This window comes from Vidua chalybeata, chromosome 14 (assembly GCF_026979565.1).
Source record: "Vidua chalybeata isolate OUT-0048 chromosome 14, bVidCha1 merged haplotype, whole genome shotgun sequence".
NCBI lineage: Eukaryota > Metazoa > Chordata > Aves > Passeriformes > Viduidae > Vidua > Vidua chalybeata.
The window spans coordinates 3,996,304-4,134,548 of record NC_071543.1 but is presented as its reverse complement, the minus strand read 5'-3'; the positions used below and the strand labels follow the sequence as shown (position 1 = coordinate 4,134,548).

Below are 138,245 nucleotides of genomic sequence, written 5' to 3'. Positions count from 1 at the left end.
CTGGCACGTCCCATCTTTGGGTCAGGAGCAGAGAAAAATGTTCCGTGCTCTTTAAAGGATCCCTGCCTTTGAAACCTGGGCAGGTCCAGGCTGCGCCCACTCCAGACTTTCTTCTATTATTCCATGTGTTTTAGTGCAGTGCAGAGCAGATGTATTTTTAAAGATGCTCGGGGTAGGCTCTGTTCCACTACAGGGAAAAAAGGAGTAAAACCATCATTAGATTTTACTGAACAGGGGGGAGGACAGCCAGGGTGAGGGGAACTCAGGAAAAAGGCTTGGGAAAGAGATTGGGAAATGGAACAGGGCATTCCATGGGACACCTGACAGCTGGCTGCAGGGTAGGGCAAGAGGAAATGGCCTCAGGGGAGGTTTAGGTGGGATATTGGGGAAATTTCTTCATGGAAAGGGCTGTCCAACCCTGGCACAGCTGCCCATGGTTGTGGTGGAGATGCTATCCCTGGAGGGACTGAAAAGTTGTGTGGATGAAAAGTTGTGTGGATGTGGCAGTTGGGGACATGGGGCAGTGCTGAGGGAACAGCTGGAGGGCTTTTCCAAGCGAAACCATTCCATGATCCTACAATCCCAGGGAAAAGGAGCAGCCATTATCCCCTTCCCCAATGGATCAGTCGCCCTTCACAAGGACCAAGCCCTGGGTCAGGTGCAGCTGCCTGTGGTAGGAGCAGCTCCAACCCTTGGCTGTGCAAAAATAGAGCTCCCTGCTCCTCCCAGTGTCAGTGGGGAATGAGAGATCCAAATAAATTTACAGATTTGTGGGTTTTTTTTACTTCTTTGGGCTTTTGTTTGTTGGGGGGGGGGGGTGGGGAGAGTAGCTTCTTTTTTTCTGGTTGGTTGTTTTTTTATTGTTTGGTTTGTTTTCATCTGTGTTAAAGAAATACTTCCAGAAATTTAATCTTGTGCTTTTCCAGAGGCCTTTATCTCCCCATCATTCACCTACAGGAACAGCCTCCTGCCCCCATCAGCCCTCCCAGAGCCCTGCAGGAACAGCCCCTTGTTTTCAGCCATAAACCCATAGGAAGTGCTGTAGGATTTGGCTTCGCATCTTTGGGGAAATCTGAGAGCAGGGAAGCTCACAAGTGATTCCAGGAACTTTGGGATCCTGGAGATAGAGGGATCAGAGGTAAAATCTCCATTTCTTCTGCAGCACCTCACCAACACCTCCAGCAGCTGTAGGAAAATTGGAGCTCTCTGAGTGATGTGAAAGTGTCAGCTAAGGACCGTGTTTTATTTATAGCAGGCATGGGAAGGGTTTGGGTTCACACAAGGAAAAATCCATGTGTTTGTCTGGAATCCTGCTCCACCACTCTGCCACTTCCCAGCTGCTGCCTGGCAATCTCAGGGAGCTGTTCCAGAGGTGTTCCATGGAAGCAGTCTGGAGCTCAGGGAACACTGCCTCATCCCTCCCCAGCTCCAGGATGCACTTCCAGCCTCACTGCCGGATAAATTGTGGAGCAGGGCCATGTTTGCCTCTTCTGCAAAGCAGAGGAAACACCTGCTGGCCTTGCAACAGCACAGGAGAGCATCCACCACACTGGATCTGCGATCTACCCAGGCTTTGAACAAATTCGCATTGTCAAGATAGATCTTCAGGGCAGGATTTTCCTGTTGTTTATCAATATTTGCATCATGTCCAAGGAGATCAGCATTCCAGATCCTCAGATTAGGAAGAACAAACTCATCATCTCCTTTCAGCCACTAAAATGGACTCAGGGCTGGGTCAGGATACCAGTGGTGGCAGTGGGGGTTCAGGGGAGGAACGCTGCACTCATGGCATCACACAAATCAGTCAATATTTTTTGGGAGGCCCCTTCCCTCACCCTGAGTCACACCAGGAGTGAGTCTGTTCCCTCTTGTACCTTTCCTGTTCACCTTCTCCCTCCAGCCCCTCCAGCATCTCTTCTGCTCTTCCCTTCTTCCTCTTTCCCAGGCAGCTCTGTCTGTCTGTCTGGGCAGTCAGTCCTCACACCTGGTCCCACCCAGCTGCTCAAGGACCCTCTCACAACTGGTCCAGCCCAGCTCCTGCAGTACCCGGGCTCTCGATTAGCCCATTCCACGGGGGATTTTGGCCGCGTGTCCAGGCTGAGCACGGCTCCTTTTCTTCTTCCCTCTCTCCCGGCCCCCCAGGCACGGGGGACTCCCTCCTGTGGGGGTTCCTTCCTGCTGGAAGGACCATCGCTCTTCCAGAGGGACCCTCCAGGCAGAGCTGCTCCCGATGGCGCTGCGTGTGTCCGGGCCCCGCTCCGCTCCCCCAGCGCCGGCAGCAGCTCGGGCAGACAAACCGGGACCGAGCCCTGGGCAGACGAACGGGACCGAGTCCCTGTCAGACAAACCGGGACCGAGCCCTGGGCAGACGAACCGGGACCGAGCCCTGGGCAGACAAGCCGGGACAGAGCTCCTGTCAGACAAACCGGGACCGAGCCCCGGGCAGACAAACCGGGATCGAGCCCTGGGCAGACCAACCGGGACCGAGCCCTGGGCAGACGAACCGGGACAGAGCTCCTGTCAGACTAACCGGGACCAAGCCCTGGGCAGACGAACCGGGACCGAGTCCCTGTCAGACAAACCGGGACCGAGCCCTGGGCAGACGAACCGGGACCGAGCCCTGGGCAGACAAGCCGGGACAGAGCTCCTGTCAGACAAACCGGGACCGAGCCCCGGGCAGACAAACCGGGATCGAGCCCTGGGCAGACCAACCGGGACCGAGCCCTGGGCAGACAAGCCGGGACAGAGCTCCTGTCAGACAAACCGGGACCGAGCCCCGGGCAGACAAACCGGGATCGAGCCCTGGGCAGACCAACCGGGACCGAGCCCTGGGCAGACAAGCCGGGACAGAGCTCCTGTCAGACAAACCGGGACCGAGCCCCGGGCAGACAAACCGGGATCGAGCCCTGGGCAGACCAACCGGGACCGAGCCCTGGGCAGACAAGCCGGGACAGAGCTCCTGTCAGACAAACCGGGACCGAGCCCCGGGCAGACAAACCGGGATCGAGCCCTGGGCAGACCAACCGGGACAGAGCTCCTGTCAGACTAACCGGGACCAAGCCCTGGGCAGACGAACCGGGACCGAGTCCCTGTCAGACAAGCCGGGACCGAGCCCCGGGCAGACGAACCGGGACCGAGCCCCGGGCAGACAAGCCGGGACAGAGCTCCTGTCAGACAAACCGGGACCGAGCCCCGGGCAGACAAACCGGGATCGAGCCCTGGGCAGACCAACCGGGACAGAGCTCCTGTCAAACTAACCGGGACCAAGCCCTGGGCAGACGAACCGGGACCGAGTCCCTGTCAGACAAGCCGGGACCGAGCCCCGGGTAGACGAACCGGGACCGAACCCCGGACAGACAAACAGGGACCGAGTCCCTGTCAGACGAACCGGGACCGAGCCCCGGGCCCCAGCCGCTGCCCCGGGAGCCCCGAGCTGCCCGCAGGGAGCCGCACCAGCGCAGCCTCCCCCGCACGGGCTAACGGCTCCTGACGGCCCCTCCCGGAGACGCTGCGATTGCCGGGCCCGGCTCTCTCCCGCCGCCGTGCCCGGCTCTCTCCTCACTCAGCACATGGAATGCTGACTTCCTCCGGCTTCTCGCATGGATTTTTTCCCACCCTGGCTGTGCTCTTTAGTTCAGATCTAAGCGAGCTTTCCGAGCGTGCTGCCTGGATGTCTTTATTAAAACACACAGTTTAAGGAGGGGGCTGAGGGAGAGGGGGGTGGATCGGCTCTGGATTCACTCTGCAGCCAAAACCATGGGAATCTTCTGCTCCACAACTGTTCCCAGCCGCCGACAGCTGCGCGGTACAGCCAGCGGAACACGGGGTCACCTCTCTGGCCATGACTAATTCAGCGTGGAGGGCAGCTCCTCTTCTCCTTCCCCCGGGGCTGTGTCCCCCCGGGAGTGAAGGCAGGTGGGCAGACAGGGACATGTCCCCGAGGGGCTGGTGGCCCGGCTGGTGGAGAGGCTGCACTGGGACTCCCTGTGGCTCCTGGAGCAGCCCAGCTCCGTGAGAGGGATGCAAAGCTGGCGGGCTGTTCACGACTCCTGAAGAGGAGCTTTCCCTTGGGAAACTTTGAGCCCTGGGTCGAGTTTTGTTCTCAGATACCTGGAGGCTGAGAAAATCACAGCAGAGAGGACTGGCACTGCCGAAATTGGAGCCTCTGGGAGTGCCTGTGCCGGCCCATGGGAGTGTAGCACCCAGAGCTGTGCCTTTCCTGGGAGCAGGGAGTGATCCCAGTGGCTGGCCGGGACCTCCAGCCTCGCCTTCCAGCACAAGCTGCCAGGAGCTGTCAGTGACTGAAGTGCTGAGAAAAACAGCTTTTCCTTGCACCAGGAGCTGTTCCCCCATCACAACAACCCTGCTGACAGCCTGGAGGCCTCAGGCACAGCTCTGAACTTCTCCTTGTGATGTACCAACCCTAGCCAAAGCTCCCTGACCTCCTGCCACCCCAAATCCACCCTGCTCTCGGGCTTGGCCATCCTGTCCTCCTGGTCTCTTGTCTGGAGGAGCACTGGGGAGCAGCTGCCTGCCCTGCCCAGCAGCAGCTGCACCAGGCCCTGCTCTTGCTGGGGAAGTGCTGATTTCTGCCGTGCTGGCTGCACATCCCCCTGTGAGCCACTGGCTGCTGGAAGGCACTGCCTGAGCCAGCCACATGCTTCATGATGTCAATCGCAGTTCAGAGTTAATTATTCATGAGAAAATTTCATAATGTGCTGTTAAGTGGGCTGCAGGATATTTTGGTTAAATTAAGGGAACCTGAAAGCTCCCTCTGTAGGGTGTTGCTCCTCAGGCCTCGCTGAGAGCAAAGGTTCAATTAGAGCTCAGGTGCTGTGGCCTCTGCCATAGCCTGCGATTATTTGGGCCACGGGAGGGTGGAGATCAATCCAATGGCTCAGCTTTGTGTTTCCAACGGGAAAATTCCAAGTGAAGTGTTTTCCAAGAAGACTTGGGCTGGTGGAAATTTCCCTGCCCACGGCAGGGGGTTGGAACAAGATGAGCTCTGAGTTCCCTCCCCACCTGAACCATTCCATGACTGCATGACTTCAAAGCAGGTCTGTGCAGGTTCTGAACCTGCAGAGAGCCCAGGAGAGGCTGTGCAGATCCTGGAATCACAGGATCATCCAGGTGGACAGGCCTCTAGGATCACTGAATTAGTCTGTTAACAGGCCAGTTCACTCCCAGACTCTTTTCTTCCTCATTCATGAAATAATTTATGTGGGAAAAGACCTTCAAGATCATCAAATCTAACCCAGCTCTAACAAAACCTATTTCATCAGGTCAGTCTCACAGTCCTCCAAACATGTCATTGTTGGAGCCTCCCCAGCTTTGGGTGAAGGACCCACATCTGTCACCCCTTAATGCTGGGACCTTCCTGAGGTGTCCTGGTGACTCAGGTCTGCAGTCACAGAGCACTTTGGGTCCTCTCTTGCTGTTCAGAAGAACTGGATCCGGTTGGTGACACTGGAACCACCTTCTCCTGTGTTGCTTTTCCTGGGATGGCTGCAGGAGCCCGCAGGGATATTGGGATGCCCTGGATTATTTTTGAAGCCTTGTTAGAGGAGCCGACTGACAGAGTTCTGACTGCCTTTGGAGCCTTTCCCGAGTCTCGCCTTTGGCCAAGCTGCCTCTTCCCATCCTGCCACCATTAATTACTGATGGATCACACTGACCTGGCTCTCTGTGCTACCCATGAGTGAGAGAACATCCCCCTCCTCTGCCTGGTGGATCAATGAATGACCTTCCAGACCAACTTTCACTCCTACATTTTTTGCCAGCCTTGCTGTTCCCCTGCTCCTTCTGCTGCCAGGAAAACGCTGCCTGGGAAAAGTTTGGATCTACACCATGAGATGAGGTGACCTCTGTGCAGGTAGGAACATCTGCAGGAGACTCAGGGTGTGGACTGGGAGGTGGGATGGACTTGTCCATGGAGCTGGTGTCCCTGTCCCACAGTTGTGCCCCCAGGCCCACCTTCCCCACTTCTTGCTGTGCCATTTGTTACTGGTACAAGTATCTGACACAGCTGAGCACTCAACTGCCCAAACACCAAAGTTTCTGGGAATAACAACCCCTGGAAGCATGGCCAAGGTCATCCTAGTGGTGACATCTCAGACTTTAAACAGACAGAGGGTAGATACAAGGAAGGATTAGATTTAGGATTAGATATGTGAAAAAAATTCTTCCCTGTGAGGGTGCTGAGGACCTACACAGGGTGCCCAGAGCAGCTGTGCTGCCCCTGGATCCCTGGAAGTGTCCAAGGCCAGGATGGGGCTTAGAGCCACCTGGTTTAGAGGAAGGTGTTCCCCAGTTCTAACTGGAATGAGATGGGCTTTGAGGTCCCTTCTAAGCCAAACCATTGTGGGATTTTATGAAAAGAGAGGGGGTGATGCAGTGACACCACCCTGGGAGAGTGCCAGGGGCTGTGACAGGGACAGAGGGGAGGGCACCCTGTAAGGGGCTCTGGTGGAAAGGAAGCCTCTTGCCTGCCCTTTTCAGGCCCTGTCACACACAGGGGTTGGTGGCTGAGGGCAGGGCATCCCACTCTCTCTGCTGGATGAGGCTGGAGTCAGGCAGCCCCTTGGACACTGGGTCACCAGCAGAGAGGATCCAATACAAACCTGCTCCTGGGCATCTCTCCAAAGGTGGATGTGTGGAGGAGAGGGAATCTGGGCTGCCCAGGAGCTGTGTCCTGCTCCCAGCACAGCCGAACTCCAGTTAAAACCAGTGAACACCTGGAAAGGGAGCCTGGACATAGAACACAGGAACCCACTTAGAGCCGAGCAGAGGGGGCTGTGAAGGAGTGACTGGGCACTTGGCAGGGAATGAAATGCAGTTTGCAGGGAATGAAATGCAGTTTGCCTCCATGCCAAGCCTTGATGGCTTCATTCTGCTTCTTAAGGCTCTCAAGCCCTGCTACCTGGAGCCAGCTCCTTGCAGGGCTGGGAGGGAGGGAGGGAGGCAGGGAAGGAGGAAGCTCCAAATATTTAACTCAGTGGAAACTCTGCCCTTCAGGGGCCTCAGTTCTGCTGTGGGGTATCCTGGCAATGGATGTTACCTACCCTTGGTGCTCCCAGCTCTACTGCAAAATCACAGCGCTGCCTTCAGGATAAATGTTCATGGAAATAAGAAAGAATCCAGCAAGTGTTTCCATCCGGACACCTTCCTTGGATAAATCTCATCCTCACCCCCTGCCTCAGTGCAGGAGGATCCAGTCCTGGCAATATTTTGGCAGCTCCGAGGACTGCACAGCCCTGCCCAACACCTTCTCCTCTCACCACATCCAGCTCCAGACCTCTCCTGGCTCCTTCCCATGAGGATATTGCCCTCTGGAAGAGGAGCTTGGATCATGGGCAGAGGCAGAGCAGAAACTGCCTGATTTTGAGTTGGGCTGAGAGCAGCAAATTGCAACTGCTCCAGCAGTAGCCTCTGACCAGTTCCCACCCCACCCATGGAAGGGATCACATTCCCAGGCTCAGCTCAGAGGTGTCAGCCCCTTCTCATTTTGGAGGGTTCTTGACTTTCTTTTTCTCTTGCCTTTTTTTTTTCCTTTTTCCTCCAGCTTTTCTCTTCCTCCTTTTTTCTTTTTCTCTCTTTTCTTTTTTTCTTTCCCCCCCCTCCCACCTCCCTATGCAGCCTCTGTTCTTCATCCATTATTTAGGCTTTTCTGACTGTAACAGCAACATTCGCCTTGTATACCTTGTGTGGGGTTTAAAATATAGATAAAAGCAGAAGGTCAGACTTGAAACACAGATTCTGACAGTTGCTGCTGACTTTGTCTGGAAGCTACAAAATCTGGAGCTTACTGTGCCCAGCAATGGTTTTGGTACAATTGGGTTTTTGGGGGTTTAGGGTTTTTTTTTGTCTGGTTGATATTCCTGCAAACTGTCTTGGTGCTTGATGCTTTCATCCGGCCTTTCAGTTTCTAAATGTTCTGGGGCCTGGTTGGCTTCAGGACAGGGGAGTTGGAGCCATGGAATTTCTGCTTGGAGGTCCAATATTGACCCAGCACAGCAAATACCTGCTGCTCTCGTGTCCAGGGCGAGCTGGGGAGGGCTGGAGGTGCCTCCATCCACATCCAGCAGGCTCTAATTGACACCTCTGGTCAGAAGAGCCCAGGACTTTCCCTTTCAATTATAAATAAATGCCCTGGTTCTTTTATGTTGCTTTCTTCAGCCGTTGGAGAGATTGGTTTTTGAGGACAAGTGTTTGTGGGAAATAAATGTCAAAGTCAATGTGGGAATGGTCCCAGAAAACACTTCATTGTCTGTTTGAATGGGCAGCAGGGCAGGGAGGGCGTCCCCCCAGCCAGGAAATAAACTGGACAGGGGGGAATCACCATTCCTGGGGGGTTTTCAAAGCCATGTGGATGTGGCTCTTGGGGACATGGGTCAGTGGTGGTCTTGGCAGCACTGCGGGAATGCTTGGGCTTGGTGGTGTTTAAGGTTCCTCCAACCCCAGCTGTTCTGATTCCCTGAGAAGGGGCAGCAGGGGATGTGGATACTCAAAAGAAAGATCATTTTTGGTGTCACTGAGATCCATGTGGGCAGAGCTGGGAATGCTCCAATGAATGGCTGGAGGGGCATTACAAAGCAAGGCACGGGTGGAGAAATGCCAGCCTTGCCAGGCAGCGCTCACCAGGTGCAGGGCAGGACAGTGATATCCTGGGCTTTTCCTGCTGGGAGGGGAGTAGGGAATGTTCTCTCCCTGCATAGGATATTTCCAGAGAACAGAGGCTTTGGCTCAGTCAAAACCAGACTCAAGACTCTTCCAGTCCCCACCTATAACAGGAGCTCTTAAGAGCTGTCTCCAGCACTGAGACCTGCACATTTTGTTACCAGAGAATCCCAGCCTGGTTCGGGGTGGAAGGGTCCTTAAAGACCCCCTGGTACCAATCCCCTGCCAAGGCCAGGGACACTGCTGTGCCCATCACGGTCAGGAGGCTTCAGCCGCCAGCTGGGATCTGCAGCTCAGGCACAGGTTTCAGCCTGTTGGGTGCCAGCAGCCACCTAATCCAGGTGGATATTCCAGTGGCAGCTGCTGCTCAGGAGACTCCATAGCCCAGCTGGCACTCCCCAAATAACCTTTCTTCACTCTAGCCCAAGGGAAAATGCATCTGCCAGGTGAGGAATAGGAAGATAGAAGGAAATTCTTCCCTGGGAGGGTGGGCAGGCCCTGGCACAGGGTGTCCAGAGCAGCTGTGGCTGCCCCTGGATCCCTGGCAGTGCTCAAGGCCAGGTTGGACACTGGGGCTTGGAGCAGCCTGGGACAGTGGGAGGTGTCCCTGCCATGGCAGGGGTGGCACTGGAGGGGCTTTAAGGTCCCTTCCAACCCAACCAATTGTATCATTCCATGATTCTATTCCAGTTTCCCTGCAGGCACTGTCCTTATCCAAACAGGATTTGGAAGGATACAAGGATAGGCTGCAGTCTTCCTGTCTCAACTCAGCTCTCTCCAAAGGCCACACTGGGCAGTAGATTTGGGCATGGATCTGTTGGTGCTGAGTGGATACAGCAGCTCTGGCAGTAGCTGGGATGGCTCATGAATGATCCCATGGCCAGGGAATTGAACTCTTCCATATTTCCCAACATGGAGCGTTTCCTTCCCCATGCCTACAGCTGCAGCTCATGTGACAGAGGTGCCACACTGAACAGGAGGAAAAGATGGCCAAATAAGGCATTTTCCAGGAGCAACATGAAAAAAGTGACATTATGAACAGAATCACCAAGAGCAGCAGCTCCTTGTGCTCAGGCATCTCTGGATTAGAGGATCCCAGCAGCACATATGGATTGAAATTGGCCTGTTGTGGTTTTTGGGGCCTTGAAGAAGAACATTTCCAGGGACGTGGTGGAGTCCCCATCCCCGGAGGTGTCTGAGGAAGGCCTGGATGTGGCACTCAGTGCTCTGGGCTGGGGACAAGGTGGGCATCGGGCACAGCTTGGACTCGATGGTCCTGAAGGCCTTTTCCAACCTCAGGGATTCTGGGATCCTGTGACTGAGGAGCATCTCCAAAGTCCTTGAGGTGATATCTTTACATCCATCCACAGGCTGGCCAAGCCAGGTCCAAAATCTGCTCTTCCCAGGATATTAAACATCCAAAGGAAAGAAAGAAACAAGATTTTCAGGAAGTCCAGGAATCATGACACTGCTCATTAGAGCTGATTGAGTTGACATCATTAAACTCAGGAAGTTTCGAGGTAGGAGTGTGGGTCTCTTTATATTTCTATAAATGTCTCCCTTCCAATCCTACTGAATTCCTGGCCTCGCTGGCAGGCTGGCATGGGATAATTATCCATTTTTAAAGTGCCTCTTTCCACCGATGCTCGGGACATTTGGGAATCCCTTTCCATTGTGATTCTCCGAGTGTTCTCTCCGTGACACCTGCAGCTCGGTGACAGCCCCTGCTTAAACACCAAAATACAAAAATTCCTGCATATCCTACTGCTCCCGATCAGGTGGATGGGACCTGCAAGTCCTTGGTGCTCTGGGAGGGAAATTTTTACCGAGAGGCATTTCCTCTGGGTTTGGTGGCCAAGGTCCAATGTTGCAAGTCCAGCTCACGAATTCCCACGGCTCCTGGTCCCGACAGATCCCAGTGCTCCATGCTCCTGCTGGTGGGGGGCTGAAGCCACCCCACTTTTCCAAGATCCTGTGCCTGCAATAATCCCTCCCGAAGCCCAAGAGTTACTTTTGTTTTCTTCCACCAATTCTGTCCATTCCGCCTTTGGCAAACATCGATTTTCCACAATTCCCCGCAGCCCTCATAAAGCAGCTGCCAAAACGGCTCCCTCGTGGGCCACTTCTTTTATTTGTCGAACAAAAGAATCATCAGCATTGTCTCCAGAGCTCTCCGGCGAGTGGAGCCTGGGATTAGGATGCCGAGCTCCCTCTCCTGGCTGCCGGATCAAAAGGAATTGCTGAAAAGTCCTGCGCACCTGAAAATCGGGATCGCCGGGCTCCGGCTGAAGGAGGAAGAGTCCTTCCATCTATTTTGCAGATTTTCAAGCTCCATCATTTTTCCTTTCCATGAAATATGCTGGGAAAACGATCAGGTGCAACAATTTTGGGAAAAGGATGAATTTGCCTGTGGGCTAAACTTGCTTTTGCTCCTCTCCCTTTTCTCTCATCTGTCACTGTCAGGGAACAGATCCAAGTGGGAAAATCACTCTGAGAGTCTCTGCAGGAAACCCAGGGTTGTGTCCCACCAGTTATCCATGAATCGTTACTCCAGGGAGAGGGAGAGTGTGGAAAAAGGACATGCACAAGGAAGAGCAGCAGGGAACAGCTTGGGATGAAGGGTGGGGATGGTTGGAGCACGGGAAGTCCCATCAACATGATCCTGATGGAAACTGAAGGGATGCTCTGGGGAGAGGTGGCAGCAGGAGCAGCAGGACCTGCTGGGAGGCAACAAGCAGCTCTCAGAGCTCACAGCAGGAAAACTGGGAGCTCAAACATACCAGATCTTCACCTCAAAGTGTCCCAGTAGGGGTGGCAAACATGGCTTAATTCCAAAAAAGCCATCAAACATCTCCAAGTGACATTTTCCATTTCAGATCAAGGCTCCCTTCCTCTCTCCTTTGTGTGATGAGCTGGCCTAGCACCTGCTGCTGTCTGGCAATTCTGGCAGTGGTCTCCAGCTGGGATCCTGCAGGAATTTGGATTGAAAAGATCAGAGCTCTGCACCCATGGGAGGGTGAAAGCACCGGTGGGCTTTGAAATGGAATAATGAGTTGTGTGCGTGTCCTGTTGCACACTTTGGGAGCAAATGGGCACCACAGATCCAATTTGGAGAAGTCAAGAAGCCCTGGAAAACTTTTAGTCTCCCCACAATGCAATTATGTGACTCTCTGAGGCGCTCATGGTCTAGGGAGAGGATGGAACTGGCTGTCCTTAGGAATTAGGGAACCAATGAATCAGGGAATGCTTTGGCTTGGGAGGAACCCCAAAGACCATCTCATTCCTCCTCCTGCCATGGGCAGGAACACCTTCCAGTATCCCAGCTTGCTTCCAGCCCCACATCCAACCCAGCCTTGGACACATCCAGGGATGGGGCATCAACTCCCTGGACACTGCATGGATTTGGCCATCTCATCCCAGCATTCCTAATGGATTACGTTCCAGCCACCTTTCCTGTCCATCCTCCAGGCCCAGGCAAAATCAAGGAGCAAGGAAGTTGCCCCCATGCTCCAAGAATGAGTCACGTTATCCCGGGAGCTGTTTAGGAAAGGTTCTGCTGGGATATTCCATCCGTCTTGCCATCACTGACCACGAGGCAACAATTTTGCTGTGGTCAGAGGGTGGACAGTGCTCTGCACCAAATCCACAGGAGGAGGGAAGACACTGAGAGCCTAAACCTCAGACCTGTGATCATCAGCTCAAACCTTTTATTTCCTTGAAGCCACTTCACTCTTCAGCCCTGCTCTCAAGGAGGTCCTGGCAGAATGAGGGGAGGAACAGGCAGGTGACAAAGGTGGCTGGAGGTACATGAGGGTCTCTTGCCTAGGGCAATTCAGGTGCCATCACTTCTTCAGTTTTGGTAACTCTGAAGAATATTTGGGCCACAAATCTTCCCACTTCTCCTCTGCAACAGCCCAAACCCTGCACCTCTTTCCCTGTCCTTTCTCCCTGTGACAACTCACCTGTACTCACCTGTTGTTCCCCCTGGAACCCATCTGAACCTACCTCAGGGGATTTAGGGGCAGAAAGGACCCTGTGAGGAGGTGTGAGCTGGGGGGAGGTTTGGGAGGGGATTTGTTCTGGTCCTGGAGCTGGGCTAGCTGGAGCTAGGCTGGGCAGACCATGGCTCACTTCCTCTGCTCCCAAGACAGATCCAGGCCGGGGATACTGATCCCATGGAAACACAGAATATCCTGAGCTGGGAGGAATCAGGGGTCGTGGAGTCCAATCCCTGACCCTGCAGAGCTCTACCCTAAAGATGGGAGCTCCAAGAGCCTCTCACAGGTGCCTTTCATGGCTGAGTCCTGCCTGAATGAGCCTTGTTCTGACAAGATGGAAAAGGAGCTTCAGAGCAGGGCTCTTGCACGGCTCAAAGGAGGGAGAAGCTTCAGTGTGAAAGGGAAACAAAAGCTCGGCAACAAGGTCACCTCCACTGCCTCAGGCAATCCGAGGGATGACAAAAGTTTCCATGTAGCACAGCAGCAGAAGACAAAAGTCATCCCTGGAGGGTAGGAAGAGAGAGGGAGTGCAGAGCAGACAAGAAATTCAATGTAGGGAAAGCCACGAGGTTTGCTGGCAAGGACACGCTCCTGGGTGGATCAGAGGATCATGGAATAGCTGGGGCTTGATGGGACCTTCAGAGGGCACCGAGTCCATCCCCAAGGTGCAGGATAAAGTGGATAATGGTTCCCAGGAGCCTTGAGCAGGATTCCTCAGAGTCATCGATGCTCCAGACCTGGCACTGAGTCTCCCAAGTGCTGGTGGTGGGCAGGGGGCCAAGGGGCACACGGGAACACCAATAATTGCTGGAATTTGGATCTGGGCTTCAAGTCTGCAGTTCCTTCCCACACCATCTGAGTCCATTAGGGAGGGCTGGGAATTGGTAGTGAACCAAGATGCCAGGCCCAGGGAGCCTTTCTCAGCATCCGAGCTGCACCAGTAACCCCACAGGGAAAAGGCTTGGCTTTGTCTGGGAACTCTTCCTCTTCACTGAGGACTTGTGGTTGTCCCTTTCCACAGATCCAAGAGCTCCTAGGACCAGAAGGGTCAGGACAACTGCTGCTCTGTGATTCCTAGGAGAAGTGCAAATGGCTCTAAAGCCAACAGCTGGGATGCAGATGGCTCTAATGCGGGAGAACAGCTGGGATGTGCACAGGTTTTCCAGAGACACGAGGGAAAACAGAATGGAAGGTGTCTGCATCCCTGCTGCAAGTTTCAGCAGAGCAGAAAATTGGACGTTCCTCTGTGCAAAGTGCCTGGCACAGGCAGAGAGCCGGGAATTTGCTCATGGCAGCACTGCAGACTGCCCAGGATGGCACAGCGGGGCTCGAGTGCTGGGCATGCAGGATGGGCAGCTCATCAAAAGGAGCCTTGGAGCTGTTGATTCCCTACTGCACAGCTGGGAGAGCTCTGAGGGCGAAGGGAGAGTGAGGAGAAGTCTGAATCCCACAGGATCCGAGTCATCCATCCCTCAGTGGGTGCTGGTGCCTCCTCCAACTTCCGGGGCTCAGCTGGCTCTGGGCTTGCTCACAGCACCCAGGGACCTCCCTGGAGCCTGGGTGGGTGCAGTGGCAGCACATCTGTGTCTGCAGGGATCAGGAGCTCGGGGCTTCCTCTGGGAAATCCAGAATGGGGGAGGACACCTCCCAACCACTCGAGCAGAGTGGGAAAGGCATGGTTTGCCCAGGGGGTCTGCATCCTGAATAGCTGAATTCACTCAGGCACCTGGATGTCTAAGGAACACTAAAACCTCTCCATCTTCTCTTATCCCCCTGGTTCTTTTGAAATCCCTCTCCTGGGTGCCTGATTCTCCTGGGATCCCTGAAGATCCCAGCGTGGAGGGAAAGTGTCTCTCAGCTCCCAGGCAGAGTTAAAGTGATGTGTGGGCAGGCTGGAAGCTGGAGCCACTGCAATCCTTTCAGCCAGGCAGCTGCACTTCCCCTTTCTATCACATGCATTTAAAAGCTTTTAAGGGAACGATCCATCCCCTCTGCTGGCAAAGCCAGAGCTGGGCTGGTCCTTGGGATCTTAAATCATCTTCAAATATGGAGCAATATTGGTTTAAAAGCCTTTGCTCTCCCCCTGCTGCAGGAAACCTCAACAGAGCTCGACACCAGCTCGGGGCTTCCTGGGGATCCATCACTCACCAGGAAAGGGCCGGGCACTGCCTGACAGGGACAGAGTGCAGGGACAATTCAGGAGTTCCTCCCTACGTCATCCCCAGACACTCCCGGAGCTGCACGTGAGCCCAGGGAGATTTTTGTCATTTAATACCTTAGATCTCTGTGGTTGGGGCAGTATTTGTGTTTGCTGAGCTGCTTAAGGATGGGGATGGATAGCTCAGCTGGCAAATCTACCTCAGAGAGGAAATGTGCCCAGATTCCTGGTTTCCAGGCAGGGCTTGGCTGCAATGGCCCTGCTGCTGCCATTCACACCCAGGCTTTGGTTTCAAGCCCAGGTTCTCCAATTGTCCCATTTTGCCACGTGCTCTTGGAGAGAGGAGGGGCTGGGTGGGGGATAGGGGGGTGAGCTGGGAATGTTGGGAAGACCCAAGGACAATTCCCTCTGTCCAGGGACAGGAGGGTGTCTCTAGGTCACCTTCCCTTTTCCAGCATCTGAAACTCTTGGCTGTTGTCAGACAGCTGAGAATGTCCAGCCTAGAGAGGAGAAGGCTCTAGGGAGAGCTCAGAGCCCCTGCCAGGGCTTAAAGGGGCTCCAGGAGAGCTGGAGAGGGACTGGGGACAGGGCATGGAGGGACAGGACACAGGGAATGGCTCCCACTGCCACAGGGCAGGGATGGATGGGATATTGGGAATTGGAAATTGTTCCCTGGCAGGGTGGGCAGGCTCTGGCACAGGGTGCCCAGAGCAGCTGGGGCTGTCACTGGATCCCTGGCAGTGCCTAAGGCCAGGCTGGACACTGGGGCTTGGAGCAGCCTGGGACAGTGGGAGGTGTCCCTGCCATGGCAGGGGTGGGATGGGATGAGCTTGAAGGTCCCCCCCAACCCAGCCCGTTTTGGGATTTTATGATCTGTTTTACTTGTTTTACTGTTTTGCCCTGCTCCTGCTGGGTTTCTGTTCTGATTTCCTGGGACAAACCTGCTTGGCTGCTGCTTCCTGAGGAGTCAGGGTGAGCCATTGCAATGAGTGACTTGAGGAGCTGGACTGGGGCTCAGCCCTGCTTTTCCTCAGGATTCAGGGAGTTACTGGGATTCTGCTCCCCTGCAAGGCTGGAGAAGCAGAGAATCCCATTTCCACTTCATTTCCCACTTCCCTGGCTCACAGAGGGCAGTATGGCAGGAAATCCACCACGGGACCAGCCCTGCTGGGGCTGGAAAGGAGGATCCCTGGAGTTGGGGGAGGGAGATGAGGACAAGAACATTTATTGCCCTCTTGCAGACACTGCAGAGGGTCTCTCCTGCTCAGCCCTGAGCTTCCCACCCCCCATTTGCTGAAAGAATCAGGGGATCCCTCCCTTCCTGCCCCACTCCAAAGGGCTCCAAGATGCTCCATCTCTTCTTGAGCCCATTCCGGAGTCACTGAACTTTCTCTGAGCTGCTGCCAGGGATCCTCCCTCTAATTTATCTGCAGGATCGGTTGTAGCTGTATTGATTTTTCCTCCCTGCCTCTCCTTTCTGTGTTTGCTTTCTGAATTATGCAGCCTGGCAGTTTTTCCTCCTCGCAAGGAGAAGAGAGTTGCGGAGGATCAATTGAGCCCTGCCATAGTTTAATCAGGAATCCCCAGTAGGAACCAGGAGAGAAAAAGGAGAAGGGAAGACAATGAAGACAGGGCCGATCAATCCAGTCCTGGTGCAAAGGAAAGAAAGGGAAAGAAGAGAGGAAGGGGGGGAATAATCAGTCAGTTTTCCTCATGCAGCCCTCAGATCCCGCAGCCTCAATCAATAACCAACTTTGACAGTCATTGCTTCAGAAAGAAACTTTCAAAATCCCCCTGAACTCAAAGAATGTTGGTGCTTTATAGAGTGAAAATGGCCAGTAAAGCCCTGCTAAAGACATGGAGAGGGGTTGGATTCCTTCTCCTTCTTCCTCTTCCCTTTAAAATCCACATTAGGAAGGCAGAGATGAGATGAAAGGGGAGCAAACAAGGCTTTTAGTCCTCGTTTTGTTGTTGCAATTATTTTGCCAATAGTAATGATCTCAGGACTGGATGGAGGATGCTTGATGCTGTGCTGGGCATGTGGAGGGGGGGACAGAGCTGCTGGGATTATCCAGAACCACAAATCCAGGAGATGAAACCCCATGGATACAACAGACATGGGTTTGGAGCATGGAAATAAAACCAAACGGTGCCCACGGGGCACAGGGACCACAGGGACCATCTGGATGTTGGGACAGCATGTGACAAGAGAGATTTTTGTATCAAAAATAGTGTGACCACATTTTTTCCTGCTCAGGGCAGGATTGTCCCCTATGCTGGCACTGCTGGGACACCTCAAGTACTGGGGGCTGAGTTGTCCAAGCTTTGGAAATCAAACTTCCCCAAAATCCTGCTGGGTGTCCCATAGAGGGCCCCAGGCTCAGGGCTGCCTTACTTCCAGAAGGATAGGCTGGTTCTGGATTTTCATTTCAAGCAGCTCAGGTCAAGTTCAGTTCCTAAAGAAAACATTTAGGTCTGGAAACTCCAGACCTGAAGGTACCAGATCATCATCTGTGGAAAACCTTGGAGGACCACGAGGACAGGCACCTCTGCAGCTTGGCTCCCGGGCTTCATTCTCAATGAGAGCAGCATTCCAGGCTGGACCCAGGTGTGCAGGACAGAGCAGATGGCTGGAGCCCGCAGTGGCATCAACACTCAGGTGAGAATGGCAGGGTGGGAAGTTTGGATTATTGACCGTGGATGGATCATGGCTGCATTGGGTCTCATGGCAGAGGGCAACTGAATTTCCTACACTCCAGTGCTTGAATTCAGAACAAACTTTTCTTTCTCCAAATTCATTTTAGCCAAACAGTCTCTGCTTTTGGGGACAGAAATGCTGGAAGAAATCCTCGTGCAAATAAAAGTTAATAAATAGAGTTAATTAATCCTGCCCTTGTCATCTGTGGCAAGGACAACCAGGAGTTACATTAATCTCATTCCACAATTCCCACAAAACAAGTGCTAATTCAGTCCCCCTCTATATTCATATTTATTCCATAAGGACATTATAATCCCTTAAATTCCTCACCTGTGAGCCTGACTTCAGCCAAGAGGCCCAGAAGTCTCTGAGGAGAAGGGCAGAGCTTTTGTGGGCAAAAGTGATTGATGGGAGGCCAGCACTGGAAGGAGAGTGGAGCCAGCAGAAAACCAGTTCAAATTCACTGTTTGCCCTGATTAGACTCAATTCAGTCTAAAAAAAAAAATGTCAAATTTGAGATCTGTGCTTCCACCACTCTTGGTCCCAAAATCTTATGAAGGGCTCAGCCCAAGGATCAGTCAGTTGCAATAATTAACACCTTGGTTAATGGGAATGTGGGTGGAGTTCCACCTGGTAGGGATGGAGGTAAAGCTCAGCCTGGAAGGGATGGAGGTAAAGCTCAGCTTGGAAGGGATGGAGATAAAGCTCAGCCTGGAAGGGATGGAGGTAAAGCTCAGCCTGGTAGGGATGGAGATAAAGCTCAGCCTGGAAGGGATGGAGGTAAAGCTCAGTTTGAAAGGGATGGAGATAAAGCTCAGCCTGGTAGGGATGGAGGTAAAGCTCAGCCTGGAAGGGATGGAGGTGCAGCTCATCCCTGCCATTGAAGATGGTTCAGTCTCTGCTTCCAGGGGCTTTTCCAAGTCAAGCCCCCCTCTCAGCCCAGCCCCTCCACCCCAAGCCGTGCCAGTAGCGCTGGTCACTGCTTCCAGCTGCCTGAGGAAGCAGCGACTGGCTGCTTCTCACGGAAGGAGCTTCCTGCTCGCCTCCTCCCAGAATATGTTCCACATTTTCTGCTAATAAGGGCACAGGGAGAGAGTGAGACAGAGAGAGAAGAGGAGATAAACTGCTCTAAATTATTCATGGACAATATCATTATGTGTCATAACAGTGTGTCTGTGATGGGAAAGAGTGAGTGTGGCAGGGGCTGGGGTAGCACAGGCCGGGCTGCACAATAGTGAGAGCTGATTAATTATTGATGTGCACTAATTGGCTACAGGGTTTCAGGACAGCTTGGGCTTTGTTGGGATCATTTGTATTCTTGCTTTGGAAATGGACCCCCCCCACACACATAAACCCAACATTTTCGTGTGCAAGTCCTCTCCCTCCTCCTCCTCCTCTTTTCCTCCTCCCTCCCTCTCTCCCTGCCCTGCTTCCAGTGCTCCCAATCCCCTGTGTGTGTACAAATTAACAGGATCTTAACCTCTGCTGATTTCCTGCAGCACTGACATGCTGCCAACACCTCAGTGCACTTGTGCTCAGCCTGCAGTGCTGCTTTTTGGTGCGGAAAACTGGCCCTGCCCTCAAGCACTGGGCTCTCTTTGCATCAGGGCCGGCCTCTTCTCCCAGCCCTTCCCTGCCTTGCCCCCAGAGCAGCTGGAAAGTCCTTCCCAGGCATTTTTTCCTTCTGGAATGGTCCAGACCTTGACTTGGAGCCTGCTACGGTTGCACCCCTGGGTCTGAGTGCCAGCCTGGGAGGTGCCAGCACGGTGAGGGGAGAGGCTTGAGGTTCAGAGCCCGGGTCACCTCCTGGCTGACCTTTTACAACACAGAAGTTCCAGTGCTGGGGCTGCTCCTCCCATGGCTCCAGCTGTTCCCAGGGTGTCCATGCAGATGAGAGCCCACCTGCAGAGCTGCCCCAGCCCTGGGGCCCAGCATGGGAAGGAGCTGGAGCTGTGGGAGAGAGCCCAGGTTTGACCAGAGGGATGGAGCAGCTCTGCTGTGAGCAAAGGCTGGGAGAGCTGGCATTGTTCAGCCTGGTTCTGGGGAGAGCTCAGAGCCCCTCCTGGTATCTAAAGGGGCTCCAGGAGAGCTGGAGAGGGACTGGGGACAGGGCATGGAGGGACAGGACACAGGGAATGGCTCCCACTGCCACAGGGCAGGGATGGATGGGAATTAGGAATTATTCCCTGGGAGGGTGGACAGGCCCTGGCCCAGGGTGCCCAGAACAGCTGTGGCTGCCCCTGGATCCCTGGCAGTGCCTAAGGCCAGGCTGGACACTGGGGCTTGGAGCAGCCTGGGACAGTGGGAGGTGTCCCTGCCCATGGCAGGGGTGGCACTGGATGGGCTTTGAGATCCTTCCAACCCAAAACATTTCATGATTCCCAGATTCCATGACCAGCCACTACTCCAACAGTGCCCTCTGCCCTTGCCCTCACATGGGATCAGCAGGTTGCCACATCTCATTCTTGGCAACACATCTTGGCTGCTCCAAGCCAAGAGCTCCCTCACAAACAACAGCTTTTCAGCCTCTCAGGATGCCCCAATGGGTCTCAGGATTGACCTGGGGTCTCTTCATCCCCTGACATCCCAATAAAAGCAAGGCTGAGCTGCCTGGAGCCAGGAGCTGCTCCTAGCGGAGCAAGGGACTCTTCCTGCAGTGCTTCATGCTCTGCTAAATCCCTCCATCCCGCCTTTGGCATTTTAAGGATGCTGTTGGCAGAGAAGAACACCCAAGTGAACATCCCAAGGATGGCACCAGGGCCTTGCTAAGGAATTAACTGGGGCTGGTGACTTTTATTTTGGTTCTCTGAGCTCCTGTTTTCTGATAGTTGTGATTAAAATTTTAAGGGCAGGATGACAAGCATGGGATGTGGCATCTTTCAGCTGAATGGCTGAGAGGTGCAATCTGGGGACAGGTGTTTGCTAAAGATATTTCCCAAGCTGCTTTTAAATAAATCACAGCGCACGGAGCGAGGTGAGGCCAGGCTGAAGAACCTTTGGGCTGTGCTTTTCTCCACTCCCACTCTGTGGAGTTCCTGTGAAAGCAGCCAGGACTTCCCTGGGATTGGTTGATCCAGCAGGGCAAGAACAAGGCAGATGTTGACAAGAGGGTGGCACAGCTGCAGAAATCAATTTGTGGGATCAGATCTTGGAGTCCACGAGGGGTTTCTTTGCTCCTGATGAGTGAGCTGGCTCACTTGGACAAAGCAGGTTGGAATAGGACTGGGGATGTGGGCTCAGTGCTTCCCTTTGGCATGGACTTGCTGGATGGCCTGGACATGTGTCTGCATTCCTCACTTTGCCCAGGATTTCTCTTCCTTCAGAATCTGGGATACCTGGGGGCCAAAGCAAACCTGCTTCTGTTGGGCTGAGGAGTGAGAGTTGGAACTGTTGCCCTGATTTTTAAAAGTGTTTTCTTTTATAATTCTTTTAAAACTTTTAAAGTTCTCATAAAACTTCTTTAACTTTCTAATAATGTTTACATATTTAAAAGTCAAAGTTCCCACACAATTTCATGTATAAATAGAATAGTTTACATATTTCTCTGTAAGTGGAGAAAAATGATTAATTAATCTTTAGACCAGTGTGGTTGGAGAAGTAATAATTCCATCCTCCAATCCACGGTCACCTTTAGAATTCTACAAATACCAGATGTTTAAATAAAACTAACTCTTTTTCTCTTTTAAACTTCTGTGTACTCATTTTGTGTCCGATAATGACATGGAACCAGTCAGGTGAACATGGCCTTAAGCTGGAGGAGAAATTCCTCCCTGCAAGGGTGGGGAGACCCTGGCACAGGTTGCCCAGAGAAGCCAGGGGCTGAGCTGGGGGATTTTTGTATCTGTGCCCTCAGGATGGAGCTGAGACTCTTTGTTTTCTTTGCTCCCTCTCCCTCTCCTTTGAAACCCTTTGCATTATTCCTTATAGGAACAAAACAAAGAAAGAATTTAGTTTATTTGTTATTTATTTAGGACAAACCCTTCCCTCCCATTTCAAAAGGGGCTAAGTGCAGGGGCCTCTGGTGGGTCCCAGGAAACTCTTGATTGATTATCCGAAGGGAGCCAAGTGAGATGAAAAGCAGAGAGATGGGAATTATTTTAAGGGGAACGGCCACTAAAATATCATCAATTTTTTATTAAACAGAATCTTTTCAATAGACAAAATGAGCTTTTCTCTCCTCACTTGTGTTTTCTCTCTCTTTTCCCCATTTTTGTGTTTTCCTTAGGCATGGGGAGATTCTATTTTCCTTCCTTTTTCCTCTTCTCTGTTCCTGGGACTGGTGAGAGGTGTGGGGTTAAGTGGTGACCGGGGCCACCAAGCAGGAAAATGTGCCTAAAGCTTTCCATCAAAAGTCCTCTATTGTTTTTCCACTGGAAAAGGACAAGAGGCAGAGGGAATGAGATGAAACAAGAAAAGTTCAGACTGGGCCTAAGGTTTAGATTGGTTTTTAGCAACAAATTCTTCACCAAAGTTTTCCAGCCCTGGCACAGACTGCCCAGGTCAGTGGTGGAGTCACCATCACTGGAAATGTAGGGAAAACGTGTGGTTGTGGCACCTGCGGACATGGCCAGTGGTGGGGCTGGCAGAGCTGGGGAATGGCTGGACTTGGAGATCTCAGAGGGCTTTTCCAACCTCGATGATTCCATGAGTCTGTAAAAATCACCTTAAGGTTCCCCAGAAAAGCTGAACTCGACACTGCCTGGATGAAGCCCTGAGGGTCTTTGCTGATCTCTTTCGAGCAAGAGTTTGGACTGGAGACCTCAGGAGGTTCCCTCCAGCCTGAATTACTCCCTGGCTCTGGGAAGCAAAGTCTGGGAGTCCCCGGGAAGGCAGTGGCAGCCAGGTGGGGACACGGCTGAGCTCAGGCTCCTCCTGGAGACCTGCTGGGCACATCCTGAGTGCTCAGCTCACTGCTGAGTGCTGCTCAGCAAGGATTTAACAAGAGAGCATAATCAGCTTGTGTTAAAATCACCAAAGTGTGAGGAGAGCTGTGTGGTGGCATGTACACGGCTTCAAACTGACAGGATACAGCTTTAGGTTGGATATTAGGGAGAAATTGTCCCCTGTGAGGGTGGGGAAGCCCTGAGGTTGAGAGAAGCTGTGGCTGTGCCATCCCTGGAAGTGTCCAAGGCCAGGTTGGAGCAATGTGGGACAGTGAAAGGTGTCCCTGCCATGGCACAGGTGGAACTGGGTGATCTTTGAGGTCCATTCCAACCCTACTCAGTGTCTGACAGGATATGTAGGGCTGAACTAGAGTTTCTGCTGGGAGAGGGTCTGTGCACAGGGTTTGGGGTGTGCTGAAGGGTGTGGGAGTGTGTGTGTGTGTGTGTGCAGGTGGCAGTGTGGGTGTTTGAGCCACAGGGACACAGCCAGTTTCAGCTGTGGATGGTGTTCGTGTGTGTGTTGCAGTGCTGGGGGGCTGCACCAGTGACTGGGTGTGCTCTGTGGGCATTTTTGGGTGTGCAAGAGCTGTGATGTACAAGAACCCGCTGCTTAGCACAGGGGTTGCCTCATTTCCTTCCTTACAGCTTCATCCAGGAGCTCCTGGCATGGAAACCTTGCCCTGACTCCAGAATGTACCACAGAAGAAAAAAAAAAACAAAAACACCGACAACAATGCGTGTTTAGGGTCCATTTACCAGGGGGATTTCTTTCCCCCCTTCCCCTAATCCCTCCCGAGCCGATCGAACGCGAGCACCAGAATAAAAACCACACACAAAAAAAAGAAAGGGTGAGAGCGAGGGAGAAAGAGGATTTCCTTCAAATCTGCTCTGTTTGCCCGTGATGGAGACTCATTCCCATAATCATTTTGACAGGTGTGCAGTGGTTGAAAAGTTGGGGGGTACGGGGGCGAGGAGGGGGTGGGGGAGCGGCAGCATCGCCCTTTGGCGGCGCGGGCGCGCCGTGCGCCGGGCGCGCTGATTAGACATGACAAGCACACCTGCCAGCGCCGCAGCCCGGCAATTAAAGCCTCTTTGAGGTCCCAGGAAGTGACCGCATTAGAAAAGCCCCTCGGAGGCAGCTCCTTAGCATATTCCCAGTGTCATTAGCGCCGCGGCAAAGGCGAGGCACAGCGGCGGAGGGCTCTGACATGACCCGTGCTCCCTTCCCGCTCGGGGAGGGGATGCAAAGTGACTTTTAAAGAGGAGTATTTTTTTTTTCCCCTTTAAATTTGATTTCCAAGCCCCTCGTGCTGCTGCCTCCCTCCTGCTCTTGGAAATGTTCCATCGTCACCGGGGTTGGCAGGGGGAAGGGAACCAGAATTCATTAAAGACAGAAAAGGACTTTGCTAAAAACTGTGAGGCTTCTGGGACAAAAAAATTCTATTCTAGATTCCAGTATGGATTCTCAGTCTGGTCCCTGCTTTCCCTTCTTCCTTCTTTTTTCTGCATCCTCTTCCTTTCCTCTATCACCTCCCTGTCCCTCTTTCCTCTCCCACATCCTGCTCTTGATATTCCCCCTCCCAGTGCCCCTTGGCCCTGGATGTCGCTAGGTGCACACTGTGAGACCCTGGTGGGGTCACTGACCTTGGCAGCACCACGTGAGGCTGGTGCCATGGGCATCATCCATCCTTCCATCCATCCATCCATCCATCCATCCATCCATCCATCCATCCATCCATCCATCCATCCATCCATCCATCCATCCATCCATCCATCATTCTCTAAGAGCAGCTCAGCCTTGCAGCTTCTCTCCATGAATGTGCCCAGGGCCAGGCCCCTTCCCTCAGACCAGGGAGGCAGGCAGTACTTCTCCTGTGCATTCCCCAGCTCTGAAGGAGCTCTCTGAGCTCATTTTGTCCCTCAGTCCTGTTTCCACATGAGCTTGGAGGTCCCAGGATGATCCTAACATTGCTCCTCAAGATTCATAATGCTCCTGGGCAGGGAGGCTGTGTGCCTTGGAATTCTTGTCTTCATCCCAAGTGAGGCCCAAAATCCATCTCCATTCTTATTCCATTCATTCTTGCACCTTCCAAGGTTATATCACAGAATCCTGAAATGGAAGGTCCCCTCAGAGCAGGTGAACTCTGCCAACACCTGGGTGATCACAGTTCCCCAGAGCTTCTCCCAGTCCACAGCTCCGTGGATTTCAGACTCAGAGTGGTACCTGATTCCCATTCCAGGCAGCTCCTGGAGCAGGGCAGTGCCCAGGTGCCCCGGGCACTGCTGTGTGAGGGGAAGCCATGCCAGCGGGTCCCAGGATGAATTATCCCCCTCCTGTGGTTCACGGTGAGGGCTCTGCAGTGGCTGCTTCCCTTCTCATCCAGGGAGAAACAGCTCCATGGAGCTCCCCAGGGAGCCCCCTCGGGATGTCCCTGCAGTGACTGCTTCCTCAGCTGATGCCACAAAAAGCAGGTTTTATTTCCTTCACACCTTCAGGGGAGGTGAGGCAAATCCCACCCTGCAGGTCCACACCCCCAGGGCACAGCCACCTCTTGTCGCTGCTGTGAGCTGGAAGCTCCTGCAGGAGAGCTCCCTGAGGAGCATCCCTGTGCCTGGAGGGATGCAGGGATGCTCCTCGAGCAGGAGGTGTCTGATGGAGTGTGGCTGCAGGTCAGGGCATCTTTGGGGCTGGGACAGCTGTGACATTCCTCACCTGCTTCTGTGGGCGGGAGCCAGAAAATTCCGTGGGAGGTGGAGCATGGGATGAGCAAGGCAGGAGAGGAAAGGAAAGAGAGGAGGTAGAGGAGGAGAGAAGCAGAGCCGGGGGATGAGCTCCGAGCCCGCCCCGTCACTGCAGGGCCCCCGGGGACAGGGATCCAGCGAGGAGCAGGAGCGCTGTTCCCGGGAATGGTGGAATCAATGTGTTTACAGATGGTGACACGAGAGTGACACACAGTGGAGGAACCTCATGAAAAAATAAACAGGTAATAATCACACTGCCATGTGCACACTCCACTTCTCATTATTCCGGGGAAAAAGCCCCGCAGGGTTGAAGGCTTCAGGAGATTAACCATTGCCTCCCTGGATGGCACCTGCCCAGGGGTGCTGCTACTCAGGGGGTCCCCAACTCCTGTCTCCCCATCACAGAGGGGGTGCAGCAGTGCCTGGGGGTGCTGAGACATTGCTGAGCACAAGCTGAGGCTTGGGAGAGTGTGAGGGAGAGGCTCCAGCTCCTTCCAGGGAAGGCAGACCCAGGAATAGCTTGTTGGTGTCTCACAAGAGCAGCTTCCAGGACTGTTCTGGCACAGCCCAGCTGCTGCTGTGGGCACTGCTGACCCTCTGTGTCCTCAAAGCCCATTTTGGTGGCCATGGCTTCCCATGCACACAGCCAAGCCCTGGGGACCTGCTCTCACACGGCTCAGCCCAAGCACAGAGCTTGCCCAAGCACTTCTCAGATCCCACTCTGCCTCCCTGCCCCAGCTCCCCCAGAGCTGGGCAGAGATGTCCCCTGGCCAAGGAAAACATGTAAAAATCAAGGAAGTGAGTAAAAACCCCACTAAAAATCAATTTTTTAGATGTATTATTTCATTTACAAATGTCTCGAGGAGAAACATTTGAGGAGGAAATGAATAAAGGCACCTGGCTGAGTCCGGGTGAGCAGTGACCCTCTGAGGCAGCTGGGGGGTCCTGCAGGGCCCTGGGAGACCTCCACCACCGTGGCAGGACCTCCATAAAAAAGTGGTCAACCCAGAGCACTCCTCATCCATATCTGTCCCTGCAGCCAGGGACGGGGGCAGGAGGGTTGAGTTTGGGTTGTGAAATGATCCCACAGAAAGCGGAAAGGGAAAAACCCCTTCAGACAGCAAGTGAGTGTTTAACGAGTACTGGGGAAGACCCCATTTATCCTAAAGCTGCTTTGAGAGAGCCAAACTCCTCTCTGCTGTGAATTATCATCTCTTGACATGCTGTAACTCCTTCTACTGCAGCATCTCCCTTCAGTGCCAGCAGGAGATGGGTAAAGTTGATCCAAGATTAAAAGAAGCCAAACAAGGAAGTGTGACGTGAACTTGATGCTGGAAAAATATCCCTGGAGGAATCTTTTCTCTCTCTTGCACCAGGAAAGTTTGAAAGGAACCTCCTCTCCTTTTCTCTGTTGTGGGGTGGCTGGGGAGAGCGCCAGGAGGCAGAGGGTGACAGCAGATGGTGACACCACGAACAGGGACAGGACTGAGGAGCGGGAGGAGCTTCTGAGGCTCTTGGTTTCCCCAGGCATTTGACCTTCTGAGAAAGAGCAAAGGGGCTCCAGGGGCAGCTGCCACCCCTCAAGTGCCATCTCCAGATGAGTCCGCGGCCCACAGAGCAGCTTTTCAAAGGGACACGTGGAGCTTGGGACAGCAACACTGATGGGGAGGTGGATGGAGGGATGGATGGATGAATGGATGGATGGATGGATGGATGGATGGATGGATGGATGGATGGATGGATGGATGGATGGATGGAGAAAGAGCTGAGCTGGTCTCCACCCAGCAGGGTGTGGGTGGTGAGGAGAAGGAGGATGAGCTACATCTTCTTGGTGGTTCATCCAAGAAGAACAATATCTGCTGTGTAAAGTGAGGTCTAAGAAGAAGTCCAAAGGCCATTGTGGTGTGGGAGGGCTTGGGATCCACCCAAGAGTCCATGCAGAAGCCAACTGAAACTTCCTCCTGCCAGGGAGAAATGCAACTGTGTGTCCTCAGCTTGCTTGGCCCCAGGCTCTGGCACCTTTCCTACGTGTTTGCCTTGTCCAAATCCTCAAGTCAGGCAAGTTTTACCCCAAATCATGGATTTTTCTCCACTGACAGGAAATGGAGCTGGTTCTGGATGTCAGCAGAAAAGCACTTTTTGTGGGGAATTTGGACCTTGCCCTAAACCTCCTCTGAAAGCCACGTGGGGTGCGCTCTGTGTGGTGACACCACCGAGGACACAAAGTGCTGCTCAGCTCTGGTCCCGCTGAAGGCTGACCTCACTGCCCAGAATTCCCACTGTCCCACACTTGGACATGGTGTGGAAGGCCAGAATGCAGTAGAAGAGCTGGTGAGCCCCTGGAAAACCACTGAAATCCAAGCACATCCTGCCCTGGAGCTGCTGTGTAAGCTCCTTTTGGGAAGGCTTTTCCTAATGCAGGGGGATTAGGCCAGGAGCTCTTCTCCACGGCACTGCTTTGCTTGGGATGTTGGACAAGCAAATCAATCAGCCTCAATCCAGCCCTGAGGAGGGGATAAATGTTCCTTGCCTTTATCAAGGAGGCTGGGAAACTGAGGCACAGGGGGATTTAAGTGGCTTTAAAGGGAAACAAAAGAGGAAATCAGGAAGATAATACCAGAGCAAGGCAGGCACAGGGAGAGGGAGGGAATACAAAGCTCCCACTTTTCAGCCATCGGCTCCCAAGATGTTCCTCTGGTGGTGGAGGGTCCCTGGTTCTGTCACCGCTGCAGAGCACTCAGCTGTGGGATGAGAGAGGCTCCACCCTCTGCATCCTCTTGGGAATGGGCTGAATCAGAGGGCTCCTGGCCAAGGACACATGGGTGGGAATGACAGACAGACAGATGGACAGAGCTGAACTCCAGGCAGGGATGGGAAATGGGGGGAGAAGACAAGGTTTTGTTAAGACAGTGGCTGCACCCTTAGGACTGAGAGCTCATCCATATTTCAAACACCAGTTAGACAAACAAAACAAGAACCAGAGAGCCAAGCAAGGAGCCCGTTTGTCATATCAAAAGGGGTTTCAGTGATACCTTCCTTGCCCTCCTGTCCCCTTGAAGTTTGTAGCTGGGGGGAAGAAGGGACAGCTCCCTCTCCAGCTGAACGGCTCCGTGCCACAGCCGGAGCCGGGCTGTGTGTAATTAACCCCGGAGCCAATCCCCCAGTGGGGGCTGCCAGGCAGATCAAAGAACTCACACATCTTTGTCTGCAGCCAAGGGGAGCTGGGAGGAAAGCAGAGCACGGGTGGGAGAGAACCAGGGAGCCGCGTGTGTGCTCCTAATTGATAAAAAGGGAAGAGCATCTTCCTCTGAGAGATCTCCAGCCCAATCAAAATGCAGCAGAAGAAGAAGGGGAAAGAAAAAGGCTTTGCTTTCCTTTGCAGGAGCCGGCCAAAATCCAGCTGCTTCCAGCAGGAGAGGTGGTCAGTGCCTCAGGCAGGGCTGGGGGGAGAGGACGCCTCTGGGGTGGGGGGCACATGCGCAGGGTCAGAGGCTCTCCAGGGTTTGCCATGGGAGCAAGGTGAGGCATTCCAGGAGCACCCAGAGGGCTGAGAGGAACCCTCTGCCTCACCTTGTCCTGCAGCACCAGGAGAAAGAAGGGTGAAACCAGCACATCCCTCACCTGACCTGACCCAGCACATCCTACACCTGTCCTGACCCAGGACATCCCACACCTGACCTGACCCAGCACATCCCACACCTCTAACCCAGCACATCCCACACCTGACCTCCAGGATGAGCCCTGGTCCATCTGTTTGCCACCAGCCTATGCTTTTTGGAGAGTGGCCCAGACAGGTGAGCAGACCATGGATGAGCCCCTGGCTGGAGCTCATACTGCTGGTGTGGACAGAAGAAGTCACCAGATGTGAAAGATGTGCCAGGAGATGATGAAAGGAAAACATCATGAGGGGTGGGGGGGTTTCACAGGTGGTTAAAGGGAGTTGAGGTGAGAAAAGGCCAAACTCTACAGACAACCAAAGGGAAGGGAGGGCTGAGGACCTTCTGGGTCTGACAGTGACCCCAGCCTCTTGTTCTGACCATGGCACAGGTGTCTCAGCTGCTTCTCAGGATGACCAGGTGGTTTCACCTGCTGGGACAGGTCAGACTCCTGGTGTCACCAAGCATCTTCCTAATCGATTCCAACACTGAGGCTGCAGGACAGAGCCCTTCCCTAAGGCCTCCCACAGCTCTGTCCACCAAAAAATGAGGCATCTGAGCCCAAGCATCCCTTTGTCTCATGGAGAGGGAGAGCAGTGCTGCCCAGAGCTGATTCACTCACCCTGGACTGAAGTGTGGGACAGATGGAAAAAAACACCTGCCAAAAGGGTTGTTCTTCCAGGAATTGCAACAAAAGCCTGGATTTCCCAGGGACTGGGAGGCACACCAGGCTTTTCTGCCCCACAGACCACAGGGCTGCCCTTGAGCTGAGTCCCACAGTTAATGTTTGGCTGAAGCACAACTTCAGTAAATTGCACATTCCCTGATCCACAGGATTCAGTGGGGTTGGTCCAGTCCTGACAAAATGCCAAAGGTTCTGTCCACAGCAGGGTGTTAGGGTGGAAATGCAGGAATCTCCTGATGGCTCCTCCTCATGTTCTGCAGCCACCCTGGGGCATAGCACATCCTCACCCCAATCACCCCTCACAGCGTTATCTACACTTGGTTATTTTCCTGCACACAACGCCTCACTAGGGAGCCCAGCAACCTGATTTGGTTAATTTTTTAAGTTGCTATTTTTAAAAATGCACGAAACAAAAGAGTAGGAGCAAAAAATTCAATTATTTGCCAGAATTCAAATTGGGGTGAGCACCATCCCAGCATCTACTGGCTCCAAGCAAGGGGGAGTTTATGATTTGGTTGGTGGTGGTTTCCAGGGCAGGAGTCTCACTGCAGGAACCTCTTGGTTTGTTTTTAATCCAAGAAGACACAAATAGAAAGGGAAACATGCTGGGGACTAGGTGATGGAACATTTGGGTTGCGGGTGTGAGTGAGAAGGGAGAAAGTGGTAATTTTTGTAAATATTCAGCTCTAGAAACAACCAAAGGGACTTCAAAGGAATGGGGTGGCCTGATAAAAGAGCAGATTAAAACTGGGCAAAGGGTCACTGGGGAATTGCCACTGCTGGACTGTCCCAGGCAATAGTGAGGAATGGGATTGCCAACACACCTCAACCCTGCTCTGGAAGTCATGCCGCTTTTGCCACTTGGGTCAGGAAAGAAATGGAAAAGAAATAATTGAAATCCAAACAGAACCCCACAATGGTTGGTTTGGAAGGGACCTTAAATCCCATCCTATCCCATCCCATCCCATCCCATCCCATCCCATCCCATCCCATCCCATCCCATCCCATCCCATCCCACCCCTGCCATGGCAAGGACACCTCCCATTGTCCCAGGCTGCTCCAAGCCCCAGTGTCCAACCTGGCCTTGGGCACTGCCAGGGATGGGGAATGGCACTCAGTGGTTTGGTGGCACCCAGGAGCTCACATCAGCTGGTTGGGATTTGACAAGTTTAAACTCCCAGCTTGGTCTAGAAGAAAAGGAATTTCCTGGATCAGAGTCTAGGTTTGGGGATAGTGCAGCTTTTCCAGTGTGATCCCTGTCCCTGCTGAGGGAAAACCCAGGAAACAGCATCCAGTTCTTGGTTAAAATAAGTAATTTATTCTTGTAGTTTCTGGACAGAAATCACTGGGGTAACAAAACAAAAAAGAGCTTGGTTGGGGTTTCTGTGACTCCCCAAGCCCTGACAAGGAAGAGCCAGATTCCCAGGAGGAAAAGGCAGAGCAGCTGGATATTTCACCTGGTTTCACCTGGTCCTGCTGGTTTTCCCTCTCCTTTGTTGGGATTCCAGCCCCTCCTCAGTAACACTGCAGGAAAATCACTCTCCCAACCCTCACATTGCCCCAGGCAGGATTTGCAGGGAATCTATTTTAAATGATATTAATGAAACAACTTGGACTTAATTAAATCCAATTATTGACAAACCCATATCCTCAGTCACTGACCAGTGTGAAATGATTGGATTTCCTCTCTCACCACCTGACTCTGAACATGGATTGCAGATATTTCCTGGATTTCTGGAAATCACTGTGCTGCTCATGGCAGGCAGCCAGGCTTGTGGAGAGCCAGAGGCTCTGTGGCTTCTTCAGGATGGAATTCCTGGACAGGAGGGAGGTGAGGCCCTGGCACAGGGTGCCCAGAGCAGCTGGGGCTGCCCCTGGATCCCTGGCAGTGCCCAAGGCTAGATTGGACAGTGGGGTTGGGAGCAGCCTGGGACAGTGGAAGGTGTCCCTGCCCATGGCAAGGAAGGAGATGAGTTTTAAAGTCTCTTCCAAGCCAACCATCCTGGAATTCCATGATCTGTGATTCCTTCAATACGATCAAAACTTTCTCCTCTTCCTTCTCCAAAGACGTTGCTTTTTGCTCCCCCAGGAGAAACGATGAGGCCAAACTGTGACACCAACACCGAACTGCAACGCTGGCAGAATTCCTGGTGGGAAAAGGACAATGTCCCCAGCTCAGTGGCAGTCTGGGAGCACAGGAGGGCTGTCACTGGAGCAGATGAGGAGGAAGCTTGGTGTCACAGCGGCAAGGGCGGGGTGTGGCCCTTCTTTTGGCGAGGAAGCGTCACTATCAAGATCAATAGCTGCGGTTCTCAGGCAAGGGAATGATCTGAGCAGGGAGCAGAGCTTCCCTCGGAGCTGGGAATGGTTGGGGTAATCCATTATTGATGCTTGGCTGCCAGGCCTGGCACTCGGAGGTGGCATTGGTGTAAAAGCACATCTGCTGTCCCAAACATTCCGCTGTTGCCGTGGCCAGGGAAGTGAAACTGGGGGTTTCTGTCAGGCTTTGCCTGGAGCCTCTCTCAATGAATGTCTCCAAGAAGCCTGATTCAACGAGTCCTGATAAAATCTGGGCACAAGGATTCCAAACCAAGACCCCTCTGGGGCTGCGGCTCACCCCAGGCAGGAGGAGAACCCCATGAGCAGAATTTTGTCTTTTTTTCCACAGCCACTGAACAGTCTTCAAGGGAATTGATGGCATTATAGACAGGGAACCTGAATAAATGATCTCAGGATGCAATCAAAAGGAAGGATGAGGAATCTGAGTGAGGTCATGGTTGAGTTGAGGAGTTCTGATGCTGTTTAGACCCAGCTCACCTGCCCTGACACCAAATATTTCTGTGGCTTTGAGGCAGGTGGGTGAAACTCTCTTATATAATTTATTCCATTAGATTTCCTCTGCACATCTCCGAAGAACATCTCAGATTTTCCAGAAACAGCTGTGTCACAGCATGGAAGAGTTCCAAACTAAAATCCCAAACCCAGATCCCACCCCAGGCCAGGGCCTGCTGCTCAAACCTGGTTTTGCTATTGAGCAACCCCAATAAACCCGAGCTCTAAGAAAAGGTCTCTCAATCTGAGTTCAAGAAGAGAAGAGAGAACCTCAAAAAAGCTCTTGACTAATCAATAAATCAATGGAATCAGTCATAGTCTAAGGAACTCTTCAGACTCAAGCCTGAAGCCGCAGTGCCAGGCTGTGCAGGGTCTTATGTTGGCACCCAGCTGGACACCAGCCCTGAGCTGAACTGGGCACAGAGGGTGGGGAAGGTGGGAGGTCCCAAAAAACAGATTCTTGGCTGGCTCTGGTTTAGGTTTGATCCATCTTCACAATAAAGGAAGGACTTACAGAGGTCATCAGCATCCTTCACCAGAATTTCAATGAGTTAGGAAGTCCTCCCTCTGCAGAAGCTGTGGACAAAACCCATCTCAACCAACATTTCAGGCTTTATGCTCAGCCCTCTTCAGGAACTGATGACTGAACTCTGCCTACAGAATCCATATGGGATGGGGGGACAATCTGAAGGGAGAAACCAACAAAGCCTCCAGTTTCCATGGAGAAGTGGAGAATAGAGCTGAGAGTAAATACCAGCCAACTCTTTGAGCACAGTCTCGCTTTTCCAGAGGAGCTGGTCACTTCCCCTATAGCTGTGCTCAGAAATCTGCTCTTATCAATAGCTGAATATGCTCAGGGCAGCATTTAAATGCCTCACATCGGTGTCCCTGTCCCCTGAACCATGTCACCAGGTCACCTCCTGCACATGTTAATGATCCCCAGGGTGAGGGGGTGCTTTCTGCAGGCTCACCCACACTCCTCTTTATTCAGTCCCTGTGCATGCCCCAGGTTTGCGCCCTTGTCACTTATTTTATTCTGAATCCAAACACTGCCACACAATGCACTTGACCTTTGCCCTGGAGAGAGCACTCCTGGGACGAAGGAAGAATTCACTCTTTATTCCTTTCTAATTCGAGTTGTTCCTCCACCATCCTGGACAAATCCCCGCTTACACAATAGAAATCCAGGCGTCTGTTCTCCCCAGACCTGGGACTCTGCACAGGGCTCCTCCTCCTGCCTTTGCCCACATCAGTTTTCATGAGTCGCATCTGTCCTCAGTAACCCTGGCCACGACAGGGCAGCAGCTCCAAGAGGGGTGGCTGGGATGGGCTTTGTGCCCCTGCCAGGCTCCTCCATGGGCAGGGAGAATCCCAGAGCCATGGAAAGGTTTGGGCTGGAAGGGACCTTAAAGTCCCTCCAGTGCCACCCCTGCCATGGCAGGGACACCTTCCACTGTCCCAGGCTGCTCCAAGCCGCAGTGTCGAACCTGGCCTTGGGCACTGCCAGGGATCCAGGGGCAGCCCCAGCTGCTCTGGGCACCCTGTGCCAGGGCCCCCTCACCTTCCCAGCCAGGAATTCCTTCCCAATATCCCACCTACCCCTGCCCTCTGGCAGTGGGAAGCCATTCCCCATGTCCTGTCACTCCATCCCTTGTACAAAGTCTTTCTCCATTTTTCTTGGAGCCCCTTCAGGACCTGGAAAGCCACAATAAGGTCACCCCAAAGCTTCTTGTTTGCAAGAGGTCAAGCACTGAGCTACTTCTGAGGACGTTTAAACTGAGCTCCTCCATCTGCTGGGACTCACCTGTCTCCACACCAGACGGGTGGTAATGTCCCAAACACTACACCTTGGGCCATTCCACCTGCACCAAACCAGCTGATGGAGAGCCTCATATTCCCTGACTTCTTAATTGCCCATCCTCTACGTGGGACACCCCATGGGACACTCATCCACTTCACTGCTGAAAGACCAGGCCTCTTTTCCCAGAGAGCCTGGGAGCAGCCTTCTTCAGCTCCAAGCATTTATTCATCCCCTTTTCTTTTTTTTCCTTCCTGTTGTGTTAACAGAGCATCTAATGTGACTAAATAGGACAACCTGCTCTCCCATCCCCATGAAAAATAAATTAGGTGCTTTCCCTTGACTCCCTTCCCCCTCCTGCTGGTTCTTTTCCCACCAGGCAACTCTGGGACCTGATGTCCCTTGGGCAGAGCTCATGGAGGGGCCGTGGAACCTCCCCCAGCCATGGTGGGAGCTGTCAGCTGGAGCCAGGGAAGTGGTGGAGGCAGAGTTTGGGGGAGCAGAGGAGGGTGGGGAGGAGGAGGAAGGGGTGTGTGTGCATGTGGGGGTGGAATCTGTGTGCAGAAAGCAGCCAAGTGGCAGCTTACCCTGTGAAATATTAATCATCCTTGCTTCTGCAATTTCGGCAATGCGTTCAGGCCCACCACTGCTGAATATTTCATTAACACCACTCACTTCCCACTGCACTTCTCCCACTTTTCTCTCTCCCATAGACCCCTCTCCTATCACTGCCCCCCCAGTCTTTGCCTGGCCGCCACCAGCACCAGCCATGGCCATGAGCTCCGTGCTCCATCCCCATCCTGGGCATCCCAGTGGTGAGCCCAGCCCAGCCCTGCTCCAGCCACAGCTCCCCAATGGTGGGGAGAGAGCAGAGAGGCCGTTGTGAGGAAGGAAGATCATCAACTCCACTGGGAGCAGAATATAAGTGTGCATCAACAAGTCCCATGCTGAATAATCCATGAGGCAGGGCAGGGCAGAAATGCTGATTCTGGGTTGGGAGCTTTTTAAACCACGGAGTCTCTGTTTCTTCATCCCTGACTTCCTCAGCAGGAGCACTTTGGGAGCGCAGTCAAACGTGCCAGGGTGAGCTTTGTTGGGGCTGAGCAATTTTCACCTCAGCTTCCCAACTGCAGCTTTTCCTGCCTGCTGCCAGCCAGGATGGAAGGAGCCACGAGGAGTGGGGTGGAACCATCCAGGGCAGGAGAAAGACCATGGAGCACGTGAGGATCTGCCAGGAGACCAAAGCAAGGCGTGGAGTTGGTGCTCTGATCCACACCTGGGCAGGTTTAACCCTTTGCTGCCTCCTGTTATCACCCACAGTGAATCTTCACCTCTCCCATCCCGAACCCTCCTTTTCCATCCATTCTCTCCTTCTGTCCCACTTTTTCTCCCTCCTCCACTCCCAGCCTTGCTCTTTGTCCCATCCATACAGACTTCCACCAAACCAATGGCTGAGAAAGCTCAGGCTGACCAATGGATACTGCACTTCTGGACACTTAGATCCAGGATTAAAGGTTTGTGGCATCCCAGTGGATTGGGAGGAGCTGGAGGAAACAATGGGATCAGATTAGCCCTGGATCCTGGGCTGCTCTGGGATCAGATCCTCTCTCCTCATGGTGCACTTCACTCCCTGGGGAAGATTTCTTGTGTTGATGGGGAGACCTGAGGAGCTGTGGACTCACAACCTCTCGCTCCAAGAGGAGATGGATGTGGTGGGAAAGAATCCTCCAGGAAAGATGGAGACTTTACAGCAGCATGGAGTGACAGGACAAGGGAGAGTGGCTGCAAAAGGGCAGGGTTGGATGGGAGCTCTGTGCTGTGAGTTCTGACATCATCTCTGGTTCCCTACAGCCTGCAGAAAGACACACAGGTTCCTCTTCCCACACACAAAGTAAAAAATCCCAGCCAGGCTTCAGTGCTGTTATCTGAGAACCAAAAATTGGGATTTTGATTGGTAACAGAGGGAATGCCTCCAGCCAAGGGTCCGTTTGGAGTAAGGCAGGGTTTGCTCTGCAAATCTCACTGGAGGACCAAGACACTCCTTTTGTGCAATACATGAAATAAAATGTGTGCTGGAGAAGACACTTGAAAATATTGAATGAGATAACTTTGTCTGATTAATGTAGTGTGCTTCCTTCCCCTTTTTTTATAAAAAATTCACAAGGCTTCCCTGCCCTTCTCTCAATTAAGCAACTTGTTTGTCAGGATTATTTGTTATGCATTTTCATAAACATTTGATGAATTATATGCAAACATCTCACTAATGTATTAATAAGGCTGAGGTTTTAATTACACAACACTCAAGGAAAGTGGGCTTAAGGCTCCTCCAGTGGATTTAATTGTGCTTTCTGCTGTGTCTGGACATTGCAGGGGGAATTTTCCTCTGGGAGAAATCCCATTACAATGGCTCCCTATGAACCCCAGCAGGAGCCCCATGGAATTCAACCATGCCCAGAGCTTCCCTTCCCTTGCTAAAAGGCTGTGGCTTCACCCAGACTTTGGTAATGAGGAGCTAGAAGTTGATAAAATTGGTTTTCCATCCGTCTTTGGTCATTGTTTGTCACATGGAGATGAGATTTTTAAGGGACTTCTGACAAAACAGAAGAAGGGCCGTGCTTGATCCCCCTCTTGGCATTTCCAGTTTTGGAAGGCATAGAACATTTCAGGGAATGATTTGGGTTGGGAGGGATCTTAAAGCCTATCCAAGTCTTTAGAATATTGCACTTCCCAAAAATAAGTTACAAATCCCTGAAAGTCCACTTTATTATTATTAATTAAATATTAGCTGTTGTCTAATATGTGTGATGAAATTATTTGTTCAATATAATTTCTTTCTGTTTTGTTCACAGCTGTACATACTCAGTACTTGTGACCTCCGTTGACACGTCCTGACATATTCCGATATGACAGAATGGACAACTATATGAAATATTATTTTTTTAACTTTATTTTCAAGCCTCTGATTTTATTTTCTGTTCTTTTCATTCCCAAATTGGGAGATTTGCAGTGTTTGATACCCTTATTTCAGCCAAGCAATAATTTAAGATGTTTCTTCTAAAATCAGCTTCTTCTCTAATTAGTCCTGAGCCCTTTTCTTTCTTTCCTTTTTCAGAAATATTAAAACATCAAATCCTTCCATTAGGCCAGTGAATGGCACAGCCTTTGATTAATAAAATAGAGTGAATTGCTAATTAGCCATTCATCACTGGGCCATTTACTTTGTGACACAGGAGCAATAATGGCTCTTGCAGGACTCATGGGTGTCACTTGTTCCTCACTCAGATTTATCACCTGTGCACAGGTGCTCAGTTCAACGACCACTGGAGGTGCAGGAACTGAATGCCTCTTCAGACAAAATTAAAAAGAAATTAACTGTTTCAAGATTTGTATTCCATGGACACGGAATTCATAGAGTTGTGGAATCATGGAATGGTTCGGCTTGGATGCGATCTTAAAGCCCCTCCAGTGCCATGGCAGGGACACCTTCCATTGACCCATCCTGACCCAGTGTCCAACCTGACCTTGGGCACTGCCAGGGATCCAGGGGCAGCCACAGCTGCTCTGGGCACCTGTGCCAGGGCCTGCCCACCCTCACAGCCAGGAATTCCTTCCCAATATCCCATCTGACCCCCCCTTTAATTCCTAACTATCACCTAATGTAAACCTGGCTTCCAACTCCCCTTGAATGAACCCAAAATGCTGATCCAAAATGCCTGGATTTCCCTGGGAAGGGGTATTGATTTTTGACCATGCTGGTGGTGACCCCATGAGTTCCACCAGCATGGGGATGGCTTTGGAAGTGCCCATCCCATTCCTGTGTGATGGGGAGGGGCAGGGCTGGTCCCTCCATCTCCCACATCCCTGCCCAGGGTGACAGCTCCAGCCAGGAGTAGCTGTGCCTCCCTTCCCCAGTCTCCAGCCTGGCTGGGCTGGCCAGTGAATACAAATCAAGGCAGCAGCTTTAATATTCTCATTACATTGAAATTCAGCGGCCTTTTTTAATATTCAGAATCAAAGGCACCTCACCACCAGTAGATTCTTTTATATTTTTCCTTTTTAAATGGAGCCCTGCATCTCATTCTCCACTTCTTCCTCCTCTGATATATATATCTATTTTTAAATTTTTTTTAAAAATTATTTTAAGCCAGACTAAACCACAAGGGAAGGGCCATGTCTATAAACAGATGCCACTCACAGAGGGGCTGAGAGGCCTTCCCATCATTAGATGATGCTGAACTTTGAACCTGTGATTTGGAGGCTGCTTTTTCCAGAGAGGAGGACGAGGAGGAGGAGGCAGCTGGGATGAGGCCGGGGTGGAGGGAGCTTGACGGGGCCTCTCTGGTGAATTGCTGCTCTGCCCAGCCCAGGAACGCTCAGCACTTCAAATCCTCTCCAGTCACTTTGAAGCTCCTCTCTCTTAATCTCTCTCTCTCTTTCTCTCCCTCTCTCCGCCTTTTCCCCCCCTCACATCGATGAATCATTCATGCCTTTTTTTTTCTCTCCTCCCCCCCACCTCAGAGGTTCCTTTAGGGGAAAAAAAAAAAAGGAAAAGAAGAAAAGAAAAGGAGAAAAAAAACTTCTCCACACAAAGCCCTCCCTGTGTTTATGTTCTTATTGCTTATTATCATCAATGTAGAACAAATTACTGACATCATGCTGCTGAGGCTCTGGCAGTCTCGGAGGGAGGCTCCTGATGGAGCTTCCTGGCTTGTTTCAAATGGAAATGCTCCATGGGGCTCTGCATTCCATGGAAATGTGCCAGGAAGAGTTTGTGGGAGCAGGGAAGGAGCCTGGACTGGCGCTGGAACTGCCAGAGGAACAGCGTGAATTGCATATGTGGTTGGAGCAGCTGGTGACTGGAGTGACCACGGGCGGGTGGGAGGTGGAATTTTGATGGGCTCACAGAACATTTCAGGTTGCAAAAGCCCTCCAAGACCATCGAGTCCAACTGTTCTCCCAACACTGCCAAAGGCACCAGTAACCCATGTCCCCAAGTGCCACATCCACATGTGTGGTATTGCCCCAGGGATGGGAAATCCACATGCGCCACAGCTGGTCATGAACACCTTTCCATGCTTTCCACAGTTCTTTCCATGAAAATCTTTTCCCTAATCCCCTAAATCCAATCTAAACCTCCCCTGGCACAACCTGAGGTCATTTTCTCTTGTCCTACAGGAAGGGTTTGACAGTCTTTGGGAAAGCTCTTGAGTTTCTCCAAGGATGCAATACCTTGTCCTGAAAATGGGATATTTGGGCTTCTGGAACACGTTTCTGCTCCCAAACCAACCCGGGAATGGGTCGATCGCACGTTTGTGGCTGCACCCACATTCACTCCTGGTCTCTGCTGTTCCTGGTCTGGGCCACCCCAGGTGCTGCTGAGACCAGGGATCCCCACCCTCCCAGGAAGGAATTCCTTCCTAGTCTTTGTAGGGGTGGCTCAACACCCCCAGCTCATAAGAAGGGCAGAGCCTGCTGCTGTATCCCACATTCAGGTCAGGAATTAGGGGTTGCATTGCCCTTGGAAGGAAATTCCATGGGGATACCCAGCTTTTCCCAGCTCCTGGGAAGCCTGGGGAGATTGATGTGGGGTTAATGCCACTGGAAGGGGGCTGAAATGATGGGGGGTTGTGCAACACTCATTTCCCCCCTGACACCTGGACTTGACAGCAATTAAGTCCTGATGCACTTAAGCATCCAGCAAACTTCAGGAACTCAGGCTCTGGAGCTCAGGAAGCTTCGTAGATATTGGCTTAATGATGTCTCAGAAGGGGGGAAAGAGTTCTTGCTGTCACCATGTGCCTCCCAGTCACTCCCAGGATCCCAAAGGGCTGCTTGGTTCAGTCCCATTTCCAGACTCCAGCCCAGTCTAGGGTTTAAGTGGTTTATCCATCCTGACACAGGGAATCCCTGGATGGGCTGGGGTTGGACCAGCATCCCCACCTCTTGGTCACATTTCTAGACCATGTCCTGGGAGATGCCAGAAGCAGCCATGCAGTACCCAGGCAGGAATCTTCCAGCCCTCCTGCAAATCCAAAGGCTGGAACTTTGGATGTGATCCCAGCTTGCCCAGCCCAGGCAGGAACTCCTGTATTTCTTCTTTCTGCTCACACCAGAACAGCAAAATCTTTCTCCTGGCAAGCAGAGCCAGCCCTGAGGCTTTATTAGCTGAGATATGACCTATTTAATATGTAAAAAATAAACAGCTTTGCTATTAATAATAAATATTTAGGGCTCATTCCAGCTGTTCTTGTGGAGCTCTGTGATAGAGTGTTTACCATGGATTTGGGTTCCCAGGAAAATGTTTTTACTGATGCAATTCTCTGTAAACCCCTGGGTCTCCATTATTATTAATAATATTATTAATATCATTGTTATTATTATTGTTGCTCTTGTTATTGTCACTATTTTTACATATCACCTAATTATTTTCCCAATAAATTTAGGGCAATAAGGGTTATCAGGAAGCACATGAAGGGCACTCACTTCCCCTTCCAGGCGTGCTGGGTGATTTCTCTCCATCCCTGGCTGATTTTAACCCCAAATTCCAAGTACAAGCTCCAAGTTCACCCCCCAGGGAAGCCAGTATGGGATGGAAGGGGGTGACTCGCCTGGCAGCAGGTTTAATTAAACCTGCTTTAATTAGACACTGCCTTCCCACTCCACAAAGATGCTGGCTGGGAGTTGTCATGGGACGTGAGCATCACAAGAAAAGGACACGCATTTGGAGCAGAGATCCAGAATTCCCACTGCTGGAGCTATAAAAACATGGAAGCATTTTCTCTAAACACTTTTCTTTTTCTCTCTCTGCATGTTTTCTTTTTCTCTCTCTCTGAGGCTGTGATCCTCAGTGGGAATGGGAGACCTCCAGGTCCAGCAGGGACATCCACCCAAGGATGCAGCAGGACAGGGGAGAGGCTGCTTCTTCTGGAGCACCTGCAGGGAGAGAGGGGTGGAGGGGGGTACAGAGGCAGGAATGGCCAGACACTTTGAGGGTACCAATCAGCTCCAGCCACAGACAGAGCTACACAGGGGTAGGGACAACAAAATGCTGTTTGTCCTCACCCCAGAATCAGTAGGAGAGAGTTTTTCCCAAGAGATTGCAAGGACAGGTGTGTTTGGCTACTGGGTTTGAACACCAGTTGCCAACATTAGGGAATTATCACCTCTCCCAGCCCTTGGCCCTCCCAGTCTCTTTAGCCTAGAAGTGAATTTTGTGACAATGGGATTAAGAAAAACTCATTTTCTTAGACTTCCCGCTCTACAAGAGAGCCAGGCACACACCTCCACCTCTTTTTTTGGGGGGGAGAAAATGTGATTCTCTGGGAGGATGGCCCTGTGGGAATCCCACCTTGGGAGGGAAAACTGGGCTGGAGGGGAAAACACACAAGGGTTAAATACCAGACTTTAGGGGAGGCTCCTAAGACTTCCCTGCTCTCTGCACAGAGCTGGGAAATACATGAAGGGCTCGTGGAAAAGCATCAGATCTTCCCAGGCTATTGATTCCTGACCTTCATTCCACAGCCCTCTCCTGGCTCATTAGCCCCAGAGCAGGCTAATCTGAGCTGATTCTGTGATCTTCACTGACCAGGCTAAAGGAAAATTCCCCTTCCCAGCCCTAAAACCGAGCCTAATGGGCCACCTGCCCCCTCCAGGGACTCCTGGAAACATGGGGAGCTCATTAGGGCCTGGCAAGGGCATCAGCATCCGAGAGTTCCTCAGACTGGGGAGCAGCTTCCCCTGAGCATCTGCAGCCAGGCACGAGTTTGGGTCAAGGTTAAGGACGGGCTTTGGAGCTTAAACTCCAAGTTCAGGTGCAGAAGGGGCTCTGTGAGGGTGCTCTGCTTTCCAGAAGACACAGGCCAGTGTCAGACCCCACAAACACCCCTGAGCACTGGTGATCCCAGGCTCTGGCATCAGCTGGAAGAGGAACAGGAGCTACAACCCTCGTTCATTTATTTTCAGGTAGAACCAGACCAGATTGGTGGATTTTTTGGCAATTTGGTCAAAAAAAGAGAGAAGCAATTAGGCTGAAAGGACCTTTGGTGTATGAAAGTGGAACAACATTGTTTTAGTTCAAGTTTGAGCTGCGTATCAAGCTTGAGCTTCCAGGTAAATAACACAACCCACCTGTCCTTTTCCCAGGAAGTTTGTTTCCACCCTTCATGCCTCAGTTTCCCCACTCACCCCACAGAGTTTGCCTGGGGTTTTCTTTTGCTCTGATGCCTTAACAAACACCTTGAGGCTCTCACTGCCAGTTTTCAGTCAGTGGCTTTGGGCCTCCAGCTCTGTCCTGCCCAGCTGGGGACATCACCGTGGGCTCCAGCCTTCCTCAGCCCCGCTGCCAGGCTGGAAAATTGCCTTTATTGCCTGGAGTGTGCCAGAGACAGGGAGTGGGGAAGAGGAGAAAGGAGGGGAGGGGAGCAGTCAGTGTGGCCAAGGCAGTCATGTCCCACCAGGTCATCAAGGGCAGGGGGTCCCCTGTCCCACTCGGGTCAGACCTTTTGATACATTGGTAGCTGGGCCATCCCTGCAAAATCCCTGGGGCATCCATCAATCCCTGGAGCATGTTCTGACCCTGCATGGACAAGAGGAAGACTTTCCTCAATCCTTTTAAACCTGCACCCATGCGACTGATGCAGGTGAACCGAAACACTTCTGGATCAGGAGAAACTCCGGTTCTCTCCCTCCATCCAGGGCTCTCTCCTTCCCTTCCCTTCCCTTCCCTTCCCTTCCCTTCCCTTCCCTTCCCTTCCCTTCCCTTCCCTTCCCTTCCCTTCCCTTCCCTTCCCTTCCCTTCCCTTCCCTTCCCTTCCCTTCCCTTCCCTTCCCTTCCCTTCCCTTCCCTTCCCTTCCCTTCCCTTCCCTTCCCTTCCCTTCCCTTCCCTTCCCTTCCCTTCCCTTCCCTTCCCCACAGCTTTCAATTATTTAATTTCCCCTCCCCCTGGCAGCATCTGAAAGCCGAGCGCCTTAAATACAAATCACCTCCAAATCATTATGAGCAGGACCTTTCAGCCCCGTTCAGAGCAGTGCACCCAGAGTAATGAGCTCTGCTGAGAGTTTGCTGCATTTTACATCCTACAGATGTAAAGGATGGGACTGGAGAAGGGGGAGGGAAGTGGGAAGGAGGCCAGATCCAGCTGGGAGGGGAAATATTTGCCACTCCCATTTTCCTCCCTCTGCAGAGGCCGGAGGAAGTTCAGGTCCTTGGGAACGTCGGGCTCCTGAGCTGGGAGCAGGAGGACAAACGGGGAGGTTGCAGCTGGAAATGGAAGCCCTGAGTGCTCAGACACCCTTCCAGGGCAGGGGTCCCACCCTGGACCTTTCCCCCAGCAGACCCTGAGCAATCCCTGACAATTCCCTGGAGCTGTCCTCCCTTTCCTTCAGGCAGCTCCATCCCTTGAAGGGGTGGTCATGGACCCCAGGGCGCCTCTCCATCCTCAGTCTCTCTGGTGCAGGTACCAGCTCACCACATCCCATCCTGCCTTCCCACCTTGGAATGCTCTTTGCAGGTGTGTGTCCCTCCCTGCAGGACCCCAGGGCACTGAGGGGCAGGACATCATGGCCTGGGGGTCACCAAGGCCTTGCACCCAGAATTAGGATGCTCCAGACTCAGGTCCTGGAGGTATCAAATGATTCCTGGGATGCCTGGGAAAGAGCAGCACAGGAAAACCAGCAGGGACCCCCCTGCCATGAGGATGCTGCCCTCAGCTCCTGGGGGCTCCCAGGGCACCAGCAGGACCAGGTGAAGGCCTTCACTGCCCCTTCTCCTTGAGCATCCACATCCAGACAGCTGCTGAGCTCTTCCCAAAGTCCATCCTGGTCCCTGGAATCAGCACCCAGAGCTTTCCTGCTGCTCCAGCAGTGCCATCGAGCTCCCACACAGGGACCAACACACCCTCCACACCATCCCCTGGGACAGCCAGACCCAGCCAGGGCTCCCCTGCCCTCCCTCCCCTGCCTGGGAAAAGGTGTGGAAGGAAGGAATGGAGCAGGAGGAAACGAGAGCAAAGCCTTGCACCACAGACTTCAAAGTCCTCGTCAGCAGGAACCTTCGGAACAGTTTAAGTACAAAATGAATTGTTTTAATATTTAATCAGCCTATAATAGGCCCGGGGATCCCAGTGGAGATGGTTTGCAGCTGGAAGGATGTCCAGAGTGAGTATCCCCCCTCCAGAAGGGACAGTGGTCCTGCAGGAGCCCTGAGACACAGGGAGGGACAATCCCCTCCCCACCATGCCCTGGATGTCACACAACACCTGGGAACGGCCCCCACCTGCTGGGGGCCAAGGGCTTGGAGAGCCACAGCCATCAATCCTCACCCTGCAGGAGGATGATTTCATTCTCTGACGAGCTCAGAATAAATTCCAGCCTGCTCCCACCCACTCGGTAACCATCATCCCGAAGGGTCAGTGCCCCTCAGCCCCTGCTCTCCCCCTTCCAGTGGGAATGTGGGGGCAACCAGCCATGGAAAAGGCACAGTCCCAAGTGCTGGCATTGCCCAGGTTGAGGAGAAGCCCTCAGCCCTTGGGAATTTGGGTTCTCGGATATGCAGGGATACAAACCAGGTTTGGCTCGGCTCAGCCTTTCCCCTCCAGCATCACTGCTTGGCTCCACAGGTTGGGAGCTGGAGGCTCAGACCCCAAAGCCACTTTCCCATGATCCTGGGGCACATCCCAGCCCCATCCACTCACACCTCGGGGACGGGGTGATGATTTTAAACTAAAAGAGGGATGGATAATATTAAAGGAAAAAGTATTCTTACAGTGAGGGTGGGGAGGCCCTGGCACAGGTGCCCAGAGCAGCTGTGGCTGCCCCTGGATCCCTGGAAATGTCCAAGACCAGGTTGGATGGGGCTTGGAGCAGCCTGGGAGAGTGGGAGGTGTCCCTGCCCATGGAACAAGATGATCTCTAATGTCATTCCCAGCCCAAACCACTCCACGAGTCTCTGCTGCCAGGCTCCTGCCAAACCCTGCAGGAGGATGTTGGGAGGAGGGAAGGAGCCTGCCCTGGGATGGTTGATGGCTTTGGTGCCTTTTTCCTTGGCACTGGGGCAGCTTATCCCCCTCCACTGGGAACAGGGATGCCAGTGGGATTGCCAGACTCTGTGGGCAGGGGAATCAGGGAGCAGCCAAGGGCAGCAGCTCCAGAGGCACCGGAGATGCCCTTGTGGCTCCACAGCCCCTGTGGCTCCAGTGGGGATTTGCCCCCAGGACAGACTGTGCCAGTCCCGTTCCACTGTGAGAGGGGCAGTTAGGAAGGATTCTTTTTGATCGATTGCTCGGATGAAAATAAACGCAAACACGGCAATATTATATCTGAGAACCGTGTATTGATAAAAAAGCGTAAGCCTTCTTACTAAAGGGGGATAGGGAAAAAATAGCAGAGAGGGGAAAAAGGGACACGGAGAAAGAAACAGCAGGCAGGGACAGGTTCCTAGAAGAAGCCTGGCTGTCTGTCAGCCTGGCCTGGCAGACGGAGTGTGCTGTGAACTGCGCTGCGTCCGCGTGGCTCCGTGCTGGGCTGGGCGCCATTTCCAAACAGCAGCAGGCTGCATGGTCCTTCCATCAGGAAAATCCACAAACCAGAGGTTTATGCCCAAAAAGGAGACAGAGGAGTCCTTCAACTTTATTTGGGGGAAGGGAGAGAGTCCATTAGGGCACACGCCCGCAAGGTTTTCTCTCTCTGGTTTCGGAGGGCACAGCCTCCTTTTATCCTGAACTCCTGGCCGCACATTGCCCTCTTCCTTCCCCCACTCGCTGAGGTACTAGGAAGGTGCAGCCTTCCCAAGCTCCCTACCCCATATTCTCCCCTTGAACCTACAGTTTTACCCCAGAGTTCAGAAGATCAGACTTGTGCAGACCCTTCTTTATCAGGATCCAAACGGTCTGGGCCCTGCAACAAACCTGCCGCCCAAAATCAGCAGAAATTCAGACCCATTTCAAAGGTTAACACCCATCCCTTACACAGAAATTGTTTGTGAAGACGTTAGCACATCTTTCCTCTCAGGTGCAGACAGGGACCACAGGGAGAAAAAAGCGAGGGGCAAAGGGACCGAGCAGACCCCACAGGTGCCCCCCCTCCCTCCCAGGTGCCCGAAGATACACGGCTCCCGTTGTGTGGCCGCTGCTGCGTTTGTGTGCTGGGGCGGCTCCCTCAGCCCGGCTTCGCGGGCACTTTTGGTGGGCTTTTTTTGGCGGGTGTTTTTGTCGGGCTTTTTTTTTTTTTTTTTGTGGGCATTTTTTGGCGGGAATTTTTGGTGGACTTTTTTGGCGGGAATTTTTGGCACGCATTTTTGGTGGGCATCCAGGCATTTGTGTCACCATCCCGTGGCAGGTGCCACTCACAGCCCGATCCTGGAGGCTTTCTCTGCCCTGGTTGGCTGCCAGGCAAAGCCCTCCCAGGAACAGTACATGTACAGCCCCTATAAGAACATATATGTTGAGGCATAAATAAAAATAAGACTGGTCCCTCTCAGTGCCCCAAACTACAGAAGGATAAACCAACCCCTGCATTTTACAGCCTTTGCCAGAAGGGCAAACCCTTAGAACCCCCAAAAAGCCCTTCCCCAGGGTGAGGTGTCCCCCTGTGCTGCTTTTGGGGGGAAATCCCCAGAGTTACCCCACTGTGGGGCAGCCTGGCTCAGCCCAGCCTGACAGAAGGATGTTCTGAGAAGGATCCTGGGGAAAAATAAATCAGCTTAAAACCTTTATCCATCAGGGTTGTGCTTCCATTAGAGAACCCTCTGCCCAGAAGATGCCGGAGCCTCCCGGGTCTCAGGTTACTGCAGTTGAGCTCTCAGGACCCCGCTGGATGCAATAAATAACCTGGTGGGTGCTGTGGGGTGGGATTGGGACCATTAAATGTGCCCAGTTATTTTCACGGGGATTCTTCGAGGAAGAAGGAGGGGAAGCAAAGAAAAGATCTGAGCTCTCCTCTGCTGGCAGGAGCCGAGTGGAGCAAGGGCTTCATCACCTTCCTACCAGCACCATCTTCCGGCCAACACCAACCCCTCGGCCAGGGGCTGCTGTCGTGGAGTCCCAGAATGTTTTAGGTTGGGAAAGAACTTTAAGATCACTGAGTCAAACCATTCCCCCAGCACTGCCTAAGCCACCCCACTGCCCCATGTCCCCAAGTGTCACATCCACACGGCTTCGAAATCACTCCAGGTGATCCCTCAGTTTATCCATGGCAAAGGGCAGAGTTGGGACTGACTCTTCCCTTCCTCTTCCCTGCTCTGGGTTTGGAGCAGGACCTGCAGCATTTCTGTCTCTGCAGCCCTGGTCCTGCTTGGAGAATCCAGGGAACTGTCTTTGCACTCCAGCAGAAATTAAGGAAGGGATGTGACCCATCCTGCCTGAGACAGGCTGAGAGCACTGGGAATGAGCTGCAGGTGGGATTGGATGTCTCATCTTGACAAGAGTATAAGGAAAGGAAGGAATTCCTCCCTGTGAGGCTGGGGGGACCCTGGCACTGCCCAGAGCAGCTGTGGCTGCCCCTGGATCCCTGGCAGTGTCCAAGGCTGGGTTGGATGAGGCTTGGAGCAGCCTGGGATGATGGAATGGGATGAGCTTTAAGGTCCCTTCCAATCCAACCATTCTAAAAATCCTCAATGACTAAAGAAAGGAAATAAATGGACACAAATTATGTACAAGCCCCTGTGGGTGTGTGATGGTTTGGCAGTTTGGGGTGGACCCCACACCCACCTCCCCAAAAGGCTACCCCAGATAGTTGTTAGAACATCCCACAGCCTCACTGTCCCCTCCACTCTGCTGCCACTCCACTCCACTGCCATCACTCCACTTGGCCCCAGGAGTAATTTTCTCCTTGCCCAGTGGCAACAATTCCAAATTTCCAAGGAGAGGGAGAGGAGGAAGGCAGGAGGAGTTGGAGTTGCTGCCCCACGTCCCCACAGAGGCCGTGTGGGCCCAGTCCAGCACACACAGTGGCACTGGGAGCTGCGGTCAGGCCGTGCCGATGGCCCTGATCTCTCCCCGTGGACAGAGGATGTGAGCAGCCGGACACAGTTAAATGTCCTGGGGAGCGAATTCCACACAGGCCTTTCTTCTGCGCAGTTCAGTGACACATCAAAGCCCAGATAAGCCTTGCAGACCATTGCACTCTCCAGGGGGGCTTGGGGTGATTTATCTCCCTCCAGCTCTGGCCTCTGCATTTCTGGCCCATCATATGGCCGTGGCCCATGGAGATGCTTCTGCTCCTGCTCCTTTTCTCTCTGCTGCCCATCCTTTGCCCCAGGTCTTCCATGGGTGCCCAACTGCTCCTAGAAGTGCAGCAAGGTGTTCATCATTCCCACTGGACACAGTGGCCATGGCATCTGTGCTCCTTATCCACGCTTGGCACTCATGGACTTGTTCCAGGCGGTGACACCAAGAAATTAAACTGCAATTCCTGTAATAAATTCCAAACCTGCACCAATTGCTCTCATGTTGGTGGTTCAGCTCTCACAGGTGACAGAACTGTCCCCTCTCAGAGGCAGGGCCAGTTCCCACCAAGCACTGGCAGTTCCCACCAGTTCTGTTGAAAGTGTGGGTCATGGAATCATGGGAAGGTTTGGGTCGGAAGGGACCTCAAAGTCCACCCAGTGCCACCCCTGCCATGGCAGGGACACCTCCCACTGTCCCAGGCTGCTCCAAGCCCCAGTGTCCAACCTGGCCTTGGGCACTGCCAGGGATCCAGGGGCAGCCACAGCTGCTCTGGGCACTCTGTGCCAGGGCCTGCCCACCCTCCTAGGGAACAATTCCTAATTCCCAGTATCCCAATATCCCATCTACCCCTGTTCTCATTCAGCTTAAGGCATTCCCCCTTGTCCTGTCCCTCCATGCCCTCACAGGAAATCCCTCCCCAGCCTCCTGGAGGTGAAATCACAAGGCCAGTCCTTGATTTCACCTGTACCAATATTTGAGGTAAGAGGAAAAACAGGAGCTGATCCAGGAAAGAGAACACAAAACATTTTTTTTCGCATTAACTGGGACAGATTCCTGTTCCATACAGGACAATCTCAAGCATCTGGAGTGATATTCCAGTTGCTGGCCCTGCTTGAGCAGGGAGGATCAGAGAATCCACTGTGGTCCCTTCCAACCTGACCCATTCCGTGATCCTGCTGTATGTGCCAGGAGGGTGCAGGGGCAGCTGTCCAGGCCTGTGCTCCCAAACCACCTTCCTGACCCTCACACAACCATGGAGCATCCTTGCCATGACCAGCTGGAGTCTTCCTTGTCCCACTGGAAGCCTGGTGCCACCTCTGTCACCCTGCTGCCATCATTGGGATGATGGGCAAACAGATTCCCAAAATCCAACACCACGGAGCTGGGATCCCAGCACTGCCCTTCTCTGTGTCACAGGAATTAGCTGGAATACAGGCAGGATTTGAGCCTGGAATTGCTGGAGATGTCTCCTTTAACCCTGGAGGCTGCTGGCAGAGGGGGTTCCTGAGCAGGGAGTTCTTTCTCAGCCTCTCTGTGCTTCAGGGCAGGAGGTTAATTAGGTAGCAGGGTAATGAGGAGTCATTAAATCGGTCTGCACCGTGCTGTCAGCATAACAAGGGCAGCCCAGGAAGGTTAAAGCTGGGATTCTCCTTTTCCCTTTGCCTTCAATTAACCTTCCCATGTTTTTGCAACACTCCGGGCCCCAGAGATGGGGTCTGGGTGTTCTGGCAATTAGCAGAACACAGAAACAAACTTTTCTTTGAAGTCACTGTCAGGAGTCTTTTGGCTTCCAGCTTTAAATAAACAGGAGGACCCAGTTTTCTCTTTAAACACTGCCACTGTCCCATCCGTGCTTGGGTGGGGGGAATGGGGTTTATTTGGAATTGCTATTCCACTTTTGCTTTCCCCTTCTCAAGTGGGAAGCTCTGGGGCTCATCTCAGCCCCCACCATGAGACATCTCCTTCCACTCCCCTGCTCTCAGGTGGGGCTCCTTCCTTCCCTCATTTTGACCTTCTGACAGATGGGTGGTGAGGCTCTCAGAACATCCCAGCTCCCTGAATGAGGTCCTTCATTCCAGGGCTGTCCCAGGAGTGTTTTCAGGGTGCTTTCATTGGTGGAGAGACTCCTCAGTGTGGAGGAACCTCCCACATTTGGTGGATAGCATCCTATGGTGGGGGGATGGAACTGGGTGACCCTCGGGCTCTCTTTGAGCCCAAACCATTCTGTGATGTGGTCAGCAGGTGACAGAGGACGTCAGCTCATGTCCACATGCTGCTTTCCCTTCCTGAATCCCAGAGGAGATCTGGGGGTGACAAATGAGGAGTGTCCACAAGGAAATCCTTGTCCTCATCCGCCCATGGCAGCAGAGTTCCTGTGCAGGAGCCCACACAGCTCCCCAGAAACCAACATTTAATAAAATGGGATATTTCGAGTGTTTTTATAATGAAACCCTCTAAAAAACCCCCCAAAACCTCAATTTCTATTCCGTCTTTACCTCTCCTGCTTAATTAATGGAGCAGGGAGGGGTTTCCCAAAATCCTGTCCTTAACTCCCCACCCCGCTGGATTGGCCACGGTGGGGTGGCAGTGTCCAGTCACATGTGGTGCTTGTGACCCAGCGGCTCTGTGGGGATGTGCAGCCCTCACAGAGGGCCCAGTGTCCCCTCACAGAGCCCCATTGAGGCTCCTCACATGGCCCAGTCAGCCCTAACACACGTGACTGCTTCGGTCCCCAGGCAATCCTTGATTTACAAGGCAACTCCTCTTCTCCATCTTTTTTTCTCCCCTCCATCAGTGTCACTGCAGCTCCACTCCAGCAGGCTGGAAACCCCTCTGAACCCCTCTGTCCCCCCGTGTCACCTGACCCACCCTGGGCTCCAGGGTGAGCTCCACACTGTTCCCCCAGCACATCCCCTCCTGCAGAGAATCCTGGAATATCCTGAGTTGGCAGTGACCCCAAAGATCGTGGATCCAGCCCCTGGCCCTGCCCAGACCCCCCAACAACCCCACCCTGGGCATCCCTGGCAGCGCTGTCCAAAGGCTCCTGAAGCTCTGGCAGCCTCGGGGCCGTGCCCATTCCCTGGGGAGCCTGGGCAGTGCCAGCACCCTCTGGGGAGGAACCTTTCCTGATAGCCAGCCTGATCCTTCCCGACACAGCTCCAGCTGTTCCCTAATTCCTGCCCCTGCTCATGGGGAGCACAGACTGGAGCTGCCCCTCAGGAGGAGGTTCCAGACCCCCATGGGGTCTGACCTCAGCCTCCTCTTCTCAAGTCACCTCAGCCACCGCTCCTGGGTTTCCCCTCCATCCTTCACCACCTCTTAGGCCTCCTTGGGATACTCTCCAACAGGTTTATGCCCACTCTGGTTGGAATGCCCCTCCCCATCAGGAGGTAGGATGGCTTGGGAAAATTAGAGGTTCATGGCATTAAATCCTAGACTGGAAGTGCTGAGGGCAGGAAGATCTCCCTGGGGCACTGAGATGGGATGATTCCTGCACAGGGATGGATTTTTAGCTGATGGTTCCTTGCTAAAGCCAGCTCTGCACATGTGCACTACATGCTCTTCCCACCTCTCCTTCCAGGATTCCCTTGAAGCAGCCAGGGAATTAAAGATGGGACTGTTCTTGTCTTCCTCAAACGTTTTTGGGGACACTGATCTCAGCAGCCAGTGCCTGACCCAGAGGCAACTGTCCCAGGCTGTGGTGGGGCTGCCAAACTTCAGGGCTCTCACTTTCAGTAGGAGACTGGCAGGATCCCCTGGCAGGATTCCAACGCTCCCAAAGGAATTTCCATCCTTCCTTTGATTGTCTCTCGGGGGTGGCTCCAATGGGCAGAGCTCTAAAACTCAGCTGGATCATTCATTCCAAGCCTCCTCCAGATTGCTGCTGGAGGTGCCACTGCAAAACTCATCCAAAAAAGGCTCAGAGCCTCTTTAGGCTGTGGGGACTCCCAGGGCCAGGGATTCCTCCCTTTTCTTAGATGGCATCCATGTTTTTCTCTTCCCGCATGGTCCAAGCTCTGGGGGGAGTTTGAACTCTGCAGTGCCCAGTCATTTTGCCATCACCTGTATTAAATTCTGGTTTCTCCTGGCTCATCCCTTAGCTGGCCACCAAGTTATGGAAGTGCTCTGGCAAATCCCAGAGTGAGGGCAGCCCAGAATTCCTGGCTGTTTCACCCTCCTTCCCTAGGAATAACCAAAGCCCAGACCATGGGAAGGATGGCTCCTTCCCCAGATGCCGGGGAGGTGATCCCCACTGGTGTTTTCCTCTCCTTTCTCTCATTCCCAAGGCATTTTTTTCTGCTGCCAATGAGGCATTTTTCACTTCCCCATTGCCAGCTTTCTGTGGTGAGCATTGAGAGGGTTCCATGGGGTGAATATGGGGAATCTCAGCAGTCCTGCCCTCCCCAGAACTTCGAAGACTCTAAATTCCACACTGCTTATCCAGCCCACTTCCTGCTGTCTTTCCTCATTCCCATTTCCTGGAAAGGTCAATGGTACTTGAAGCTGTCGGTGTCTCTTCGAGGAGAGGCCATTAATCTCTCTATAATTATCTGCAATCATTTCAGGAGCAATAACCCATTTGTCCAAGCTTTTCTCAGAAGCTTGTTAAGCAGAAGGAAGGAATGGAAGGTGGGAGACACTGGGAAATAATCCAGGGAATGTCCCACTGAGCTTCTGGGCCCTGTGGCTGTGCCAAAGCCACCGAGGATCTGCCCCACCTCATCAGCCACTGGAAAGATCTGGAGATCTCACCAGATCTTTGTGGGTTCCACATGAAGTGTCTGGATCCACTCCAATACTGACCATGCTTGGATTTCCAATTTTGTAGGAAGTTTGGCCCTGAATTCAAAATATTCACAGTTCTTGAGATGAACTAATTAAATGAAGTAGATTTATCAAAATAAATTAAGATAATAAACAGCATTCAGAAATTAAAAAGCCCAAATCCACTCATATTTTCTATAAATTAATAAGAATATTTTTTACATACATAGGTGTGAATAAGCAAAGTATTAATTAAAGGTTAGAACAATTACACAGGGCAGGGGAGTTTGCTCAGGTTTAAAGCCCACAGTATTTAGGATTCAGTCAAAGATCTGCTAAAGAGAAATTAATGTAATAATTACATCCCAGCAGTAGCCCACCTTTAGTCAAGCTCATTAGCAAATAGCATCAGTGCTTCCAACGGAGGGAGGTTTGTGGGAGACCTCCCCAAAACTCCTCAGAGAAATGCACCTTGTGACACACAAAAACCCTGGCAGAAATCCCATTTCTGTGTCCATGGCCTCAGTCCCATGTCCAGCCTGGCACCAGGTCAGCTGTGGAGCAACCTGTGGATCCTGAGGAACTGCAGTTCCACATCCAGGAGAACAGGGACCTTCTTGGGAGCCATGGCAGAGCTCTGGGTGAGGAGGGACAATTCCACCAGCACTTTGGGGGGGTCCTCTGTCAACTGGAGTCATCAACCACCTTGAGAGCAGTAATCCTGACGCTGTGGCTGTGAGCACCTGGGAGGTGCTTCCCTTCTGCCTCTGGAGAGCCCTTAGGACTTGTGGAGCTCCTGGAGAAAGCAGGGAGGGAGCAGCCAGGCGGGGATCGGGCTCTGCTCCCAGGGACAAGGGAGAGGATGAGAGGAAACGGCCTCAAGCTGTGTCAGGGAGGCTCAGATTGGAAACTGGGGAAAGATTCTTCACAAAAAGGGTTGTCCAGCCCTGGCACAGCTGTCCAGGGCAGTGGTGGAACTCCCAGCCCTGGAAGTGGGTTAAAACCACATGGATGTGATCAAAAACCACACGGATGTGGCACCTGGGGACACGGTTTAGCAATGCTCATGGTGGTGACTGATGATTGAACTTGATGGCCCAAAAGGTCTTTTCCACTTTAACAACTCCGTGATTCTGTGATTTTAAGCCCTCTTTCCACCAAGCCAGGATCAACATCCTCCCATCGCTGGTTTCCACATCTTCTGGACACAGAGATGTCCCCAGCTCCTGCGACTTCCTTCAGGCTCCTGCGCCCCAAGGGACACGGCGACCCCAGCCTCTGATGCTTTGCCATCAGGGCCATCTGAAGACAGCAAGAGGCTCCCCAGAAGCTCCAGTTTATCCGATGTCGGGCAGGAACCCAGGCACGGCCACACCCCGAGCCGTGACACCGGGACAGAACGTGCGACCCGCAGGCAGCGACAGCAGCTGGCCCGTGTCCCTCCCGCTGTCCCGAGCTCCCCGCGCCGCCCAGGCGGGGCTGCAAACGCCCCGTCCCCCTCCATACAGCTCCAAACAACTCCGAAGAACTTGACTTTGCTCGGCCCCGGCTGATAAGAAAGTTATGAGCAAAAAAACTTCAAGTGCGGGGTCAGCGCAGGCTCGTGGGAACAGCAGGGATCTGGCTCCGCTTCCCGAGGCATCCCCTCCTCCAGGGAAGGGAAAAGTCCCGTGTGCCTGAGCAATCTCTTCCTGCACTCACCCATCCCGGCTGCAGGGAGGGATGGGCTGCAGACACTGAAATAATCCCTATTTTCCAGCTCTTTGCACAGGAGAACATCCCTGGTTTGGGGGATCCAGCCTGGAGCTGCTGGAGGTTCCGGTGTTAAATCCAAGGAGAATTACCTGGAGTTCCTCTTGGGCTGATGGGGCAGGATGGGCATCAGGGGCAGCAGTGGGGGACAAATGGGAGTTTGCATCCCACTGCTTCCATGTTTTCCCAAGCCACTGGGACATTTTTCCTGGCTCACCTGAAGGGCAGCTCTGAGACTTTAGGGTCAGCTCTCCATAGGATAGGAAAGGAATAGAGGGCAACACAGGAACTGGCACCACCTCTTGCTCTCTTCACTCTTCATTGCTGCTCTGCTGGATTTCTCCAGGAGATAAAACTGGGAAATATCAGCCTGGAGGGGGGAAGAAGAAGAGGAAATTCAGAGATCAGAACCTGATGTGAATGAGAATATTTGCAGCAGAAAAGCACTGCTGGAAAGATGCCAGAGCTGTTCTCCAGCACTCCAGACCCCTCCGGCATAAGAGGCAGGGCAAGGGGAATGCTGGCAGCAGGACTTGAGGAGTATGACCAGAAATGCAGGCACATTTATTCTATTTATTTATTTTAAGTGATGCCAGTGGAGGTGTCGGGCTGGGAGGCAGTTTCTGAGCTTTCCACTTCAGCATTCCCAGTGCCCCAGAACTAAATGCAAACCTTCCCAGAGGATGCCTGAGCAGAAATACACCCAGCATTTCAGTCAGATGACACCAGGCCTCCCCAAAGCAGGATTTGCCAGCTGACAACCCTGGAAAAACATCTTCCTGAAGGATTTGTCCCTGCAGGTCCCCAGCAGTCTCTTCTCCATAATGTTTTACCTCTTTGAATTCCCCAGGGACTGTCTCGGAGTTTTCCTGCTCAGGTCCCAGAGGAGAGGCTCTGTATGTGATGTCTCCAGGGATGTTCCCTCCTCCTAGGCATCCCTGCTTTCCCACAGCACCCTCCCTGCGTTTGGGATAACACAGACCCACACCTGGACACTGGGGCTCCTCCAGCTGAACTGGAGTGGGATCTGGGGCCTGGCTGGGCTTCAGGGCTGTGAAGAGCAGTTAGTGCCCTAATTAGTGCCATAATTAGAGCAATTAGTGGGGGGTCTGGGAGGCGCCTCCATCCCTTCCGGGCACACAGCTGCATTCCCTCTGCCAGGGGGGAGCACCCAGATGTTGGGAGGGGAAAGGAGAACCTCCCAGATGTTTCTCTGCTCCATGACCACACCTGGAAATCGGATTCCTCCCAGTCTCCACCCCGCAAAGCAGAGCCCAGCTGAGCCTCTGTGGGGCTCCACCCTTGTCCACCTGCAGGTTGAACCCTTTGATTCCAGCTGGAAGCAGCAGCGACTCCTTCACCAGCCCTTGTCTGGCAAAGCTGTTCCCGTGGCTTGGATTACAAAGCCATTGGCATGTTCCCACAGCTGGCAAAGCTGTGAGGGATGGATGCCCTGAGCTGTGGCTCTCCCCAGGCCTCAGGGATCCCCAGGAAGCTTTCCTGCTTTCCTGCTTTCCTGCTTTCCTGCTGTGGCACAAAGCACGGGACATGGCGTGGCTTTGGGGTTTCAATCTCATCATTGAAGCGACTCAGCACCAGCCTTGGACCTAAATGTGTGTCAGGGCCACTCTGGCTGGGCAAGGTTGGGTTTTCCTGAGCTTCTCCCAGGGGTTGGAGCCATCCTTTGTCCCCATCAGAACAGAGAGGGCCATTCATGCCCTGTTTGTGCAGGAACGTGACTGGCCCAGAATAGACTACAGGACCCCCCTCAGGGGGCAGGGAGGGGGGCCCTGCACGCCCCTAACTCCTCTGTTTTGGGAAGAAAGCCCAGGAAAAGCTGCAGCTCCTCACAGAGGCCAAAGCGTTAAAGGGTGGTTCAACCCATGGATTCTGCCCCGGGCAGAGGAGCCCTTTGAGGGGCTGCTCCCTGCTGTGCCTGGGGATGGAAGGAGCAGAGGGGACAGGGCCAGGTCACCTCCTGCTGCCCTTCAGAGCCTCCAGCTGGCAATGGACTTGTTTGCTCCCACGTGGGCCCGACCCAAAGCCCAGCCCCAGAGTACCAGGAATGTACCAAGGTGCAGGAATGATCCACTGAGCTCCAGAGTCAGCTCTGGGACACAAAAGGTGGAAACATCTCTGGGTATTACTGGACAAAAAGGGGCAGCAGCTGAGTGCTCCAGGCGAGGCCAGGCATGGGCTGTGTCCATCCACCCCAGCCCACCAAACAAGACAGCAGCTTTTCCTGCTGTCCTTCCCACTTAAACCTGGCTCTACCTCCATGTCCTTCCCATTAAACCTGTCTTTACCTCTGTGTCCTTCCTACTTAAACTTAGTTCTACCTCCGTGTCCTTCCCACTTAAACCTGGCTTTACCTTCATGTCTTTCCCACTTAACCTGGCTCTACCTCCGTGTCCTTCCCACTAAACCTGGCTTTTCCTGCGTACACAGATGATTTCTACCCTATTTACAAACCTTGACCACTGAGAAAAGCCAGGCTGGTCCAGTTCTCATCAGCAACTTTGAACAAATCTTGAGATGAAGATCCTGTCACTCACGGAGCAGACAGTGCCACCCCCTGTGCAACTTTATTTGTTTGTTATTTTCACTCCTTCCCAGAGCTGTCCCGTGTTTCTGCTGCTTTTCCCTCCTCCATCCCCATCCCACCCTCAGCCATTGGTTGCAGGAGCTGCGCTGGGGGAACCCTGGGATGTTCTATAAAACCACCCACTGCAGGAGCCACGGGAGGAAGGAGCATTCCCCGCAGCTCCAGCCCCTCACAAAAGCCAACAGCAGCATCCAAACCAGTGCAGCTCCCCCAGGACATGCCCAGCGTCCCGGGCAGGGGGAAGGAGCCCTGAGGAACAGCTCCCAAATTCCATGGTCAGCAGGAAGGTAACGACTCCAATGGAAAGCTTTGCTGTTTTGTGTATTAATCTGCAGACAAAACGATTCCTTGTGTCAGGGTGATTTTTTGCACGTTTTTTTTCCCTCTGGGGAAGGCGTTGGAGGGACCACAGTGCCTGGACAAGGTCCAGGATGTGGCAGGGAGAGGAGAAATCCAGTACACCTGGGGTGGAAACTCCTGCTCCTGGAGCAGGCTGGGCTCGGGGCAGGGAGTGGTGGGATGTGCTGCTGTCACCTCTCTTCCTCCTCTCCTCCATGCACAGAGATTGTGCTGCAGTATTTATCCACAAAAAAGCTGTGTTTGGTGTCTGGAGAGATGAGTCTGGAGAGGTGGAACTGCTCTGGAAGGGAGGGAGAGGAGGAGGAGAAAGATGGAGGGAGAGGCTGCTGGAGGTGAGGATGCTGCCTGGTGCTGGGCTCTCCTGGGCTCCCGGGGAGGAGGGATTCCAATCCCACTCACGGCACCTTTCAGGCAGATTTAGGCTCTCTAGAGTTGAGGTGACTGAATCAGTTTTCAGTCTGATTTTCTGTCTGGGAGTCTCTCCCTAATTCCCTGAATCCATGTCAGGATTCCAGTGACTTCAGCTTTGGGCTGGGCACAGTTAAAATTCCCCCTTGGATGGGTGAAAGCAGTTCTGGATCTGGGGTTTACCCATGCTGGTATTTGTTTCCCAGCTGAACAAGCTTCTTTATGCTCCTGTGCCTCAGTTTCCCTCAGCTGAGGAAGGGCTGTGCTTCCAAGCACTCCAAGATGGAGTAAATGGCAAGGAGTAAATGGACAGCTGGGCAGGAGAGAACCATTTCTCTTTGCCTAAATTTTGGATTTAACAAAAGATTTGATTCAGTTTAAGGCGAGATGGGGAGGAAGTGTTTTTCCTCTCCAGTGCTCTGCAGCTGCGCTGTGGAGGGGCTGGGCAGGAGCCCTGTCCTGTGATCCTCCCTCACATGGGCTCCTCTGCCCCAGGGTTTTTATGCTTCTACATTTTTCATTATCAGAGCTCTGAGGTCAGGCTGGGCTCATGAAAGAGCCCAGGGCTGTGGGGGGCTCTAGGCACGTTCTCTTTTCCAGGGGTGCTCTGGCATCCAAAGCTGTCCCTGAGACCCCTCAGGGACCTCAGGCAGGAATTCTGAGCTGGGTCTGCCCTCTCCTGAGAGCTGCAATCCCGTGGGCACGGTAGGGAGGAGAGGCTGGGACACCCCCAGTGGACACCTGTCCCAGGTGTGGCTGGAATGGGTCAGAGCAGGGATTTGTGATCCTTTGGGGTATTTATCCATCTCTCCCTTCCTTTCTTCGCCCTTCCCAGCCCAGCCCAGGCATTTCCACAAAGCCCGACCCCCTGGGGGAGGCACAGCCGTGTCCACAGGAGCTGTGGGCAGTCCTGGGGGCTCCCGGCTGGCCTGGCCACCTCCTCCCAGGGTGGGAGCTGTGCTGGGCCTGGGATTCCCCCTGCCATGGGCTGGGAGAGCCCTGCTACAACCTGGGAGTGCCTTGGCTGGCAGCTCCTGGGAGCAGATCCCGGGTACAGCCGGTTTGGGATCAGATCCCAGCTCTGCCTGCAGGAGTCAGAACAGAGCTTGAGTCCCCGCTCTGATCCCAGTCAGGCTCCCTGATCCCTGCCTCACTTGTTCCCTGGAGCAGGGAAATCCCAGGGACTCTCACCAAGGCTCCAGTTCCCAGTCCAGCCACAGTAATTTCTTTTTCCTTCAGAGCTGGAAAGTTTCAGTTTGACAAAAGTGTTCCTTATTCACTCCAACCAGGAGCCTCCAGATTTATCCCTGTTTGAGAAACAGGCTGGAGTTTGCTCCTTCTCTGGGCTCATTTCTCAGCCTGGATCACCCTTCCTCAAACTCCCACCCCGGGTGGTGCCACCACCACCCTCAGCTCTCCCTGTGGTTGTGGTGCAGCCCCTGGGCTCTTCCTGCTTGGTCAGAGCTGTGCAAAGCAAAACCACTCCGGGGATGTTCACTGGTGCTCCAGCCCTGGAGACCTTTCAGCAGATCTGTGTCAGCAGCCAGGGCTGGAAAGAGCCCAGGGAGATTAGATTGAGAGCCCTGGGTAGGGAGCGGGGCAGGCACTGGGGTTTGGGGAGGAAGGGGTTCAGTTTGGGGTGAGCATGGGGAAGGAGAGGCTGTGCTGCTGCACATTAATGGGGGAGATGTCACCTCTGTCAGATATGGCTCTGCTGGAAAAAGCCCTGCAGTGCTTTCCCAGCAGGGCTGTGCTGAGCCCTCCCTTTGCAGGGGCAGCCCGTGGGACCAGCTGGGCAGGGGGATGTTGGTGAGGCTTCAGTTTCCCCGTGGAATGAACTGGAAAAGTTCTGCTGGTTCTCTGGACCCTGAGGTGGGACTGCAGAACTGCCAAGATGGGCAGGCATTGAGAGATGTGCCCCAAAACTGCAACCTCAACCTGTCAGGAACTAAATGCCCCAAAACAAAACCCTACAGCTCCCTCACAGGACGGGACAGCTGGGGGGGTTGGGCTCTGCTCCAGGGAACAGGAACAGGAGGAGAGGGAACAGCCTCAGGCTGGGCTAGGGGAGGTTCAGGGTGGATACTAGGAGGAATTTCCCCATGGAAAAGGTGCTCAGGCCTTGGAAGGGGCTGAGGTTTGGAGTGCCCATCCCTGGAGGTGTCCAAGAACACCTGGACTCAGTGCTCTGGGCTGGTGGTGAAGTGGGGATTAGGCACAGCTTGGACTCGATGATCCTGGAGGGCTTTTCCAACTCAGGGATTCTGGGATTCTAAGTGAGGAGTGGGATGGGCACAGAAGGGAATTGGGACTGTCCACAGGAGCAGCAATGCAGGAGGTGCAGTCCCTGCTCCCACACTCACTGAGCACAGGCAGGTGTCCCAGCCACTGCAGGGCCACGTGAGAGGCACAAGGGACGGGTTGTTCTCCTTCCAGTTTGTTCTACTGAACTGTTTAAATTTAGCAGCACAAACCCCACCCTCAGGGTCAACAGCTCTGGCCTGGTGGGATCCGATCTGGCATAGTTTCTGTTTGCTGGGATGATGGAGCTCTCCAGCAACTCATAAATAGAGTTGACTCATAAAATAGAATATCCCAGCTTGGAAAGGACCCACAGGATGATCCATCCCAGCCCCTGGCCCTGCCCAGACCCCCCAACAACCCCACCCTGGGCATCCCTGGCAGTGCTGTCCAAAGGTTCCTGGAGCTCTGGCAGCCTCGGGGCCGTGCCCATTCCCTGGGGAGCCTGGGCAGTGCCAGCACCCTCTGGGGGAAGAACCTTTCCTGATACTCAGGCTGACCCTCCCCGACACAGCTCCAGCCATTCCCTGGGGTCTGTCCCTGCTCACAGCGAGCAGAGATCGGAGTTACCTCCTGTGAAGAGCTTTCAGACTCCCATGAGGTCTGACCTCAGCCTCCTCCTCTCCAGGCTGGGCAACTTTCCTTCTCTCCAATATCCCATTTCTCCATCCTCTGCTAAACAATTTCTCTCCCTGATCCCTTTCTCCACTGGCAGATCCCAGCAGGACCCCAAGGACATCCCACAAGCATCATGAGGACTCCTGCCCCCAGCTTCATGCCCTCAGCAGGACCAATCCCAGCTCCTGCCGCTCTGGCAATCGTCCTGAGCTGCCTCTTCTCCGGGGCACACAGCCAGACCCCACAGGCCTTCCAGGAGAGCACCGTGCCCCTGGAGGCGCTCAGCCAGGAACAGGCCTACAGCCTGCTGCAGCCTGGGCTGCTGCGGGGTGTGCCCACGCCCAATGTGTCGGACAGCACCACCGGGAGTGGCCCCTCAGAGCCGCCCCTGCTGCCCGTGTGCGCCCGGCCCGCCGACATCCGTCACGTCTTCAAGTACATCAACACCATCGTGTCCTGCACCATCTTCATTGTGGGTATCATCGGCAACTCCACGCTGCTGCGCATCATCTACAAGAACAAGTGCATGAGGAACGGCCCCAACGTCCTCATCGCCAGCCTGGCCCTGGGGGACCTGCTCTACATCCTCATCGCGCTGCCCATCAACGTCTACAAGGTCGGCCCTGCGTGGCACAGCTGGGATGGGGCTGCTCTCGCCTCGGGGGCCTGGGAGGAGCTCCTGGAAGGAGCTGTGGCTGCCCCTGGATCTCTGGAAGCGTCCAAGGCCAGCTTGGATGGGGCTTGGAGCAGCCTGGGATGGTGTAGGGTGTCCCTGCCCATGGCAAGGGGTGGAACTGGATGAGCTTTGGGGTTCCCCTTTGAGGAAACCCTTCTGGGATTCCATGGTCTGTGTTGCTGCCTGAGGCTGCAGGAAAGAGCTGGAATGGGTAGGTGGTTCTGGGATAGCCTCAGGAAGGGCTCCAGGGGCCAGGGGGACAGAAGGGTTGTGAACTCAGCCTCATTCTCCTCTTGAAGGAGTGGCCTGGATTTCTCCAGCCATCAGGACACATTGTCCCCACCTCTGCTTGTCCTGGCTGAGTGTGGGGCCACAGAGCCTGTGTTCTGTCAGGAAAGTGAGTGTGCTCGGGGGTCAGAGTCTGAAAAAGGCTTGGGAGACACAGCTTTGAAGCTGTCCAGGCTGGACTTTGGCTGTGTCAGAGCATGACTTTCATTGTCACTTTCAGAACAATCCAAAGCAGCCTAGTGTGGAGTTTAGGACTCAGATCCATTCAAAACCCCCCAGGGTCTGGAGTCAGGCCCTGCTGTCTGGACCATCCTTTATCTCTGTGTCCAGTCAGGGAAATGAAAGTTTCCCAGTGCCAGCAAATCGTGGGAAAGTGCCCACATTCCCAAGTGGTGGGAAGCTCAAAGCGCTCTCCTTGCTCTCTGTGGACCCCACACATCGTGAGTGCACCCACACAGAGGAAGCTGGGAGCACATTCCCAAAGCAGCCTGGTAACTTGTGGATCCTCCCCAGCTCCTGGCCAAGGACTGGCCCTTCGGGGTGCAGGTCTGCAAGCTGGTGCCCTTCATCCAGAAAGCCTCCGTGGGCATCACGGTGCTCAGCCTCTGTGCCCTCAGCATCGACAGGTGAGACACAAGAGCCACCCCTGCCCTGCCCAGCCTGCCCCTGGCCCTTGGCTGGGACCAGAGGCAGAACCAGGGGCTCGTTCTCAGGCCAGTGCCAAGATGGGGACAGACTGCTCTCATGTGGAGCTGGAATCCAGCAGGAACTCTCTGTTGACAGAGCTGAAGTCCTGCTGGGAAAAGCTGAGGGGAGGATTGTGGTGTGGGTGGGGTGGTGAGGAAGGGTGGCCAAGGACAGCCCCCATCCCATCCCATCCCATCCCATCCCATCCCATCCCATCCCATCCCATCCCATCCCATCCATCCACTGAGCCCCTGCTTCCCATTCCCACACTTGGGAAGGTTCTGAGGTGGAGGAGGAAGGTGTGAAGGAAAGGACCTTTGGGGACAATTCTAACCTGCACCTTCTGCTCCCCTCCCTGGCTGCTTTTCTCACTCTCATCTGCTCCTGTCCCGTTCCCACACCTGGGCAGATACCGAGCAGTGGCATCCTGGAGCCGGATCCAGGGCATTGGGATCCCCATGTGGAAGGCCATGGAGGTGCTGCTGATCTGGGCAGTGGCCATCGTGCTGGCAGTGCCTGAGGCCATCGCCTTCGACATGGTGGAGTTGAGCTACTGGGAGCAGCACCTGTGGGTGTGCATGCTGGCCTCGGAGCAGAAGTCCCACTTCATGAGGGTACCTGTGCATCCCCATCCCAATCCCAATCCCAATCCCGACCCTAATCCTAATCCTGCTTCAGGAGGATATGTGTGCATCCCAATCCCAATCCCAACCCCAATCCTAATCCTGCTTCAGGAGGGTATGTGTGCATCCCAATCCCAACCCCAATCCCAACCCCAATCCCAATCCCAATCTTGCTCCAGGAGGGCACATGTGCATCCCAAGTTACCCCTTTCCCCATTTCCAGCTGCTCTCTGTCCCTTTCCCCCACAGTTCTACCAGGATGTGAAGGACTGGTGGCTTTTTGGCTTCTATTTCTGCCTGCCCTTGGTGTGCACGGGCATCTTCTACACCCTCATGTCTTGTGAGATGCTGAGCAAGAGGAACGGGATGAGGATCGCTCTTAATGACCACATGAAACGGGTGAGAGAACCAGGGAGGAATCCTGGCATTCCCAAAGAGGAGGGAGTGCTGTTGGAGGGGGGACACTTCCCATCCCTGTGAAGGACAGGATGAGCTGGCACAGCCTCACAGGCATGTTAGTGAAGGGATTACACCAGGGAAAAGGGCCTTCAGCTCCATAATCGCCAGCCTCAGGGATGATCCCAAACCCTTCTGGCCACAGCCCAGCTTCATTAGAGCTCTCCTGGTCATTTATCCCAGCCCACACCACACTGGACCAAAGACTGGATGTGCCAAATCCCAGACAAGGGGTGCAGGAAGAGTTCGTTGTCCCCTCCCACACTTTGGGAATGATTCCTTGAGGATCTTAATAGCGTGATGGGTGGATGGAGGAGGCCCCGTGTCCCAGGGAACACCATCCCAGCAGAGCCACCAGCAGCGATGGTGGGGAGGGGTCTGGCCCACATGGAGCTGCTGCTGCCCTGCCCTTTTCTGCAACCTGATGCAGAATTGCAGGAGCAACCTGGGCTAGCGCAGGCGGGACAAGACAAGCTTTAAGGTTCCTTCCAACCCAAACCATTCCACGATTCCACAATTTGGGACCTGCTCCCCCATGCTCATCCCCCCTCCACTGCCCCTGTCTGGCAGCGCCGGGAGGTGGCCAAGACTGTGTTCTGCCTGGTGGTGATCTTCGCGCTCTGCTGGCTGCCCCTGCACCTCAGCCGCATCCTCAAGAAGACCATCTACGACCAGACGGACCCCAACCGCTGCGAGCTGCTCAGGTAGGGCCCCCAGCAGGTGACACCAGCCTGGGAGCCCCCCTGGCACCAGCACAGGCCCTGTCGGGTTGGACCAGACTGGGGGAGTTGCCTTCCACCTCCTGCTTTCAGTAATTCCTTGCACTGCCCTCCTGATGGGCACGGAGAGGGTGGGGGGCACATGAGAAGAGTTAAATTATATTTTGGAATGTCCCTGTGAGGCTGAGGTCTCCTGAGCACAGAAACATTCCCAGCAGGGCTGAGGGCTCCTCACTTTCTGCCAGGTGGGAAGTGCCTGTCTGCCTCCCCTTCCACCCACCAGCCAAAATCCAGCCCAGGCCAGGGGCTGATGCTGTGCTGGGGTTTGGGAACATCAGGAGCACCAGGAGAAATCACAGCTCATGTTCTTGGCCTCCTCAGGGACTGCTCCATGCAAGGAAAAGTGTTTATTCTCAGGGAAGGATGGATTTGTGCTCAGCTCTGTTATCAGTCACTGGTCCTCCATGGAAGCAGGATCCCAGGCTAGGCAGTTTGGAAATTCCCTTTGTTATCCATGAACTCCTGACACATCTGTTCTCTCCCTTCCCATCTCAGTTTCCTCCTGGTGATGGATTATTTCGGGATCAACATGGCCTCCCTCAACTCCTGCATCAACCCCGTGGCTCTGTACTTTGTAAGCCGGAAATTCAAGAACTGCTTCCAGGTAGGAATGATCCCTCCAGAGCTCCTGGCTGCGCTCACCAGGCCCAGGGGCACAAGTTGATCTTATTCTTCACCCCAAATTTTCCCTGTTAGATACTTCTCTTCTCCAAATACACCAGAGCTCAGTCCCCTGCTGGGGGGAGGCTTTTACCAGAGCAGGATTTAGGACAAGCCAAAAATTCCCTGTCACTCTGGGACAGGAACATCCCCAGAAACCATCAGAACAAGGGCTGGGGCTGCTGCAGACTTTGAACCCAAGATGTTGGGAGATAATTTTCAGGAGTAGTGAAGCCCTGAGAAAGAAAGGGAAGGAGACTGGGATGGGATGGGACAGGACGGGATGGGATTTGAGCCCAGCTAAGCATCACCTGTATTTTTTGTCCCCTAATAACAAGAACACACAATTACAAAAAATGCCTCAAATTTCAGTGTCCTCATTTCCTACCCTCACCAGCCCTATCCTGGAAAACCCACTCCCAGGAAAATGCAGGACAGCAACGCTCAGCAATTCCCAGCCTGGCACTGTGCAGTGACACCTGCTGGCACAATGTGGGAATATTTCCTCCTCTTTTCCCATATCCCCCGTGTGTGACCTCTCCCTCTTGTGTCTCCCCAGTCCTGCCTGTGCTGCTGGTGCCAGAGGCCGGCCCTGAGCGTCACCCCCACGGATGAGAAGGGATCTGTTGGGAAGTGGAAAGCCACGGGGCAGGAGCTGGGGCTGGACCGGAGCAGCTCCCGCCTGAGCAACAAGTACAGCTCTTCCTAAATCCCTGTCACTGTCCAGGACAAGGCACAAGGACAGCAGGACCCCTCCGATCCTCTCCCAGGCTCTTCCTGGCTGGGCCTGAATCAGCTTTGCCTTTGTGTCCTAACCCAACTGGAAGGAGCTGGAGCATTCCCCAGGACCAGCTCCAAGCCCAGCCCCTGGCCCCAGTGGTCACCCCTGCAGGAGAGGGAAGGGCATTCACATCCACACAGGACTTTTCATTTCCTCGCAGGAAAACCAAGGGACTTCTGGCCACTGCCTCGGGGTGGAACGTGGGGCGGGGGAGGGGAAGGAATGTTGGGGTGGTCACTCTGTGGGGTGAGGAGGAGAGGGAGAGTGACAATTCCCAGCTGTAAAAGCCAAGCAAAGCCTGGATAAACCCCTGTGAGGGACAGAGATGTCCTTGTGGTCATGTGGAGGTGGGAAAGGCAGTGGAGAAGGTCCAATCTCAGCTGGAAGAGCCACCAGAACCAAGTAAAATATGGGAAAGGGCTCTCTCGAATTTATTATTGGCAGTAATTCATCCCCCACATGATTTGCCAGCAATTTTCAAGGCCAGGTTGGACAGGGCTTGGAGCACCCTGGGATAGGGGAAGGAGTCTCTGCCCATGGCAGGGGTGGGAGGAGAGGGAGTGGAGGTCCTTCCCAACCCAAACCAGTCTGTGACTGCAATCCATGTGATTCCACAGGACTGTTGAATCCATGTGATTCCATTCTAATGTTCTTGCCAAAACTTTCAGAAAAACTACATGAAAAAGTTGTATTTATGAGGTTTTTGACAATTTTTTGTTGGTTTTCCTACGTCTCTCTTTTCCCCTCTCTCTCTTTTCCTTCTTTCCCCCTTCTACCTTGTCATAGAAAAAAATGGAGAGAGGAAAAGGGGAGAAGAGATGAGACCTGCAATTTAAACATTTTTCAGGTGTTGGGGTGGACTTTTAGCTTAACCTTCACTGAAATGTAAACGTTTTACAAATAAATCATAAAGACAAATGGGTTTCAAGGAAAACAGAAACTGAGGAATATCAAGACCAGCCCATTTTCCCAATCTGTGGAGCAGAAATTTTCCCAAATTTCCCAATCTGTGTAGCAATCTGTCTGCACGTTCTATGACTTTCCATCCCTGTGCTGAGCAGAACATATGGTGAGCTCTGCAGCATCTAAATTAATAAATTTTATTATTAAAGAAAATACATTTTGCAGCAAAGTCATAAAAAAAACCAACAACAAAAATGACCTCGTTTGGACACTGGGAATTCAACACACAGAGGTTACACATCCATGCCATTCCCAAAGGCTACTGCATCTCCTCCTCCTTCTGTGCCCTGAACTCCTTCATGCTCCTCTGAAACAAAAACAAAGCACAAATGTCACCAATGTGTCCCTGGGGTGGCACAGAGTCACCACCCTCCTGTGTGGGAACTGCTCTGGCCGGAGCCTGGAAAGGCTGGGAAGCTCTGACAGAGCTCCAGGTGCTTTTTTTGGAAGTGACTGAACTTTACAGTCACTCCAAGGGAAAGGGAGCCAGGCCATGCCACGGATCAGCCAGAGCCTGGCCAAAAAAACTCCCAGGTTTTCCTGCCAAAGCTGTCTCCAACACAGGCCTCAGCCTCCCACTCTGGGAACAAAGGACAGAACAGACCCTGAGCTCCCCAGGAATGGCCCAAGGGACAGAACAGACCCTGAGCTCCCCAGGAATGGCCCAAGGGACTGAACAGACCCTGAGTTCCCCAGGAATGGCCCAAGGGACAGAACTGACCCTGAGCTCCCCAGGAATGACCCAAGGGACAGAACAGACCCTGAGTTCCCCAGGAATGTCTCACCTCAAAGGTGTTGAGCACATGTTGGCATACACCCATCAGGTCATTCAGCCCTTTCCGGAATGGCTCCACAGCAGGAAGGGCCCCTTTGGGAAAAGATGGGAAAAGGTGGATTAGGGACACGGGAGGTGGCTTCCCAAGGGCAGTTCTTACCTCCCCAGGGATGCTGCATTCCTACTGCAGCTGGAGCAGAATTCTGGGAGCAGCCTCTGAGGCTCAGCAAAGGGGCTCAGCACTGCACTGCCTGGGAGAGGGCAGGGAGAAAGGGCTTTCCTTTATTTAACAGACTCTTGGGAAGCTGGCATGAGCAGCAGAAATTCCATGAGAACAGGGCCTCAGCCACAGAGGGACAGCCCCCAGCCTCACCTCTGGTCTGGATCCTGAAGTTGATCTTGCTTTCCGAGGGGTGTGTGATGCAGTAGCCACAGAACTCCACGTCAGGGCTGCAGGAGGGCAGAGGGGAGAGGGAGCAGTGAAACCCAGGCTAAAGCACAGCAAATGCCAGAGAAGTCAGAGGCTCAAGGCACGCCAGGCTTGCTGGGGCTCTGGATGTTTCTAGAATGACTTAGGGGAGGGATGTGCTGAGAGGAAACTCCCTGTGTGTCCTTGTTCCCTCACACCCATCTCTCTCTGAACTGAGCTGGAGCTCTGCAGGGCAAAGACACGGCTGGAACTGTGCTGGCACCACAACCAGAGCAGTGCCAGCTCTGCAGATCCAAACACGGGGTCCTGGATGCTTGGAATTCTCTCTGGAACCAAACCTGCTGCTGCTCTGCTGGGTGGAAGAGGTCCAGGGCACTGGAGGAGTTCCCAAAATGTTGCAAGGCCTCTCCTTCCAGCTGAGCTGAGTGCTGGAGCTTTGCCCTCAGCTTCGGCCACCAGCTTCTTTTATGTTGCCACAGTGATTTATCAGAGGGACCTTAAAGGCCACCCAGTCCCAGCCCTGCCACGGCCAGTGATACCTTCCACTATCTCAGGATGCTCCAAGCCCCAATATCCAACCTGGCCTAGGGCAGTTCCAGGGATGGGAAATCCACAGCCTCTCTGGGCAGCAAATGGAGTCCAGGACTCAGTTACTCCTCCAGCAGCTCAGGAGGGACTGATAGCCATGGGCTGAGCTTAACTTGGGTTCCTGGGCAGGGGAGGGTGTGGGTGGAGGCTCAGGAGAGGCTGGTCAGGCCCTTTAAGGGCTGTTGGTGCTCTCAGGGTCCTGGCACAGCACAAGGAAAAGGAGGAGCAGCAGGTGGGCGCAGGGCTCCATGTCTGACACAAAGGCTGGAAGGGCATGCACAGAGGGGATCTGGGATCATTTGCCTCGTCCCAGGGACAGCTGAGGTGTGGATCAGGAAGGAGAAGGCCAGAGCAGGGCAGGGAGGTCCCTCAGAGGCCCCACTCACTTCTTCATGACCATGTAGCGCAGGGAGTTGCCCAGGGTGTGATCCTCGTCGTGCAGCACGAATGTGACGCAGTTCCCGTCCATCCCATCCGCCTGGATCTGTCACCAGTGGGAGAGGAGAGAAGCTGTGACCCCCCTGAGGTCGGGACACCTGAAGGGTGAGGATCAGCTCCCATGTTCAGCTTCCCAGAGTAGCTGGGAGGGTTGTAGATCTCGCTGGGCCACCTCTGATGCTGCTGTGGGACCAAAACACCTTCAGGGAGGAGGGAAAGCTCCAAAATTCCACTTAGTTTTAAACCAGGTTAGTCCTGGCCTCCACCTGCTGCTGTTCACCACAGCACGAAAGAGTGTCCCTTGGAGCCATCCTGACACCATTTGTCCTGATGTTGATGCCACCTCCCCACACACGAGGGTGTGCTACCACTAAGCCAGACTTGGGAATGACAGAATCATGGAAGCACGGAATCGCTGAGGTTGGAAAAGCCCTCCAAGAGCAACGAGAACAACCATCCCCCAGCACTGCCAAGGCCACCCCAATCCATGTCCCCAGGTGCCACATCCACACGGCTTTAAATCCCTGCAGGGACGGGCACCCAACCCCTGCCCTGGGCCCTGTGCCAGGGCTGGACAGCCCTGTCCACAAAGGAATTTTCCCTGATATCCAACCTGACCCTCCCCCGGCACAACGTGAGGCTGCTTTTCCTCAGGAGCAGGGCCCAGCCCCCCGCTCCACCTCCTGTACGGGAGCGAGCGGGGCCCCCCGACCCCGACCCGATCCCACCCACCGCCCCCGGTGCCCCCTCACGGTTTCCAGCGAGGGCCCACTGCCGGTGCAGGCCATGGCGGTTCCGGGCCCGCGGCTCCGGGCTCCCGGCGGCCCCGCGGCCGGAACTACGTCGGGGCCGGGCCGGGCCGGGCGGGGCCGAGCGGGGCCGGTGGGGCCCGGGAGCGCCGGTGAGCGCGGGGGGCCCGAGGCGTTCCGGAGCCCTGGCCGGGCCGGGCCGGGGGTTTGGGTGCGGGGTTCGGGCCGGGCACAGCCCTAGCCCTGCGGCCGGCAGGCAGGCGCTGCCGGCGGGAGGAGGCCGCGCTCGGCGCCGGGAGCGGGGCACAGGCACGGGGGCGAGCACAGCGGGGTGACCGCGGTTACCGTGGGGTTATTGGCGTGTTACGGGAGAGCTGCTGGCCTGGTGTGCTACTGATGTGGTATGGGTGTGTTACTGATGTGGTACTGGGATGTAATTAGTGTGTTACTAGGATGTTACCGGCATGTTACTGGCGTGTTACTGGGGTGTTACTGGTGTGTTATTGCCGTGTTACTGGGATGGTACTGGTGTGTTATTGCCGTGTTACTGGGATGGTACTGGTGGGTTATTGCCGTGTTACTGATGTGTTATTGCCGTTTTACTAGGATGTTATTAGTGCTGCTGGCGTGTTATTAGTGTACCACTGGCCTGTAACAACCGGGGATGTTACTGGGATATTACTGTGGTATTACTGGGGTGTTATAACACTGTGTTACTGGGTTGTTATTACCGTGTTACTGGCCTGTTACCGGGGCTGTTACCAGTATGTTGTTGAGATGTTATTAGTGTGTTACTGGCCTGTTATTGGGGTGTTATTAGTGTGTTGCTGGCTTGTTACTGGGCTGTTACCCATGTATTACCTATTATTGAGGTGTTACTGCTGTGTCTGGGAGTGGACGATGTTGTGGATGTAGGACTGCATGGTTTAATTAGTTAATTAATTAAGCACAGGTGTGCTGGCAGGGGGTGCAGGGAGGCTGGAGGGAATCCGGCTCTGCTCCCAGGGGACAGTGACAGGATGGCAGGATGTGGCTGTGCCAGGGAGGTTTAGGTGGGATATTGGGAACATTCTGGCCTGGACAGGGCTGTCCAGCCCTGGCACAGGACCCAGGGCAGGGGCGGAGTGCCCACCCCTGGAGGGATTTAAAGCCATGTGGATGTGGCACTTGGGGACATGGGTCAGTGTGGCCTTGGCAGTGCTGGGGAATGGTTGTGCTCGATGCTCTTGGAGGGCTTTTCCAGCCTAAACAATTCCCTGATTCCATGCTTTGGGCTGCACGTGTTCCCTTTTTAGAGAGCTGCTTACTCAATCACCATTGTGTTGTGTGTCCTTACCCTCCTCTAAACCCTGCAATGCTGCTTCCAGGAAAGGTGATGGGGCTGGAAGTCCACGTGGATTCATTTCCTTGGTGATTTGGTCCCGTACTGATGAAGTGGGGGAACCTGAAGTAAACTGTGTGCAGAAAGGAGGCTGAACTTGGGATAAGTTGGAGCACAAATGTCACAAATCTCAGGTTCAAAATGAACAGGAGAGCCCCAGGACTTCACGGTGGAATATTCTGTAATGAAATAACAATTTTTCCATCTGCCCAGCAGAGGTTAAAGGGAAGCCTGGGCTGTATTCTGCTGAGCTCACCCTGCTCAAACGATCTCTTTATTGCAGCAGTTTGCAACTGACTGGGTTGCAACACCTCCCCTTGTTCTGCAGTGCCCTTTGCTTTCTGTTAAGAGGATTTCTGGAAGTGCAGGCAGGGACTTTCCATTGCTCACTGGCACTGAGAGGGAATCTTCTGGGCCAGAAGAGTTGCTGGAAAACAGTAAATCATCCTTACAGGAGTTTTAAACATCATGCTGAGACTGAGCCTGTGTTTCTGATGTACCTTAAGAGGTTTTTCTGTGCCTTTTTTCTGTGCCCTTGTATTGGGAGGGAATTGTTCCCTGTGAGGGTGGGCAGGCCCTGGCATAGGGTGTCCAGAGCAGCTGGGGCTGCCTCTGGATCCCTGGAATGTCCAAGGCTAGGCTGGACACTGGGGTTTGGAGCAGCCTGGGACAGTGGAATGTGTCCCTGCCCATGGCAGGGGTGGCACTGGAGGGGCTTTGAGGTCCCTCTTACCCAAACACTTCTGTGTTTCTAGGATCCTTCAGTTCAGTCCCCAGAGGGACCTCAGACAGCAGCTCATGCATCTTGCATTGTCTTTTTGGAAGGTTTGGTCTTGGCTGCTTCCAGCTGTGTAACATTGTAAGTTTAGATAGAAAAAAAGCTCTGCTTTTTTGACTGGGGTTGATTTAAAGGGATTTCATTCTCCTGTAACTGCTGAAGAAGGACGTTCTGTGGCAGTTAGCAGATTTGTGTTAGTAACAGGAGTAACACATGGCTGGTATGGGGCTGCTCAGGGAGAAAAATGCTCCTGGTTAATCTCTTTTACTTCATTTAACCCCTTCTGCTCAGAGCTGGGGCTGGTGTTACTGCCAGGCACAGAGCTCCTGTGTCCTGAGCACAGCGAGGGCCAGGAATTTGGGGAGTCAGGACTGTGAACTCGGGGAGATGAGGGCTGTGAATCTGGGGAGGTGAGAGCCAGGAACTCAGGGAATTGAGGACTGTGGGATCCTGCAGTGCCAGCGAGTGTCACCTCACTCTGCTGCTGAAGTGTCACCTCAGGTTCCATTAATATCCAATATGAAAAGAGCAGAGATTTGTAGGAGTTGTCTAAACCACTTCACAATCCTCAGCTGGGGCTGCCCTTGTTCTGCCCAGGGCACTGAGGTGTCTGTGTGTGTGGGTTCTGTACTCTGAGTTTCAGCTGGTCCTTGCAGGGCAGGGGCAGGCTTTGGGGATGTATTTTCTGCTCCTTTCTGTGGCTCCTGGGTGACTGCAGGAGCAGACAGTGGTTTTGTGGTGCTGGACACTCAGCTGATTGCTCAAGAGGTGTTGGTGATTCCAGGCTGTGCCCTGGTGTTGCTCCACGGTCTGGGGCAGCCCTGGGCTGGCCAAATCCTCTGTGTCCACTGGCTCTGCAGGGACAGGAGGGTGCAGTGAATTCCCTGGGCTGAGTTAGCTCATAATCTTATTTAAGACAGGAGCATTTCAACCTGAAATTGAGCCAAAGTGGAGATTACTAAGAGCTGAAACATAAAGGAATAAGCAATTCCTTGGAAGCTTCCTGCAGCAGCCAGCATCTCTACCTGAAGAGCAACCAAGGCAGATACCAGACCCAACAAATTTTTCATGAGGATGAAAGAAAGCTAAACCTTGGATAAGTCACATTAAATGCTGTTCACAGCAGAGGGAAGGGCAACCCCAACGGCCAGAGCAGCTGTGGCTGCCCCTGGATCCCTGGAAGTGGCCAAGGCCAGGCTGGACATTGGGGCTTGGAGCCACCTGGGACAGCAGAAAGTGTCCCTGCCATGGGGATGGTCTTGAGGTCCCTTCCAGCCCCAGCCATTCCATGGTTCTGTTCCCCTTGGCAGTGCTCCCAGGTGGTTGTGTGGAGTCTGTCCTGTGAGTAAATCCATGCCTTTATCCTTTTCTCCTCCAATGCTGGGCTCAGACCTGTGGGAGGTTTGGAGATGCTCTGGTCAGTGCTGGCCAAGCCTGAGTCAGTGGGGCTCAGCCTGCCCAGGTGAGCCCTGCTGGGGTGGTGGTTGGATCTCCTTTCATGGCCTTGTTAATCCAGAAGAGATCCCTAATTCTCAGCAGGCAGTGCCAGGGAGATGGAAAATCTGGATCCAGAAGCTCAGCCAGCACTCCTGGTCTGTGGCTGTTCCCAGAGAGGTCTCCTGGGGGATTCAGGAGAGGTCTGTGATCGTGCCAGATCTGTCGAGGCACAGAGCAGAGCAGGTAATAAGTAGGGTCTAAGTGCAAAGTGAAAAATGAGATTTTTGGGTTTTGCAGGGTCCAAAGTCGTCCTAAGTCCTTCCTGAGCAGAAAAGAGGCTTATGGATGTGCAGGATGAGCAGGCCAGCTGTCCCAGCTGGGCTCTGACATGTGTGCCATGTGTTAGATCTGGCTTTGGCTGTAGATTAATGTGCTGATACTTGAGCTGATTAAGAATGTCCCTTTCTGTGGCAGCAGGGATGTTTTTCCAGCTCTGGAGACTTAGGGAATCCCACAATGGTTTGAGATTGGAAGGGAGCTTGAAGCTCATCCAGTTCCAACTCCCAGCGCCTTCTGCTAACCCAGGTGGCTCCAAGCCCCATCTAGCCTGGCCTTGGGCATTGCCAGGGATCCAGGGGCAGCCACGGCTGCTCTGGCTTTTGGGGTTGCCCTTCCCTCTGCTGTGAGGAACATTTAATGTGACTTATCCAAGGTTTAGTTTTCTTTCATCCTCATAAACCTGTTGGGTCTGGTTTCTGCCTTGGTTGCTCTTCAGGTAGAGATGCTGGCTCCACAGCTTCTCTGGGCAACCTCAGCTTTGCCACCCTCACAGGGCACAGAGGTGATAAAACCCCTTTTTCTAGAGGGTTTTGTGTCATTGTGAGCAGAGCCTAAAAGGGGGAAATGAGACAACTTTGTGGTCGTGGCGTCCTGGCTGAGTCCTGGCCACGTCCTGCTCCCTGTGCCAGGGGACACTGTGCAGGTCCCTGTGCCACCCTGCAGGTGCCCCCAGTCCTGATGTCCCCCTGTTGTGTCCCAAGCAGGAGAGTAGCCATGGCCATCCTGTTTGCAGTTGTGGCGAGGGGCACCACCATCCTGGCCAAGCACGCCTGGTGTGGGGGCAACTTCCTGGAGGTGACCGAGCAGATCCTGGCCAAAATCCCATCCGAGAACAACAAACTGACCTATTCCCATGGCAAGTGAGTAACCCCTCTCCTTGGCTCTGGGGGACTTGTGAGGACAGGGAGAAACTGGGTGGGGGTGTGTTTGGGGGTGTTTCAGTGATTCTGCAGGTTTTTTCTGCCTGAATTCCCATTTGATGGAACATGCCACCAGCTCAGTAGCTACTTTATGTCCCCCAGAACTTTGCAGCATAACCAGGATTTCAGTTCAGCTCCAGCAGCAGTTGATATAAAATCAAATCTTCCATTTCTATACAATTCCAAAGGGAGCTGGAGGGTGCCCAGCTGTGGAATCTTTGGAGTTTGGCTTCTGGAAACTTCCCCTGGATTTTCTGAGGCTTGAAGTTGGCTTTAGGTGAAACTGTTACCCTTCTTGGGGGCTTTGAGACAAGCTGTGCTCACAGATCACATGGGGTCATCCTGAGCTGCCCCAAATCTAGTCTGCAGGACAGAGAGGTTTCTCCCAGGATTTCCCCAGCTCTCTGAACCCTTGGTCAGTGTTGGTAGGACAGGGAGTAATGATGCTTCATCACCTGTGACTTCCTGCACATGGGAAGTGGGTGAGTCAATGGGAACAAACTAAAACAACTGTGGAGAAACCAGATTTAAAAGTGTTGGAGCCCATTCCAGCTGGTTTTTAGGAATTGGCAGCATGGCTGGATCCTCTCTGGTGCCCAAGCTGTTGTGTCAGAGCTGTTCTGAGGATACAGAACTGGGCTTGCTCAGGAGCACAGCCAGTCCCTGTGGGAGATGTTTTGGAGGCAGTGCCTGCTCTGGAGTCTGACACACCTTGGATGCTGCAGCTCTTCTCTCCTGCTGGAATTTTAAGGATAAATTTTAATATTTTAAGTCATTTCTTTAAGTGAAAGGAAATAACTTTGCCTTGAGTGCTGTTCAACCAAGTGAAAAGTTGAGTTTCAGGAGTGCTGTGGTGCCTTTTTTGAGATAACTGGGCAGAATGTGGGAGCTGTGAAGCTCGGTAAGCACTTGGAGTTGTTCCTCCTGTCTGGAGCCTCCCAGGGATCCTCTGCCTCCCAGCCTATAGGCTAAAAAACTCCCTGGGTTCTGTCCAAGATAGTTCATCCCGTTCTGAAACAGGAAAAACTTGAGGAACTTTGAACTCCTTACATTCATTTAATGAGTTCTTTTTGTTTTTAAGAAGAACTTCTGTGTCTTTTGTATAAATCTCCAAGGAAAAGCAGCCCTCTGGCATTAGGAATTCTTGGGTTACTCTCTCTCTCTGCTGTTGGGATTCTTCTTGTCCTCTCTGAGGAATCTGCAGGCTGGTACCAGACATGTTTCACCTCACTCCTTCCTGGAGAGTTGTGTATGTGCAAGGGTTTTTGAACATTTAATGGGAACAGACCTTCAGGGCAGAGACCTGTGCCCCAGCCTCACTTCCCTGGACATTTACCTTGGACCTGTTTATCTGTGCCAGCTCCATAGAATTACTGGGATTTTCTCTTGCCAGCCCCCAAAGGCCCCACAGGCAGCAGTGGCTTCTGGAAAACGAAATTCTGGAAATGTGGCAGCTTCCAGTGATGTTTTGTTTGTTGCTTTCTATTCCCTGCAGTTACCTGTTCCATTACATCTGTCAGGACAGGATCATTTACCTGTGCATCACAGATGATGTGAGTACTGGGGACACAGCTACAGCCCAGGCAGGCCCTGGAAAATTGGGGAATTTTGGTTTCCATATGACAGTTATTAGTGAGGGCTGCTCTGAGGTGCCTTTTCTCCTACTGGAGCTGCTGTAACCTCAGTTGCAGCTTTGAACTCAGCCTGGAGCTCAGATTGGAGTTGTGGGATGCTTTGGGTCCAGAGTGACCTTCAAAATCATCCCATTCCAACCCTGCCACAGGAGGGACCTTCCAGTCCTGTGGATTGTGAGTTTTGGGGTGAAGTTCTTGGCTTTGCTGAGTTTCTCTCTCGGTGCAGTGGGTTGGTGGCGCAGAGACCATTCCAGTTGCCAGTGGAATTTGCCTGGTGCACCTGAATTCTGGAAGTGCTGCAGGAAATCCTCCCCCTCAGAGCAGAATTGGAGCTGGCACAGCCCCAGGGCGGCCAGTGTCACAGCCAGTGTCACAGCCAGGCAGAGCTGGGAGCTGCAGCTCCCAGCTCTGCAGGCTGTTTGTGCTGACTCTCTGTGCTCTCTGCTGGCAGGACTTTGAGCGCTCCAGAGCCTTCATGTTCCTGAACGAGATCAAGAAGCGGTTCCAGACCACGTACGGCTCACGGGCACAGACCGCCCTGCCCTACGCCATGAACAGCGAGTTCTCCTCTGTGCTGGCTGCACAGCTGGTGAGGCCCCTGGCTGCTCCCTGCCAGCCCAGCTTCCCCAGAAATCCTCCTTGCGTGGGGTTTTGGGGGGGGTTTGAGATGTCCCTTGGATTATAGATGAGGTGTCCTGGGAATGGTGGCTTTAGGGCTGTCCCCAGCCTGTGGTGCGGCTGTGCCTGTGGGGTGGGAGGCTCTCAGAGCTCTGCTGGGGCTGTTCTCCAGAGAGGGCTTGGCTCTTTTGCTGCTTATCCCATGGAAGGACCAGGTTTGGGGGTCTCACAGCTGCAGGGGGAGGGGCCCTTTGTGGAGACAGCAAAACCCTCCCCAGTGTAGGAATTGTGGAGCAGTCCCAGCTGTACCAGTTGTGTGGTGGTGCAGGGTGGGGCCAGGGCTCTGAGGAAGGATTTGCACCTGCACTGCTCCTGCCTGAAGTTTGCCCTGGAATTTGGGGCTGTGCAGGTGGTTTGGAGCAGGGAGAGTCACAGGAGTTCATTCCAGGAGCTGCTCCTTGCCTTCCACAGCAGGGGGAGATCAAGGAATAATGCCAGTGCAGAATGAATAGGATTAACTTCCTGTGTGTGAGGAAAGAGCTTTTCCTCTCCACCAGGCTTTGGTGTGTGGGGACTGAAACTACCCAAAGTGCTGACTCATCACTTTATAAGCTCTTCAGGGCTGGAATAATCTGGAATTGCCTTATCAGAAAAGCCAGACTGTCTTTGGAGCCATGGGGCTGATATTCCTCTAAAATCCCAGCCTTTCCATCTCCCTCAGCACAGGAGGAGCTGCCTGAGCTTTTCCAAATTGCTGGGATCCAGGGGTCAGGTGAGGGGAGTTCAGCGCTGACAGAGCCCTTCCCTCCCCTGATCCCATGTGATGTGAGGGCTGACATTCCTTGCTTTGCAGGAGCAGGGATGTTCTCCAGGAGGTTCCCGTGTGAGGCAAAGATCCAGTCCCAGCTCAAGTGCAGCACTCAGATAATCCTGGAAAGGGAGACTGTGCTTCCAGTAAAACCAGTGCCCAGCATTGACAGTGGCCAGTCTGAAACCTCCTGGGAATCTCCCTTGAGGAGAAGGTGGAGGTGGAGGAGCTGCTGATTTGGTGCTGTCACCGTGAGCTGTGACTGCCCAGGTGGGGGTGGCAGTTTCAGACTGGCTCCCTGTGCTGTCAGAAATTGAACTCCTAACCAGAAGAAAATCAGGATTTAAGCAGCTACATGGGTGATCATGGAGCAAAGCTGTCGTGATGTGAGCAGTGACTAAAATCCATGCAGGAATAGCAGAGCTCAGTTCCCTGATGCTGACTGGGCCTTGGATCCTGCAAACACTCAGGTTCCTTTAACGTGGGGTTGGCTCGTGCTGCTCTGACCCATCCTGAGTTGTGCAGTCACCAGAGGATCCCTGGGATCCCCAAACTGGAGGAACAGTCTGAGAGAAGTCCCTGTCACTTGTGAAGGGAATGGAGGGGGAGGGATGACAGGAATGGTGCTCAGGATAAACACCAGAGGGGCTGGCAGCAGCAAAGCTGTCAGTGAGGGCTCAGCTGTACCCAGGAGGTGACAGGGGAGATCCTCTGGGACGGCTCTGCGACATGGGATGGCTCTGGGACATGGGATGGCTCCATTCCTTTGGGGAGAGCAGTCAGGCCACTCAAAGTGGCCACCTTCACCATCTGGTGTGGCATTCCCAAACTGTTGGCTTCTTGAGGCTCCTGTTTTCCCTGGCTCCTGGTTTTTGAGGCTCCTGTTTTCCCTGGCTCCTGGTTTTTGAGGCTCCTGTTTTCCCTGGCTCCTGGTTTTTGAGGCTCCTGTTTTACCTGGCTCCTAGTTTTTGAGGCTTCTGTTTTCCCTGCCTGTTCTTGTAGGAATGTGACCCCTGTTGACGGAGTCACCAAATTATTCTTTGTCTGCTTAAAAAGGCAAAAAGCCCAAAAGTTTCTCTCCTCAATTTAGTAAAAAGACATCTCATAAGACCTTTAAGATTTCACCTCAGACCTAGAGCTACCCAATTAGACAGAAGCCAAGAGGTCTTGTGTAAATAATTCACTAAAAAAAAAAAAAAGAAAACAAAAGAAATAATCACTTTTATAGAGTGTTTTAACAAGAGCACAAACCTCTTACCCCTAACTCAAGTTTTTCTCTGTAAGAGCTTTGTTATTTTGCATTTTATTAAACCTTTTTCTATTTCCAACACAACCTCAAAAACCATCCTACTAGTTTTGTACCATTCCAAGTAGCAAAGCTATCTCAAGTGTAATAAATTCCTCTTGGAGCTCATAAGACCTAGCTCAAAGAGTAAAACATTTGTTCTCTGTTGCAGAAATACCACTCAGAGAGCAAGGGCCCAGACCAGGTGGCAGAGACACAAGCCCAGATCGATGAACTCAAAGGGATCATGGTCCGGAACATAGGTACTGCTTCTTTGGGAAACGCTCTCTGCAGCTGCTTTTAGTTTGGGTTTGGGTGTTGCCAAGTCTGATCATTCAAAATAGAGGGTGAGATCTGGAGTTGAGCAGAATTCAGTCCCAAAATGCAGCCTGTGTGATGTGAGGCTGTTCCCTAAGGCCCTGGTTATCCCAGGGAGGGTAGAAACTACAGCCAGGAGCTCCTGGCTTGGGCTTGGGTGTTGGGGGCAGCTTTTTGCTCTGGGATTTCACCTTCGGAGCTGGATTTTTTGTCTCTTTTCTCCAGACCTTGTGGCACAAAGAGGAGAGAAGCTGGAGCTGCTGATTGATAAAACAGAGAATCTCGTGGATTCGGTGAGTCTGTGGAAGTTGTGTTACTGGAGCAGGGAGGTAGGGACAGCACCTGGAGACACTTAAAGCACACAGAGGAATCGAGACCTGCAGGGAATCCTTCCCCCTCCAAGCTGTTTCCCAGCTGCTTCCCAGTTTGGGAAAGATCCAGCTTCCCCCTGCTGCCTGTGCCACAGCCAGCCAAGGGTGACACATCCCTGTCCTCATCCCTTGTGCCCAGGATGGGGAAAACCCTCTCATTATCTGCAGTGATAGGAGAGATAAAATCACAATTTACACTTCCCTGTCAGCCTGGGCTGAAGGCAGCTGGATGCAAATAAACTGGAAAATGTGCATCTGTGGAGTTGTTCTGATACCAGCAGAGAAAATGTGGCTGATTTAAAATTAAAAAAGCTGAGTTGTTGCATCTAAATAATCTTTAAAGACTCCAGAGCTTCTTGGAGTGTTTCTGAGGAAGTGAAGACAAAAAAAAAAAAACCCAAATTAATGCAATTATAAAGCACAGTTATCTAGCAAAGTGCTGTTCACTCTGGAAGCTTTTTGTCTTTTCTTTGGGAATCCCTGGCCCTGGCTCAGCATCCTCCTCTGCAGCATCCTGGCTTGGTGCCCAGCTCCTGTGGCATCCAGTCCTCGGGCTGGGAGAGTGCCAGGAGCTCCTGTGTGGGGCTGTGGGGATCCAAACATCCCTGAGCTGTCCCAAAGCCCTCCTGCTTTGGAAGGCAGCAGAGATGCCTGGAGTTTATCCAGCAGGGAACAGCCCTGGAGCTTCCAGGTGTTCAGACCTTCCCCTGTCCTCAAGTGATGGCAGGGCTGAAAGCTCAGGTGAAGCTTTAGGGAAAGGGACTGGAATTCCTTCAGCAGCCCTGGAGATCTAGGGCTTCTGTTCCCCATCTTGGGAATGGGCCTCACAGTAGAACTGCAGCTCCCGGGGATGTGGTTCCTGCCTGCTGCAGCCTCATGGAGGGTGGTTTGTAGGAAAAGCTGGCACTGCCCAGTGAAATGAGCTGCTGGAATGGCTGCTTCGTGGGCAGGTGCATCCTGCCTAAGCTGTGTGGGGAATGGGTGTGGGAATGGCTGCACTGGCCCAGCCTGGGGGAGTTTGGGGTCATTTGGTGCCCAAACCCTATTTTGGATGCATGGAATTGCCGGGACACTTGGGACAGGACAACCACAAGCTTTCCATAACGTGTTACCCAGGATCCCTGACAGAGTCCAAGCCAGGCTGGACACTGGGGCTTGGTGCAGCCTGAGATTGTGGAAGCTGTCCCTGCCATGGCAGGGGGTGGCACTGGATGAGCCTTAGGTCCCTTCCAGCCCAATCCATCCTGGGATTTCCCTTGTTTTCTCTTGCAGTCAGTGACTTTCAAAACCACCAGCAGGAACCTTGCCCGAGCCATGTGTATGAAGAACCTCAAGCTCACCATCGTCATCATCATCGTGTCCATTGTGAGTGTGGAGCCTGGAGCTGCTGTGCCAGGCTGAACCCCTGGACACTCCAGATCCCTGTTGCTGTCCTGGGATCTTTGTGTGCCCAGCTCTGCCTGGGAGGGCAGAACAAGGACAGAGTCTCTTGATGGGCTTGTATGAGGAGAGGGTGAAGGGCCTGGACAATCAGTACTGCAGGCAGTGGCTGAGGGGGCTTAGCCTGGAGAAGAGGAGGCTCAGGGGGGACCTTTTGGCTCTACAAGTACCTGGAAGGAGGTTGTGATGGGGTGGGGATTGGTCTCTTCTCCCAGGCAAGAGGGGAAATGGGGTCAGGTTGCACTGGGGGATTCAGGTTGTATATTAGGAAAAATTCCTTCTGTGACAGAGAGATGAAGCCCAGGGCAGTGCTGGGGTCACCATGGAGGTGTTCAGAAAACGAGTGGATGTGGCACGTTGTGACATGGTTTAAGGGACATGGGGGATTTGATCCAAGGTTGGACTTGATGATCATGGAGGTCTTTTCCAACCTTTGTTACCCTCTGAGAGGAGATGGGAGCACTGTGTCCAGGAGCTGCCCCTGCTTGCCCTAGGAGCAGCTGAGGTGCCCTGCTTGAGCTGGGGTGACTTTTGATCTCTCAGTCCTGGTGGGATCTCATTCTGTGACTCTGAAATGGCTTTTTTTTGGTGTGACGGTTCCTCTCCAGCTATGAGGACTGTGGATGGAGCAACTGCAGGGTGAGGGTGGGAAGCACTTTTGTCACCTCCATGGGGACACTTCTCAGCTGCAGGAGTGTGGAGGGACGGGAGAGTGTTAGACATGTTCTTCAAGGCTTTGACCATCTGAGATTTCCATGTGTGTGCTGTGGCAGTCAATGACTGCTGGGAATCCCTAATTCCCTCCCCAGGTGATCCTGTACATCATCCTCTCAGCTCTGTGTGGCGGGCTGGCCTGGCCCAGCTGCGTGCAGAAGTAACTGGAGCTGGAGCTGCTCACCAGGAGATGAGGCAGAGTGTGAAGAAGGAACCTCCAGAGTGACTCCCTCCTGTCACCATTGCCACCTTCCACCTCCCATCCCTCCAGGACTTCAGACTTTTTGCCTTATCACCCAGACAGACCCAGTAGGTCGCTGCTCCCACAGCTGTGACCTCAAGAGTGGGCTGGGTTAATTACTTGAAAGAATTTTTGTGTTCCTTTTGCTGTCCCAATGCCACCCCTACTGAGGGTTCTGTGCATGCTGGCCCCGTGTCCGTGTGGCTTCCTGTGGGTGGGGACAGGGTGGCTGCAGCTCTCCCACCTGGGATGGAACTGTCCCACAAAGGACAGGGGACAGATGGGTTAGGGGTCCCACAGAGCCTCTCCTGCACATCTGGCCACATCTGGTGGCTCCCAGTGCTGCACCATGGGGAGGCCACAGTGTCACCCTGGTAGGAACAAATGGGGTCTGGGCTTTGTGCACTCACAGGTGGAGGTGCTGCTGCTGGGGTAATCTCCCTGTTCCTGCAGTGATCCTGCAGGCAGGAGGAGGGTATGGGGTCACCTCAGCATGTGCAATGGCTGCCTCTTCATCCTCACTTCTTCCTCATCTCCCCCTGGGCTGGTGGCTGAACGGACACAGCAACGGGGCTGATTGCACACGGTTCAGGATCTGCTTCCTCACAGATGATTTCTCCTGCTCCTCTTTGGAGGGTGGACTGCAATGAGTATAATTCTGGCACTGGCTACGGTGAATTTGGGGCCAGTCTGGTTTGCTGAGGTGTCAGGGAGCTGCTGCTTGTGCTTCTCCTGGAAGGTGTGCACTGAAACTGGAGGACAGAGAAGGGTTGGAGTTGGTGGCCGGTGACTCTCCAAGGTCTGAGAGAGAAAGGCTCTGCCAGAGGATGAATGTTCTCCTTTGGGAGGATTTCAAACCAAACCCAAGGCTGGTAACCAAATGCAGGCTCAGGGGTGCTGTTTCTGTGCCAGCTGCACATCTCCATCCCAAGCCAGGCCTGGCTGAGGAGCTGGAGTTGCTGGGGCCTGGGAAAGAGCTGGGGACACTTCTGTCCTGGAGCTGAGGGGCTCCTTTCCCAGGGAAAAAACGGAAACACACTTCAGGGGGGAAGGAACCTGCTTTTGGCCCAGGGAAGTTGAGGGATGGAAGGGGAGGCTTCTTCTGGTGTCTGAGCTGGAGCACTAAGTTGGTGCCCTGAGGTCCTGGTGACACTGGCAGGGTGGGGAGGCGGCTCTGCTGCTCCTTCCCTTGTGGCACCGACCATGGAGCTTCCCAGCAGGGCCCAGGTAAAGAGTTAGTCTTCTATGAACAGTGGCTCCTTTGGATTTGTCTTCTGCTAGGCTGAATTTTCACCAAGGGTGATTGGATCTTGATCTCCACAAAGTGCCAGTGGCTACTGGCACCTCCTTCTCTTTCTGTTCTGAATGTAAAGTTGGAGCCCCCTCCCTGCAGCTCCTGCTCCTGCAGCCCCAGGTCCAGCTGTGCATGTTTTAGGGATCATGCTGTTACCATGTTCATTTGGATGATTTCTTGTCTTACGTACAAACAATTTTTAAAGAAAATCCTTCCTTTCCTTCTTGAGGATGCACTGAGGCATTAGTGTAAAAAACCATTACCTTGATTTCAATAAAATTCCTGTACAGAAAGCAGAGTTCCATAGTTCTGTGGAACACCTACCTTGGGAATGCTCCATGCTGATGCAGGGGGAAGTTTTGGAAGCAGGCTCATGCTTCGGGATGAGGGAGTTGGATTTCCTCTTGGACTTGCAAAAATTGTTGGAGTTGTTGATTGTTATCTCAGTTCAAGGCAAAGCTGCATTTTAATGGTATCAGCCAGGACATGGGATGATAGAGAATACTGGGAGCTGAAGTGAGATCACTTGGTGTGAAAACAGCTCAGAAAAACAAAGGGATAAAATTAACAGCTCCGAGTGTGATGGTTCTGTCAGAGCTGTGCTCTCTTCCCTCCTGAAGTGAGACAGCCTCTCCCAAGTGCCTGTCAGCATCAGGTTTGTACTGGAAACACCTAGGAATCCCAGCAAAATCCAACCTCAGCACCTTCCTGCTGCTCTGTTCAGCCTGGAAGTGCATCCAGGTCTGCACCTCCACAGCCAGCCAGGCTGGAACACATGGAAACAATCCCACCTGTCTGAGGGGCTTTAACTGGGATGTAGCCTTCAACTAGTTAATAGCTGACTCTTTCAGGAAGTTTCTCTTCTTCACCTACTGTTACATGTCCATGGAAGAGCAGCAGCTCTTGACTCAGGTGGGTGGATAAAAGCAGTGACTGGAAAATCCCCTTTGGAATTCAGGGCACAGGAAGGGCAACAGGAGAACCATCCAGTAATAGAGAAATCAGACAGATGTGGCTGCTCTTTTACCTTTCTGTGCCCTGGGAAGATCAATGTGAGCAGGGTCCAGCTGTGCCAGCAGGGAGAGGTCTTGGAAAAGAATGTTCTGGATGAGGGGAGAGCCTCAACAGGGCAGTGCTGGGACCCCATGGAGCTTTATCAGGGTGGAAGTGGCAGCCAGGGACAAAGCAGCAGCTCCAGCTGAGCCTCCTGGGCCCCTTCTCTGCCCTGTGAGTGCTGCTGGTGCCAGCCCTGGCCTGGCAGGGCTGGGTGATGGCACAGGAACACTCCTGGGCCCCTCACAGCACTGTGGGCACAACTGTCTCTTCTTCTTTTCCTGGATCACAAGAGATCCCTGCAGTGCAGGAACTTCCCCTGTGCTGCTTCCTGCCTTTGGTTCTGCTCAGGCCACGTGTGGATGTTTCAGAAATTGCATACACTGAGTGCCTTGTCCTTCTGATCTCTGCAGAATTAAAGGTAAATCTCACTTCTTGCATCCTACCAGACTTTATTGAAGCCTTTGTAGAGCTCTTTTCTGTCAGGAGAAGCCTTGTTCATGGCACAAAACTCACTGTTGGAATAAAGCAGATCTATTTCAGCACCATAACATTTTATTAAACTACACTAACAAAGTCACATTGATGGCAGGGAGAACATTGCTATCAGTGCATATTTCCTGGACTAAGACTGTATTTGTAGCATCCAGCACTTGCTGAGGAAAAGGACACTGGTACAGAATCCTTAAGAGACAGTAGAAAACTTCTACAAAAGTCAGGGCAGTTGGGAACCAGCTGAGATCTCCAACGCTTCAAGACAAAACTGTGAGGGAAGGGGATTTTTAAAAAGTTTACTCTTAAGTGGTGTTGAGCTCGCTCAGCTGAGGTAAGGTGCTGGTGCCCAGCAGTTTTTAACTGGCATTCCTGTCCCTGCCTGTTCACACCCCACACAAATATTGTGTACTGCTCCTCATGACCTGTGCTGACACCTGGATACAACAGCTCAGTGTTCTACAGTTATAAAAACTTGTTGCAGCTCTAGACCAAACAATAAAAAGTAGCAGAAATACATTCTATACAGAAGTAAAAAAAAAAAAAAAAAACCAAAAAAACAACAAACCAAAACCCAGTAAAATTCCAGGCAAATATTAGAGTACATCAGGTTGGGTTTAAAAAGTCTCAAATCTAACACCTATGTCACTGTTTCTACTCTCTACGAGCTCTGCCACAGCACCAGCTCAGAGCTGCTTCTGGCACAGAGAGGACACCCCCAGCTCTGCAGCATCCCTGGGAGGGGATGGTGACAGACCTTCCCCAGGGCTGCAGCTGGGGTGTGGATGAAATAAGGCTTTTCCAGTCTTCCTGGGAAGACTCAGGGTTCAATGGAGGGTGGGAGCTGTGTGTCCCAGCCTCAGCTCCTGGCAGAGCAGAGGGAGGTGGGAGGTGTGGAGAGCACAGAATGAGGGATATGTACAGCAGTCTGCAGGGACAGGGGCTCTTTCCCAGTGAGGTCATGCCCAGCCAGCTGGGATCTGCTTCACGGAAGTGTTCTGGGCTGTCAGTAGCACCCATCCTTCCAGGAGTCATCCTCAGGGGCCTGGGGGGTCTGTGCTGCCTGGAGGAACCTGGGGGGGACAAAACAACATGTCAGGGACAACTCCAGGAAAAGCCCTGTAATGGACACAGGTTTGGGTTACCAACATCCCTCTGCCATGGGTGAAGTGCTGCTGTCACACCCTGAGCATCAGCAAACACCAACTTGAGGCACTTTAAGGAAATTAAGTAGGTGTTACTGGATGCTTAAACACTGATATCTGACAAAATAACATTTTGTGACTTCAGCCCGTGACTGAGTCCAAGAGAAATATTCTTCTATGCAAATATAACAACACATGAAAAATAATCAGGTATGTAGAGTACTGATATCAATTAGGAGATTAAAAATTCCCTTTTTCATGTTTTTAAAGTAAGTAGATACATTTCAATGTAAGGCTCCAATGGGACAAAAAAGATCAACAAGCATCGGCTGCTTATTAGTCTGGTATCAGTCATATCATAGTAACTCTGAATCAATTTAATTTCCCTCAATAATAAATTGTAGCATAACAGTTGTTAAAAAATGAGCAACAAGAACAAAAACTCTTAAGTGTTGTGACACCACTCCCCATGCTCTGCTTTCTCCCATGAAGCATGGCATGAAGTTACTACAATGCCAAAGAGGTCCCCACTCACCTCCTGGACGGGGGTGTTGCCTTTCCCTTGGGCACGGCCACCCCTCCCACACCCGGCCGTGCTTTCAGGGCAGAGGGTTTGGCCACAGTGACCACGGTGGTGGTTCTGGAAGTGCAACTGCTGCTGGGAGAGCCCGTGTGGAGCTGTGGCTTGCGGACTGGGGGGACAGGAGCCATGTAGCTGCAGGGCTTCCCCACCTGCCTGCTGGGCAGCAGGGAGCCGGCTCCCGAGGCCACCTTCCCAGACTGGCGCCCCGTGAGCGGGGACTGTGCGGCCCCCGAGGAATACCTGAGTTTGCTGGGAGTCAGACCTGCAGGGGACACAAGAGCACCTCTGAGGGCTGGCTAAGGAGAGAAGGGAATGGAGGCGTGTGGGAGGTGTGGCACTGACCTGCTGACCGCTGCTGAGTCCTGGGGATGCGGCTGCTGGGCACCTGCAGGTCGGACTCCAGGCTGCGGCTGCTCCGCACGGCCTCGAGGGCGCGCAGGCTGCTGCGGGCCAGGTTGGGCATGCTGTGCCTCAGCTCCTCTGAAAGCAAACACATCCTCAGCCCCCTGCTGCTGCTGCTGGTGGAAGGCTCTCTGGAAAAACCCATGCACTTAAAAGCAGAGCAGTCTGTAGCTAGTTCTTAGCTTCCAGTAACCAGCAGTGATTTTGAAATCACAGAATAAGGAGGCTGGAAGAGACCTTCAAGACCATCCCATCAACCCAGCACCACCATGATCACCCCTAAGCCACACCTCCAAGTGTCACACCCAGAGATGGTGACTCCACCACCTCCCTGGGCAACTCATTCCAAGGCCTGACCACTTCTGCAGGGAAACAATTGTTTCTAACATCTAACCTGGACCTCCCCTGGTGCAACTTGAGGCATTTCCTCTTGTCCTTTCACTTGGGACACAGCAGAAGAGACCAACCCCCACGTGGCTGCACCCTCCTGTCAGGAGCTGTAGAGAGCAGTAAGGTCTCCTCTGAGCCTGCTCTTCTCCAGGTTGAACTACTGCAGCTCCCTCAGCCACTCCTGGTGCTCCAGCCCATTCCCTTCTCTGGCTACACTCCAGCCCCTCAATGTCCTTTTTGTAGTGAGTGGCTCAGAACTCCACACAGCACTTGAGGTGTGCCCAGGACAGGGGACAATCCCTGCCATGGTTCTGTGGCCATCCTACTCTCAATCCAGCCCTCGTCCCTTGGCCTTGACCGCTGGGCACGCGCTGGCCCACACCCAGCACTGCCAGCTCCTTTCCTGTCCAGTAGCACTCCAGGCCCCCAGCCCGGAGCCCTGCAGGGGGATCCGTGTGTGCCAGAAGCCCCTTCCCTGGCTCAGATCGCCCTCACCTTCGCTGTTGGCATACTTGAGGCGCTCCTGCATGGGGCTCTGCACTGCCCTGCGCGGGGCGCGCAGCCGCGATGCCGTGGCCCTGCCCAGCTCCGCGCCCGAGGAGGGCGACTGGCAGCGTGGGGAGCTCAGCGGGGACGGCGAGTAGCGGTGGGTGCTGCGCAAGGACAGCGAGCAGTCGCAGTCGTCCTCGTCCTCCAGGCTGTAGGTATCGAATTCCTGGTCGCTGTAGGTGCCGCGGCGCAGCGAGTGCAGGGAGGCGCTGGAGCTGCGGCGGGACACGGAGGCGGAGCTGGAGGCGCAGTCCTGCCGCAGGCCTGGGGACACGGGGGACACGAATTCCAACAACACACCCCAAATTCCAAAGCAATCCTTTGGTAGCGATTTGTTTCACACTGGAAGGAGAGACAGGTTAACACCTGTCCTCCCCGGAATTCATCATCAGGAACAGCATCACCTGCATCAGCACTGCTTAATTACAGCACAATTAGCATTCAGGGCACCTGCAGTGCTCCCTAATCCCACCTGAGATTGTGGACATTGCCACCAAGCTCCAGCAGGTTAAGTAGGTATAGGAGTCTAATTTACAGGTATGGGAGTCTCATTTAGAGGTTAAATCTTTTAGTTTAATTTATTCTGCACCCACCAGCATTTCAAAGCTGGAAACAAAGACTTCAAGTCTGTCTCCCATAAAAACACACCTGCCTGAATGGCACCTGGGTTATCTACAGCTCCTCATCAGCCTATGCCTTTACTGAAGTTTTCCTGCCTGACAATATATAAGCAACTTTAAAAAAACCAAAAAAAAAAAAACAACAACAAAACCAAACCAAATAAAACCCCCCAAAAAACCCCACCTGCCCAAAACAAACAAACAAAACTTACTCTCTTCCTGCAGCCGTGCCATGACCTGGACATCAGTGAGGTCCTGAAGTTTGTAGCCCATGGAGATGGAGTCATCCGAGGTGCTCAGCTCGCTGTCCACTGAGGACTGGGAGCTCAGGGCCGAGTGCATGCTCAGGTACCCTGGGAGAGAGTGACACAAGCCCGGTCAGACACCCACAAGCCCACCAAGAGCAGCAGGGACCTGTCCCAGGAATTCAGCAGTGCAGCTGGGAGCTTCAGGTCCAGCTGTAAGAAATAAGAATTTAGAAATTCCAACACTCCATTTTTAACCTCCTGTTTTCAGATGCTTTTCAAAGAAGGAATGTGAGGCTGACTGGCAGGAAGCAGCTTGGTCAGTGCCCATGTATGAAATGCATTTTACACCTGAACTTCACACCTGGGTTTTCCATGTCAGCAGTTACTTGTCTTCCAAGCTGGTTGAAGAAATCATGTTGGGAACCTGCTGCTTTTTCCTGCCTGGCTGGGTTTGATCACAGTTGGTGCCCTGCCTTCAAATCTTCTCAGAACATGGCAGGAAAACTGTGAGCTTCGGGATGCTGAAATAATACAGTGACAGAAGTGTGGCTGTACCTTAAAGGTGTAGCTGGGTCTATGCTGCACACACATTCCAAGTCAAGATATTCCATTATAAAATCCCATTTTTTTCCTCCTGAGTCAGGAAAAGACTGTATGAGTTGAAATAAATCCATCCTGAGCAGGGCTTGCATCTGTAGGATGTGGTGGAATCAACAAGCACAGGTTTCCTGCTGTAATTAACAGCCCCTTCAACACTGATTAAAAATCCAGCTGGACTTTGAGACCAGTTTTCTAAAAGGCAAAACTCCCAATCCAACTTTGTTTAGTTTGCTGTTGCATTTCAGATTGAAGGTCTAGTTAAAAATAGCCAAGGAGGGGAAAAAACTGGTCCTTCTTCCATCAGTAAAGCTGAGCTGATGATGGTTTTCAAACAGAAACCACATCTGGGCTTTGTCAAAAGGGTTGGTTTGGTTTTCAAGGGAAGTCACTGTTAAACATTTTCCATTTGAAGGGTAGGAAAGCTGTTTTTTCTTAGAAATAAAGTAAGATTTGAGTCAGTCAGGCTGACAGGAAACTTTAAACTCGTCTTAGCACTTGCACAAGGCAGAGGGAAGAGGCACTTGAGATGAAGTGAACTCATCATGCTCTGAAAGGACAGAGCCTGTCCTGGCCCTGCCCTCCCACCCAGCCTATTTGCAGAAGCCAAAGACACTTTGGTTTTACTCATCAGGAGCTGCTTCTGGGTGAAAAGGTGCTCAGACACCTGGACTGCCCCCCAACCTCATATGAAAAACAAGAAATTGCCTTAGAGATGTTTCCCTGCAGAGCTCAGCTGGCAAAAATCCTCAGTCCTACGTGCATCCTTTTGTTTGCAAAACAGAGATAAGTGTTAATTTCTATTTATAGCAGAAAATCAGACCTCAAAAACAAACTTGCACCTGTGAAAACAGCCACAGGCAACCCTTCTTTTTTCAGAGGGGAAAAAAATTCATTTAACATCAAGTTTGGAGGCAGAGACTGTTAAACATGCTTTGTGTTTTGAAACATGCAAAGTAGGGTTTAGCAATTTCCACACAAAACAAACAAATAAGGAAGAGTCCTTTGATAACAGAACCAAGAGGCCTTTGTGCTGGGAACAGCAGGAACTGCAGCAAGGATAACAAATGGAGCTCCTGGAAGGGTGTTCCTGCCTCCTCAGGCACAGGGAGGCTGCAGGCCACAGCATTTTGGAGGAGCTTCATTATCAGGCTGTAACAAGAGTTGTGGCTGAGCTGCCTCTAAGGCAGGGAATCTTCTCCACACACGATTAAGGCTGAAGGAAAACTTCTGGTATTTTGTCTTAGCTGCCCACTCAGGCAATTGAAGGCCTTACCCTGGAGACTTTGGCAGCTTTTTGTTCCCTGCATTGATCAATATTCCCAAGAGAAACCTTCCCCAGAAAACTGAATCCAAGTGACTCTATAAAGATCACGTCTACAGACTACAACATTATTCAAGAGCAATATATTTTTGCCCCAACAGCTGTTTTCTATTTTAAGCCACTTAAAATTAGTACAATTTATAAATATATATATATAGAGAGAAAAAGTAGAGAAACCCAAACCAAGAAATAACTACAGGACATTTAGAATGCAAGGAGGTTTTCTCCCACACAAATGAAACCTGTGTGAGGAAGAGAGCAAATGAAAAGGGGAAAACACCAAGAGTGGCCATGAGAACTTTTCCCTGTGTCAAGCCCTAACCCTCCTTGCATTTTAAAGTGCCCAGTGCTGCAGTGCCATGCCATACCTGAGCTGCCACAGGTTAGTAGTGCTTTGTTAGTCGATTTGAGGTGCCCAGGAGAGTTTAGTGCATTGCTACAGGAGCCTGCCTCGGAATTCAGGTTATGTGCGCTGGGAGATGCCAGGGGGCTGCAATACAGGTTTTTCCATCTACTGGCTAGAAGGAAAAATACAAAAATGCCACAAAGGTTAGCATTTTGGAAACAGAGAGCAAGAACAAGATACAGAGGTATCAAACACGATTAAATTCTGCAGCAGAGGTACTTGGTGCTCCCTGCCACGCTGCAGGGAGCGCAGCAGTGCCCAGTCCCCCACTCATGTCCTTTAACTGCTTTTGTCCCTTCTGAAGAATTCCAAGAGTAACTCCTGACAAGCTTGGCTTTGAAGAAGCCATACATTTCACAAAGTTCCAGTGCTGGATGGATGACTATTTCCATCACTATCTGCCACTGCTACAACCCCTCATTTAAAGAGCTCACTGAACTTTATGTTACCAGTATGTTATTCTGAATGTTTGTGATGGAACCAAGACAGTATTAAACCACAGAAACTATGCCAACCCAATATAAAAAACAACTCTTTGAATTAACTTTGTTAGCTCACACACACTCACGTGTTCATAAATGAACCAAAATAAGGCAGGTGGCAAAACCAAGTATTCCCATCCATACTGTAGGTGTTAATGAGCAGCTACAACACTGAGGAAATTACTCACACCATGATCTGGAGATACTCAAGGGGCTGCTGAACTGCCCACAGAACTCAGTTCTCCCTACTGTGAGTATATCAGCTAAGAATATAATGAAGATTCACCATATTAAGTTTGCTTTTTTTATTTCTTCCACAAATATTAGCAGGTCAGACTAAGTACAACTGAAGCCTGACACATTTCAGAGAGAAAGCAGGTTATCAAATAGATTTCATTCCAATTTCTAAGCACAGATGGTTTATGAAAGCAAATGAAGTTTGTGAACAAAGTCTATTCAGTTATCTCCAGTCAGGAATGCCAAGGTTAAACTCAAGATCTCAAGCAGTGCCAAACACTGTTAGAATGAAAACTAAAATAACCAATACCAACCCCCAAAGCAGTGACCTCAGACTCCAAACCACAGGGCTCAAATTGTTGGTTAAACTAAAATCAGAATTTCTGCATTCCCATGGAGACAAACCCTCAGACACCAACGTGGGGAGCCAGCTGGGGTTGGATTCCAGCAGCTCAGGGATATCCCTGAACTTCCAAACAGTGATTCTCTCAGAAGTGCCACTTCTCCAAACACAGCTTTTGTGTCTGAAGGTTCCTGAGTCCAGCTGGACAGAGGAGACTGCAGCACATCTCTGCAATAAAACCTGCAGCTGCAGCAAGTGCTGACCAGGAGAGCTGGATGAGAGGGAATCTAGAGAAGGTAAAAAATAGTTACTGATTCCTTTCCAACCCCTCAGGGTCCAGGCTGTCAGGACTTCCAGCCCATTTTACACAAACCTGGGGACCATTTGAACTGACACAGGCAGGATATGCACCAGGTGCACCACAGGTGATGCAGGACAGAGGTAGGGGCAGAATAAATTCATTTTTGTCCTGTGAACTGCATCTGTTGTGACAGCTCTCCCACCATTGAAAGCCCAGGTGGCAAAGCAAAGCCCCACAGCCAGGCCCCAGAACACTGCCTGTGATCAGAGATGTTCACACTGCACACAACATTCCAAGTTTTTGCATCAGGCAGATGAAATCATGATTTCCCTTCAGGATTAACACAGCTCACAGCCACCAGGAAGTGCTTTTAGGGGATGATAAAATGGAGGAAAAACCTGGTTTCCAAGTGACACCATTTCTTCAAGTTTAATATTTCATTGTTGTAAGCTTTGAGCAGCAGACAATTTTTTCACCCAGGTAGGAGCATCTGGGAAGATCCAGCAGGAATATCCAGTAGGATATCCAGAGGAGCAATCATCACCACTAGGAACACTCAGCACCAGGAGTTCTCCAGAAAGAAGCTGCAAGAACAGTTTTCCATGTCTCTCTCCCCACTCCCCAGCAGCACATTTTTTCCTCTACACAGTTCTTACACTTAAAAATGTTTAAATATTAACAAAATGTAAAAAGTCAAGAGCCTGACGACACTAAGCTCGATTTTCCCGCTTAGAATGAGATTTGCAAGGGACCCCAGAGCAGCAGAGGCTGCAGATGCCCTACCTTGGTCCAGCCTGTTGATGAGGGTTCTGCAGGCAGCCTCAATCTCGGGGCTGGGGTTATCCAGCACCTGCCGGCACCACTTCAGAGGAGAGGCTGTTTTCTCATCCATGGATTTCCTTGGAGACACATAGAGCCTTTGCAAGGATTCAAAGGAGACAGGAAGAAATGCTCATTAATTCAAAGCATACAGCTACCAAAGCAGCATTTGCTAGAGTGTAGGCATCAAGAACCAACAGTTACCCAAATTAAAAAATTCAGGTTTAAATCTCATATTATGACTCAGGAAGAAAGTTTACTGCCACAACAAGAAAATTCAATGGCTTCACAGAGAAACCCACAGGTTCTGCAAGGCAAGGTGCCATTCTAGGCTGTTGCAACACTGCTGGAAATGAAGTGGTTTGAATACTCACCTGTCTCTTCCTCTACTCCCCTCTTCCAAATCCCCGCCCCCCCCCCCCCCCCCCCCCGAGGCAGTGAGGGTGTAGAGGTGCTCCTAACTTGAGCTGCAGGATGATCTCCTTCCAGGATTTGTGGATTTTGTTTAAAACCCTCTGGATGTGTCCTCACAGCTGTGTCCTCCCAGCAGCTCTGAGACACCTGAAGGTGCATTCCCAGATTCCAGGGATAAACCCCTTCACTGCAGGATTCAGACATTCCCAGACAGGGAATGTGCCTTATCTTCCCTGTACAGTCAAATAAATTCTCCTCCAGCCTGAGTGTCTGCCACATCTCTGACACCTCCATTGCTTTGCATGGACACCCAGGATTAGCCTTATGGATAGACACATTTAATCATCTTAAACTCCTGGATTATTTACAAGGGATTGGGTGGAAAGCAACATCTTCACCCGATTTCCAAAGCAGAACATTCCTCTGAGGAAAGGTCAAAGCTGGAAGAACCTTTGCTATAAAAGCAACTCAAGTATTTTATTTACACATCCCACATTTGAATTTTTAAAAGCAAAAAGTAGTTCCCTATTTTTTAATGTTTTTGCTGCTCAGCAACACATTCAAAACTTGTAAGGGGAAAGAAAAATCAGTCCTCTGTACATCCCAAAGTGAAACTGTTTTTAATTCTTGCAGATCACTTGGAGAACACCCTGGTGCAGAGGGCAGTGAGACCTCGACCTACATCTGGAACCTGATGGTCCTTCAATGTCCCAGCCAGCCCAAATCCTTCTGGGATTCTGTGATTTGTGGACATCAGGTTCGGCTCTCAGGTTCCCCCTCTCCTGAGGCTCTGATGAGCTGCTGGCACAGCCTTCAGCTGCTCCCTCTGCACCAGAAAATCCCTAGCAGCAGCTCCAGGAGCTCCTGGCCAGCCAGGAGCTCTCTCATGCACACAATCACACAACTGCTGCTTTCCCACCAGCACCTCCCTCTCCTGCTGCTCCTTCACCTCAGGACCTGCTCCCAGGTGACAAAGAACCCTCCTGGTCACCAGCAAACCACCTACAGCCACACCTGAGCATTTATGGTGTTCCCAAACCTGGCCTCACTGATGCATCCAGAGGATTTCACTTTCATCAGGCCAAAATCACGTATTTAAGCATAAAGTAACAATGGGGGTGGAGTTAAGATTTCAAGAGATGTCTGCCTGTGCTTCAGTTGTCTCCTCCTTTCTCCCCCAACTTTTGCCACTCCTGCAGCAAGGTACACCGAACCTTTCTGCTCCAGTTACTCATTCTCTCACAGCCAGCTCAGATCCAACCCATGAAACACTGATTTCCACAACAAAACTGCTGTAAATCAGCAGGAATGTCAGTCATTATCCCACTCATTCCTGAAAACCTAGGTTTAAAATACAGAGAAACACTGTGGAACTCTCAGCTGTCAGGTATCCTGGCTGTAATATCAACACCTGGCCAAGACAGAACATAAACAGCTGGGATATTTAAAATATTGTACAGGCCTGCATGACCTACTGCCCTGACCCCAACCCTAACCCAGGCAATGATAACAGGGAATGCAGAAAGCAACACTCCCCAGACCTGGCTGGTTTGGGGGTTATGAGATAGAACATCACTGCATGCAACAGCTCTCAAAATACTGTTTGTTACCTGCAGAAGGATTATTCCCTGTTTTTTTTTACCTGCATTATTCCATGTTTTTTGCCTCCTGACACATCACTCCTGACTTGCCAGCCCTGCCTGTGGCCAGAGCCATCTTTTTCAGGGAACAGACTCAGCCTCTTTTAGTCACAACTCACACAGGAGCTTTCCCCCATCAAGCTTTACACAAACCCAAATGCAAATAAAAAAATCCAAAGGCTAATTTGTTGTTGACAAAACAAATGCTGAGGAATGAATGCAAATATTCCTGAGTCTCCAAAGGTACCTCTCAGGGCAGACCCCCCAGCCAATCCTGCTGTGTTTCTGCACGGAGAAATGAGCATTACAAGCACTCAAATCCAATCAAACCCTGGAAGCAAAGTGCTCCCTCTCCCTGGATTTATTGTACAGCTCAGACCACAAAAGGAGCAGTAAAACCATCACACAAAAAAGAGGCCAGCAGCCTCCTCAGGGCAGGTCAGGCTGCTCTGCACATATTCCAGGTTAAGGGAGAGATTCCTGCCCTGCTCCAGTTGTTCTGCCCAGCTCCTTCCCTGCTCCTCACCCTGTTTCCACCAGGAGCATCCCAGCTGAGGATGGCAACACTTGTTTGCCTGGCAGAGCCATTCCCACATGGAGCAAAGCTGTGGAGTCCTCCGAGCTCTGCCAGAGGACTCTGATGTTTTCTGCTGACAAGTCCATTGGCAAGAGCAGCTCTCACAATTTCCCCAAACTCTTCAGAGCACTGACAGGCAACTTAGCTAAATAAAAAAAAAAAAAAAAGGAATTCTGGTTTGATTTCACAGCACCAGGGTTCCCATTTTCCCTCTGCAGGAGCTTTGGGAAGGGCTCAGCACTCTGACTTATCCAAAGGTGCTGGCACAGCACTAAACTAAAAGCACCAGACCCTCAAATACGTGAATGTGAATCTTTCTCTGGACATGTAAAGAGCCTGAAGTCACCTTTTCCTAGGCTCAGGATAGTCCAGTGACCAGAGTCACCCACCAGTCACCCAGCCTCACATCCACGGAGCTAAAACCTTGGAACAAGGAGGGTGTGAAAAGCTAAAAACTCGTGGCTTTGTTTAAAAACACTCAGAATATTTCTTTCTGGTACCTTCAGCCTCCTAGGTTGTTTGATTTGCCAGGTTCACTGAACCCCAGAAGCACTGTAAAAGCAGGAGCAACCCCAGAGTCAGGCAGAGCTGAACACAGTCCTGCTCAGGACCAAGCCTTACCCTGCAGTTTGCTCCTCCAGCTCAGCAGTTTGGGTGCTCTCTCTAAATGTCTCTGAATGTTTTCTTTTGTCAAATTGCAAATGAAAATCGGTTATTTAGATACTTACAAGGCCTCATACAAAATGCACAAAGCAAACATTTGGGCAAATATTCCCAGTTTGATGTATTGAGGGTTTGTCGTATAAATTATTAAATACAAATGAGATTTTCTTCAGCTTCTGAGAGGAAACCCTTCAGTAATAAAGTATTTTTAGTTTCTGCTTACTAACATTTGTGTTTACCCTGTAAAACAGAGTATTTTGTGACAAACATCTCTGGTAAGGAGCAAGTGCCACAAGGATTTTTTTCTTCCATTAAGTTGTAGCCATTCACAAATAAATTTATTATATACTCTGCACTTTATTCTGACATAATCCAGAGCACTAAAACCAAGTAATATTCCAGAGATACTATTTCCCTTATGGAATCAATGTCACAGAAGGATTTACAGGAGTTAATGGCCACTATTGCTGGATTTTGAAATGCCTGCTTTAAAAAAACCCAAACCCCAAAAATGGAGGAAACACACCAACTTTCTCAACTTGCACAATGCACCAAGAAAAAGCATCCTCATGCTGAAAAACTGATCAGAGCAGGTCTAAGAGTGAAAGCTTGAGAATTTTAGATCCTGCTCAGGCAGAGTATTTGCAGCAGAAATCTATAAATCCTAAGAGCAGAATTCAGGTTGCAGAAGGCTCTAGAACCAGTGCATTAGGAAATTAAACTGAGCGTAAAGCAAAGCCCATTTCTGAAGACACAGCTTGGGTTATTATCCATCTTCCAAAGCACTTGGCACCAGTGTCTGCAGCAGCTCCGAAAATGGCAAACACTGCACTGATTTGCAGACCTTTGAGTTATACACAACAGAGCAAGGAGGAGACCTCAAATAGCTGAAAGTGTTTAGAACAATTCAGGCTTATGAGATACACTTCCTTCAAGTGCTAAAGGGCAGCTAAATTCCTCTCCAAAGCATGGATTTCAAACAGGTAATACATTCATTTTACTTTCTTTTACATATCAGACTTCAGAGAGTTGATTTTCAGATTTAGTACTCTGCTTATGCTCTGCTAATATCAAATCTAAACACTCCTGCTCAACAGAAATCCTAACACAGACAAGACTGGAGTAGAAAGCCACTGTGAAACAATATTATCCAGGCTCTGAAATGACAGAAACATAAAAGGAAAAAATGGGAAAAATCCTGTGGAGAACACTCCACACAAAAACATTCTCCTGTTAGCCCAAGGAGAGGTCTAAGCTTTATTCCCAAGAAATTGCAAAGAGAGGAAAAAATGACACTACAAAGACACTTTCTCATGTCTATTTAGGGACTAATCCTGCTGAACAAAACAGCAAAAATCAGTCCCCAAGTCAGAGCAGCTCTAAAGCTCACGTTAAATTAATCTCCTGACCCAGCCAGCAGCCCTTACAGAGATGACAAGGCAGCTGGGGTGCAGCTCCAGAGTGATGCTGTGAACACACACACGAACACACACCCCAGCACTCCCACAGCAGCAGGGCCAGCCTGCTCCCCACCTCTCTACCACTGACACTGAGGATTTCCCTGCCCACCCCTCATTTTACAGAAATGTGAAGAACAGGAGCCACAGCCTGGAGCACTTCCCAACCTGAGCCAGGGGAAGGCAGGCTCTGCCATCAGAAGCAGCTCCCCCTCCCAGGCTGAGCTCTGCACTCGATGTCACCTCCAGGCAGGTCCTGCCTTTCAGCTCTGCCTGGAGGGAGATGCTGGGGACACTCCCACAGAGCTGCACTGGCTCCTGAAGCAGCTCCTGTACCCAGAGATTGTCCCAGCAGGGCAGATGTCACCCAGCACAAACAGGTAACACTCTCCTCAAACCAGTCAGGAAAGGTTTGGAGAAGTCACTTGTGCATTATTTAATGCAACAGTGGTAAAAACATCTCATAAAATGACCAGTCTGAGAGAAAAAGACTTGCAAATCGCTGTTTCTAAGTAATGTAGATCTTGTCAGCAGCACTCTGTCACCAAGAGAGATCACAGGGAAGCTACAACAAAGCCTGTGAAGTGTATAAATGGATTACACAGAGACACTCTGTAAGTAACCTTCTCCCCCAAGCTGGAGGCACAAGGTGCTGCACTGGTAGAATTCCTGGATTTTGTGCAGCATCATATCCTCCCTTGGTGGAATTTCTCCAAGATTTCTCTCCATGTCTCTGATTGTACAAGCAGCAATGATTTCCTCCAGTACACTGAATTAAAAGACTTAAACATGAATATAGAAGAAGGTCACTGGACACAGAGCTAAGGCTGAGAAATCACATACCCAGGAAACTCCCACAGGGTCATTTCTGAGAGCAAACCATGCTCCTGCTCCCTACCAACACCAATTCAAGGGCACCCCACTTGCTGTGCTGAGCACGGATTCAGGCAGGAGACAACACAACACTGAGGAGAAGACAGCGTGACCCAGTTTCAGTCGAGACAGACTTTTGGGAATGAGAGCAGCAACTCAGGGATTCACCTGAGTGCCAGGGATTCCTTCTTGTCCTCACCTCAAGGAAAAACCTCAGAATGACAAACACTGGGAACACAACATATGTAATGCTGTCAGCACCAGATCAGGTTTGTTCCCTGGGTGAGAGGGCATTTGGATGAAAGCCTTCCCAAAACAGCTCAGGAGTCCTGTGCTCGAGTCCAAGGTGAGCATCACTGAGCTCCTCAGTGCCAGAGCCCAGCTCCGTGGGATTAGTCTCCAGGATATTTACAATTTTGAGCAGCTATTTGAGAAAGGGAGCTGAGGGAGCAGCCGAGGCCAGGCAGGCCAGGGCAGAGTTACAGCAGCTGGGAGTGGGCTCTGCCTCAGGTTTCACACAGCTCAGTCACTGCAAACACAGCTCCAAAACACAACCTCAGAGCTGCTGAACCAGGGAGCTGCACAGAAACTCCTGCAACTTCCAGCTGAATAAAGAGAATAATTTCAAATTAGAGCAGGGATTGAGACTCCACCTGCACCTGCAGAGAACAGCAAGAAACCCTCTGACCACTCCATCCTTCTTCCAGGGAAGAAGGATGTACAATACTTTAAAAAGGACTGCAAATACACAATACACTCAGCTAGTCCCTTTGGATTTGCTCAATGCAGGCAGCACTAAATACTGCCCTCATCAGCAAAGCCACCTTGTTAGAGCTGATCCTAAATTCACAGAGAATTAAGCGGCATTTGTTGGAGTTTTTTTTTTGTTTGTTTCAAAAAAAACCTCCCTCCCCTCCAAGCAGTTTACTGGTCCTTGCTGTGGGAAAGCACAAACACCTGCAGGGGCTGCATGTGGGATGTGTTTATGGAGACAGTTTGGGATATTTGGCAATGAACACAGGCACTATTGATTGTACACAGGATTCATTCCTCACTTTCAGAACAAGCTCCACAACAAGAAGCCACCACGAAAAGCAGCTTCCTGTTCCAGCAGGTTTGTATGACAAGACGAAAAGGGAACAGATGGAAGTGATGCAGCACAATCAAAGATAATTTATGGAAACAGCACTTGCACAAGTGCTCTGGATCACCACCCTTACCCAGCTCCTCAGGGGCCTCTTTGTCACAGATTGCCCTGTTCCAACCAGATCTGGCAAGAAAACAGAGCAAACAAACCCACAAGGATCCTACAAGGGGCAGACTGAAGGGTACCTGAGAAAGAAGGGCCTTACCAGCTACCAACTGAAGGAAAGGTCAAAGAACAGAACTCTTGGGCACAGAATCTCCCCTGATTTCACTGGGCAGCATCTCCTGCCTGGGTAAATCTCAGCCTCTGAGACTCAACAGAATTTGAGAACTCTGCCCTGTCACAGGTTCTATAAATGCGAATATAAACCTGGCTGCTTCCATTAATATGGAAATAATAAAGCTAGTCTTCCATATGCAACCTGTTAAATATATTCCCTTATTTATTTTTAAGAAATCTGCTCAAAATGCTGTTTAGGTATATTGAAGAGTTCAAGTGATCAAGTTAGAACCAGTATTTGGGTTTTAAAAGTACACTTGCAAAGAAAAAAAAAAAAAAAACACGTTTTAAAAGATAACCTCAAATTCAGGCTGGAGCTGATGCCATGACCTCATTGAGCTCCACTCCATTAACAAAAACATTACCTTCCCTTCTAACAGCTAATGAATGTTTGGAGCTGAAGATTTGGTTTGTGTTCAGCAGCCCTGTCCTTGCTGCCAGATTAATCTGGCTACACAAATTTGAAACCCAATTTGCAGAGCCCTGAGGCTCTTCCTCCCAAGTCTTACAAATTAACAACTCTGGGTTAAATCTCAAGTCCCAGTTATTGCGGGAGCTGGAATCAGCCTTAAACTTTATATTTCCCTTGCCTCCCAAAGGTTGTTAATCTACTGATTTATAAAACAAGTTCTAAACAAGGCTGGTGGTGCAGGGGAGAGTCACAGAGAGTTGGGTCAGTTAAGGATTACATCATTGATCTGGTTCAGTTCATGTCTCTGAACAAAAGAGGTGCTTAACTGGAAAGAAACAGCCTTCAGGAGTTGGGAATGATTTGTATCCTCAGGTCCTAGCAAAAGCCACAAATTCCAGATGGTCTAGGGATTCTTATTGACAAAATTGTTATTAAAATATGGTATTTGACAGTTGTGTTCAAGGTTTAAAAGCTCCATTATTCATTCATCTGCATGTGCTATATATAACAAAACTTAGAAGGAAAGGAAGCTGCAGCACTGGCTGGAAGGAAGGGGGAAAAAACAGCACCTACAGGTAACCTTATTTTTTAAAAAATAATGGTCTGGCACAATGGACATAAAAATAAGAACAGTCACTAATGAGAACTGCTTTCTTGCTGCTAAAAATCCAAGTCCTGTTCAGAAATCAGTTTATAGCTTTAAAGGAACTGCTCACCTAACCACAGCACGTCCCTCTCCCCCAGGCCTGGGGGTACCTACCAGCAATCCTCCTCTTCAGGGCAATTTTCCAGTTCTAACACTTTGACTTCATCCAGATCTGTGTGACTCGGAAGCCCCTCTAGATCTGCACCCTTTTCACTGGGATTCTGTTCATGGATTGCAGCCGGGGTGTGGATCCCTGCCATGAGCAGGCTGCCCAGGAGCTCGGAGCTGTCACTTGTATCCACAGGTGAGGGACACTGGCCATTGCTGTGGCTCTGCTCCCCATTGGGAGACACCTCCTCGGGGGCACTGTTGCAGCTGTATTGCATTGGAGCATCCAGGCCTCTCTTGAAGTTGTTCTCTCCTTCCTCCTGCCTCATCTTGCTCAGCTGGCTGTGCAAATCCGCCATCAGCTGCAATTCCTGCTGCTCGGTGATGGCATTGATGCTGTTGTTGATCTCCATCCCGTTGAGGCCAGGCTCGTGGTTACCCACCCCGGCATGGATGTCCCCTGACACATTTGTCCCCAGCAGGGTCCTGCTGCTCCTGCTCCTGGCGTGCTGATTGTCCAGCTCCAGTCTCTGGACCAGCTCCCGCAGCTTCCGCACCTCTGGGCCCACGTCCTCGGGGGGCTCCGTGCCCGGGCCCATGGCCGGGTGCTCCGGGGCGTCTCTGCCCAGGGCTGGCTCCAGAGCGGGGTCCTGCTGGATCAGGGGGGCATTCCCGGGCACCACCATCCTCCAGGACACCCAGTCCCACTGCAAGGCACAGCAAACACAGCAGAGATCCACAAGAGTTTTAGGCAAATGGAATTAGACACCGAAAATTCTGGCTTTTATAAGCAATGGCTAATTACACTGGGGTGGAAGGTGTCTGAATATCATCCAAATCCAAAAAGAATGACTGAAATTAGGGTTGAAAATTGCAAAGCCCACAGATTCCTCCTTTTGAACTGAAAGGATGTGCACCTGTTCTGAATCAATGAATTTAATAGAAGGAAGCTGATTTAATCCCCCACCAATAGTTTAGTTTCCATCTGTTTACCAACAAAATACTTGGGAAAAGCACCGATGGAGCAAAGTCAGGAAACATCATTAACAAGGTGCTGATGTCAGACAACAACAACATCAAAAAAATGGTGAAAACATCCTTTGTTCATTACCAGGCTTATCCTGGAAAAGCAGAAAAAACTTGGAAAGATTTCTCTGTCACCTTATGCCAAAGTAACAACAGGAACTGCAGTTACTGTGGTACATGAAAATAAGATTAAGTAACATTTTTACTGGTGTATTTGCCTGTTCCAACTGAAAAGAGAGGGGTGTAAACAGGGGAAAAAAAATCCCAACTTAAGATTACATACTCCACTAAGTCAAAAAAACCATTAAGTGCATTTCACACTAGTTTCACAACATGAGCAAACACTGCTTTTCCCCTCCACCTGATTTACACGAGTTCTCAGTTTTACTGGGCACATTCATTTTCAAACTGACTCTTCACTGAAAACCCCTAGTACTGAAAATCCCTTAATTAACAGTACACGGAGCAGGAAAATGGGTTAAAAGTCAGAAATCCTCTCTGTTTTGCAGGAGGGCAAACTGACTGAGAGAATAGGGAGTGAGTCAATATAGCCAATTCGAAGTTTAAAAACCGATGCACTTGTTACAGCTGCAAACCCTGACATTTTGTGGCTGTGGATGTTCTTCCCCCTCCCTCTGCTGCCTGAAAATATCATTTGTTTTTATGTGACAGTGGGCAAAGGAAAGCACAAAAACTCAGAGTCACACAAAGCAAGGTTACAAACAGACACCCTCATAGGTACCTCAGCATCTCTCTATTATTTAGGCACTTGTAACAGCAATAGCTGGGTACATTTCTTTAAAAATACATTTTGTTTTGTTGGGTTTTTTTACCTGATTTTTTTTTATTATTATTATTTCGGTCCTCTATCTACAAGATGTAAATTTTCAACTTCCACTTGAGTTAATAAAAAAAATACAAACAGCCCTTAGGAAGAGCTGTGAGTGAACAGAGCACACCTTCCACCCATATTCCAAACCCGTGCCTGTAAGCAGCATTGCTGAAGGCATTTTGCCTTGGGGAAAGGAAATTGACTGCGGAGTTACCAAGCAATCCCATTCCCACCCATGTGCCAGCTTCAAAAAGCTCCTCGCACGGATTCTAACTCCTACAAACCCACAGGTCCTCTCGGGTAACTGCATGGTGTGATTTCCAAAGAGATTTCCGAGGAAGGAAGCAGTGTGATTCCCAGAGATATCCCAAATCTCAGCAACTCGGAGGATGCACCATGGAGAGTTCTAGGAGTTCCACTGTCCAAGCAAAACAGTGGCTCAAGGAGGGGAATTAAGGAGATGGGTCACCCAAAAAATCGCTTCCCTTCCAAGGGTGAGGAGCTGCAAAAAAATCTCACGTGAGGAAAAAACACACTTTGAGGGGGAAGAGCAGCTGAAAAGCGCTCAGTCTTTCCCCACAACCACTACGCCTAAAAACCACCCCCCCCAAAAAAAACCCAGCAAAGACATGCAGGGGAAGAGATACAAACCTGTCAAAGTAAACTTCATTGTGTAACGGGGGGGAAGACATAAAACACGTTTAGAAGAAGGCAAAAAGGCGGCAGCCGTGAGCGGGTCGGAGACAATAATTCGGAGTTTGCCGAGCAGACATCCGGGTGTCTCACCGAGGGTAACGGTCCCCTCACACCCCGCGGAGCTGCCAGGGCCATGGGGCTCTGAGAGTCGGGGCTCTGGGGCCTCTGAGAGCTGCAGGGGCTGGGAAGGGCGAGCGAAAGGACTCTGAAGGGGCTGCGATGGGGTTGGGGGGTCTTAGGGGCAATGATGGCCATGGGTGCAGGTTCTTGGGAGGCTCTCGGGGGCTCTGAGAACCAGGAGGGGGCTATGAGGGGGCTCTGATGGCCATGGAACTGCGTGGGGTGGGGTTCTGGGGGGCAATGATGGCCGTGGGGCTGCAAGAGCTACAGGGAAGAGCTGTGCCGGGGCTGCGGGGGCTGTGATGGCCATGAGTGCTGTGAGAGGGCTCCGAGAGGCCGGGGAGCTGTGATGGCCGGGGGGCTGTGGAAGCTCTGAGCAGCTCCGAGAGCCGGGGGGGGTGAGGCAAGGGACGGGCTGAGGGTCTGAGGAGGGCTCTGATGGCCGTGATGGGGGTGCGCGCTGTGCGGCACCGGCGGACCCGACCCCCGCGGGGGGCACGGGCGCGGCCGGTCCGCACCAAGCGCGCCAGAGCCGAGCGCGGCGGGCACCCCCCCACCTCGGACGGTACCTGGATGGATGGACTGACGGCCGGACAGGCGGATGGCGGTCGGTCGGAGTGCGGGCGCCCGCCCGGTCGGTGCCGGTGCCGCCTTTCTCCGGCGGCTCAGCCCGGGCCGCGAACGGCGTGAGGCGCCGCCCCCCCGCCCCTGTGTGGGGAACGGGGATGGGGGCGCTGCGCCTGCGCGGGGCCGCCTCAGGCGGGGAGCGGCCCGGGGAGGGAGCGCGGGCAGCCCAGGGTGAGGGGACGCGAGTGAGGAGACAGGGGTGGGTGAGGGCAGAGGCGTGAGGGGCCGAAAGGAAGGGAGGTGAAATGGCGGTGAGAAGGGGAAAAAGGGGATGGATAAGGGGGGAAAGCGGGGAGTGATGATGGGAAGGAGGTGAGTGGAGTGAGGGGGATGTGGACGTGAGCGAGGAGGAAAAGGGATGGATGAGGGAAATGGGGATTAATGAGGAGGAAAGGGTTAAAAGGGGGGAAAGGGAGTGAGAGGGAAAGGGGTAAGTGATGGCAGAAAGGGGGTGAGTGAGGGAAAGGGGCAAGTTAGGGGGAAAGAGGCGAGTGAGGGTGAAAGAGCAGAGTTAAGAGGGGAATGGAATGGGTGAAGGAGGAAAGGGAATTAGAGGGGAAATTGAGCAATGAGGGTGAGAGGGGTGAGAGGAGGAAAAAGGGGATGAATGAGGGGAAAATGAAGGAGTGATAGTGGGAAGGAGGTGAGTGAGGAGTGGGGTTCAATGAGGGGAAAAGGTTTACAAGGGGGAAAAGGTGAATGGGGCAAAGTGGTGGCAGAAAAGGGGTGAGTGAGGGGGTATGAGGGTGAGTGGGAGGAAAGAGAAGGAGGGAGAAAGGTGAGGAAGTAAGGGAAAGGGAAGGGAGAGAGGAAGAGGGGCAAAGGAAAAGGGAAAAAAAGAGAAAAGGAAAGGGAAAAGGGCTGCGCAGAGAAGGGATGAGTGAAGGGGGAAAGGGTCTCTCCCTGTACATGTGATCAAAAAAAATGCACAAAATACACCTTAACTGGGATCTCCCAAAGCTTTGGTGTGTGTAACACCTCTTCAGGACAGTTTTATCAACCAACAATAAAACCAGCACCATTCCTTGACATCTTCCTCCCAAATGTGTGTGTTGGACCCACACACAGCCTCTGGCACCTCCTGATAAGTGTTGGATGTTTGGCAGTCACCAAGGCCACATGCTATGAGCAGAATCTTGTTTCTGTACCAGTTGGCCTGAACACCACGTCCACTGCTCGAGGTCTGTCCTTGGTGTCAGCTGGGCTAGTGTTGATTTTGTCACTCTGTTGTTAGTTTTCAGATGCTCTGGGGAGGTTTGGTCTGTGCATAAGATGGGATTTCCAAAATAAGAGGTCCCTGTGCCACCATGGGAACTGCAGTGCCAGGATGGGTTTGCCTCTACCTCTGCTCATTCAGCACCAGCACATTTTATACCCTTTATATATTTATTTATTTGATTTAATGTGAAATAACCTGGTCAAGATTTGTCCCCACAAGCAGCAGAATCCCAAGAGAAATAAGAACTTTTTGTGAAAGAAAATGCATGACCTCATCCATCATGTAGGAAAAAAATCTGTGTGCAGGTGACCTTTCTCCACAAATACCAGGAAGATTCACCTCTTTGAATAATTAATTTGTTTTTTATTCCTGGGGGGTAGGTCAGCAATTCTTCAAACCTCAGATCAATACAAATTGTAAAGCATAACATTTTTATAATAGCTGCAGGTTCCTTTTGGGTGATACATGTCTTTAAGGGGGAAAAAAAGCCCTCCTGTCAGGGAGTTGTGCATAGCCAGAAGGTCCCTTCATTGTCTCCTTTCCTTCAGGTTGAGCCCCTTTCGCAGCTCCCTCAGCTGCTCTCAAACACAAACAAAAATTCACATGGGGGATCAGGGTTCCTTTTTCCCCAGGTAATCACAGGATTTTAGGAGAAGCTTGGTTTGCAGCAATTCTTGGCTGTGAGGATGGGGAAGCCCTGGCTGCCCAGAGAAGCCGTGGCTGCCCCTGGATCCCTGGAAGGGTCCAAGGCCAGGCTGGATGGAGCCTTGGTCCCTGCCTTGAACTTTAAAATAGATGAACTTTAACTCCTTCCAGCCCAAAGCATTCTGGGATTCTCTAGTTCTATGACTCCTAATGCTTCCCTTCCTAATGTGAGGAAACAGTACATCTGGACACTTTTAGGACACTTGCCTTTCAGGTTTCACTATTCAGCATTCCCAGCCTCTCAGCTCTGAGTTAAGGGCTAAAATGACACAATTCTGATTTTACTGAGTGCAGCATCTGCTGGAAGTTCAATGTTGTTAGTGAGCATTTGGGCTGTGAAAAATCTACAGCAATGGGAGGCCTGGGCAAAGCCCTGGTGAGGGGGGAAAGTGGGATTTCAGCTGAGCAGAGCTCTTTGTCAGGACAGGGAATTGAGATGCCCCTGCTCTGGCACAGGACACCTGCCCTCAGAGCCTGAGTTAAACACCAGGGGAAGGACACTGTTATCTCCCCAAACAGGCAGCAGCCACAAGTGCTGCTGCTGCATCCTCAGGGAAGAGGCAGGAATGGGAATTAAAGCTGACACACAATTAGAATAGAGTTTGCAAGTGCTCCTGGAATCCTGGAGAAAGCAAATGGAAATCAGGCAGAAGCTATTTCTAGGCTGAATTTGGGGGTGAAAAACACAGAAATAGGCTTTTGCTAGGAACTAAATTAAAATCCTCCCAATAAATCAAATTTAGTGTTTAAGGCTCCCAGTGTCTGTGTGGCAGCTCGCACAGCCTGGCTGCACAAGGGAAAGAAATACAAATAGCATCAGGAGAGACTCGTAGCAATTAGCTGGGATGAACCTGAGGAACTGTGCTTGACTCCCAGCTCCGTGAGCGCTCAGAATCTTCATGCAGCTAAAGCCAGGCTGACAGGCTCAGCACCTCTGGAAAATGTTATCTTTGAGGAGGAGGCTGCCTTATCTCGTTCCCATCACTCTTATCTGGTGCAGGTGACAGCATCAACCAGCAGGTGCTGAACTCATCCACGGCCATGGGGCAGCGAGAGGGAGAAGAACTCGAGGAAAGTGGGAGCAGGAATTCTGCAATCTCATCCAGTCAGGAGCTGCGGTATTCCCAGGCGTGCCGCCGGGCACGGGTTGCATTCCCAGCTCTGCGGGGTCCTGCAAGCACACAAAGAGCGGCTGAGCACGGGCTGATCTCGCCAGGAATGCGGCCTTGGAGGTGGTTGGAGCCGGGAGCATGCGGGGATGGGCACCTCACCAGTCACATGCCATTAGCAGGTACGGGGAGCAGCGAGGCAGAGCCCCGTTCCCTGCTCCTCTCCTCCTGCTGCTCTGTGCCGGGAGGCATCAGGAGCACACGAGGTCTCCCAGCGACAGCACAGCAGCTCTGGTGGCTGCCATGGCACCTCCTGCTCCTTCCAGATATTCAGACAAAACCAAACCGTGTCCAACCCGCTCCTGTCGGTCTGTTGGAATGTACAACTCTACCCGAAGGTTTTCACCTCAAAGGATCTTCTTGTAAAGGAGTAGCTGCACCTGCTGCCGAGGAGCTGTGTCCCTGTCAGGGGAATGTCACAGCTCCGAACCGCCCGCAGTCCCTGCACGGGGTCAGCCCAGGACACAGCGAGGAGCCTTTAACTGCCTTCCGTGGGGACTCTCCACCTCCCAGGGACATTTCTGTCATCACTCAAGCCATCCTCTGCCTGTCACCCCCGGGAAGCCACCACAGCCTGATTGTCACCGAGATTCTGGCTCCAACCAACACCCTGGAACAGTGTGAGTGAGTTTCCAGCTACTGCTGCAGCAAGGTCACTGCTTCCCACTGAACAGCCCAGAGAGATCCCTGCCGGTCACCCTGGAAATGTGAGGGTTAAATGCCCTTCACCAGTGAACTCTGAGCTCTCACCCAGCCATCCCCCTGGGAATGGCTTTGGAAAGGAGCCCTGGAAACCCACCTAGAAGAGCTTCTCGTAGCACTTGTCACAGTGGACGATGTCCCGGTGGATGAATATTTTATCCAGCAGATCTCCCATTGCTTTGTGGCAAATTCCACACTGCCAAAGGAAAAACAAGGAGGGTGAGCAACGGCCAAAACCCCACACAGGAACAGCAGAAGGGAGGGGGCAGAGGTCTCTGCACCATTCTATTAAAAGGTGAGGATGCAACCTTTGAGGCTGCACTTTCCTACAATGGCCAAATGACCCTGCAGGCCTTTTCCTCCCACACTCCCTATCCCTCCTCCTCCCACCCTCCCCACATCCCCACACACTTTCCTTGGAAACCCTGCAGGGTTTGAGGATTCAGCCGCCTCCACTAGAGCACAAAGCAGGAAGTCTGCCCCAAGGACAGCGGGGCAAGGACATGAGGGTGTTCTGATGGTGCTGCCAATAATAAAGAATTCTCCTTGTTTTAACATTTATTCAAGGACCTTCTGGGGACACCTGTGACTTACTGTTTTTTTCCCAGTGCAAGGTAAGGATTTGGCAACACCCCACGTATATCCCTCTGAAAGCCTGGGGATGGAATTTGCAGGAAGATCCCTGCTGCCAGCCCTGCCACTCCCAGCAGACAGGCACTGGGGCTTACCCTGAAGCAGTACTCGTGGCAGTGGATGTTCAGGTGCTCTATGATGATCTTGGGGCAGTCTCGGATCTCCCGGCTGCAGTAGCTGCACAGGGGCTCACTGGACCTGGGAAGAACAGGGCAGTGGATTCCTCTGTGATGCTCTGGTTCCAGTCCCAGCACTGGTGCCAGGGGTTTATCCCAGCCATCAGCAACCTGCTCCCACAGGTGTGACTGTGTGACTGACAGAACAGGGGACTGTGCTGTCCCAGCGGTGCCCCACAGCAGTGGGGCAGGACAGATCTCAGAATCCTACAGCTGTGGAATCATGGAATGGTTCAGGTTGGAAGGAACCTTAAAGCTCATCCAGTTCCACACCCTGCCATGGCAGGGACACCTTCCACTGTCCCAGGTTGCTCCAAGCCCCATCCAACCTGGCCTTGGACACTTCCAGGGATCCAGGGGCAGCCACAGCTTCTCTGGGCACCCTGTGCCAGGCCTGCCCACCCTCCCAGAGGAGAATTTCTTCCCAATATCCCATCTAATCCTTCCTCAGTCAGTGAGGAGGCATTCCCTTTTGTCCTGTCACTCCAGGCCCTTGGAAATTATGCCTTTCCATTTTTCTTGCAGGCTCCCTTCAGGCACTGGAAGGCCACAATTAGGTTACCACAAAGCTTCTCAGCTCCAGGCTAAACAATCACAATTCTCTCAGCCTTTCTTCACAGGTGACGTGCTCCATCCCTCTGATCACCTTGGTGGCCTGCTCCAGACTCTGACTTGGAGTGTATTTCCATTTAGTGTGCTGCTGTTCCACAAACACACTGCAGTGTCCTCAAAATGGAAACCCTTACAATCATTTCTGATTGAGAATTTTTTGAACCTGCCCAAGGCAGCCCTGCCCCATCCTACCTGTGCAGGGGAGCACTGGACAGGTAACTGTGGTGGCTGTAGCTGCTTCTCTCCAGGTCACTCAAATCCACAAGGCTGCCACTGTGGAAGGAAGGAGGCAAATATTAGCACTTGGCAGTGATAAGTGGGAAAAGAATTTCGGATGGAATCATAATCCAGTGATTTGGAATATCCTGGCTACCTGTTCCTTAGGGAGAAGGTCCTCAAAGTGCCTTCCCAGGACACAAAGAGGAACCTTTAAGTACACCCAGAGAGGACTCTCCAGGCAAAACTCCCCTGGCCTCACAAGAGCCCTCATGTTTACATCTGGCCCTTACAAATAGCAGCTTTTCACTACTAAAACTTCAAATCCTGCACTATTATGCAGGAAAAGGCACGGAGCACATCCCTGGTTTCATCCCTCATCCAGCTGAGTGTTCCCTCTCTGCCTGAGTTTCCTGGATATTTGGCTTATCTTTGGCTGCTGAGAGAAGCTTTGCTGAGCTCTGGGACAGGCTGGAGATCTAGAGACTGTAATCAGTTCTCCCAGGGATGCCAGCAGAGTGCTGAAGGAGGATAATGTCTGGAGGGAGCATCAAACTGGTGTGAACTGGTGCCACATCACTGTGAGGATGATGTCCATGGGGCCAAATTCTGCTCTTGTCATGCCGGGGCAAGTGTGGAGCAGCTTCACTTGAGCAGAACTCAAAGGACTGAAGACTTAAGCTTGAAAATGGTGCAATTTAACTTTTTAAATTTCATATAATGGACGTTTTACCACTGAGATCCCTCACCCTCCACATTCTCCTCATGCATTCCAGTCATTGTTTACAGGCGCAGGGTGAAGCCTCCCAGTGCCAAACTGGCAGTGTGGTGTTTTCACCCACTTCAGAGACCAAGCCACTCCAGGAGGAGCTCCCCCGTCCCGTGGGAGCAGTGGGACACAGGTCCTGCTGTCACCAGCACAGCGGGAGGAGAGGGCAGGACCCCACAAAGCAGAACCTGCCTTCCCAATAACCCCCCGAGCTGATCAGCTCCAGCTGCTCCCTCCTGGTGGGATGTGTGAGGTGGCAAAGCCCGGTGCTGGGCTCTGCACGCGTGTGTGACACACGGTGTGACACCTGGCAGTGACACAGGGTGTCCCCAATGCTCCCTACCTGCTGTGGCGTGGCGAGGCTGCAAAGCCGCCGGTATTCACGTATTCCTTGACAAAGAGGATCCCTCTCCTGGAAAACGGGAAGCATTTGCATGAGAAAAGAGTGTCTGGGGCTCGGGAGAGCCGGGCAGGGACCGCGTGTGCCCCGGACACGGAATGCGTGTGGGACAGGCTCGGAGCAGGATGCTGTTGTTCTGGAATAAATCCTGCATATCTAGCATTGTTGCTAAATAACAACTCCTCTAATTACCCCACCAAAACAAATCGAGTTAATTGGAAAGAATGGGATGGATAATGTAACCCTTTCATCCAGTTACGGGTTTGAGGGATAAGTCTTTCCCAGCTCCCGTCAGGATTAGGCACACAATGGACACTCCCAGCTCCCCCGTTACCACTGAGCCCTGTGGCACAGTGCTGCTTCCAGGGGCTGCTCTGCCTCTGGAATACTTCCAGTGTTTTCAGCCAGTGTGTAAACTGCTGCTGCTTGGTTGGGGATGATTTTACCTCTCTTTCATATTCCTGCCTTTTTCCAATCCCAGCTCTAGAATTCCATGTCCCACCCTGGTGCAGCTCTGTGCAGGCCGAGGGGAGCCCTGTGCCCCCCACCCTCAGCCTTTTTCCATGGTGCATTTCCTGCATTTACTGCTGCCTAAAAGGCATTAATAAAAGGCATCCCCTAAAAGGGATTAATCCTCCCTTCGTACACTAAGACTTGTCATGGCTAAGGAAAGAAACCTCTTTTTTTTCCTTAAACTGAGCATGGGCTCTTTCTACATCATGGAGTCATGGAATCATTAATGTTGAAAAAGATCTTTAAGATCATCAAATCCAACCATCAGTTAGGGCCACCACCATGGTCACTACCAAACCATGTTCCCAAGTGTCACATTCACATATTTTCTGGACACTTCCACTACCAACCTCAACCTCCCCTGGCCTAGCCTGAGGCTGTTCCCTCTCCTCCTGTCCCTGTTCCCTGAGAGCAGTGCCTAACCCCCCTAGCTGTCCTGTCAGGAGTTGTGCAGAGCCACAAGGGCCCCCCCTGAGCCTCCTTTTCTCCAGGCTGAGCCCCTTTCCAGCTCCCTCAGAAGCTCCTGGGGCTCCAATCCCCTTCCCCAGCTCCATTCCCTTCCCTGGACACGCTCCAGCCCCTCAGGGTCAGCTTTGTCCTGAGCGGCCCAGAACTGACCCCTGGATTCCACGTGGGGCCTCAGCAGTGCACACAGGGGGACAATCACTGCCTGGACCCTGCTGGCCACAGTGGGTGATGCCAGCCAGGTGCCAAAGCTAGAATTCCTCACACGCAGGATGGCCCCACCCTGCGGCGAGGGAATTGTGCCCCCCTCGGCTGTTTACCCGGCAGTGCTGGAGTCAGGCTGGTACTCAGAGCTGTGGTGGGAGCTGCAGAGCCTCTCACTGGAACTGGAGAGGAGCCTGTGGAGAGAGGGAAAACTCCGTGAGCCATGGCAGGATCCAAACTGGCAGCCAGGAGAGCAGCCGCCACTGCTGGGAGGGCAGATGGACAGCACAGCCCTTTGCCAGACTTTGTCATGGACCAAACCAATCCCTTTCTCCTTCTACCTCTGCCACAGGACAGGACTGCTTCCCTGGAGAAGGGATTTGGGGAAGTCTCACTTGTAGGGCCATGAGCCAGAAGATCCAATGAGATCTTCCAGTGAGGATGGGCTGAGTGAGTGGGAGCCTGACTGTGAGCAGCCACTGGGAGAAAGAGCCCAGGAGGAATTGCAGGAGATGGGAACATTCCCAAGGCCAATGGAACTGTCCCCAACTCAGTAATTTGAAGGAAGAATGCAACAAAACTATGGAAAACAGCTCTGTCCATCCACTCTGCAATGAGACCTGGAATGAGGCTGACCTTCCCTGGAGCCAATCCAAGGATCTTGTGCCTCCCCTTCACCCCCACAACTACTCCTTGTTACAGATCGATCCCTCAGCCTTGCACTGGTGGCTACATGGAGCATCAGACAGCACATGGGTGGGCTGGCACTGCCAGGAGGGACTGCAGAGGCCCAGGATGATGGTATTTCATACCTCCTGCCCCTTCCAACAGCCTTATTCTGGGAGCAGTTCTGTCATTTAACCATTGACATTCTGGGGACAGTGACCCTCTCTCTTTGCTGTGATCTCTGTTTTCCTGTAGCAAAGGCCAGTTCCCAGCCAGGAATCAGCTCCCCATTCTCCTGTCCCTCTCTTCTGGCCTCCCACACAGTGAAGAATCTCCAGGGATTTTTCTGGATGTATCCCAGACCCTTTGCTAGGCAGCTCTAGCTAGGAATGGTTTAAGAGCTGATCTGTGCCTCTGGATCATGCATCCACTCCCTGGAAACCAATCCTCCCTCTCTCAGCTCTTGTCTTTGCCTGCTGGCTCCTATGTCATAAATTTCTGGGAAATGCCCCTCGGAGCCCTTGTGACTCCCCATTTACCTGGAGCTGGAGTTTAAGCTGTCCATGTAGAATGGCACCCTGTGGCTTCTCTGGGACATGGATATGGTGGGATCTCTGGGAAGGGAGTCGTGGCTGGGGACAGGAAGTGGAACAGTCTCAAGCTCTGAGTTTGGGCACCTGAGGGATCCTCACACAGGGTGGGAATCTCAGCTGGAATCTCCCTGCTGGGCACACCCAACACCTGCTCTCAGCCAGGGAATCAGCAGATGGACCAGGACACCTGGACACTGAGTAAGTGTGGCACTGGGGAGTTGCTTGGTTTGGGAAGCTGGGATCCCAGCCCTGGACTCACCGTCCTGCTGGGGGGCTGAAGTCCCCGTGCCCCCTGGCACTGTCATACCAGCTGCTCCTGGGGCTGCTGCTCCCAGAATAAACGCTCCCTTTGGGATCCAGGCTGGGCCTGCAGAGGGGACACAAAGCCCTGAGCACACGGCAGCAGGAATCTCTGGAGTGCCCATGCTGGGCTCACAGTCACTGCCAGCTTCTGGCACTACCCTGGCATAGCAGTGTGATTCCTGTCCCCGAAAGTGTCCAGGAAGTGTGTAGATGTGGCACTTGAGGCTGTGGCTTGGTGGTGGCCATGTGACACAGCTGATGATCACAGAGGCCTTTTCCAGCCATGAAGATTCCATGATTCCATCGTGCATTCCCCCATGCTCTGCCCATTTCTCTGTGCCAGGTCTGTGCTCCACATGGACAGCAGGCTCCAAACCCAACACCTGAGCAAAGCCAAAGCATTCCCAAATGGATTGCCTGGAGAAGCTGTGGCTGCCCCATTCTTGGAAGTGTCCAAGGCCAGGCTGGCTGGGGCTTGGAGCAGCTCAGGATAGTGGAAAGTGTCCCCTGCCAGCAGCTTTCCCTGTCTCTGCATCCTAAACCCTTCACCCCCAAACCCTCATCCCAAAACCCCATCCCCAAATCCCCACCTCCTGCTGCTGAACACCTGGCTGTCCACGTAGGCTGGAATCCTGTGGCTGGGCACGGAGCCTCTGAAGGATTGGTGTTCCTGGAACAGGGGCACGGCGGGCTGGGACTCGTGGGCACTGGGAACACTCTCCTGGGAGCTGAAGTCAGACCTGCTGAAGAATTTAAACCAGTCTGACCATAAAGCCAAGGGGTGTCTGCTCTGAGCAGCTCACACGAGTGTTCAGGGCCTGCTGAGGGTGGATCCTGCCACTTCCTACAGGGAGCAGAGAGAAATGGGACACCATGGTGTTAACAGAACCATGGGATCAGGGAATTCCAGAATCCCAGAATAGTTTGGGTTGGGAGGGACCTCCAAGTTCATCCCAATTCCACCTCTGCCATGGGCAGGGACTCCTTCCACTGTCCCAGGCTGCTCCAAGCCCCAGTGTCCAGCCTGGCCTTGGGCACTGCCAGGGATCCAGGGGCAGACACAGCTGCTCCGGGCACCCTGTGCCAGGGCCTGCCCATCCTCCCAGGGAACAATTCCTAATTCCCAATATCCCATCCATCCCTGCCCTCTGGCAGTGGGAGCCATTCCCTGTGTCCTGTCCCTCCATCCCCTGTCCCCAGTTCCTCTCCAGCTCTCCTGGAGCCCCTCAGGCCCTGGCAGGGGCTCTGAGCTCTCCCTGGAGCCCTGTCCTCTCCAGGTGAGCACCCCCAGCTCTCCCAGCCTGGCTCCAGAGTGGCTCCAGGCATGGACTCTCTCCATGCAGCTCCAAGTCCTTCTGATGCTGAACTGCAACAATTCCTGTGGGAGATCCCAGAGGGCTGTGCTCCTTCCAGGGGGAAAGGTGGCACTGGCAGAGCCCATATTGGTTCCTGAATTCCCCAAGCCAGGAAATGAGCATTTGGATGCCTTGGGCAGGCCAGGAAGGAGACCTGGAGGTCTGTGAGGGATGTCCTGGTCCCTCAGCTCTGTACCTGTCCCGGCGTGGCTCAGACTCGTTTGCATGTGGAATCTCTGGAGCTGGGATGCTTCTTCCTTCCAGAACAGAGCTGGACCTGCCAAGACAAGAGACCTTTACGGTCTGTGGAAGCACCCTGAGCACAGAATTCCTGTGGGATGGAGATGCAGCCCCTGGAGAATCTCCTGCCTCAAGGAAAAAAAAAAAAAAAAAGTGCAATATCCCTGCATGGAAATGTGCCAGATACAATCATGACATCACAGAATTGTTTAGGTTGGAGAAGCCCTCTAAGATCATCAAATGCAACCACCCAGCACTAACCCAAGTCCCAAAAAAAAAGAGATGGAAAATCCAGAACTCTTAAAAAGCAGGGCTGAAAGGAAGGACCCCAACCATGGTACCTTCTCCAGAGCCCCCTACAGCAAATTCCCCACATCCTCCCACCAGAAAAAGCAGTCCCATGATCACTCTTGCCTTCTTGCAGTGGTTTCCTCACTCTGCACACAGGATGACATTCCCATGTCCCTGTCCTTGCTCCCAGCAGTGTCCTGGGAGTGCAGCTCAGACCTGGGGAGAAGAACACTCTGGTCACCCTCTGACTCCAAGGTGTTCTCACTGACACACCTGGGAGGGAGCCCAGTTTAACCAAGAGCCTCAATTCTTCCAACTGAGGTGGAAAATACAGACAAAAGAAAGGAAATCAGTCCATAAAGTCCTCCCATGTGGACACCCAGCCCTGACTGAGGAAGTTCAAAACCATACCCAGCTTTACTTTGGAGCCCAATGCCAAATTTTATCACTTATTGGCTCTCCCTAGACACCCTCTACTCCCAAATTTAAAGTCTAGGAAGCAACTCCTGGCAGTCCAGCTGGACAGGGTTTGATGGCTGCAGCTAAGGATGATCTTTTCTCCCAGATTTTCCTATAAAACCATGGTAAAAGGTTCATCCAGTAGAAGCAGCACTAGAATCAGGCACAAGAAGGCCCCAGATTGCACTAGAGGAGGTTTAGGTTGGATATTGGGGAAAATTTCTTCATGGAAAGGGTTGTCATTTCCTGGAAATGTGTGGGTGTGGCACTTGAGGACATGGGTTAGTGCTGAGTATGGTGATGGTGCTGGCTGATGCTTGGGCTTGATACCAGAAGTCTTTTCCAACCTTAACAATTCCATGATTCTATGAAAAGGAGAACCTGGGAGGATGTTTATCAGCGGGGGGGAAGATGCCCAAGGAATGCCCCCTCATCCAACAGGAAAAGGCAGGGGGAATATCCCATTCCTTACCCAACCCTGCTGGGCTCAGTGGCATCCTTCAGCCTGGGGGGTTCTGGGGTGGTGTCATGACCAAGAGCTCCTTGGCCCCTCTCAGTGAGGCTGGCTGAGTCCAGAAACCTAAATCAGAGATCCAGGATTGGGAAAATCCATGCTGGGATGGGCAGAAACCCATTCCCTGGAGAGGAGCAGGCCAGGAGCAGGAGCCAGTTTGGCCAGAGCCATTTCAAACATCCCAGATCACCGACCCCAGACATCCCAGTCCCCCCAGTCCTCACCTTGTCTCATGCCAGTAGGGCTGGTGGTGGGATGGACCCTCAGGATTCATGGAGCTGCTCCTCTCCTCATAGCCCAGTATAGAGCTGGAAACCAGAGCAACACCCATCACATTCCTAAAACCTGGCACCTGGACCCTGGCACGGCTCTGCTCACCAGGCCAGGCTTGTGCCAGCCTGCACTGGCTTTTCTCTGGGACAGTCCATGTCCCTGTGTTCCAGCTGCTCCCTGCTGCTGCTCCAGCATCCCTGGATTATCAGGGAATTGAAACTGAGTGACTGAACCCCACTGAGAACACAAGAGGAGGAAAAATCTGCAGTGCTTGGCTGCTCTCAAAGGAGATGGAGGGGGATACAACACAAAGCTCTTGGTTTATTTAAATCTCAGTTGTTTCCATCCTTGGGAAAACAGGAGAAGGAGCCTCTTTCTGTGCCTGCCCATTCAGGTTTCCCTTAATCCTCAGGATTGTTCCCCCACCCACTAAACTCACCCTACTCTTACCTTTTAAAGGAATATTCTGTGTCCTCAATATGCACAGGGGTTCTCTCAGTAGGACGAAAAGGGACATCAGGCTGCAAGGATGACCTGGCAAACAAACAGGGAATTTAGAGCTTCCAAAAATTTCCAGGGGATTTGTTTGGAGCAGCAACACTGCACTTTGTATCAGCCCAGGAAACAGGAAAGAACTGTCTAAAAAAACTGCTTTTCACTCAGAAAAACCCATTTTCCATCCTAACCAAGAGGAGAGGCTGCTGGTGGAACTGAGGGGGTTACTGGGATTAAATTCCCACACATCTCAGAATTTCCTGTCCTGTCCCAGATGGAGCACCTGGACAAAGCAAAACAGGAGTAACTTGGAGGAAGACATTCCTACATCACCAGCAGCAGCTCCAGGCTGTGGGATCCTCCTCACCTCAGCTCAGGGGGCTGAATTCATTTCATAGAATCCAGGAACCACAGAAAGGTTTGGGTTGGAAGGACCTTAAAGCTCATCCAGTCCCACCCCCTGCCATGGGCAGGGAGACACCTTCCACTGTCCCAGGGTGCTCCAAGCCCTGTCCATCCTGGTACTGAAACCTGCTCACCTCAATGCCTTTGTTGGGCCAATACAGGGAAATGAATCCCAAAATAATGGACAAGGGAGGGAAGCAGCTCCAGGGAGATCAGTGCTGCCAACAGCAGCAATTCCTCCCTGACCATGCACTCCTGGCAACGTCAGGGGAGCAAAGGCTCTAAAATCCTGTGGGACAGAGGCACTAAAGGCAGTGCTAACACTGCTGGATCTGCTCCCAGCATCCCAGAGGCTGGAAAACCCCTCCAGGATCATCAAGTCCAACCTGTAACCCATCCCCACCTTGTCCCCAGCCCAGAGCACTGAGTGCCACATCCAGGCCTTCCTTGGACACCTCCAGGGATGGGGACTCCAGACCTCCCTGGGCAGCCCCTTCCAATGCCTGATCACCCCTTCCACGAAGAAATTCCTCCTGAATTCCCAGGCAGCTTCTCTGGGAAGAAGTTGTGTAACAGTGAACAGAAAGCTGTTCCCACTGTTTACCCACACAGAATTTCCCTTTCCCAGTTGCTTTGTTGCCCAGTTTGGATTCTAATCCCAGCTCTACTCTGGACAAGTTGCTTATTCCCAGCCCAGCTCCCTCTGGAAGCAGAAGGTGCCAGCCCCAGGCCCTGTGCAGGTCACACCTGGTGTCCCCCTGGGAGGGCTCGGAGGGACGGAGCAGCTTCTCCGGAGCATCCCCAGGTATGTGCCAGGAACCAGAGCTGGACCTGGGAGAGAAGGGGGTTGGTCCCAGCAGGAAGCTCAGCAAGAGGAGAACACCAAGAAGTAAAAATATCCACCACCAGGTTTTCCTGGCTCCAGTGGAACAACTTTTCCTCCCTCCTGCTTAGCCTTGGGAATTTCCTGAAGGGCTGAGCCCCAGCTCCAACCCACTTGTCCTCATGTGAGGAAAGCAGCTGGAAGAGCCCAGGCCTTTTGAGCTGCTGGGTCAGGCCCACCTGGCTCTGCAAGGGCTGCTCCCAGAGCTCATCCACAGGGCAGACCTGGGTCAGGAGAACCAACCCCCCCCCCCCCCCCCAAAATCTAAAACGAAGGAGAAAAAAGGAATTTTCCACTTACTCTGGTGGGTAAAACCCATTCTTGGCTTCTGTGTGCTCAGGAAAACTGGAAAAGAGAGACACAACTTGAGGAATGCTCTATAGTGACTTTCCCATGCATTTCATAGAGGAGAGAGCAGTTCTACAAAGCCCACATGGACTCTAGAACAGCAGTTTATGGACTGTGTGGTGCCCAAGTCAGGGATCCCACAGTGATTCTACCTTCCATTCGTGGAAGCCCTGGTGGCTCTGGTGGCCCCTTCCTCCCATGGGAACCTCTCAGGCTTTTCCTTCAGAGTTCTGTCACTACAAAAAAAGGAAAATTCCAGTGAAAATGGGACTTGTCAGCATTTGTAATGTATCATCCTAGAGAATTCTGATGATATTTGGTTGGGGGAACAAAATGGGGTTAAATCATTCCATCAGGATGGGCAGGGCTGCATTCCCGAGCCCAGCGGGTGTGACTGCAGATCATGGAACCATGGCCCAAGACCAGCAGGAGCCACCAGCCAGCAAGGACCAGCACAGCCCCTGGAGGTGGGACAACTCCAGGGAATGGCAGTGGGAGGCAAAGGGAGCAGCAAAATCAAGGGAAATGCAGGGAGTGGAGTGTTCAAGGGGTGGAGTGTTCAGGGAGGAGAATCCCAGAGCAGTGAGGGAAGGGAGGAGATCTCTGCCAGGCTGCAGCTTTGCCAGCAGATGCTGCTCTTGGAGTGCAGCCTGGGCTGGGGGACTCCCGGAGCAGGGAGCTACTGCTCCCCAGCAAATCCAGGGTCAGCAGCACAGAGCAGCCCCTGCCCGTTCCTTACCCATCTCCATGCTGGGACACCGTTTCCAAGGAGAATTTCTCATGCAGGGCCTGTCTGTCCTCACCATTCCTGCAGGGAAAACAGCAGGAGTGTCAGGGAGGGGGGTGAGGAGCCACAGGAGCTGCACAGAAAGGGCTGCAGGTCTGGATTCCAATTCCCAGCACAGGGCTGGGCAATGTTCAGCCTGTGGCAGGCCCTCAGCTTCCATGTGGGAATGTTTCCTCCCAGATGTTTTTGCCCCTTCCCTGGAATTCCCTGTGTGGTGTTTGCTGCTCTGTGTCCTGGAGGATTTTGTGTCTCCAGGGAATCCCCCCAGGCAGAGCTGAATTCCCCATCCTGCCCTCAGGGGATCCTGCAGGGCCTCCAGACCCACCTGCTCTCAGCAGAAGCAGAGATATTCCCCAAAGTGTCACTCAGGGATGGGGATGTTTGGCTCCTGCTGCCTGCCTTGGGGCTGCAAGAGAGGACAAAGGACAAAATTGTCATTCCTGGTTAAACCAGCTCCAGCTGCAGCAAATCTACCCTGCACTGGAGTGTTCCTTATGGGAATGAACAAAATGGGAATGAATCATCACTCTTCTCAATCCTTTCACTGGCAAAGTCATCTTCTCAGAAGCAATTTTAAATAAAAAGCACAGATTTTGCCACTTTCTACAGTGGCACACCAGTAAAAGCACCAGGACAAGGGCAGCAGCCAAAGTGCGGTGTACAGTGAGAACTATTCCACCTTTTGTATACACCAGGCATGGATTCAGTCAAAATCTGTGGAAAACAACTAAAAATGATTCCCTTATACCTGTTTGGCAAGAAAGGGGCTTGGCGCAATCTGGGACAGCGGAAGGTGTCCCTGCCCATAAGGTGGGACTGGGTGCGTTTTAAAGTCCTTCCAACCCAAAGTAGTCCAGGATTCTACATTTGTTTTTTTTTTTCCTTTTGGGTTTTGAGCCCTTCTATCAGGATATTGCCAGATCCTGCCATGGATTTCAGCCATAAAAACTTTATTAAGAGCTGTCTGCATCCAGGAAGGGTTTCCCATGGAAAGATGGATTTGGTTCCTCCCCTTTCTCAGAGTGGTGCCCACAGAGGTCTCTGACCTTCAGCCCAAACTGTCCCACCCATCCTGGCTGTGCTGGAACTCTCACCTGGAGGGAGAAGCTGCTGCTACCTTTGGCTCATCCCAGGAAGACCCAGGGCTGGTTTTTCTTAGCCAAAGAACAAATCAACAAAACATTAACCCAGGTGATTTTTAGGAGCTTCTTCCATGGAAGCACAAATGCTGCTTTGTGCCCACAGCTCCTGTGCTGCTTCCTGAGCAGTGTCCCTGTGCTCTGGGGCACTGCTGTCACTTACATCTGCCCTTCTGCTCGGGTTTAGAAACTGATTTTTCCCATTTATCCCAGCTGGAGCTGTTTTTATCCCCAGTGTTTCCTGGGAGGTCTCCTCTGCAAACTCTCCACGTCTGGTTGTGTTTGGACAGCTGATAAATGCAGTTATCCCCAGAGCTGGCAAAGCCCTGGAATCAGACTTCCCATCCTGAGGAATGAGTACCTGCTGCTATCCAGAGCAAACCTGGCTGAACCCGGTACAGTCGGACTCCTCCTCTGCTGTCCTTCCTCCTCTTCTATCTCAATTCTTTCCACGGGGAGAAAGAGACAAATGGCATATAATTTCCTCTTCTCTGCAGCTTTCCAGGCAGTTTATCCCTGTTTTCCCCAGCCATGATTTCCCTGTTTCCTGAGCGGGTTATTGCTGCTGCTCCTGCTCCCTGTGCTCCTGCTGAGCATCCCAAGGGGCAGAATGCAGCCAGGCCAGTGGGGTTTTTCCACACAGCATCAGCTGAGTTCTTGGACTCCAGAGTGTGGGAATAGGAAAAACAGAAACTTCCACAGACACTGAAGGGTTTGATCTGCAGCCTTGAGAGAAGCTTGGATTGATGTAAAAATAAAGTACACAGACATTAAGCAGAAAAATCATAAACTTCTGTTCCTATAGTTGTATGTAAAAATATGCCTTAAGTAAGTGAGAAACTGTACTGGGTGAGATGGTGAAGGGTTTATAGTGCAGTAATATAATTGTATAATTAACCTAAGAGTTTAGATGTTATAACAGAAACATCTGTGTGCATGTGAGACAGAAGCCCATTAGGCAAAAGTATCTGCAGTGCAGCAAAGTTAAATAAAAGTGATAAGTTAGAAAAGCAAACTAAACCTTGTAACATCTGTTCATTAGATCAGAAATTTCTATATTGTCTTGTAACAAAGAACTTGTGACCACTCTTGACAGACTACTTGCTCCTTTAAAATCTCACAGCCTCTGAGACTGATGTTTATCTGAGCAATAAATTGTTCTTAGCTCAAAAATAGTCCCATCCCTTCATTACCAACAGTGACAGTAATACCAGAGGGAGCCCTGGGCACGTTTCCCTGTCCCACTGACATCTCTAGGAGGGAGATGCCTGAGGAGCATTCTCCTGGCTGGCTGGAGCAGCTTCCCAGGAAACGGAGGCTGTGGCTGAGTCTCCCCAGTTTTAGGCTGTCCATAACCCAAAGCACCATCAGGATTGCATTCCCAGTTTTTCCAACATTGTTTCTCCCAAAAAAAAACCAGCAAGATCCAACCCCCAGCATCCATTTTCAAGGAATTGTTCTTCCTCTGCTGTGAAACTGATTGAATCAGGCTATCCCAGCCTGATACATGCACCCAGCCCAGCAGTGCTCCCCGAGGTCCAGCACCTACCTCTTGGCAAACAGGGGTGGGAATTCCTGTGTTGGGCTGCTGTGGAGGAAGGATTAAGGAGCAGTTAAAGGATGGGAGGGAAAGACATTTCCTGGGCAGGGGCAGAGCCCCCCAGGACCCTACCTCAGGTGTGCAAGGCCCTGTCACCCCTCTGGGCAGAGCTGGCCCCAACCAGGGGTGTCAGACCAATGCAACAAAACTGCAGAGAGCGGCTGAAGGACTGAGGCTGAAAATGGGACTCTTGATTGCCTTAGGGAACTAGGGACTCCCATGGATTTTCTTTTCTGGAAGTTTCATTCCTCTCAATAAGGCATACTTGGGGGATTTCCCAGTTCTGCAGAAACCTGCAGATACCACGGAATCATGGAAAGGTTTGGGTTGGAAGGACCTTCAAGACTTTCCAGCCATGGGCAGGGACACCTTCCACTACCTTAGGGTGCTCCAAGCCCCAGTGTCCAGCCTGGCCTTGGGCACTGCCAGGGATCCAGGGGCAGCCCCAGCTGCTCTGGGCACCCTGTGCCAGGGCCTGCCCATCCTCCCAGGGAACAATTCCCAATTCCCAATATCCCATCCATCCCTGTCCTCTGGCAGTGGGAGCCATTCCCTGTGTCCTGTCCCTCCATCCCCTGTCCCCAGTCCCTCTCCAGCTCTCCTGGAGCCCCTCAGGCCCTGGCAGGGGCTCTGAGCTCTCCCTGGAGCCTTCCCTTCTCCAGGTGAGCACCCCCAGCTCTTTCCTTGTAGGGAAGGAGTTCCAGCCCTTGCAGCCTGTCCTTGGCTGCTGTGTTGGAGAGGCTCCCTTCAGCTCCAGCAGCCCTTCCCTGGCTCCTGTCCCACTCCCACCCTCTGGACACTGACCCGTTGCTCTTCTTGGCCGCGGACAGGACGTAGGTGCGCTCCCGGCTGGCCGAGCGCCGCAGGACGCTGTTGGCAGCCTCTGTCCTGGAGGGGAGGGAGAAAGCGAAGCAAGGGGTTACACCCTGCTCATCCTGGTGCTCCCAGCTGGCTGGAGCCTTGGATGGGCAGGAACAGCCCACTGGAGGCTGGGCTAACCCTGAACAAGCTCCTGCGCTCTGGGGAGCAGATTTCATGGAATCATGGAATGGGTAAGGTTGGAAAAGGCCTTTAAAATCATCCAGTCCAACCATCAGCCAGCACCACCACCATGGTTACCATAACCCATGTCCTCAAGTGCCACAGCTACAGGCTTTCTGAGCACTTCCAGGGATGGGGACTCCATCACTGCCCTGGGCAGCTGTGCCAGGGCTGGAGCATCCATTGCAGACCTGAACTGTTGCAATACTGGATTCCATGGACAGAAAAATGGGATATGGGTTCCGTGGGTGACACACTCCATGGAGTCTCTGCGCTGACCTGGGTACTACCACGCGTCCCAAGGGAGAAGGGATCACTTCCAGGGATCCAGGGGCAGCCACAGCTGCTCTGGGCACCCTGTGCCAGGGCCTGCCCACCCTCACAGGGAGGAATTCCATCCCAATATCCCATCCATCCCTGCCCTCTGGCAGTGGGAAGTCAGAAGTTCCCTGCGTCCTGTCCCTCCATCCCTTATCCAAAGTCCCTCTCCAGCTCTTTAGTGGCTGGACACGAGGGAACAATGACCAAGTTTTCCTTTGCACAAGCCTTGTGGCTGAGGAAAAGGGTCCTCAGAAACTCCATCAAAAGCAATGAGGTTGAAGCCAGAGAGACCAGACTGTTCCTGTTCCTGTCCTGTGCCCCATCCCTGGCAGCGCCCAAGGCCAGGTTGGACAGGGCTGGGAGCAGCCTGGGACAGTGGAAGGTGTCTCTGCCCATGGCAGGGGTGGCACTGGATGGGCTTTGGGGTCTCTTCCACCCAAATCATTCTGGGATGATTCTCTGATTCTACTCCCAACAGGAGAAGGACAGCCCTGCCTGGAGCTGCCTCGGGTGCCAGTTCTGGAGTGATCCCAGCTGCGGGGCGCACCCGCAGTGGGGGGAGCTGGGCTCCTTCCTCCTGCCTGGGTAGTGCATCTCCATCTTCCCCATGGACACAATGCAGCCCAGGCATTCCACAGCCCTCCCCAGCTGCCTGGGTAATTGGGCCAAGCTGTCAGGCTGGATCACATCAGGATTTTAACGCTGTTTTGTTGGGAGCGCGGTGGCCCATGGGCAGAGTGGGGCTCGGGGCAGGGAGAGCTGTGATTATCCTTGGATTGCACCCAGCCCTGAGCCGTGCCTGGATCCACCAACCCTCCAGGATGGAACAGAACTGGTCACTGTCCCTGCAGGCGCCTCCAGGCCTCACCTCTTCTTGTGCTCATCCGGAGAAAAAGGCACATCCTCCTCCTCCCCATCCACGGATTTCTGCCGGACGTTGTACGGAGCTCTGGGGAGGGAGGGAAGGGAGAGCCAGAGTCAGGGAATTGCTGCTCTGGCTGGGGCAGAGGCAGCAAGAGCCAAACAGAAGTGAATCCAAGGGACTGGTTCAGACCCTGGAATACACCTGTATTTTCCATAGGGGTGTCCTTCGTCCAGAGGCCCCAGCCCCATCTGGGACACAAAAAGCTGGGCAGGAAATGCCCACAGTGCTGCCCTGCCTTTCTCCAGGCTTCAGGAAAGCTCCAAACCCAGTTCCCAGGCTGCACCCTCCATTCCTGCCTGGTGATAAAATCCCCTTCATGCAAAGGCCAGTGTTAGCTCAAGGAGCACCTCCTGGCCCACAGAGAGGTGGCCCTGGGTGGCACTGCAGTTTCCAGTGGAAGCTCTGGAAGCTCCAGGGGCGTTCCCGAGGTTCACACTGAGCAGGAAGAGGAGGAGCTGCTCCCTTTGCCCACTCACAGTTTCTTGTAGTCCTCTGTGGTCATCCTGTATCCGGAGGGGGAGCGGTTCTGTCCCTTCAGGGAAGTGCTGTGGGGACACAAACCACACCTGGGAATGTGACCTTCCCATCCCTCCCCACCTCCTTCCCCAGGGGAGCTCCACAGGGAGGGGGACAACAGTGCCACCCCAAATATCCCCACACTGATTGCAGGAATGCTGCTCAGTTGGAGGGCAGCATTTGTCTCCTTTTCAGGAGAGGACAGGTGGACACACTTGTACTTTTTCTGTGCTTGGCTGGAAGGTGAAGAATCCTGCACAGACGAGCTTTTATCGATGGTCCTGGTGAACACACCCCTGGGGAGGGAAGGCACATCTTACATTTTTGGCTGGAAAATGTTTGGAGCCAAATTCAAGCCAACAGTGAAACAACAGGGCTGGCTCTCGACCCTGAGCAGTGGGATGTTCCCAGCTGACAGAACCCAGGAGGGAACATTTTCTGCCCCTGATCCAGTTCTCCTCCCCCTGCAGCCCAGATCTCTCCCATTCCACACCCACCTGATGAGGTATCCGGATTGGGGCTTGGAGGCAGAGGACCTGTGCAAAGAACAGAGATCAGGGAGTAAAAAACATGGGAAAAAAACAGCAGCAGCACCAGGATTGAAGGAGAATGTCAAACCACGTGCATGTCAAACCAAAAATCCAGCTAAGCAGGCCTGGAGGGATCCCACAGCTAGATTGACTCTGGAGGGATGTTTTCAAATGAATAATTATCAGAACAAGCTCTATAAATTATTTTTATAGGGAAAGTGAATTTTAGAGTGAGACAATTAATATTAGCCATGCTGGCAGTGTTCTCTGGCCCAGGTTGGTGGCACAGGAAAGGGAAATCAGACGTGATGCAGATCCTGATTTTTTTATCACTGAAGAGCAACAGCTGCACTCCAACTCCTGCGAGGTGCATTCCCAGGAGGCAGCACAGCGTGGCTCCTCTGGAGAGCACTGTCTGACTGGGAGTGGGGAGAGCTGCCACAAGGAAAGGGAAGCAGGGAAGTGCTCAGGGGAGAGGGCAGAGCTCTCACACAGGGCCAGGCCCTTCCCAAGAGTTTGGTATTTCATGATATTGCTCCTGAGTTCCTGGGACCCCTCTGAACCAAACTTAGCCCCACCCAGGGCTCCCCCTGCCCTGAGGAGCCCCTGCTTGGAGCACCGAGGGGTTGCACCAGCACAGCAGCTGATGTCCCATCCCAGCCTTGTGGCATCAGTGGCTCAAAGGCTCCGCTCCTCTGAATGAAAGTCATCCCTGCATCCCACTGGAGCTCTCGGGAGCCAAGCCATGCTCTCTCCAAGGTGAGCCATCCCTGGGAGCAGGGCTGTGCCCAGAGCTGTGCAGGCAGCAGGAGGTGAGGGGGGCACACAGCGAGGGCTTGCACCGGCCCCAGCAGACAGCAGAGCAGGGAAGGAGCAAGATGGGCCCCTGGAATTACCTGTCCTGCTGGGGAGCAGCGGGTTTGGGGGCTGTGGGTCCCCCACCAGCCTGTCCAGACCTGAGGGAACAGGAAACACAAGGATGTGGTTAACTGATTGCTGAACGTGGGTTTGGAGAGAGGGGAAGAGAAGAGGGATTTGGAGCTGGGTTTGCTCCCAAGTAAAGAGGAGCTGGAGCAGACTGGTGTTCCCTGGCACAGGGCACTGTGTGACATCCAGGGAACTGTTTGATCTCCTGCCTCTTCCATCCCGAACTCCCTCCATCCAGGCCTGCCCTGAGTTCGTCACTCTGAGATGCTGAAGCACAATCTTCACAAAACTTTAGAGCTCTCCTGAGCCTTCCAATCTGTCTGTGCTGCTGAATTCCAGCTCCAGCAGAAGACATTTGTCCGAGCTTCTGCCCACCCTGCATTTATCAGAAATAAACAGGAGCAGCAATTCCTTTGGCATTGTCACCGCCTGGCACCACGGGGACCCCAAAACCTGTCACAGCCCATCTTGTGTAGCTGGAGACCGGGGTGCCCGGAGAGCCCAGAGCTCCAGGAGTGTTTGGACAATGCCCTCGGGCACAGGGTGGGATCCTTGGGGTGTCTGCAGGGCCGGGGGTTGGATCAATGATCCAACTCAGGGAATTCTGATGGGGAAAGGGAAGGAGAAGGAAATGTTCTTACAGGGGGCTGCTCTTCTCCTCGTCTGAGTCGGAGTTGTGGTGCTGGATCCAGCTCTTGTCCCCCCGCAGGGTGGTGCGAACCTTCATCTGCCGGATGATTCTGCGGCGATCCTCATCCGTGGGCGGGATCAGCCCTCCTGCGAGAACAGGGGGAGGGAGGGAAGCACTCACAGACCCCGGGGCGGATGGGATCCATCCTAGCATGGAGCCCTCTCCTCTCTGTCAGAGGCTCCAGCGCTGGGTGAGACTTTCACCAGCTCTGATGGAAGATGGAGATGTGGCCATCCAGACCTCGGGATCAGCATCCCACTGGATCACAGAGGTTCACGCAGGGTTTCACACCTCACTGAAACACCTCTCTGGTGGTCTGTCCCAGCAGGGACATTCCAGCAGCTCCAGCTGGGCAGAGGAAACCGAGGAAAACCAGGAGAGGAAGGAATTACCTTTAGTGACACCCAGGGACATCATGGTCTCAGCAGCACCTTCCCCTTCTGCCACTGCTCACAGCCAACAAGCCCCTGGAAGAAGTGGAAAAGGGCATAAGCAAAATATCAGCTGTGGTATAAAAATCTGGCAGGATGGGGAGAGGAGAGCACAGCCACAGTGGCACAGCAGTGGTGGCACAGCCAGAGGATGGGGAGACTCTGGCCTTGCACCAGAGCTGGGATTCCTCCCCATCCATGAACCTGCAGCATCAAGGGCAGGGAAAAATCAAACCCAGCCATGCCAGAGGTGTTTTCCCAGATCTGGTAGGAAAGTGGTGGATGAGACTTTGCAAAAGTGCCCAGAGCCACTCAGCTGGGCCAGACCTTCTGGAGTCCACAGAACCCCGAGAATTCCGGAGCACCTTTGGGATTTGTGTCAGGTGGGATGAGAAGGACCCAGGTTAATTCAGCACCTGGCTGTGTTTGTCAGAAATGGTTCTCTTCTGTTTGCACTCCTAGTTTTTCCATGGAAGTTGGGGGATGAGCTTTTGTTTTTGGAGGAGAAAATCCCACATTGAATCCCAGAATGGTTTGGGTTGGATGGGACCTTAAATCTCCTCCAGTTCCAAACCCTTCCATGGCAGGGACACCTTCCAGCTTTTACCAACCCCAGTCTTCCCTTGCCAAAACTCTGTCCTGGATTCTGGACTGACTCTGTGAGTCAGAAATAAGAAGGCCCAACCCTCTTTGGGAGAATCTAAAGCCAGGTTGTTGTTCCCTGCCGGTGCGCCTGTCCCTGCAGCATTCCCAGGAAGCCACATGCCCGGGGGGAATGCTGGGTGCTGATCTCATGGCACTGGGCTTGCCAAAGCCTCCTCCCCTGGCTTGTCTCAGCCAGGGATCTGCGCACTGCTTGTCCCCTGCTCTTCCCATCGAGATCATGAACAATTCCCCAAGGCTCCTCTCCCTCTGCAAACATTTCCAAGCATTACACCCACCCACATGCAATGCAAATATGCAACAGGCAGCTGATAGTCCAGTATTCCTTCTGGTATTTGGAATAACCTGTGATTTATGGTCCATCTCATGTCCCTGATACATCAAAACCTTCATCTTGTGTGCTGGATAAATGCACCTGGTGCTCAGCTTTGGATACCAGCCTCTGGGATGGAGCACTGGGATGTCCCAGGCAGCAGGAGATCCATAAAAATTGTTAATTCCCACTGACAAAGCATCCAACATGAGCCACCCAGCACAAGAGATAAATGTCCTATCTGCACAGGAACAAAATCCCATTAAACTGTGTCCCCAAACTGCACACTCCAAACAGAGCTGCTGCTTAAACCCGTGCTAAGAAACACAGAATCCCTATTTCCAAAGGCATGGCACACCACCAAGACAACACACACAGGTCATTCCCACCTCTGGGAAGCCCTGGGGCTCACGGGCAGCTTTACTGAGAGCCAGAGATCCCCTGGTTTGGGATCAAGCCTGGCTGCAGTGTCCCACTGAGGACACTCTGAAGCTCCTCATCCTGTGAGGAAAGCCATTCCAAGCTATTTAATGAGGAAAGCAATTCCAGGCTATTTAATAAGGAAAAGGGAGCTGGAGCCTTGTTTGGATGCCGGTGTTCAGGGGCTCTGGGGCAGAGCCCAGCCCAGCTGTCCCTCCCCACTCCCTGGGGTCCCTGCCCTGCCTCAGCACTTTTCAGTGCCCTGGAGTTTTCAAGCAGCTCCAGCACCTCAAGCTCCTCTCTCATCCCCGGCAGGGAGTGTTCCCTATGGATCACTGCCCGCGGGATGAGCCAGGGAGCACCTCCAGCTGTGCCCAAGGCTACAGAGCTGCCTGGCCCTGGAGGGGGTGACCTGTCTCTGCCCACCCATCCTGTCCCTTAGGAGTGTAGGCACAACCACACCAACTCTTCCCTAATAAATTCTTCAAGTGTGAAATCAGCAGCCCAATCCTTAATTGCAAAGGATCTGCTTTCCACCGAAAGCACTTAAACAGCTTTAATTACCTGCAGGAGATGAAACACTTGCTGTTCTTTCAAAGCTGCTGGGAGCTCCTCTTCCCTGCTAGCCAACCTCCTTTGTGATGGCCCAGCTGGGACTTTTAAATGTTAAAAACAAGTGTTCAGCCTGCTGTTTGTAGGGCACCTGGGGTAATGGCCCCTTTGTGCCTAACAGCACCTTGCTGTCCCTGTGCTTTGGTATGGGAAATCAGGCGACCCCCGATGGGAAGAAATGCTGATGTCTGGCTCTAGATCAGAAGGCTGAAGGATAGCTTTATTAAAACTATACTATATTACATTAATATACTATTTAAATAGATACTATCCTCTTCTACATACTTATTTCTTACTTACCTAACAAACCCATGACTCTCTGCTGAGAGTCCGAGCCACAGCTGGATCATTGAACCCAAACAACCTTCACCAGAATCCAATCCAGGAATCACTTCAGGTAAACAATCTCCACACCACATTCCACATGGGGAAAACAAAGGAGCAGAGGTAAGGATTGTTTTCTCTTCTTCTCTCTGTGCTTCTCCTGAGAGACAGAATTATGTCTCTCTGTCCAGAGAATGTGAATGTCACACTTTGGGGATGAGCTGGATTCGAGTTGGACCCAGCTCTGAGGATTGAAGGAATGCCCTGGGAGCTGCTTTGATCCCATAAATCCAGCTTTCCTGGGAGCACCCCAGGTGCCCTCAGACTGCTGAAGTGTCCGTGCAGGCAGGCCAGCCTCAGGCCCACGTTCCAGCACTCCTGCTCCCCATGTTTTGTTTCCTGGCCCTGGGATGGGATGCCACAAGCTCCACACTCACTTTTCTGTGCTGATCCCTGTCTGGGTGGGACCCTTTTGGGGCAGGAGCCCCGAGGTGCCACTGCTGCCTCCCTTGTTCGTGCAAGGCCTTGCTGGCCCTGGATGGATGATGAAGGTCCCTGGATGACCTTGAAGGTCCCTTCCGGCCTTGATGGCTCTGGGACTCCTGGACAAGGAGTGGAACTCTGGGTTCCTCACACAAAGGGCATCCACAGATGCCAACCTGTGCCCTCACCAGGGTTATTTCCCTCAGCCCAAAGCCCACGTGGCATCACTGATGGTCCCAGCTCTGAAGTGATCCCGTCCTGCCCACGGTGATCGGGGCTCCATGGTGATCCAGGTCCCACCCGAGGTGACCCTGCAGCAGCTCCAGGCTCTGCTCTCACCAGCTGAGCCCATGCTGGAGCTCTGCAAGGATCTCTCCCGTGCTCCCCCTGCCCCTGGCTACCAGCACGGGACTCATTTCCCCCAGGACTGGGCACTAATGGAGGGCTCGACTGCTGACCCGAAGGCTGCAAACAGCACCCAGGGCAGTCATGCGGAAAAAGCTCCTGCTCTGAGGATAATTGATGCCTGTTCTGACCTTCACAAGCCTCAAATTAAAATGTATTTAAAGCTTGCAAGAGGTTTGAACCTCCTTCCTTTGAGCCTCCTCAGGCCTGCTGAGAGTTTTGGCCTCCAGGCCTAGCTCCAGGCCAGGTTCCCACTTCCATGTGAAAGGTGGGAATTTGTGGATTTTTGGGGTGTTTTTGTTGTTGTTGTGGGTTTTTTTTTGTTTGTTTTTGGTTTTTTGGGGGGGGGATTGGTTTTTTTTTTGGGGTGTTTTTTTTTTTTTTTTGTTTATTTGTTTGTTTGTTTAGGTTGGGATTAAATGCGTGAGATGGTATTTCTTGTTTGGCCTTAGATGTTTATTAGTTTTTATTTATCTACATATATATACTATATTTATAAGTAGTGAGTTTTATAGTACTTTACTAACAAACTAAAAAAAATGGAGTTGTATTTTTCTCTTTATAAGGGTTTTTAAGGATAAACTGTCTAAGAAATGAGAAATTATTTTTATTTTTAACTTAACTAACTACTTGTGGTTTGTAATGTGGACTTTTTCATTCAATTACACATTCATTACAATTACACAATTTTTCATTCAATTCAATTGACTTCTAAAGTCAAGCTATGAACAATCAATTACACAATACTACTTAAACTCATGAAGAAGAAGGTGAAGAAGAAGGACTAGCTACTGCTTTAAAACTTCTATTTTGGTATATATATTATTATAGTCTAAAACTTTAAACTCTAAATTTTCTACTATGTGGCATTACACACTTTTATTCAAACTATATACTTATAATCTCAATTTTATAATTCCATTTTGGGAGCCTTCTCCATGGCCTCGGGTCAAATGCAGTGTTCTCTTGGGGGTCAGTGCCTGTCAGCACAGAAAGTCTGAAATTCTGAGCATCCAGGGTTCCAACATCAATCTGATGTGGCACTCAGCAGATGGAGCCCAGCTTTTGGACACTCACAGGAAGGAGAGCAGGTGGAGAAGGCTTTTCCTTTTCCTTTGGCACAGATTACCTGGCCCAGCAGGCAGGTCCAGACCCTGGCACTGCCCCCCCGAGAGGGCACAGACTCGAATTTCTGTGCACCAACCCTGGCACACAATGCAAACCTTGTCCCTGCTCTGCCCTGATGTCACCCGACACCTGATCTGCTGAGAAAGGACAGCAGGAGCTGGAAGGAACCCTGCCAGATCCACCTTAACCCCTGCTAGACCCACCCTAAACCCTGCAAAATCCACCCTAACCCCAGCCAGACCCACCCCAACTCCTGCTGGAGCAGCAGCTGGGCCAATGGCTGTGATGTTTTTAAGCCAGTGTTCTAAAAACTGGATTTAGTTCACCTTTGAGCTCTGACTGGAAGCACATCCCGTTCCTGGGATGGATGGACACTCCTCTCCTGCTGTCTGCTCTTGGGGACACAAGGGACAATGGGAATTGCACCTCAGGCTCCACACTGGCAGCTCCCAGGCTGCACCTGAGGATCTCAGGCCACCTCCTGCACACAGGGGCTCTGTGTTTGGAGGGGGGGGTTCTGAGGGAGCCTCTGAAAGTCCAGACCCGGCCTGAGGCCCTGGCACAGGGTGTCCAGAGCAGCTGTGGCTGCCCCTGGATCCCTGGCAGTGCCCAAGGCCAGGTTGGACACTGGGGCTTGGGGCAGCCTGGGACAGTGGGAGGTGTCCTTGCCATGGAGGGGCTTTAAGGTCCCTCCCAACCCAAACCAATCTGGGATTCCAGGTTTTAGATGGTGCTCAGCTGCTCTGAAGGACCAGCTTTTTATTCCTGCCTTTCCCTTTTCCCATGCAGTTACTGTTTGATGCTGTTCCATAAACATTGGGGATATTTAAGAAGCACCAGGAGACTTCTAAAGTCAAGCTATGAACAATCAGGAATTCAGTAATTGAAACAGCCCCTGCCAAGCCCTGACCACCCTTTCCATAGGGAAATTCCTGCTGATTTCCATCCTGAAGCTCTGTTCTGACCCCCCTTGTGGCTGCAGCAGAGCCTGGGAGCTCTGAGGAGGAGCCTCATCCTACATCACCACATTCCCTTGGGATTTCCCCTCCATGACCTGAGGACAGTGAAGGTCTCTTTTTCCCTGAATTTGGGGAAAAGGGATGGAAACCTGCAGCTGGAGGGGGGAAATCCTGCCCAGACCTCACCAACAGGAGCAACACAGACCCGTTCCAGACAACGCATGAAAAGCTGCAAATGCACAGTTAGAATTTCCTTTCGTTCATTCACAGCCACACATCCCACAAAAAAAAAAAAAAAAAAAAAAAAAAAAAAAAAAAAAAAAAAAAAAAAAAAACCAAAAAACAAATCCTCTTGAAGCTGGCACAGCCTGGAGCTGCTGAAGCCGGGGAAGTGTGGCATAAACTTCCTGAGAACCTCCTGAACTTCTTCAGCCCTACCCACCCCCAGGGATCATCCTGGGCTCCCAGCAGGACCACCCCCAGCACAACAACATCCCTGCTACTGCCAGAAATTCTCGGGTCATTTTCACCATCCTGGGTGTGCAGTTTCATTGTTCTAATTACATGGAATTAATTCCTAATTGCTCAGCTAATTTCTGTGTTTAAAAGGAAGGATGTGCAGGACGTTCACCACACCCACACATCTCTGACCTTGAGCCTTGATGTCCGAAGATGAAAGGAAAAAGGAAGGAAAAATAGGTTTTCTGTCAAAGGTGGAGCTTTGTGTTTGTGCCACGGACCCAGAGACAGAGCAGGACAAAAGCTCCTTGAAGCCTCGTGACGTCACAGAGACACCACAGAGTTTTGCCAACATAACTTTTTTGTAAAAGGAAGCTAAAATCTGCCACTTGTGGAAATTGGGACTTCCATTTAAGTCCTGGTAATTTTTTTGGGGAAGAAATGTACTGAATCATTGGCTGGATGAATAAAATAGACTGAGTTTATAATAAAAAGAAATAAAATATCCTAAACAAAACCTCCTGGTTCAGCTGAGGAGGAAGGACATCCCTGCTTCCCAGCCTGCCCAGCTGAGTGCAGCTCATCGTCCTCTGTGGGGTCTGTCCTGAGCAGGGCTGGGACAGGGAAATGGGGATGACATTCCCTGGATGAAGCAAGGACAGAGGGAGGTGCTCTCTCCTCTGTGCCAGCTCTGCCACTCCTTCCCAGGGTGCTGATTTCACACTGATTCAGGGAGAAACAAAACAAGGCAGAGCAGCAGAGAGGGAGAAATCTCTGCCTGCAGCCCCTGTGTCCCACAGGAGTCCTGGCAGGGAGGGGATGGGGAGGCAGAAAGAGCTGGAGGCTCCCCCAAACCTCTCTGGAGGCTCTCAGGGGTCACAGGATTGAATTTCCCCGGAGTTTTCCGGACCCTGCCCACGCCCAGACCTGTCCCAGGTAGGGCACTGATGTGCCCCACGGAAATCCAGAGGGGAAAGGGGTTTACAAGGATGTGGGGCTGTGGGCAGGGAGGGAATTTGCGATCAGACAGGTGCAACAAAGCCCCAGAGCCAAACCTCAGCCCCACCCCGTTCCTGCAGGAACCCCATCCCTGCAGAGCTCACACCCCAGCAGAGCCGCGCTTTGATCCGAGACACCCCTGGACAGCCGCACTTGCACGGAGCAGGAGGATTTACGGTGTCCCCGGCAGGGCAGGGCAGCACAGCTCTCCTGCTCTCACGCAGCTGCAGCAGCCCCAGCTCCGGCCGTACCTGCGCAGTTTCCCCCGGCGCGGTCGCTTCCCAGCGCGGAGCTCTCCCGGCAGCGGCGGCTCCGAGCGGCCCCGGCACGGCTGTGGCACACCTGAGCCCTTACCTGCCGAGAGGGCCGGCCCCGAGAAGCCAAGCCTTGTTTTGAGGAGGAGACTTGGGTGTGTTTCGCCCTTCAGGGGAACCAAACAGGTTTCTCCGTTCGGCGGCACGGGCTCCCCTCCCTGTAGGCTCTCCTCTGCATTCCTGGCATTCCCCAGCGAATGCCACGGTCCCCAGCCCTGCGCGCCGCTGGCACAGCCCAGAGCAGCCCCCCAGCTCTCACCCCATGGAGTTTCTCCTCGGGACAAGCACTGCCAGGGCTCGGCCCCCAGGCAGGGGGAGCGGGGCCCCCGATACTGCTCGGGTACCGCAGGCTCGGAGCCGCTTTGGAGCAGTGGTACCCAGGGAGCATCAGGGAGTGGGGCTGTAATAGCCCTCGACACTGATTGTCTACTTGGAACTCATTAATGAGGCCAACAGGTGTGATAATCCCACAGGAAATTGCCGGACATTCTGCTCTTCCTCACTTGATTTCCCTTTCTAATTGCTCTGGTCACCGCACGGTCCCCGAGGGCCGGCCGTGGGGACAGCCTGGCACAGCCAGATCCTGGCACTCGCGTTCTACCCATCCCTAGAGCCTGAGAGCTGGGGCTGGGTGTTTGGAGCTGTCCTGAGGAGTCAGGGCTTCAGCCTGGCACTGCCACAGTGTAGGAAGAACCAGAAAATCACACGATGGTTTGCGTTGGGAGGGACCTCAGAGCCCACCCAGTGCCACCCCTGCCATGGGCAGGGACATCTCCCACTGTCCCAGGCTGCTCCAAGCCCCGGTGTCCAGCCTGGCCTTGGGCACTGCCAGGGATCCAGGGGCAGCCCCAGCTGCTCTGGGCACCCTGTGCCAGGGCCTGCCCATCCTCCCAGGGAACAATTCCTAATTCCCAATATCCCATCCATCCCTGCCCTCTGGCAGTGGGAGCCATTCCCTGTGTCCTGTCCCTCAATCCCCTGTACCCAGTCCCTCTCCAGCTCTCCTGGAGCTCCTCAGGCCCTGGCAGGTGCTCCCTGGAAAGCATCCCCAGCTCTCCCAGCCTGGCTCCAGAAGGGCTCCAGGCCTGGAGCAGCTCCGTGGCCTCTTCCAGCCCTGGAGGTGATGAAGCCCAAATTAAGCCCCCACCAGGATCCCCTGTCCCCAATTCAGGCACAGGTAATGCTGAGCCTGTAGCAGCTGGAAAGGAAAGCTCCTGCTGTGGGATGATGGGCAAATATCCCATCCCATCCCATCCCATCCCATCCCATCCCATCCCATCCCATCCCGATGTCTGGAACAGGGCTGATGACCCAGCCCTGGCTCCCAGCAGCACAGGGAGGATGACATCAGGGATTTTCAGGCATTAAGGCATTACTGCCGCCCCAGATCTTCCCCTCCGATCTGCTCGGGCTCAGCAGCAGCTGGGCTCAGCTGAGCTCGGCTCGCTGCTGATCCCGGCTTTGATAAACCGGACTGTTCCCAGAGCCGCGCCCTGAGCTCCCGGTGGGCTCAGGTGTCCAGCTCAGGGAAACCGGAGTTGTTCAAATCGGGCTGGAAAACGCAGCCCAGACCCTTCCTGGGACAGCATCATCTGCTCTGGGCCTCTAGCTGACAGTGCAGCTTTATTTTCGGTAAGCCTTGAGTCATGCCAGGGTTTGCTGAAGGTTTGTCCTGGCTCTTCCCTGCAATAACAGTGAGTAACAGCCCGGCCTGGCCAGCCCTGCAGGTACACGAGGTTCCCAAGCACAACAGGGACACCCAGGCACCCAGGGCTCTGGTTTTTCCTGGGGGGAACACACTGTTTCATGCTGAGTGTTCAAAAACCGGGCAAGAATAGAAGGTATTTGTTATGAGCACCTGAACATCAACACTGAGAGCAATGGATGAGGAGCTCCCAAAGCAGCACCCCAGGAGGTCACTGCTGCCTGACAAGATGCATCCCCAAAGCATGGGCAGCAGGAAAGGGATTGGGATTGGGCCCCTCTGCCCCCTCAGGTGAGACCCCACCTGCAGAGCTGCCCCAGCCTTAGGCCAACACAGGAGGGACCTGGAGATGCTGGAGAGAGCCCAGAGGAGGCTCCAGGATGGGCAGAGAATGGAGCAGCTCTGCTGGGAGAGCTGTGATTGTTCACCTGGAGAGGAGAAGCTTTGGGGTGACCTCAGTGTGGCCTTGCAGGGCCTGAAGGAGCTGACAGCTTCTGCCAGAGGCTCAAGGATACACTACAGATTTCTGTTAGGGAGCTGCTCACAATGGGACTTCAACAAGTCCAAATTCAGATGCTCCAGGAAAATACACCAATCTTGGTCTCCCTGGCAGGAGCAGCCCCACCTGGAGCAGCTCTGGTGCCCTGCACACCTTTGGAGGAAACCTGAGTGTGCTGAAGTCAACAACACAAGAAGTCCTTTATACTCATCTGACCTGAGTGGAACCCAAGAGGGGAATTTTTCCATTTTCCCACTGAATCTGGTTAAAACCAAGAGGATCTGGCTTGAACCTCCACCCTGCAGGCCTGGCCCCCTCCTCAGCCACCAGCCAAGGCTCAGGTAAAGCTGTGCCTGAGCCCAGCCCAGAGCGGGAGCAAGGTCCCGAATCTCATCCCAGCCCCCCAAGTTCTCCAGGGACACACAGCTCCTGCAGCACGGGAGAGCAAGAAAAGAGTCTTTTCCCCAACTCCAGTTAAAAACATTATTGTTACAAAGTAAATTTCAGCGTGGAATTTACCAGGAAATGGATTTTTATGGGATCTCCTCTCTGAGGAAAGCACAAAGACCCCTTTCTCAGGAATATGTCCA

At 52.5% G+C, this 138,245-nt stretch overlaps 5 protein-coding genes across 18 annotated transcripts; 2 read left to right on the top strand and 3 right to left on the bottom strand.

Annotated features, from left to right (window-relative positions):
* The first annotated feature begins 57,336 nt into the window (after positions 1-57,336).
* LOC128794981 (endothelin receptor type B-like) lies at positions 57,337-66,522 on the top strand. The gene is made up of 8 exons (XM_053955313.1): positions 57,337-57,477; positions 60,975-61,493; positions 62,355-62,467; positions 62,938-63,142; positions 63,401-63,550; positions 64,178-64,311; positions 64,882-64,990; positions 65,606-66,522. The coding sequence occupies exons 1-8, from the start codon at positions 57,463-57,465 to the stop codon at positions 65,753-65,755; spliced, it is 1,395 nt and encodes a 464-aa protein (XP_053811288.1). The 5' UTR covers positions 57,337-57,462; the 3' UTR covers positions 65,756-66,522.
* Positions 66,523-66,913: 391 nt separating this feature from the next.
* Positions 66,914-69,857, bottom strand: LOC128794983 (DNA-directed RNA polymerases I and III subunit RPAC2-like). Of its 3 annotated transcripts, none has more exons than XM_053955321.1 (5): positions 69,774-69,857; positions 68,970-69,067; positions 67,939-68,015; positions 67,576-67,658; positions 66,914-67,097 (listed from the first exon to the last, which is right to left on the bottom strand). In XM_053955321.1, the coding sequence occupies exons 1-5, from the start codon at positions 69,807-69,809 to the stop codon at positions 67,050-67,052; spliced, it is 342 nt and encodes a 113-aa protein (XP_053811296.1). In that variant the 5' UTR covers positions 69,810-69,857; the 3' UTR covers positions 66,914-67,049. The 3 variants fall into 3 exon arrangements, 2 of the variants coding, with proteins under 2 accessions (XP_053811296.1, XP_053811295.1); XR_008433344.1 differs by having other exon boundaries at positions 67,082-67,097; positions 67,576-67,816; XM_053955320.1 differs by lacking the exon at positions 66,914-67,097 and adding an exon at positions 67,726-67,816.
* VAMP7 (vesicle associated membrane protein 7) lies at positions 69,846-84,849 on the top strand. Of its 6 annotated transcripts, none has more exons than XM_053955318.1 (9): positions 69,940-70,079; positions 71,907-72,010; positions 74,407-74,565; positions 76,121-76,178; positions 76,711-76,848; positions 79,143-79,233; positions 79,514-79,581; positions 80,932-81,024; positions 81,909-84,849. In XM_053955318.1, the coding sequence occupies exons 3-9, from the start codon at positions 74,420-74,422 to the stop codon at positions 81,975-81,977; spliced, it is 663 nt and encodes a 220-aa protein (XP_053811293.1). In that variant the 5' UTR covers positions 69,940-70,079; positions 71,907-72,010; positions 74,407-74,419; the 3' UTR covers positions 81,978-84,849. The 6 variants fall into 6 exon arrangements, with proteins under 6 accessions (XP_053811291.1, XP_053811294.1, XP_053811293.1 ...); XM_053955315.1 differs by having other exon boundaries at positions 69,940-70,171; positions 74,410-74,565; XM_053955317.1 differs by having other exon boundaries at positions 69,940-70,171.
* An 85-nt stretch (positions 84,850-84,934) lies between these two features.
* On the bottom strand, positions 84,935-104,947 carry LOC128794979 (SLAIN motif-containing protein-like). Of its 6 annotated transcripts, none has more exons than XM_053955308.1 (9): positions 104,799-104,947; positions 101,562-102,262; positions 93,304-93,437; positions 91,120-91,269; positions 88,795-88,935; positions 87,909-88,226; positions 86,964-87,101; positions 86,574-86,883; positions 85,801-85,966 (listed from the first exon to the last, which is right to left on the bottom strand). In XM_053955308.1, the coding sequence occupies exons 2-9, from the start codon at positions 102,239-102,241 to the stop codon at positions 85,900-85,902; spliced, it is 1,938 nt and encodes a 645-aa protein (XP_053811283.1). In that variant the 5' UTR covers positions 102,242-102,262; positions 104,799-104,947; the 3' UTR covers positions 85,801-85,899. The 6 variants fall into 6 exon arrangements, with proteins under 6 accessions (XP_053811281.1, XP_053811282.1, XP_053811284.1 ...); XM_053955311.1 differs by having other exon boundaries at positions 86,862-86,883; XM_053955306.1 differs by lacking the exon at positions 86,574-86,883 and having other exon boundaries at positions 84,935-85,966.
* A 748-nt stretch (positions 104,948-105,695) lies between these two features.
* Positions 105,696-135,443, bottom strand: ZNF185 (zinc finger protein 185 with LIM domain). Of its 2 annotated transcripts, none has more exons than XM_053956112.1 (31): positions 135,389-135,443; positions 128,334-128,408; positions 127,892-128,027; positions 127,220-127,279; positions 126,291-126,329; positions 126,009-126,089; positions 125,754-125,822; positions 125,221-125,301; positions 123,795-123,878; positions 122,940-122,978; positions 121,752-121,835; positions 121,346-121,405; positions 120,577-120,657; positions 120,204-120,272; positions 119,617-119,700; positions 119,417-119,461; positions 118,981-119,064; positions 117,784-117,867; positions 117,285-117,368; positions 117,019-117,126; positions 116,211-116,303; positions 115,753-115,833; positions 114,792-114,941; positions 114,158-114,265; positions 113,845-113,937; positions 112,756-112,833; positions 111,401-111,469; positions 110,265-110,345; positions 109,380-109,482; positions 108,749-108,847; positions 105,696-107,951 (listed from the first exon to the last, which is right to left on the bottom strand). In XM_053956112.1, the coding sequence occupies exons 2-30, from the start codon at positions 128,356-128,358 to the stop codon at positions 108,749-108,751; spliced, it is 2,352 nt and encodes a 783-aa protein (XP_053812087.1). In that variant the 5' UTR covers positions 128,359-128,408; positions 135,389-135,443; the 3' UTR covers positions 105,696-107,951. The 2 variants fall into 2 exon arrangements, with proteins under 2 accessions (XP_053812087.1, XP_053812088.1); XM_053956113.1 differs by having other exon boundaries at positions 114,792-114,944; positions 126,015-126,089.
* Between the last annotated feature and the right edge of the window lie 2,802 nt (positions 135,444-138,245).

Coding starts and splice junctions, on each gene's coding strand:
- LOC128794981 (XM_053955313.1), top strand. Junction 62,468..62,937: donor TGTGCCCTCAGCATCGACAG/GTGAGACACAAG, acceptor ACACCTGGGCAG/ATACCGAGCAGTGGCATCCT. Junction 63,143..63,400: donor AGAAGTCCCACTTCATGAGG/GTACCTGTGCAT, acceptor TTTCCCCCACAG/TTCTACCAGGATGTGAAGGA.
- LOC128794983 (XM_053955320.1), bottom strand. CDS start 69,809: ATGGCCTGCACCGGCAGTGGGCCCTCGCTGGAAACC. Junction 68,016..68,969: donor CGCTACATGGTCATGAAGAA/GTGAGTGGGGCC, acceptor GCCCTCCTGCAG/CCCTGACGTGGAGTTCTGTG. Junction 67,659..67,725: donor AATGCAGCATCCCTGGGGAG/GTAAGAACTGCC, acceptor CTTTTCCCAAAG/GGGCCCTTCCTGCTGTGGAG.
- VAMP7 (XM_053955314.1), top strand. Junction 76,849..79,142: donor CTGTGCTGGCTGCACAGCTG/GTGAGGCCCCTG, acceptor TCTCTGTTGCAG/AAATACCACTCAGAGAGCAA. Junction 81,025..81,908: donor TCATCATCATCGTGTCCATT/GTGAGTGTGGAG, acceptor TTCCCTCCCCAG/GTGATCCTGTACATCATCCT.
- LOC128794979 (XM_053955306.1), bottom strand. CDS start 102,241: ATGGTGGTGCCCGGGAATGCCCCCCTGATCCAGCAGGACCCCGCTCTG. Junction 88,936..91,119: donor ACTAACCTGTGGCAGCTCAG/GTATGGCATGGC, acceptor ACTCTCTCCCAG/GGTACCTGAGCATGCACTCG. Junction 85,967..86,963: donor GACTCAGCAGCGGTCAGCAG/GTCAGTGCCACA, acceptor TGTCCCCCCCAG/GTTCCTCCAGGCAGCACAGA.
- ZNF185 (XM_053956112.1), bottom strand. CDS start 128,358: ATGATGTCCCTGGGTGTCACTAAAG. Junction 126,090..126,290: donor CAATCCGGATACCTCATCAG/GTGGGTGTGGAA, acceptor TTCCCTCCCCAG/GGGTGTGTTCACCAGGACCA. Junction 116,304..117,018: donor ACTGAGCCCAGCAGGGTTGG/GTAAGGAATGGG, acceptor TCTTCTCCCCAG/GTCTGAGCTGCACTCCCAGG.